The 144179-nt window shown below is 34.2% G+C and overlaps 1 long non-coding RNA gene across 2 annotated transcripts; it reads right to left on the bottom strand.

Annotated features, from left to right (window-relative positions):
* Positions 1-66919: 66919 nt before the first annotated feature.
* Positions 66920-141702, bottom strand: LOC107502489. Of its 2 annotated transcripts, XR_001595008.2 has the most exons (5): positions 141575-141702; positions 114915-114991; positions 105393-105477; positions 86399-86541; positions 66920-67422 (listed from the first exon to the last, which is right to left on the bottom strand). It is a non-coding gene; the product is annotated as an uncharacterized LOC107502489 (long non-coding RNA). The 2 variants fall into 2 exon arrangements; XR_001595009.2 differs by lacking the exons at positions 114915-114991; positions 141575-141702 and adding an exon at positions 106244-106329.
* Between the last annotated feature and the right edge of the window lie 2477 nt (positions 141703-144179).

The raw sequence follows: 144179 nt of genomic DNA, 5'->3' as shown, positions 1-144179 counted from the left end.
ATAAGACCTGAAACAATAAATTGCATAGAAGAAAACATAAGAACTAAACTCATGAACCTTGGACTTAAAAGAAAATTTTATGAATTTGACTTCAAAGTCAAAGGAAGTAAAAGCAAAAATAAATGAATGGACTACATCAAACTAAAAAGCTTTTGCACAGGAAAAGAAACCATCAACAAAGTAAAGAGACAACCATCTGAATGGGAAAATACGTTTTCAAACAGCACCTTCGATGAGGGTCTAATATTCAAAATATACAAAGAACTCATACGACTCAATAAGAACAATAACAACAACAACAAAAAAAACCCAAACAATCCAATTAAAAAATGAGCAGAGGACCTTAACAGACACTTCTCCCAAGAAGACATACAAATGGCCAACAACCATGAAAGGTTGCTCAACATAGCTAGCTATTAGAGAAATGCAAATCAAAACCACAATGCGATACCATTTCACACCTATTAGAATAGCTGTTTTCGACAGGACAAGTAAAAACAAACGCTGGAGAGGATGCGGAGAAAAAGGAACCCTCATAAACTTCTGGTGGGATTGCAAATTGGTACAGCCACAATGGAAAACAATGTGGAGTTTCCTTAGAAATCTGAGATTTGATCTACCATATGATCCAGCAATCCATATCCGAGAAGATATTTGCACACCTATGTTCATAGCAGCATTATTCACAGTGGCCAGGACATGGAAGCAACCGAAGTGTCCTACAATAGGTGATTGGATAAAGGAGATGTGGAGCATATATAGAATGAAATATTACTCAGCTATAAGAAGAGATGAAATACTGCCATTTGCAATAGTATGGATCGACCTTGAGATAATCTTGCTAAGCAAAATAAGGCAGACATAAAAAGTTGAAAACCACATGATATCACTTATATGTGGGATATAAACCTAAAAGCAACAAACAAGACCAACAGACAGACTCATTAACATGGACAGTAGACTAATGGTTATCAGAGAGTAGGGGGAGTAGGGAGGTAGATGCCATTAAGAGGGGTCAAATATGTGGTAACGGAAAGCTAAATATGGGCTCTGAACACACAATGCAAATTATATGACTTAGTGTTGAATTGTACACTTGAAACAATTCAACAGTAATTGAAATATCCCCATAATAAAAAATAAATTAATTTAAAAAAGATTCAAAGAAAAGTGATTTTTCCAATGCTACAGCCACCAGAGAATCTGCCTTTTTTAGAGAATCATAGCACTGAAATCTTTGGAGAATTTAAGCATTGAAAAAATAGGCCACCTATATCTGTGTTTTGGATCTACAACCATGTCACCACCCTCAAAGCTACTGAAGAATAGTTTACTAGTTACTTCAGAGATCTTCCTCTACCTTTCTATCATTAACGTGTATAAAACTACTTTGTTCATTGTGGGAAGACTTAATACAATATAATGTAGTATATGTGTATGTGTGCTGCCAATATTAGAGGCAAATATTAAATAATCACAGAAATAAGTATGATTATAATAAGAGCTATGTAAAAAACTTAAAGTACAAATTCATACATATATGTGTGTGTGTATGTATGTATATATATGTATATATTTATGTGTGTGTGTATCCAGACCATAAATTTATGAGCGAATGAAAAGTATACTTATAAATATGTGGAAGACTATTTTTGTAAGCATTACACACAAAAATATGCACAAAAACATTTTATTTTTCTATATTAAAGGGAGATAATGAAGACCGACCATGTATTGACATTTTAAACTTTAATTTTTACTAAAAAAGAAGTAACTTTTAAAAATAATTTTATTCTAGGAAAGTTTTATATTTCCCTAAGGATTTGGTTTGATTCTTCTCTTCCAAATTGACAGCTCTATAACAAATCAGGTTACCTTTTTTGTCATAATTTTGAAGAAGCTCAGAGCCAAACTTAAAATTATATTGAATACATGGCTGGAATTTGTATCCTCATTTTCCTTGGTTCTGATTTTCTATTTCTATTGCATTATCACTTGTATATATCTTTATTATAAGCCTTTTAAGAAAACTGAAAAGAAAAAGAACTGGAATTTATAAATAATGTCTTTGAACAACCAAAAAAGCTATAATTGCGTGAATAGAAATAAAACAAAATTAAATTTCAATTACTCACATAGTATTTATGATGGATCTATTTTGTAAATGACTCTGAATAAAATAATTATTAATAAGAAACAAATCTATGTTAGGCATCTACCACTTCTCTTTGCCTTTATCATATAATCCAGAATAGAAACATTTAAACTAGTAATTGATATTTTTTCAATCTACTACTATTTATGAAAATCCAACATGATTTTTACAAAAAACTCTTTCACAGATTTCAAATTATAAGTACAGTCATTTGTCCATAAATTTATAGTCCGAAAACTTACACAAATAAGAATTTTCTCTTGAAGTTTTCTACATAGCTGTTACTGCAATCACAGTTATTTCTGTGATTATATATCTACTTCTACTCTAATGAGGGCAGAAACTACATGTATCTTGCTCACCATTAATTTTCATGTTCCTTTAGAGCAGGGGTTAGTAAACTTTTTTTTTGTTTTGGGTCAGATGGTAAATATTTTAGGCTTTGCAGGCCATAAGGTCTCTGTTACAACAGCTCAACCCTGGTGTTCTACTGTGAAAATAGCCATAGACAATAAGAAAATAAATGAGTGTGGCTGTTCCAATAAAATTTAATTTACAAATGCTAGTGAGTAGTAGGCCATAGTTCGCAGACCTCTGTTATGGAATACAACAGGCATTCAATAATTTTGAGACAGAAGGAATGAGAATCTAAATTTAACATGGTAAGATCTTGATAAAAGACAGATTTTATACTTAACAATACTACTGGTAGAACAGTTGTTTGTTTAATCACATATTTTTCTTGAGTAGAAAATGACAATATTTCAAAAGAAATTAAGACCAAAGTTAATATTCTCACCATTGGCTAACTCTGGATAGTAATGTAATCTAAAGAAACATTAGTTCAGCTGTTTGCAATATAATTTTAGTGGTTTGTCATTGCTTTCCTCGAAAAGAGAAAAAAGTCAAATTGTGTATCATGAAATATTTCCAAATTTAGATTTTTTTTTGCTCTCAATTATCCTTTAAAGGTATAAACATTATGTTAAAAAACTGATATAGCAAAATTAAACAAATTGTATCTCTTTTAAAAATACATCTTTTCTCTCCCATTGTATTTATCTAAAACAAAATTTATAGTTGCAAAGGTATAGAAAAACAGAAGAGCTAACATTGTGATCCTGGCAGTTTAACCCAAAACAGTATCTGAACATTTTATAAAAAAGTATTGTTTGGCCTGATTTATCCAAGTAATTAATCAATAATGATTATCTTTTTTTTATTATGCTCAGAGATAATTATAAGTACAGCCCAATAACAAATAGAAAATATGTGCATATTGATATATGTAAAAAGTATCATTAAATCAAGAAATTACTATAGTTGAATGAATTTAAACAATGAAACTTGTTGAAATACTAGCCTAAAGAGCTGTGTTTTCAAAGAGAAAGAAATGGATTGCCCGAAAGCATAGGAAAGAACATTTCAAAAAGGGCATAGTGGATAATGAATGTTTGTAGGACAAGCCTTAATTCTCTACTCAATTTTGCTAACTTAGGCCTAACCTAAATAAAGAAGTATTAAATGAATATCTCAAAGTCATTTAGCTCTTAAAAGGAAGGCTAATTTTTCCTCAGACATAGCTTTCCAATAGTTCACCAAAAAAGTAGTTTCTGATCCTTCTCACACAGACTATAACATACTATTATTGATTTTTGTAAGCTTTGCAATTTCTATTTTTTTCTGTCTACCATCTCTTTCATGCTCTGGTTTGAAACTTATCTCACCTGCTGGGAATACTGCTGGTGGAAACATTTAATCTGAATTTTAGCCATTTTCCATCTGGGCCTCAAAGAAGAAAAGAGTTTTTGATATCTGTTTATTTACTGGGGGGAAGATGTTAACATACTGCAGAAAAATTAACTTAAACTAAATTATGTTGAGAAAGCAAAACATCTTGATGGGATATGTTCCATGTTGCTAGCTTAATATGTTTTATGGTCTGTATGCAGATTGGTTCCTTCACAAATCAAATTTAAAAACTAAAGAAAAAATTAAGATGCTTGAGCCTAAAACAATAGTTAATTTGAAAAAATATATATAGAATTAGGAAATAATTGCATAAAACAGTAAAAAAATTTCAGAAAATAAATATGAATATTAATCTAATATCTGAGGTTGTGGGAAGGTTAGGTGAGAATCACCTAAAACTTTTGCATATAAAAGAAAACAGACTGGGAAATATCGTCCTAGGTAGTACAAGAGTAAATGCATTATCATATTCTATGAAGAATTCTCTGTAGAGATAGAGAACATGGTAAGCACAAAAAAGGAAGTAAATGAACAGAAAATGTACAGAAAACAAATAGAACTTGATAGCAAATATAAGGATGTGTTTAAATACTTATATACCAAGAACAAAGATTTCCACGTGGCATCCTTTTGGTCAAATTCATTTATCCATTTTATGAGCACTTTCCAATGTCAGTAAAGGTACAGTGAAGATAATTGGGACTAAACCATGCTGGTGGCCCAAAACCTTTTTGGAAAGCCACAAGATTCATTAATATCTGTCAAAAGGAGAAATGATGTCAACACTTGTGATAAATCATCACTCTTCAGGAAACTCATGCTGAGGAAATAATCTAAATGGATTAAAGTACATATATAAAGAGTTCCATAGCATTTAAAAAACAATAAAAAGCTATAAACAGCCTAAATATTAGTATTGATGGCACACGTAGAGATTTAAAATAGTAATTCTCAGTATTATATACTGTAAGAAAAATGCAGATAATATTAAATAAATATCTGGACACAAAATTATATGTACATGATTATACACATATGACAATGATATGTAGTAATGGTAGGAGTATGAGTACTTTTTAAAATTTTTCATTTAATAATAGAAAAATGCAATTAAAAATTTAAATTTGAATTAAAATTAATGCTACAAATATAGTAATTTTTAATATAATTAACAGAAGTATTTAATTAAAATAATAAAACTGTCAAAAATTTTTTTCATGAATTCATTTTTAAAATTGAAAAAGAAAAAACTCAGTATTCTTAGGGGTATAGTTGTTTTTACTTATTCATGGTTTCTTTGCAGTCAGCTCATCTGCCAAATTGCAAATAAGGCCAATATCAGCTTTTGGGTGATGACAATAACATGAGAAAAGTATTTTGATGAAATTAAGTTTCTATATGTTTTTATGCCCCAAATGACCTCAATTCCTTCCTAGAGAGGGTTTGGCTTTATGATTATGGAATTTGTAAAATCAATAAATGTGATATCTTGGCTTGTTTATTTAATCTGGAGCCTTAGATTACTAACTCATAAAGTGAGAATACTATTTTCTAGTTTTCAAGATTCTTATAGGGATTAAATATGATGTATCTAGCTCCTTTAATATAAATTTATTTTTCTATTTTAAGTGATAAGGTATCATAAAAGTATGTGATAAAATTCCCTACCCTGAGAAACAAGAGACCTGGCTCTTATCCCATGCCCATTAGAATTTTCTAAACTTGTGCCTCCTGGTTATTTGTCCTGTGTCTCTCTGAATTATCTGAAATGGAGCTGGTCCAAATGATTTATTGAGGTTCCAACTTTATGGTTCCTGAAAAATGAGAGTTATGCAACATATGTGTAATTATACATTTTTCCCATATTTCATCTTAATAAAAGTTTTACTTTGTCACTATAATATTTGTCTATAATCAGAAATATTTTCAAACTCCAAATTTATAACTGGAGGAGTATCTTTTAAAGACTCAGATATCTAGTTAAAAATTGAAAATAGCCACTGCCTAGATATAGTTTAGCTTTCATTTGATTATTGGACGTGAGTCATGCACTATGCGGAATCATCTCAGATTATACTTAGTCAGCTCGGACTGTGATGAGTGCTCATGAACTCAAAGGTAGAGATGCATGTAAAGGATCCTTGGTCATGTCTCTAAATCTTCCAATACTGTCAAAATTGTGTTCTTTACTTAAAACCATTAATATACCATATGATACAAATAATATATTTGCATAATGATTCCAAATATATTAGGAAGTCCACTTCATGATCATGTTAGTAACTTGGAAGTCTCAATAAGTTTAACCATTCTGCCTTTCGCTCTGAAGACAGGCCGTTTTATCCAGCTGTAAACACAGGATAGTCTTGAACTAAAAACAGTGGAGAAAATTGAAAGGAAAGAAAAATCCATTTTTCACAAGAGAGACTAAGAACCTGAGTAGTAAACATTCAAGCTCTACTTGAAAGTCAAGCCTTCTCTCCTCAGTGAGTGAAACAAAGATTTGAAGAGGAAATGAAATGTAAAGAGAATACAGAAAGGAGAGTGAGGGCTCAAATCAGATGCCGACAGTACAAAAAGAGCAGGGCGCACCATCCCAGCTGAGCCAGCAGTGTGAGCGACCATGTGAATGCACCCTTACGTCAGACCCCACAAAGAAGACTGTGTCTTATAAAGCAGGATATAGATTAAAAATCTATAGAAGCTTTAAAAGCTTGTTGGTGAGAATGTCATTAAAAAACAGGACTGAAGAAAATGTGCAGACCAAAATGGGAAAGGAGAAGACTTTGTGCATTTTTTAACACTTACAAGCCTGTTTTTGGGTACATGTACTTGGATTAGCAGTCTCGCAACAGTAGACCTCTCAATGTCAAGGTCTTTCAGAGTGCACAATATTATGTTTTTATGGCTTCCCATTTTACAGCAGATATTACCTAATTAGGAAAATAGATTTTATTGCAGATTTTATTTTACTGTAAAAGTCAACGCACTTTTAGAAAATGAATGTAGCATTTTCTCAGGGTACTTAGCTAAATGAGAGTTTTAAAAAATGACGACTTGCAACATCTTCCCTTTTCATTTGAATAATTGACGAAAAGAAAAATAATGGAATAATCTTCTGGCTAAAAACTTAAGTACCTGTTAATGTAGGTTAAATTTCTAGTATTGGAAATTGTAAGTGTTCAGTGAATTTTATACAAGTATCAATCTTCATGGAAATGGTAGATTTGAACTTATATATTCAATTTTGATTATCTACTATGCACAGAATTGTTCTGAATATGACAGATGCAAGGTTACTAATACTATTTTCTCCATTTCAGTTCCAAACCCATTAAGAAATATAACCAAAAAAAAAAAAAAAAAAAAAAAAAAAGACCTATCCAAGGATACTATTTCCTTAAGAAATCCCATTAAGGCTCTTTGTTCAATTCATAGACCATCTATTCTCATGGAGACTACCAAGTAATAGTTCTAGTACTCACCAATGTAGACCATGCTTTTTTAAATAACAGTACTACTAAACATTAATACAACAAGAAGGATTACAGAGAAGGGGAAGGAAGAAGGACTTGGTAGGGAGAGTCTCAAGCTGTAGGGCAGCTCTTAGAAAGTTCCTGCTAGGCTGATGGTCCACAGTCCTTACTGATCATAGAAGTCAAAGCAGTGGGCTGTACAGCTAAACCCACTATGCTCAGTCACTGGCTGGAATCAATGGGGATAGGAAAGCCTCAAGGAAAACATAACGCCATCCAGAAGGCAACATGGTGGGCTGACTCTCAGCTATGTCCCTGCAGCTGCAGATCAGAATGTTATATTTTCATGACCACCATACCTAGTATGGTGATAATAACTTTTTTTCCTTTGGCACTACGGTCAGTATATTTATATATTGATTTAAAAAAAATTCTCACAGTTTTTTCATCTGTAAGTAGCTTTGTTTCACCTTCACACTTTAAATATATTCACTATTCAACAAAACTGTATTCATAGATATTCTTCGTTCTTTGGAAATATCTCATGTTTTTCTAGCTTTCATTTTGTAGTAAGAAATCAGCTTTCTGTCTAATTCTCTATCTTAAAGTAAATTATCTCTCTAGTTCATTTTAAGATTATTGTCTTTGATATTATGCAGCTTTATTACAATGTACCTAGATATAGATTTGATTTATTTATTATAAGTTTGCTGGCTTTTCTGAATCTGGGCATTTATTTCTCCTACCAGTTTGGGAGATTTTTTTTTTTTTTTAATTCTAACTCTATTATCTCTTTCTGGAACTCAACCATTATATTCAGCCTTCTCTCTCGAATTGCTGGGAGATATTTGGGGATAGATTTTGCTCAACTGAAGAACTGATTAAAAATGAGATTTCTAAAGATATCCTACATTACCTCAAGAAAGTAGTGAGGGTTTTATTTTGGTACTAGAAATGTATGAGCAGAGTCTGGGCATATGTGAAGAATACCTTCTTGGTGATATTTAAACAAGATAAAGGTGTCTTTATAAAATAATCTTTAAGTTCTTCCAAACCTTGAAATTCTATTATGTCAATGAAATAATGTCTAAATAATTTTATTTCTAATGCCTCAAGTGTTGTTAAATATAGTACTTTAACTTAAACCCCATAATGATATATGCAAAAAGGGACTACCTTGCTATTCTTTCAAGAATCCTGAAATTAATTTAAAATATGCTAGACAGTTGACCTTGATGTTCATTCAGCATGAATTAATGTTGACATGTGTAGTACAGTTACCTGTCAAAATATTTTAGATTGCCTCCATGTTCTTGTGAAACTTTAATCAATCTAAAAGCATGTATTAAAGAAACAAATCTTTCCTCTTTGGCTGTAGTTCCCTTTTATTGCTCTGTAATTCTTTTTTTAATTCTTGCCAGTAGGGTCTTTGAAAAGAAAAACATACCAAAAATAAAGCAAAAAGGAAAGAAATGAACATAATCAGAATAATATAAGTGAACTAGTAATTAGAAAGAATAAATACTGTTCTTTTTAGTTCAAATGCTTGCCTTCAGAAAGGATTTCTACCACCACCTCCCAGATTTCTTATACTCCTAAAATCCATAAGGTAATTTACACCATTCTACTTTCCCCCCGGACTACTAAGCTGTCTTATTATCACTTCTCAAACAAAAACCAAAATGAATTAATATATGTAGAGTATTTAAAACAATGCCTACAGCATAATAAGGTTTCAATAAATGTTATTATTCTACTTTAACAGAGCTGGGTGTCATAGGACTCCTGGGGTATTCCCATCAGTCCGTGGAAATGGCACCCCCACGGTTATGTAGTTCACAGCCCAAGGCTGCAGAAAGTGGCCCTGCACTTTAATGTATCTGGCAAAAAGTTATCACATTTTTGCAGAGATGAGAAAAATCTTCTCATTGCATTGTCATAAAGAAAGAGTAACTATTTTGACCACTCTGAACCACTTAACAGTAACGCTAATTTATGTATCCATTCGAATCAGTATCATCTTTATTGATATGTTTGTGTATGGTAATGTATAATTTTCAAAAAGTTAAAACTATGAGTCTCATGCAAATGTGGAATAAATGCAAGCCAGCAATTTTATTCAATTCAGAAATCAGTGAGCAAACTAGTAAGATGTAAAAACTGATTCAAAGGGAATTTAAAGAACATATACTGTGTGTGTATGCTGAAATTAATGTTAGTTAATACTAAACAGATTAATATGTCTTAGGGCAATAAAATGAGTTGTTTGTGGTTATCTTTTCTGCATGGCAGAAATTACTTGTATATTAATTCTCATGGACAACTACTACTGTAGACAAATATTGTTTACATTATCAATAGTTCTATACACATTAATATCTAAACCACAAAATTATAAAATAGCCTACAATTAGTAAATCTATTAAATGTGAGAAAGATAATTGCTAGAGCCATCCTAGACAATGCCCACTGAAATCCTTCGTTTATTTCCAAGTAGTAACTCGAAGAACTACCGAATACTAGGAGTATAAAAAATGCAAATATGTTTGAAGTTATGTGAATTGCCTTGTCCTGGAGCTGTTTTCTCGAACATATAAATTAAGGCCAAGTCCATTTGGTTACTTATTTATATTGTTATATTTATCTTGGAGCTAAGTGTAATATTTATTCCTGAGGAACAATTTTGTTTTTCTTACATAGTCGTTCTGGGTTAATATTTTGTGTGTTGTGCGTGTTTACTTATATCTTTAATATATTGTGGGTAAAAAATTTAAGATGTAAGATCAATGGATAAAAGTAAAAAGTCTTTGCCATAAAGTCCAATCTTATGTTTACTTTTTAAGTAACTCCAAATAAGCTTATTATTTATACCATCTGCTGTGATAGTTTATGTAATGCTTTCAATGACTATTATCTTATAATAGGGCAAAATTTTTTCTTTCAGACATCTGAAGAGTAAATTTATTTGCAAATTTTTTCCATAGAGTTTAGACATGATCTACGCTAGTATATTTTCTTCCTACTGATTAAACTTGAATTTTTTTTAAGCTCTTATTAAAGTGTTGAATTTTTGGAGGGTGAGATGCTCTCTATTCCTTCTCCATTCCTTGATTATATTCCAAGGCACTGATTGGCCCATTTAATGGGCAGTCACTGCAGTCTGAAATGCATATCTTTGGTCATTCTCCTAATTCTAGCTTCCTGTCACCTCCAGGTCGAATTGGTCAGCCACTTATTTCTCCCTTGTGACTCTTTGTACACATATCAAAAGCAGACTGGTTTTCACTTTGGATTGTGCAGCCAGGTAGAGAAGTAAACTCATAGGATTAGTATTTAGGTTTATGGAAAGATGTCCCATTCACTTCAGCAGACTGTGTGCTCCAACAGGGTCTTACCAGGTCTCTGAACTTGAAGTATTAGGCACTAACTAACCTAACTGACAATATAGTGGCTGCTCTTTACCCCAGCAGTGTTGCTGTACTTCATGTACTTAGTTCCCTTGGGAAGCCTGTGTAGAAAAACAATGATTGCTAATTTAGTCATATATATACCTAATAGTTGTCGCTATTCTTTTGCAAACTATGTGTATTGGTTAATATTTGGTAAAGTCAGTACATGTGACTATGTTGATATAAAAATATTTTTGCAATGAAAACATAAATAAGATTATAGAGCAAACTTCAAATTGGGAAAATGCAAATGGAAAAGATTCCATCTATTGTTGCTGACTTCAAAAGTATAGGAAGGAATGAGTCAAGGGATGCAGGAGGCCTCTGGAAGCTGGAAAAGAAAAGGAAAAGCATTCTTTCCTAGAAACTTCAGAAGGAATGTAGCACTGTCAATACTTCGATTTTAGCCCAGTAAAATCCATTTCAAACTTCTGTTGTAAAGAAGTGGAACATAATGTGTGTTGTCTTAAGTCACTAAATTTGTGGCAATTTTTTTTTTATAGCAGCAATAGAAAACTAATATACTAACAATAACTAAATGCATTTACTATTTTGATTTCATCTCTTAAAGTAGAAAGCACATATTCTAAAGAAAAAAAAAAAGAGTAAAGAAAAATAAGAGTCCTGGCATATCTCTGACATAAAGTTTGAGGTTCTCTGAAACTTAGATTCAGCAGAGACCATATAATTTCATCTGAAAGATGTCTATCATTAATGCTTCTTTAATTCAAAGAAATATTTATCCACTGGGCAGATGACTGTGAAGGAAAAGCAAGAAACACATCTATTTTCTAGATACTCGAAGTCATTGAATTTCTATTTCAATATTAAATTAAGCCTCTATTTTTTGTGTAGCTATCTTTTAATTGTGCATTTTGGGATATCTTGGCAGAAGAGGAATAATTATAAGGTGTGATGTGAGTTATTTTTTTCTCCTTTCTATTGAGTGACTAAAAATGGTTGAAAATTATCTTATTTTTCTAGTATAGTTTTCATATATTTAATCTGATTTGGATAAGACTGCAAAAGGGTTTCTGAGCTATTATTTTTCTCATGCATTGAAACCACAGCCCTCATTAAAATATAATCATCAACTTCTATTTTATATGAGACTGGAAACACCCAATGCATTTATTGTCAATTTATAAGAAAAAAGATATTTGTGTAAGAAAGCCTGCATCTTTAAGAACAAATTACCAATGCCTTCTAAATCTATATGTGACAGTGTGCTACCAACTATCCGAGTCTATGAAAAAGTTTAAATTGACAAAACTATGCAAGACTGAGACTTACTTTCAAAGCAATATACCTATTCATCTGCTTAATATACATAGGCATATAAATTCTTGGGAAAGATAGCATTAGTTTTTGAACATTGTCGATGTGGGTAATATGTAATAAATACGTCCCACTTTATTTGCTGAAGTTTACTCATATAGCTCATTACTTGCCTACTTCAGATAATAAGGGTAGACAATTCTACGGAACTTATAGGACTTGTGATGAAAAATATCATGCAAACATCCAAGCATTCTCACATCTTTGCTGCCAAAATAATAGGTTCTCACTAGATTTGCTTAAAACAGTCATAGGTGACTTCATAAGTAACTGCATTTGGTCAAATTTAACATTTTGAACTAAAGACTTCACTTTAGTAAAAACCACTGAATATATATATTTATGTGTGAATACATATGTACATATAAATAAATATAAATGTATATGTATACACACAGACACAAGTGTGTATATACCATTTGAACAGATTTCTCAATGGAGATTAAATGTAATCAGAAATTTTTAAGTCAAAATTCATTCTAGTCACTGAAATTTTATAGTTGGAGAGTGATAAGATCATATAGTTAAAATTCTCATTCTATAAAAGGAATTCTCAGACCCTAAAATGTTAAGAAACACTACAAATAAAGACTAAAACTCAGGTCTTCTCTCTCACACCCTTGGTCTTGCTCCCTGTCCCTTTTTCTCCCTTCTTTTCCTCCATCTTTTTTTCCTCTAGCCACATGTTAACTAAAATTTAATACATTCACACTATTGTGGAATTATACAAATGATTGAGAAAACTAAATGTTTTAACATAATAGTTTATCTGTTTAAGTCTTTTGAATTAATCTCATCTAAGGCAGATAAAAAATATGAATATTTCCTAGTGTGTGCTTTAAAAACCAAGGCATATAACTGCATATATATATCTTGCTAATTTGATTATTTACTAAATATGTGTCTGCTAAATGGTTTGAAATTTCAAATCAAATCTGTGATTTAATGTCACCATATGAAAATTTCTCATTAAGCACTGATTGATTGCACATAAAATACAATGTGTTTTTTTATTTTTGCACTTAAAATCATGTACAAACTATATAAAGAGAGTAACATCAGTTTAATTGTATTAGTGGCCCTTTCGAAGCCAAAGTCTACAGAGACATATTGTAGAGAGAGACAACCTCAAGAAATCTCAACAACGCTTACGTATTTTTTTGACATTTCCTCAACATTATGTACTCCACAGCAGCATCCCTTAATTACTCTTTCTACTTCTATTTCTCTTACTCTCTCACAGCTACTCTGCTTTTCAATTCTCCTTATTCCTTAATTAAAAATTTAAGAATATTTATAAAACACATACTATTTATATGCCAAACATTGGAGAGAGAATCGTGAACCACAAAGAATCTTGGCTCTCATGGTGTTTTTAATCTGGTGAGAGAGTAGGATAATTAATATCTAAATAAGTGACCTAATAAAAATAAAGCATATTAAAAGATTAGAGAGCAACTAGTGAGCCACATTACTTCTGGGCCCCCCAAAAATAAGTGCTAAGAGTGGTCTGGGTATTTTCAGGTTTAAATAATGAGAACTGGTGAGAAACTTTCTATCCTTTGCAGAGAACTAATCTAAAAAAGTGTCAAGAAGAAGCTGAAGAGGTGGTTTGCTAATAAGCTTGTTCTCAAGGCTGGAAGATACAAGGAAATCCCCACTCATAGTGACTTATCTCAAGGACCTTTGCAGGGCATGACAGCCCATCTGTTTCTATACTGTCCATTATAGGATAAAGATGGTATTGACTACCTGTGGGACTGCCTCCATTTGTGACTTGAACCTCAGTAATCCAACAATGAAAATAACCTGTCCAAAAAAGAAAAAAGAAAATGCGAGGAAAGAATGGCCAGAACAAGAAGAATTATTATTTCTAGAGAAGTAAAGCCACTAACAAATATGATAATTTGACTTAGTAAGAATTCATGAAAAGACTCAAATATAGCAAATACCTAGAAAAGGTTATTTGTAGATTAGCAACATGATTTATCAAGCAAGCAATTTGTGATATGAGTTGAAAGAGAGAATGTTTAGTACTCAGATGTATCTTCTGGAAGATGAAGTGTAAGAAATATTTTGAAACATAGAGAAAAACTGACAGAGAAATCAGAACAAAACCATGAGGGTAAAAAAAGAATCTTGGAGAAGATAACAGGGGACTTAATATAATATTAAAAGAACTACCAAGAAGAGAAAAAAAGACAAATGGCGGAGAGTCAATAAAAAGACAAATGATAGGAGATGTTTTTCCCTGAACTAAAACCCTGATGCCATAGATTAAATGGGCTTTTTGAGCTCCAGGCCAGATAGGTGAGAAAAGACACCTAAAGATATCCTGTAAAATTTCTGAACTCTAGAGAGAGAGAAAAAAAAAAAGTGTTGTAAGATTCAGGGGAGGGGGCGGAAAGCAAAGGAAAAAGAGTCAGAATCCTCATCTATAACTGTGGAAGCCAGAAGAGCGGCTACCAACCACTGTGAGAAAAATGGTGCAATTCAAGAATTATAGGCCCTGCTCAGATTTTATTTCATTTCAGGGTTAAAGAAAGATATTTGAGAAACTACAAAGAAACTATTATCCAAGTACTCTAAAGATAATGGAATGGGAAAAAAGAGCCAGTGGAGAGTAATCAATATATCTTTGCATATAAATATAGATACACACACACACACACACACACACACACACAAATGCATGTGTGATAGAGACTCATACTAGGTCAAATGTGTGATAGTTATTTTTATCTTTTTAATACTACCTTTACCTAATTTTGAGTCCCTGGCTAGAAGCTGGTCAGTTCCCCTTTTGAGTAGCTGATTAAGTCAACAAGCCAACCACTTCCTTTATCTAGTTCTCACACTCTAGACCACTATATATCTGCTCTAATTTCCCTAGGGCCAGGTACTAGACAACTAGGGACAGTCCTTATGCCTGGGAGCCCTGAGAAATTATTCTAAGTAGCTAGGCTCTAGAGATACAGCAAAATCTAGTAACCACTTGCCATATATAAGCTTCAGTTTGTTGTTACTCTGCCCTGATGCAACACTCTAAGTGTTCCTGCATAATAGCTTTTCTCCTAATCTGAGCTGAAAGTAACAAACAGTTCTGCCTTTCTTCTGAGTATCACCACCAGAAGAATCTTTAGATCTTATGAAACAAAGTGTGAAAGTACAAGGGTTGCAGAAGTGAGGAGGAATTGAGAGTTTCATTTTAAGTGTATTAAATTTAAGCTACTTACTGGACATCCTACTAGATATGTCAAATAAGCAGTTGAATTTTTTAGTGTGGAGCTTTACATACAGTATAAATTTGGAGAACCGTCAGTGAATAATTACATGTTAAGGAGCTGTAAGACCTGAGATTACCTAAAGGGGCTATGTAGAAGAATGAACCCTGGACATGCCAATATTTAAAAGTTGAGGAATGAAGAGGAGGAAGATCTAATGAGAGAGCCCAATAGGAAGAATCCTGGGAGACAGGAAGAAACCTGGAGAGAATAGTATCCCTGGAACAAGGCGAAGAAAGCATTTAAAGAGAGAGTCACTATCAAATGCTACAGATACTTGAGTATGGTGAACACTAAGAATTAGGCAAAGCATTTAGGAATATATATATAAAGGTTTTTAGTGACATTGGTAGAAGTTCCAGTATGGTGTGGACAAAATCCAATTGGAAAAGTAGAGAGAATGGAATGTGAAAATGGAAAGTGAATGAGACTGTAAACATAGATAATGTTTTCAAAAGATTTTGCTGTAAAAGAGGAATGAAATCAGGCAGCAGGTAGTTTGTAAGTAAGCTCTAGGCTGATGTTTTAAGATGAGAGATAGTTTATCCTATTCTAATTTAAATAATCCTATGTGGGAGGGGGGAAATGGAGGAAGAGAGAGGAAGGGAGGGACAAGGAAAAGAAAGAGAAGGGGGGTGGATTTTTGTAGAAAAGAACCCTAGAGTGGAGAAAAAAATGAATGGTATTTTATACATAAATGGAGAGATGGATGTAGAGAAGCAGAAATAGTTCATTCTTATAACCTGAGGAAAGACATATTATATGGGTCTAGAAGCAAGTAGGTAGTTTGATAGAGGAAGAATGAAAACATTGTTTTCTGATAGTTTCACTTTTTATTTTATTTTTCTAATTTTAAAATCTATTGAAATAAAATGTACATACAATAAAATGCTCTCATTTTTAGTATATAATTCAATGAGTTTTGACAAATGCATACACCAATGTAACTTCTAACACAATCCAGATATAGAACCTTTATTCTTCACTGAAGAGCCCTTCTCCTACTGTCCATACAGTTTTCCATTTTCTAGGACTTTTTTAATAAATGGAGTCTTTCAGTATGTAGTCCCTCATGTCTGTTTTTTTTTCATAACATGATTGCCTATCTCATTTTAAATGACTATTACAAATCTCCAACTGGCTCTTCAATCCTTATTTCCCTGTCAGTAAACTCTTCCACTCTCCTACCTTCTTCTTTTTCAAACCATTAACATCTCCTTCACAGTCTTAGAAGCCTCGCTCTCAGCAGAAAAGTTGCATATGAAACTATTGATTTGGCCATAAAAACACATATACATAGGCAACATCTGATTTGTTGTTTGTGAATGGGAGTTTATTATAAAATATGGGCTGGAAGGCCTACCTAGATAAACTCAGTATGCTCAGTGTTAGCTTTCTAAAACATATATTTGTTGTAAAGTATTCTTTAAGAATCTACTAGATAGTCTTTATTATTATTTTTTTTACATCTAAAATAGGGAAAAGTTTAACATTATCATTATAGGGTACTGATAATATTTTAACTTAATAACTGAAAAGATAATCAATAAAGAAAATTTTAGTAGCAATGTTTTTTTTTTGTTTTTTTGTTTTTAAACCTTGCAGCATAAAGGAGTAATATGCAGATTATTTTTATTTAGGTATAAGATAAGCAAAAAATAAGTAATTAAAGAACTAGCCAGAAATATTTGCAACAGTCAAGCCAGCAATTTAGGAAACGTTGGCTATACATGAAAAACTAGTTCAGCTCTTTTATTTGAATTAGTCTATCTTCTCTTGGAAAGGAAATCTCTTCTAAAAATATTTATTAATACAGGAAACTGGACTATTTGGCTAGACCATGTTTCAATCCATTAGCTGCTTGTGTGATTTGGCCGACCTCACTACCTGGCAAGAAAGTTTGCACCATTTTTCCTCTGCTGCATGCTTTGTGTAGGAAAATGAGCAGCCCAAGAAATATGAGGACAGTTTTTTTTTTTTTAGCAGTGTAATATAACTAATCGTTTCTTCAGTCATAATCTCTAAACACCCAAAGTAACCTACATACAATGCATCATAGCTCAATGCGATTTCAACACTGAAAGAATACTTGTCAGAGACTGAAACTAAATAACAAAATAGGAGATGTAGCAAGAGGGAAAGATATACTGATATTGTAATTTAGGTTAATTTAAATTGTTCTTGAGAAGAGAAAGGAAAATAGAAACCTGTTCAAATTCATTTTTGTGGTCATAAACACAGTACGACAAATTTTCTGTTTCAAAAAAACATCTCGTACTGAACTTTTCACTGAAACAGAAATGAGGCTGCATGTCTGTGTTCATACTTATCTACAGCATTGTTTATTCACAGACAGTAGTATCATGCTGGGTTTGATTGATGCTTCCCTTAAGATGGTTGTTGTTATTATTATGTGTTCCATTCTTACCTAGACAAACAATTGATTTAATACAGAAAATTAAAAAAGAATATAGTATGTAAATGATATAATCTTTAATCTAAAATCCTGCTGGATACTTTTGCAAAGATCTCCCCAGCTTCATATGAATGGGAAGGAAAGAGAAGGGTGCAAACAAAGCCAAAAAGCAGTTGAGAACTGTATAGTGGCACTGTGTTTTACAAACACATTTAACAGTCTAGTTCTTTCTAGCCTTTACCTGTGCTCTCTGTCTGGAAACTTCTCTCCCTAGGAATAAGGCATGGTTTTCCCCCTCCCTTTCTTCCAGCCTTTGCCAAAACCTCATCCTCTCACACAGGTTTTTCCTGATCATATTATCTAAAATAGATACCACTTCACTTTATTCTCCATTCCTTGTGTGATTACTCATAGCCCTATCACCATTTGACATATTGTATATTTATTCACTTTTGTTTATTGTCTGTTCCTCTTCACTCCCCCTTGCCCCACTATAAAACAAATTTTGTGAGAGTAAAGATCTTGTCTGTTTTATCGCATGTTGTATATCCAGTACCTAGAACAGAGCATGGCACATATTTCTTAAATAAATAAATTCTTCATTCTTCTCTAAGTCCCATTAAAGCAAAGTTCCTTGCTTATAGTATTTAGTAAACTTTCTGTTTAGTTGATTAAATGCTTTGTTTCCAAAACTTGAATCTCACAGTCTACTAAGCATTTCCTCTGATGTCACCATATAACATCTACTTAGAAATCAGAGAAAGAAAAGGGGAAAGTAAATTAATAATAACCATGCAGGACAAACCCTGGGAGCTGTAATATTGCACATGGACTCTAGCTTGGAAATGTTTATGTAATAAATATATTTATTCATTCCTTCTTTAATCAACCCATATTTATTTGTGATGCCTATCAAGCATTCAAGTAGAGATGTTGGGAAGGCAATAGGATTTAAAACCCAGTCTAAAGATAGATGTTTGGGGGTCATCGGCATATCCATATTTAAAACCATGATGCTGCATGAGATCACCAAAATAGCAAATGTAGGAGGAAAAAAGGGGTGTGGGGAGACCCAGAACTGAGACTTGAACATTCCAACATTTAGAGTCTGGGAGGTGAGAAAGAGCCAGCAAAGACTGACTGAGCAGGAGTTTCAGAGAAATAGATGAGGAAAGTATTTCGGGACCAAGTGAAGGTAGTGTATCAAGTAGAGGGAGGGGAAGGTATCTGAGTTATGTGCTGCTGTTAAATCAAGAAAATAAGAATGGGGAACTAACTGGTCACTCGATTTAGCAATGGAGGACATTTCTGACCATATGAGCAGCTTAGATATAGTGATGTGGGCAAAAGAATCGGAAGAGAGAAGGATTATAGATAATTCCTTTGAGCAGTTTTTATATAAAGGGAAGGAGAGAAGAGAGTGGAAACTGGAGGAGGAAGGGAAGCTTTTTGTGTGGTCAATCTAACTATTGGTGGTGAACATACAATGCAATATATATATGACTTACTGTTGAATTGTACACTTGAAACTTATTGGATTTTGTTAATCAATGTCACCATACTTTAAAAGAATCATTGGGGTAACATCAACAAAATCCAATAAATTTCAAGTGTACGGTTCCACAATATGTCATATATATATATATATATATATATATATTATATTGTGTGTTCACCATGCATAGTTATATTTCCTTCTGTCACCAAATATTTGACCTCTTTTCCCCATGTACTTCTTTCCCTCTGGTAACCACTAATCTGCTCTCCATGTCCATGAGTCTGTGTTTATTTGTCATGTTCGTTTGATGCTTTTAGACTTATATCCCACATACGAGTGATGATATCAGTGGTTTTCAGCTTTTCCTGTCTGACTTATTTCTCTTAGCATAATTATCTTGAGATAATTATACTGTTTTCCATAGGACAAATTTGCCATCCCACCGGCAGTGTACGAGGGTTCCTTTTTCCCTTCAACCTCTCCAACAATTGTTTACTACTTGTCCTGTTGATGAAAGCCATTCTATGATGTGTGAGATGATATATCTCATTGTGGTTTTGATTTGCATTTTCCTAATAGCTAGCGATGTTGAGCATTCTTTCATATGTTTGTTGACCATTCGTATATCTTCTTGAGAGAGATGTCTATTCAGCTCCTCTGCCCATTTTTTAAATTGAATTGTTTGTTTTGTTGTTGTTATTGAGTTGTATGAGTTCTTTGTATATTTTGGATATTAGGCCCTCATCAGAGGCATTGTTTGCAAATGTATTTTCTTGTTCAGATGGTTCTCTTTTGCCTTGTTGGTTTCTTTTACTATGAAGAAGCTTTTTGGTTTTATATAGTCCCATTCATATATTTTTGATTTTACTTCCCTTGCCTTTGAGGTGAAATTCATTAAATCCTCTCTAAGGCCAAGGTGCATGAGTTTAGATTATACTTGTTCTGGGTCATTGTTTTTAAAGTAGAGAAATAATAGCATGCTATCTTCTCCAATAGTCTGCTTCTCACAGGCCAATTGCAGAAAAGATATGCCTTCTTTGGTTTTATGCAATTATAGTATCTGTATAATGGAAGCATTAATCTGTTCACTTAAAATGCCAAAATTCACATCATAAATATTTCTTAACAAGAAAGCACACTAACACCCCATGAGTCAATGTATTACATTATACAAGGCAACATTGATTTTCCAACATATCAAAAAAAAAAAAAAAGAACCTTAACATTTATGAAAGATCAATTTATTTGGCCCGCTTTATTTTATTAAAGTAGAATGAGAATTAATATATTGAGTCAGATACCTTCAGAGCACTAAGAAATTTCCAGTTGAATTAATCCACTTTAAAGCTATTATGTAATGGGAATGCTATTGTTTCAAAGACCCTGGATTACAGACAATGCCAACTTTTTAATTATTCACATGAGTCTTTAAAGACCAAGGTTAGTAAAATTTTCAATACTAGTCAGTTTTTAAGAATCTATCCTTATCCTTTTTATTTTATAAGATACTAGAAACTATTATCTTTTAAAACACCCCGAGAAACAGAAGGAGCCCTGGTTGCCAGTGTTGGGATCTGTGACTGGGTCCATGTGGCCCAGCCAATGCCAAAAGGGACCCTGGAAATTTTTTTCCCACTGGGCTCAGTTTGATAGAGGAGGCTCCTGTCAAGGATGCAGAGCTCAGTGTTCAGTATACACTGACCGCCAGGCAGACATATCCCTCAGAATTCATCCTTCTTAAAGGAGCTATTTGGTCAAGTACAACTCTCTGTGACACTTAGAAAATTCTTTATTCTCCTTTCCATTATGAGGACATTAATACCATCCTCTCAGAGTCTCCCTTAGTCACCAAACCTCCTCTGACTTTGGACAAGTCCAGCTTAATCACTGACCTCAGTCTAAGGCCTTCCAAAACCAAGAACAAAAAGCCTCTTTCGAGATTTTCTCCTGGGAAATCTATATATGCTGAAATTTCTCTTTTCTGCCAACAAATGCACAAAAAGACTTTTATCTGTACCCTTGGAATTTAGAGACTTTCAGGACAAAATATTCCGGGGAAGGGCAAAGCAATGGAGACATGGCTTTCTCAAATAAATACCCTGTGGCAATAGCATTATAAAATGTTATCATGGGATAAACACGAGTCAGAAGTTAAAAACTAGTGTGTCCTAGTTATCCTTAATTGTGTTTTTACAGCTTTAAAATTCAGAAAGTCTGTGGATTACAGAAGTTGTTTTACTCACTGCTAGCCGAATGTGAGTTCCGCAGTGCAGAGCCGAGGTCTAGACCAGCCGCCAGCTGTGCTTTCTGAGAGCATGAAGTGTGGGCGTTACGGCCGTGTGGTACTGCACATCGTGCAGTGGAATACATCTTCCAGTTCAACTCAGTCCATACTTGTTTGAAGATCAACTTTGTTATTTGTGAAATATGAAAGATAATCATTAGTTGCCACAGCAGAACTTGCAGTGAATCAGATAGATGAGAAAAGTAAATGAATATTGTTTAAGAAAAAGTCATAGTACAGTAAATGCCCTAAGAAAGACAGAATGTGCTTTTACAGAGAGAAGGAGGTATTTGACATCAGTGTTAAGTGAATTTAAAACTCCAGGTCTTGACTTTTTAATAGGAGAGGAATCAATTAATTGAATATGTGCAGTATTTTAAAGAATTTAATAAAATTGAAAAGAAAAGAAAATGTCCAGGAGCATCATAAGTAGTAAGTACTGTTTCCTCAAATTCTAGTTTCAAAATATATATACATATGTGCCTTGGTATTATACAAATTATATTCTCTTCAATTATCCTTGGCTAAAGAAGTATAAGAAATACTTATTAATGTTGCATGGAGTATAATCAGATAAAAATGAGAGAAGGTATTCCAAACAGATAACTTTATAATTTAAGCACAGATAAAAGAAAGATGCAGATTGTGCTCTAGAGGTGAGGACTTGTCTAATTTGTCATGGCAACTATATCAGATGGAGTAAAAAACATTCTCATCACTGCACAGTGTTATTGGACAGTGCTATTCCAAAGCATGAGCCAGCTCGTGGGAACCCCTTGTTCAAAAACCTCCACTGATTTCTCATTACAGCTACGTTAAAACCCCAAATTCATACCATAGCCTCCAAGTCCTACACAGTATTGTTCCTGTGTATCATTCCGAAGTCATCATTTACCACTCTCATTCCCTCAGCCGCTGACTTTGTTTCTCTTCCTTTTCAAATCAAAGCCTACCATCAGACCTTTGCACTTGTTTTTTCATTGCCTAAAATATTCTCTCACCCACTGCTCTTCCTTCACACAGCTGGCCTGCTTAAATCTCCTAGGTATAACATTAGGTTACCTTCTCAGAGAGGCCTCTCATCACCCATCAAAAGCTGACTGCTCTAGTTATTTTGATATAGCATCGATTTGTTTATATCATTGATGACAGGTACCATAATCTGGATTTATGTCACTTGTTAATATGTTTATTGCTTAGTGTGTTTTTAGATGGTCTGTCTTTCTTATTGGAACACAAGCCTATTGCCAGCTTTGCTCATTAATATATCTCAAACACCTAGTAAACACTCAATAAATATTTGATGAATAAATGAACCAAGAAGTAGAACTAAACATATAGCATTTGTGAAGAAAGAGTCTTGAAAACAAGACAAACAATGTGGAGAAATCAAATATTTTTAAGAAGGGACATAATCAGATTTATGCTTTTGGAAAATTAATCTTGTAGCTCGATATACAGTTTGGAAACTAGAAATGGATATAGATTTAAAACTATATTGCGTTCAGGGAAGCTGGATGAAGGGAACATGCGATTGTCTATTGTTTTGTAACTTCCTGCACATCTATAACTATTTCAAAATAAAAAGTCAAAAAGAAATTACACTTAGTGTTTCTAAGTTGAACACTAAGTTATAGTGCTCCTAATTTATGAACAAAATTACAAAAGTAATGAAATAGAGACTTATATGAAAAAATAAAGAAAAAATGCATAATATGCCTTACTTTAGGGCATCTTGCTTTACACATTTGCATTAACGTGAGCTTTCTATTTAGACATTTTATTAGCATATTAAAATTGAGAGCCTTGAACTTTAATAACCAACAATCCATGGAAACACACAATAGACCATTGCTGTATCATAGATGTATTAATCAGTACCAGTCACCTATAGATATGGGTTGTAGTTGATGGCTTGGTGCCCCATGTCACATTCTCTCTGCTCACCTTAAATTTTATCCACAGTCACCACTTTGCACTGACAGCATTTGATCTCAAGAGCACTGTGCATCTTTCCACCTTCTCTCCAGCCGCAGGAGGTCTCTTGGCCCACATGCAGACATAGCCCAGAATTACAGGAGATCCATGATCGTAGGAGTTCTCAAGAATATAAGACTGGTGCTAATGGATTAATAATAGCTTTCTGTCCTCCAGGAAGAAAATTCTGGAAGATATTCTGTGTTTTCCTCAGGGGTCTCAATGCACTCAAACCCCCATTGCACATAGCACCAACCTACATAAATGACTCTTCCTTTTTCACACCTTTTGCTTGCTAGGATTTTCCAACTCCTAAATAAGTCACCCTTACCAAAATCCTTATCTCAATCTCTGCTTTAGAAGGAACTCACACAAAATGGAGCCAAATGTGATCCTGGAAAGTAAAGCCCAGTATTCAAGGATGAAATACTGAAAGTGGAACACTCACCCTTCATACAGCAACAAAGATGACAGTGCTGATAAAAAGTGGGGTGACAATGGCCTTTGGTATGCTTTAGCATCATTGTTCCTATGTCTTGGGTTAGGAAGAAGTGCAGGTGAAAAGGTTATTTACAGGTTATTTAGTAGCTGTAGCACATGAACAAGATGAGGGGAATAGAAATTATAAAGACTGTATGTTAGCAAGTTTTTCTTATCTGCTTTGGAATCCTTAAAGAAAAGGAAAGGAAGGAAGGAGGGAGGAAGGGGCAATGCAAAGGCAAGGCACAGATTAGTATACTAGCAACTCGGAGCTTTCTGTCAATGCTATAAGTAAGTGCTCCATGAAACATCTTTCACAGCATTAGATTATACTGTGTTAAATCTCCAGCCCAGTGTTTAATTGAAAAATTAGCAGAGTCATACAGGACACTGAATAGGAGCTTGACAGGTCTCTATACTAAAGTCAGGACCTTAGCAGGGAAAAAGTAGGATCCTGAGACCTGGGATATTTGTGCGGCTGTGCCTGAATACCTGAAACTTCATATTCCTTATTCCACTGGGCAGCAGAAACAATCTTCTCTCCCTTACTGTTGAGATGACTAGCTTATCTGTGTCTGGATGCCATGCAAGGACCTTATTTATAGCAGATGCCTTATAAGACAATGCTTATTCTTTCCCAGATCTACCCACCTTCTCTCACTACACGTGGGCTAGTAACTAGAGCCAGGTCTCATCAGAGCACAAAAGGGAAAACACTGTGTCTGCTCTGAGACTATTCATTGAAAGAGTTGGAACCTGGCTAATACGTACTAGCAAGAAAATGGGAAACAGTGTGGAAGTGGATCCAGGGGGTGTTGGACTGGACAGGAGATTGAATGTAAAGCTACTAGATAGGAGAGTTTACTGATATGGGACACTTTCGCCTGACTTGGAAGTTTATTTCTGGATTAACAGTACATAGCAACATTGAGAAAAATGCTTGGGTTTGCTTAGTCTGGACCCTCTCACCAATGACTAGGCCTAAGTTACGTGCTCCTGTGCCACGTGGTCAAGTGTTGTTCTTCGTTCTGACCTTGGGCCACAGAAACAGGAAGTGAGTTGGCATTTCTGCTATTAAAATGTCACAGAATGACCAGAGCTTAGGGTGACCCAAATTCAATGTTCATATCTGAACTCACAGTCTGTGAAGACAAAAGAATACTAACAAAAGCAGATAATAAATAATAAGAGAAAAAGTAGCCTTGTTTTGTGCTGTTGGCCATAGCTACTGCATTTGATATATCACCTACATTTGTAATTCTCACTATTGGGCCCATATGATCTTAAGGAAGTTTAGAGATGTTTCTACACAGCCAACTTTTTTATAGGCTTGCACCCATACCAAATACCTATGAATACAGAAGCCTTTTAGATTTGACCAATCATATATGGCTTTCAGTCTATCTTGCTTTATGCTTGCAATGAAGATCTGTAAAACTAGTTTTATCAGTCCAAATGCATCTTAAAAGGATTGCTGGTTGGTTCACTGTCTAGAGTAAAACTGGGAGAGGAACTGGTGAATTAAGAAAATCCTAGTGAAGTAAATGATCCCTTCTTAATTCCTCCTTTGTGCAAATTTAGATCTATGTCCTTTAAGCTTTTTGATATTGTTGGACTGATGTTAGCTGTTCTGTACAGTTTAAAGTGTTTGTCTTCACAATCGTTATACCATATTTAGTAATGTTAAAATAATATCACATGTCAAAACACCTGTTATCAAAAATAGTATTTAAATTCTAAAGATAAAAATATATGAAAGCATTTGAAAATTCAATTAAATATTTTGAAATATAAAAATTATGAAATAAATCTGTGGGTCTACATTTCCACAAAGTAGATTTTTATGAAAAATAAATACACTTTTTTTTACTTTTTCTATTTATAAACCAAAACTATCAAATTTTATACATAAAAAGATTAGCTGAAAGTACAAGTGCATTTGCATATTATTCCTCCTTAATGTTTTTGAGCTGCTTAGTTCAGTCAAATTAGAAGACTTTTCTGTTTAGTGTAAAGAATCACATTCCCACAGATTGCAACAACCATAAAACAACCTATGATGTCAGGAGAATTAGTTTGCAGTTGCTGTAGTCAACCATTTCAAGTCTGAATGTGGGCAGCTTTAAATTAGTAAAAAGATAACAATTATCTCCAAAACTTCTTTTGAGCAATTGACCTCTTCTATCTTCTATTTTTATCATGAATGTAATCACAACCATGACAGAAAAAAAAATATGGTGAAATATAAAGGAAGTCAAGAAACAAAGTCATGAGAAAATTGCTATATCATAATTCTTAGTTGTGTTTCTTTAAAACGAGGGAAGAATTTGAAAATTGAGACTGTTTTCTGCTTTTGTATTTGTAAGGTAGGTTATTTGCATATGCTTACCAGAAACTCCCCAAAAATATCTGTTTGCTCAGGCATAATCTGTCAGTTTTATAGAAGTTTAATGTTGAAAGCACCTTACTGGTCAAATACAAAGTCCATTCTTTTACGGAGGACAGACTTACCAGCTAGCGAGTGACAGAGCTAAGATTCAAACTTCATTTTCCTGAGTATAGCCCAAGACTCTGTTCAGTTGCAAAAGTGATGTTTCCTGCAATGATTCCAAGACCACTATTCTATGAGATATTATAAAATGTTTCACAAGAAAGGGACCCATAGAAAAATAATTCTAAAAGTGGCTGGGTCAAAGTTAACCAGTTTTCTTTGCTATGGCAAGTACAGAGCCTTTAGTTTGTTGCTGTAGATGGTGGGTGTGTATATCGGCCATGTATGCATTAGGTTGAATTGTTTTGCTACCTAATTTACCTCCCAGATTCTTGTTTTGTCTTGTTGTTTTTTATACGTTTGATTAGCGGTTGTTTATTTTGTTTTTATCAAAACACACAGCGCAACTCTATGGAAGAGCATGGAACAACTTGAAAATGAAATACTTTATTTTTATTTTTATTATGGTGACATTGGTGAATGAAATCCAGTAAGTTTCAGGTATACAGTTCAACAGTAAGGCATATATATATTGCATTGTGTGTTCACCACCCATAGTTAGATTTCTTTCTGACTGTGAAATACTTTAGATGAGTACATTATAACCCCAAGTGAAATTTGGATACTGTCAAGAGCTTTCTAGCCTCACCATTGTGTTCAATGGGATAAACTTTTTAAATTGCTATCAGATATGTTATCACTTTGGTCTCATTCTACAATAGCCAAAATCCATAATAATTGCGGTTTATAAAAAGAAAAAGGATAAATTATTTTATCTGTTCCCTTTCCAATGTTACTAAATTGATAGTACAGTATATCAACTTGCGTTTGGGATATCTGAATAAAAATTTGGATTTGAAATTTTAAAATATTGGATTCTGCAACTAAGAAAAGAGAGAAAATATATAAAGTAACAAAGAATCTTTTCTTCATGGTTCTAGGGCAAAGAAGAGGAAGGAAGATGAAGGGGAGGTAGGAAGGAGGAGAAATAGTTGTTGTTTTGAATGCACCTTAAAATACAAATTATTAACGCAACAAGTATCTGGACATAAAAGAGCACTTTTTCACAGCAAAGATGGTAAATGGGTTATCATTCCTGTCAAAGCCTGGAAGCCTGCTTAAACAGATTTCAGATTTTGACTGATGTCTTCCAAATGCTCAAATGCACAATGTATCAAACTCTTCTCCTGACAGGCCTCAACCTTATTTGCTACACTTTGCATACGTTTACCAACAGCGTCCATTATCATAATGAATAAAACAAGTAAGTGACAGTTCAATTATGAGACGAAATGGGGCCAAAGAGGAGTAATTTGTAATTACATTGGAAAGTTTGTTTTTTGACAGGTTATAACATCCTGAACCAAAGTGCTTGCTGATTGTCAACTGCTTTTCTAACTTGAGCCAGATTTCTCTCAATGAGTAGTAGAGAAAATGAAAATATCAAGGGAGAATTAAACTTTGATTATTGTAAAGGTTTTCTGTCAGTTCTCATAAGCATCTAAAAAGGGAAGCAAATTCTAACCAATCTCTAGTGTTCTTGGAGATGATACATATGCTGTCCAGAAGTGCTTTGACTGGATCTGTTTGGAGTAGGTGTTCATATATAATTTAAAAAAAAAAAAATAGTGCATTTTTCTTTGATAAAATTAGAGCAACTGAGTTAATTGGGGGCAGAAATAATAGCAATTATCACTGGAGTATATTTAAAAGAAGGTAATTAATGTCAACAGTACTGTGATTCCATAGTTCATGATCAGACACTGGGATTTCTCTATGGCAGTTATATTAAAATTACTTGTGTGTTTTCTATTTCAAGTTCAAGTCAAGTGATCTGAAGGTGATAGGAAAGAGGGACAAGTAAGGGAATGAAACATTTCCTGAGTAAAGCACTGTGTGTCAGGCACCATATTAAATGTTTCATGTGTATTTTCATATTTATCTTCCATAGTTTATGAGCGTTTATATTGGTCACATTTCATAGATGAGAAAAATAAGGCAGAATAAGGTCTTTCTTAACCAGTGGAGAAGCTGGCCATGTTGCCCAAGCCAATCTGGTTCCAAAGACTTGTATCTTACTGCTCAATCACACTTGGCATGTCTGTTTATGGTCTTTATATCCTCAGGAATTATGCATTTATTTATTTTGAGCAAAAGCTCTTACGAACAGTCAATGTAGGGCTATGGGAGGAAAGAAGAAATACACTTCTAAGCAAGGTTTTAAAAACCACATTTACTTCCTTCAGGAAGGTGAAGTGAAAAATCCAGAATTTCATAGCTTCAGAGCCACCATGATTAAAATGGACTCAATTCAGCTCCTGAGCAGGGCTATATGGATTCCAGGGGCTTTCCAGAGAATGTTTCTAAAATAAGATTTCTTCATCTTGAAGAATAAAGAAGTAGTTGACTGGAGCAGAACAAGAACTTTTGGTAGATATGCTTTTGGGGTGGTAGTGATGATGTAGGGGTTTTAGAATTTGAATAGTGGTAGAAAGCTAAAAGTGTACTGGTAGTAACATAAACAATAGGAAAAAAAAACCCTGATGACTGTGCAGAAAAACAATGGAATGCATTTTGTCAACAGGGTCACCTTGCCAGAAAGCCACCATGAACTAGGCAGAGCCATGGAGCTCAGCTTCTCTGGGCATCACTGAAGTTTTTGGTCTTATGATTAAATGTAGATACTTTAGAAGTAGTCTGAGCACTCTGTCAATATTGATGAACCTGGTGGTACGTGGGACGTGGAAGAGAAAGCAGTTTGTGAATCTCTCCAGAAAGCTCCCCACCCAGTTAAAGTATTTAGATGGATTCTAAATTCCAGCAAAACTGAAACCTCAAGTAAGGGGGCCAAACATCGGAAATTCTGCTTCATTAGTGGACACACACGCCTTTCTTTCTCCCTCCTAAAATAATTTTGCTTTCTAACTTCCGATTTCCTGGGAGGAAAGAACAAAAGAAATGAACCAATCTCTGTTGAAGAAAAAGCATTGCTCATCTCCACTTTGTCCTTGCTGCCTAATTAGGTTGTTTGTTTATGCGAAGGTAGGAATAAGCAGAATATAGGGCCAAAATGGTCAGGTCACTTTCTTGGGAATATACTGCTTATCATGATATCTTTTAAATTACAGTTCTTCAAGAACCTGTTATATTACCGAATACACCAAATTGGTTATTTCGGTATTTTCTTTTCCAAGCAATTTGAAGTGATCTCATTTCTCATTATATCTTCGAGGATTTTACATATTTCCCCTGTCTATACAGTTTTCATTTGTTACTGGAAACTCATAAAGGAATAACTGAAATTTTTATGGAAATATTTAAGGGAAATTGTTTCTATATGACTCTGTGTATTCAAATTGTTTCTCAGCCTATCGCAGGAGATTAGGGCAGCAACACTGCTTTCTGCACTTGCTTCACAATTTCACATAAGTAATAATTCTAAATATAAGGAAGCAGAAAAGAATATAATCAATAGCCACATTTCCTGAGTGCCTTCTTCTTCTATTGTGTGGAACTATAATGCGTAATGCAACCCAGAAAAACTGAACATTAAGGTTGAATATTTTCAATCCATAGGAATAAATATTTTTTATTTTCAGAATAAGCAAAGTAAATTTAATGTTTAAGCAGTTTTCTTCAAGGCAATAATTACTCTTATTGTCAGCAAAAGAAAATTTATTCCCAGGAAATCATAAAGCCCCAAACATGTTCTGGGAAAATAAATGGCACAGTCATACTTTACAATGCCACTAGCTCCCTCTTGGCACTGCAGTTCTTTAGTCACAACCACTTACAGATCCATCGTGCAAAGGACATGAAGCAAGAGGCAACACAAATCCTATTTCTTTTTCCTTGTAACAAAGAACATTTGGGTGTCTGATTTGGAAAATAGAAATCTTTGTTGGTGGACTTCGTAATTGACTAGGGTACTATACATTTGGATTCATCAAACGAGGTTCTTTCAAAGTGTTATGAAGTGGGCACACAGTTCATTTACTGCAGAAATTGTGACATCGAATCACAAATAAATCCTAGTAAACCAAAGAATAGCGTATTCTACAACGCAGAAACAGGTGGAGGATTCTGGGTCTCTCAGACTCTGGAGTCATACATCCAAGTCCTCAGGCTAAAGTCTGTGGGATAAGGATAGGAATTTGCTAAGTATCCACTTGTTTGTCCTTTTTTGCTGCCCTTTGTTCCCAACCCAATTCTTTGAGGTTTAAATTAGTTGAACAGCCTTGAGGAAACCCTGAGAGATATCTTTTGCCTTTATATACTAGAACTGTTCGCTTCTAGATTATTCTTCTCCTGTGGAGGAGTTAGACATCAAAGTTCTGATCCTTATTATAAATGGAGAATACCACCTCCCAGACTTATTTATTATGCTTTCAGAAATTCAAAAAGGAAATATTTGATTACTCACAAATAAATAGTGCAATATGTCAGGATCTGTGCTGACCATTGGCCTTGCCCTCAAGGGTTTTACATGCTTTTGTCTTTGCAAGACTGAACAGGTAATTCCCCAAATGTGGTATAAAGCAACAGAGGGTAAACAGACTCTCAGGAAAACACAGAAGAGGAAACAACTATCTCTGTATAAGAGGTTTAAGAAATGCTACATAGAAGTGGGCACATTCTAATTCCCCAAAGAAATGTAGTGGCTGGGAGTGAGCACAGATTGGAAAGGCAGTGCAGAAAGGGAAATCATAAATGCATTTGCATATAAACTGCAGTATGTTTGGGATGAATAGTTCACTTTGACTATAAGATGGCAGTTAGAGATGGGAAAGTCAGAAAATGAGGTTAGAGATGCATGTTAAAAGCCAAGCTATGAAGATACTCGGGAGCTATTCCATACAGCACAAAGGCTGGTTTTAGTAGGGCAAAATTATGATCTCTTCCCTACTGTCTACACTTTGTTTCTCCCACCAGTTTCTCTACTTCCATTTAGATACTTTATTTCCCTTATTCAATAGAACTATGTTTACAATAGATGAGCAGAGATGTGCAGCGTCTATGGAGATAAAAATCTCCATCCTTCAAGTGTTAAGGCATGAACAAAAACAGAAGTATTAGGGAAGCTATGTGTGCTATGGATCATTGTTTATAAACAGACTAAATTTTATTGAAGTACTATAAACAGTCTAACAGATAAAGACGAATGTTTAACTTTGTATACAATTTTTGCTTCCGTTTAGTGTATAGAAACCTGTAAAGAAAGTAACTTCCAATCAACTGACGAAAGCCAGGTAAAATACGAAGTCATGAGTTTTTATGACCCCATCAGACAGCTGAGGCCACAAGACAACATCATAACCTGAATTTCAAAAGAGAGAAAGGATTTTCCAAGCACTGTACCACCTGTGGTAGATCACTAGGAAAAGAGCTAACCACCATAATGTGGGCAAGGAGAAATCAGCAAAATTTTAACAAATCATTAAAGTATGAGCATATACTAGTGTGGCAGACTCATACGCAAGGAAAGTTAACCCCTAGCAACCACCATTCTGTTCTCTGTTTCTATTAGTTTGGTTTGTTTAGATTCCACATGTAAGTGAGTATTTGTCTTCTCAGCCTGACTTATTTTACTTAGCATACTGTCTTTGAATTTCATTCACATTATCACAAATGGCAAGACTTTTTTTATGGCTGAACAAAATAGAGATTATATATATTAAATATGTATCTCACACATTTTCTTTATCTCTTCATCTATCAGTGGACACAGTTTGTTTCTATCTCTTGGCTATCATGAATAATGTTACAATGAACGTAAGGGTGTAGATAGGTCTTCGAGATAGTGATTTCATTTCCTTTAGATATATACCTCAAAGTGAAATTGCTGGATAGCATGGTAGTTTTATTTTTAATTTTTGAGGAATTTTCATATAGTTTTCTATAGTGGCTATACTCGTTTACATTCTCATCAACAGTGCACAGGGTTCCCTTTGCCCCATGGCACTTGTTATCTTGTCTTGCTGATAACAGCCATTCTCATTGGTGAGAGGTGATATCTCACTAAGTTTTGATTTGTGTTTGCCTGATGATTAATGACATTACATCTTTTCATGTACTTATTGGTCAGTTAAATACTTTCTTTGGAAAAATGTCTATCTGATTTCTTTGTCCATTTCTTAATTAAATTATTTGGTGTTGTTTTGCTGTTGAGTTGTCTAAGTTCCTTACATGTTTGGAATATTATCCCCTTATTCGATATATAGTTTGTAAATATTTTCTCTCATCCATAGGTTGCCCTTTTCATTTTGACAGTCCAGTTGTTTATTTTTGCTTTTGTTGCTTGTGTTCTGGGTGTTTTAGCTATAAAATATTGCAAAGACCAATATCTTCTGCCATGCTTTCTTCTAGGAGTTTTATAATTTCAGGTGTAACATTAAATTTTAATCCATTTCGAGTTAATTTTTATGAGTAGTATAAGATAGTGGTACAATTTCATTCTTTTATATTTAAATGTTCAGTTTTTCTAGTACCATTTATTGAAGAAATTATCTTTTCTCCATTGCATATTCTTCACTCCCTTGTCAATTATTAGTTGTCTCTAAATGTATGAGTTTATTTTGGTGCTCTTGTTTCTGTTCCATTGGTCTATGTGTTGTTTTCTATGCCAGTACCATATTGTTTTGATTATTATAGCTTTGTAATAGAGTTTTAAATCAGGAAATGTGATGCCTACAGCTTTGATCTTTCATGGGACTGTTTTGGCTATTTAGAGTCTTTGTGGTCTCATATAAATTTTAGAATTGATTTTTATATTTCTGTAAAAAAATGCCATTGGAATCTTGATATTTCATTGACCCAAAGAAGGCTTTGGGTAGTATAAACATTTAGCAATATTAATTCTGTTGATCCGTGAACATAAACTATCTTTCCACTCTTTGTATCTTTTTAAATTTCTGTCATAAAATATAGAAATACAGTGTACAGAATTTTCACATCTTTAGTTAAATTTGTTTGTAAGTATTTTATTGTTTTTGATGTTATTGTCAATGAGATTATTTTCTTTCGCTTTTTAGGGGGAGGGATAACTCATTATCAGTATACAGAAACGTAACTGATTTTTGTATATTGATATTGTATTCTGCAACTTTACTGAATTAATTGATTATTTCTAACAATTGTTATAGTCTTTAGGATTCTCTCTATATAAGATCATGTCATCTGTAAAAAAAACAATTCTCTTCTTCCTTTCTGAATGAGATGACTTTTTAATTTTTTTCTTGCCTAACTGCTCTGAATAGGACTTCCAGTGCTATGTTGAATAAGAGTAGTAAGAGTTGGCACCCTTGCCTCATTCTTGATCTTAGAGGAAAAGCATTCAACCTTGTACTGTTGAGTATGATATTAGCTATGAGTTAATCATATAAGGCCGTTATTACATTGAAGCATATTCTTCCAGTACCCAATATGTTCAGAGTTTTTATTATTAATGGATATTGAATTTCGTCTAATGCTTCTTCTGCATTTATTAAAATGATCATGTGATTTTTATCTTTCTATCAATGTGATGTTTCATATTGATGAACATATGTAATTACAGAGATATTTAAGAGGAGTACTTAAATTGATTCCAATGTAAATTTTAGCCATATTTCAGAAAAATATAACAGTCCTAAGGTTATCTGGAGTTATAAATATGTGAGAATAACCAAGAAATATTTGGACTTGAACTACTAGCTATTAAAACATTTTGTAAAGGAACAATTAAAGAATGTGAACTTGTATAAGAATAAAGTATCCCAGTAAACAAAACAGAAAGTCCAGGAGCATATTTTATGAAATAAAATATTGTAAGTTAAGGTAAAAGTGACATTTTAAAGCAATAATTAAATGGTAAATTATTGAACAAATGCTGCTGCGATGTTTGTTTATTACAGAGTACAGTTGTATGTGTGCTCGCAATATAAAATACAAATAAATTAGATTTCATTCCTATAAAATAAAACCATAACTGATTTATAAGAAAATAACATAAATATCTGATTTCAGGATAAAGCGTATTTGCAAGGTAAGTGTCTAATATTAGCAATGTGTTAATTGAAAGTATAGGTAATAGAAAAACTAATGAGAATAAAATGACTATCAATTAGTTTGGAAAGGGACTTCTATAGACACACAATATAAAGAAAAAAACCTAAAGCCAATAAACTTAAGCTATTAAGATAATTAAATTTATTAAGAAAATTAATTTATTAGCTATCAATTAAAATCAAATATCCACAACAATGAGCTAAACATTTCCTAATGTCAAAACAGCATTGTTTTTAATTATAAACCTGCTACTTGTCAAACAAGTGATGGGACGTGCACTCCTATATTTTAATGAGAAGGTGTAAATTGGTTCTGCTTTTCAAGAGAGCAAATTAGAAGAGTATATCAAAAGCAGTAATGCTCACACCTTCTGACCTTGTAATTCTGTGTCTATGGATTTATTCTAATGAAACATAGCCAGGGATGTTTACCAGGCTTTATGTGCAATAAAATTAATCATAATGCTATTTATAACAAATAGGGTAACAATCCAATACAAAGGGATTAGTTAAATAAATACTAATATAGCAGTGGCATGAATTATTGCTATTGTAGTAATTAAAATCTTGCTTTTGTAGAATAATTACTGACACAGGGAATGTTTATGGTATACATTTTAAAAAAATAATGTATATACATGTAAGGAAAATATATAAAATGAAACTTTATTTTTTAAGTAAAGAGTTTAAATAAGTTTTTAGATACTTACTGGTATCTAAAGTTTTTAAGTTTTTAAATAATTGCCTACATTTAGATTCTCTAATTCCATTCCTTCCCTTTTAACTAAAATGTACTCCATCAGGCTTTGCCTGTATGAAACTCCATAAAGCCTCTTTTGATAAGTTCAACAACAGTGACGTCTACTTTGCTGAATCTAGTGGTCAACATTCAGTTTCTATCTTAACTCAAATTACTGCAGCACGGACCTAACTGTTCACTCCCTCTTTCATGATATACTTTTTCACTTGGCTTGCAGAATACCACATATTCTTAGTCTTCTTCCAAACTGCCTTCCTATTCCCAGTCTCCTTTGCTGATCCCTCCTCTTCTTCCTAAGAGCCTACAACTCAGCTCTTCATCTGTACCCCAATTCATTTATTTATATTAACATCCATGGTGATCTTATGTGGTCTTACAACTTTAAATATCACCTACAAGCCCTCAACACTAAAATGTACATCTGTAGCCTACATCTATGTACTATACTTTAGAATCATATATTCAACTTTCAAAATCCACACAAGTACTTTAATATTAAATAGTATATACCTCAAAACGACAAATATAAAACTAGACTCCTGGTATTACCTTCTCGAAGTCTGCTCTTTCCACATTTTATTCTCTTTTATTTCTTCCCACCCCCTACTCTCTTCATGTCTAATTTCAGAAAATAAATGTATCTGCCTACATCCTAAAATATATCCAAAATCAACTATTCCTCATCTAGTGTACAACCTAACACTATTCATTTCCCAAGTATCTGCAAATCCACTAACGAGTCTCCTTGACTCCTCCACTGCTTCTCAAGAATCTGTTAGCAACACAGCCATCAGAAAGATCTTTGAAAACATAGGGGGACCACCTTCCTCTTAAGACCTACAAAAGTTTACTCGTTTGATCTGGTTAAAAAGAAAGACCTCACAATGGCTTTCATGTACCTATATGAGGTGTTCATACCTCATCCTCACCCCCATTATCTCTTGATCTTGTCTCTTATTCCGGTCTGTCTCACTCATACTGTTTCCTTCTGCAGTAGCCTCTTGCTGTTCAAACATACGAAGCCTACTCCTACCCCAGAGCCTTTGTACTTGCTGTTCCCCTCTGCCTCACATATGCTTCTCTAAATAATCAATAGCTAACTCTCTTTTTATTAAGGTTTTGCTCACATTTTATCTTCTCAAAAACCTTGAAAACTCAGTTTAAAAGCAGAACCTGCCTCCCAACACCAATTCTCTGATCCGTTTTAACTTGTACTAGTTCCCCGCCCCCGCATAACCAGGATAAGCATTATTACAGTTAAAGCTAGGCAAGAGAGGCCCCCAAACTAAGCTCTACATTTAGAAGATGCTACTGTGGACCTTCTCCATCTGAGCCCTCCCCATGGGGTGAGGAGGAATTCACGGCCCAAAGGGCATACCCATAAGGAAACTCAGGCCTTCCCCTTCTAGACGAAGATCCAAAGAGGAATCCAAAAATTTCTTACCATCCATCCTGTGAGATCCTCTCCTTTGTGTGTGTGTCCCCAGGAAATCCCATGACACTAGTGTGTGCATCCTTGAGTGAGAAGTGGCTAAGGAGAATCTGTTGAGGGAGGGATTTAGAGTTTGAAACATAAAGACCGGAATGTCACAGGAGTGTGTATAAAGTTCTCTCAATGTGAGATAAAGTGGGGCTGAGCAAGGAACCAATCTCTATTTATCTCCACTCTCTTGTCTTGAAACTCTGAAATGGCTGAGAATCATAAATTAACACTTTTGGAAAATGGATATATTATGCAGCAGGTCTGAAATCCATTTATTCCTTTTAGATAGCTGTTGTTAGAATGTTCTTGGTTAATGAAAAAATAATTAGACTGGCTTATTCCATAACTCACTGTCGTGATTTGGTTTTATTTAGAGTTTCTTTTTTTCTTTCTTCTAAGCCAAGAGCACTAGTCAAATATATACAGATACACTTTGACAAAGAAGGAAATTTCATATGCTGCTGTTGAGAATATAAAACTTTTCAGAAGGATAATCTGCCAATATGTATCAAAAGTCTCAAAAGTGAATAATTTTTTTTATCCTGAAATACCACTTCTAGAAATGTACCCAAAGACACATAGAAGATACTAATATTTTCTAAGAAAACTCATGCTAGTGTGGCCGTTGCATACCACATATGTATACCACATAGGTATCGATGAAGTAAATTGTTAATGTTCATGATACATCTACACAATATAAAACCATACAGCTCCTAAGTATTTCATGATAGCATTATATTTCATGCCATAGGACTATATTTATGCTATATTAAGTAGAAAAGTCTGGGTAAAAATAAATCGAATATAATCTTTTTTCAAAAGAAGATAGAAATATTTGTGCATGTATAGAAACATTTGTTAAATATGTAGCCTACAGTTAATAGTGGCTGCCTCTAAATGGTGACAGTACAATAATTTTGTTGTTTTTTTTAATAGGTGTATTTTGTTTCCATAATAATTTCATATTGAATTTTTATAATAAAGTATATTGGCATTTATCAATTTTTTAAATCAGATGAGTTATATTTTAAGTAATTTATAAGATCAGAAGATTCAAATCTCTCTAGTTGACCTGTGCTTATTCTAGTGCCTTACAACAATTTTAACGGTATCTTATTTGTCTTTGACCTTGGTTTTGCATTACATTTTTAGTTTTATGATAAAATCCATTTTTTCGCATGTATAAAATGCAGATTGTAGTCATTATTCACAAGGTTGTTGTGAGGATTGAATGCCATAATGCAACATAGCCAAGTAATGAAGATTATCATTTTTAATATTTTTATTTTTTACAATTAGAAAATAAAAAATTTGAATGTTTTCTAATAGAGTACATACTTACATCTGTCTAATATAAAAATAAGTTATAATTTGGTTCTAAAAATAAATGAAATATTTAGAAATATCTTAGATATAGCTTTAAATGTTCAATGCCTTGACATTTGATATTCATGCTATTTTAATTATTTCTCCACAAGCATCACTTTTTTAAAACTTTGTTTCTTGCCATCAATCCTGAAATAGTCATAACATTGCTAAACATTTTTGGACTCACTTCATCAAGAAATGGAGTATTATTTAATTGCAAAAAAAAAAAAAAGATATTTCCTTTGAAATAGTTTGCAACAAATCAGAATTTTTAGCAATGTAGGAACAAGATCTTAAGCCAAAAAAATATGTTTAAATGATCAGATTTCAAGACAGCTTCTCAGAATCAATATAAATAATTTATGCTAAAAATTTTTTAAAGCAAATTCTGCTTTGTGGTAATTGTTCAAATAAATGCCAAAATGTGTCTTTTAAGATTTTTTTCTACAATTGGTATTTTCTCTGTCTGGAACTTTCTTTCACCCAGACATCAGGCAGCAGTTTGATGAAAAGCCATTGCTCACATAAGTATGAAAAGAAGACTCAAAGTCAATGGGAAATTCTTGGCCTCAACCACCACTCTTTCAATTATTTTTTCAAAACAGAGAAAAAAATACATATGTATATATATTCTATATTTTAATTTAAAATATTTCAGTTTAGTAATTGACTTTTATAGTTCCATAAGATTATTAAAATCTCAGTCCTCATCTCAAGTCTTTCCTGGGCCTCTTACCTGAAATGGTGATCCACTGCCATCATCACCACCATGTTTTTACACATGATCCTATACTGTCTTCACAGCATTTGAAGGAGTTCTCAAAATGATATCATTTATTTTAATTTTTTAAATTTAAAAAAAGTATTTTGTATAATCATGTCACATCTCTATCACATAGAATAAGAGTAAACAGGTTCTATAATAAAAAAGCTAATTATTTGTCCCTATGTCTGCATATTCCTCTGGTCAAGATTTATAGTATTTTAACTCTAAATATGAGTTCTAAATATTAATAAGATCATTGCGATTTTACAGTGATTTTCTGCTGAATCTATTAAATTGCAAAGAAAGGGCCCAACTCTATTAGAATTCCAATAAAGTGTGAGCATAAGTGTTTGAGTATAGAAAGTGAGACCACTGCTAACTTGATTTACTGCTGGAAATTCTGAAATGGCAGTTAGCTTGAGTTCTACTAAAAAGGTTAAAAAAAAATCTTTTAATTTTTCTCATATGAGTAAAAGAAATTTACAACATTTTTATTCCTGCAATTATTACTCAAACATACTATAAAAAGTGATTTTGTATTTAAAATAAAATTTTCAAATGCTATTTAGAAAAAGAGGTAAGGTAGGAAAGTTATTTTGCATGAAAATTTCTCACTAGAACTTTTGTAAGAAAAAAATAATATTCTTAGTTGTAGGAAGCTCTATTCTTTAGAGTTTCCCATTGTAACAGTAAATTTTACAGAGTGATTTAATAAACTGCCTCAATTTAAACAGCTATGTTTTCTTTTCCTTTGAAGACATCCTTTTTTGTGTGTATGATTAATGCATCAAGAACAGTAAAACAATTTTTGTGTTAATCTATGGAGGGCTAGGAACAAGCAACCAGGAAAGCATGCTGCAAATTTTTAAATTAGTCTTAAGTTCAATTCTCTCAGGAACTTTTAGGCAATCAACAGGAGATTGTTATGAAACAAATCAAGAAAGGCTCATAAAGTGTTGTTTTTAAAGATCTATTAATTCACTGTGGTGTGTGTACGACTTTACAACACAGCATATCACCTTACTGGGTAAAGGGGAGTAATTTCAAAGACACAAAATAATACACTTGAGCCTTTATTACATGATTATTATCTCATTAAAGCCATCAACACCTTATTCTTAAGGAATCGACATGACTGTATTACTGCTCAGTAGTAAAGTGCTGTGTAGCTACCCATTGGCTATAATAAAGTCACTAAGTTATGCATCAAAAAGTAACAAAATGATAAGTGGCATTGGCATCATTAAGAAGGGAGATTTTTGTTTGCAGAAATAATAATACTTTCATCTGAACCTATACCTTAAGGAACCTAGCACATATTCTTTGCCTATAGATTTTTTTTCTGAACTTTGATTGCATGATTATAATAAAGAAATGGCAAATTGAGCATATGTCCTCAGTATCTGTGAATAAACTGGCAAGTTGGTTGACTGGCCTTTTCAGACTTTTTTTTCTTGCTCCTACTCCTCCTTTTTAAAATTTTAAGTGAATATATTATAACGTTCATGAAAGCTTATGGACCCTCAGCACAGAGGTGGTAGCTCCTCATGAATCCATAGGTATTGATTGGTAATTGGCAGTGTGTACTCAATCCAGCTACTCAATGAGCCATGAGTTTGTCAGTGAAGTTGTTAACAAGCATAGCAGTGAGTGTCAGGCAGAAAGAGGTCAATACAAAAAAATCTAAGAAAATAACTTTCTGTTAATTTGTATAAATATAATCTCAGGAATAAAAATCCAAATTGAGAAACAAAGGGGAAATAATTTCATTTGTAAGGTTATATTGCAATAGCAGACACTGTCACATTGACTTTTTTGATTTTTAAAATTCACTTCTGTACTGGTAGAAAAAAAGTAAGTTCAGGAAGAAAATAGAACAATAAATATTTTATTATTCCAGTTAAATCAACAGTTGGACTTCTGCATATTCTTTATCTGTATTTCTAACTAACATAGGCATACATATTTTTCAGATACTCAAAACATTAGAAAAAAAAATAAGCACCAAGCAATCAGAACCTATAAACACCATAACCAATCTGAAAAGATTCTGACTGTAAACAATCAATATGACATCTTGCAAAGTCCTCATACCAATCTGACTTTTTCCCCCGTAGGCTCTCATTTCATTCATTCATTTTTGTCAGCTCCTCTTCTGCCCATACCTATCTAACACTTCTCAAAATATCGCCTTATTAAAATTTTAAGAGGCCAAGAGTGGAAAGGTAGGAAATTGTTAGTATAATGTATTGAAAAGACCACAAACTGAAATCAGTAAGAAAGAATATGCTAAACTGTATCTACTTATCCTGAATAAATAAGCTTAGACAAAGAACAACATCTCCATGAGCATCTCCTTCCCTAGATATAAAATAAAAATAAAATAATATAGAATCATTGAAAAATAAGATAATAGCTGTAGAAAGTGTAGTTATCCAATAGTGGACAGTCTAATCAAACTCTTCTGTAATTAGACTATACTAATACTAATAAGTTAAATCTTTGTATCTGATCAAATAATGATTTTGGACATTAAAACAAGGAGAAGGGGAATAGTGAGGCTCATCAAACAATTAGGGGATATTGGCATCCCCTCAGCCCTTCAGAGTATCACCTGTCACCTGTGTTCAAAGGACTTGCTGTGGTTATGACATCTGGGGAATATTTTTTAGGAAATTTTGGGCCGTCATCAGATACTAGTAATAAGCTAACTCTAGGGGAGTAGATGATAGATGAATATGAAATAAGAAATATTGGTTTTAATAGCTATTATGATTCATTTAATCAGATGACCAACAATCCCTTGCTAGCTTCACCTTACAACCTGAGCTCCAATTTTGTTGTGCTCAAAGGAAAGACTATTCTTTTTTCTCACACCTGACCTTGTTGAGCAAGTGTTTCGGCAGCCAGTGTAAGAGTTTTCATGGTGATTGTGAGATGACCCATTAGACCAAGATAGATGGGTGGCATAGGAAAAGTTCTATAAAAAATACTTTTTTTTATAAAAAAGTGCTATAAAAAATACTTTTCGAGAAATGCTGCATTGGTGAAAATTATGTTGAATTTGTATTGGAGCTTTATCTCTAACAGTAATGATTAATTTTCATGCTTTTACTGAAATTTCAGAAATTGAATGAAATAGAATAATGTGGAAGGTGAGAGAAGTCCTTTGCCGTGATTCTAAAATATGGAATACGAGGTCTGCTCTTCTTTACCATATTATCCTGATTAATTATATCCACTTAGTAACATTGAATTCTCATTACACAGAAATTAACTGCCCTTCCTTTCAGCTATCCGAGCAATATTGAAAGTATTTTGGCAGTACAATCATGAGCCTTAAAAATAATCATGATCATTAACACAATAATTATACTTCTAAACATCTAAACAAATGCAATAATCTATAATATAGAAAAATCTCTATATTTATCTGAGAACTATTTATGTTTCTAAAACTATTGGAGAGAACATATATGGCCAGCAATAGATAAATAGTAATATTAAATCAAGTTTATTCATAACATGGGAAATTATACAGCTAAAAAAGTATTTATAAAATTGTAATACCAGCATGTTATAATATAATATATTGTAAATATTATAATATTATAAATATTATAACATTATAATATGCTGTTATTACAAAATTAAATGAAAAAGTCACAATAAAAATTTTATATCTGTCATGATTTTGACTGCGTGAAAACTAAGACAAAAGTTTGAAAGAAACACATCAAAATAGTAATGTTGATTTCTTGTGTAAAGAGAATTTTTTCTACTTTTTCTTTGACTTCTTATGTACTTATTACTATGTATATATTCCCTTTCTAATCAGAAAACTTATAAAAGCTAAAATAATATGGGCATGACTTAGCTTTAAAAGAATTGGCAGTTCAGGGAAATTTTTAAAATATATAGTTGTTTAAAGATTAGATCTCAGAGGGAATTGAACTTTCTAAATAACATCGAAACTAGAATCTTAGCAAAAAAATGTTTTTGATTTATTGCTGAGTTATTCTTCCTATATACCAGTAAATCTGATAATAAGACTCTGAAAGTCTTTGAAACTTCAATATCAAAAGCATCTTTTCACTTCCTAAATCAACATGAAATTTGAAGATAAAAATGGTGATGATTTTAAAAAATGTACCAGCCTGTGTACCACCTTTAGAATTCTTGCTATGGGTATCTGATATTCTAGTAATACATCGCTGTGGTGTGTCATCCAGGGAAAACATGCTGATGAGAGATCACTTGCAAGACTGAGAAGCTTCCATAATAATATGCTCCTTGAATATCTCCTTGACATAACTGATAACTGGAGAAGGACTTTCTAAAAGAACCTCCAAGAATCTCATGAGAAAAAAAAAATACGTGGTTTAACTTTAAGCTATAGATTATCTTAAGAGGTAGAAACATTGTCATGAATGTGTATATAGGGTACAGGAGCTGCTTGATAATCTAAAGAAAGTCTACAGTGAAAGGACGACTCTGAAAAGAAAACTTAAGGTGTGACTATCAACTGAGGAATGTAGAAAACTATGTAACAGAGACCATTAGTAGACCACGAAGCTTAAAAATATATGTTTTGTTTTGTTTTTTAACAGAAAAAGCTTGCCAACCTCTGTTCTGTGGTGTCACACATCAGCAACAGGGAGAATAAAAGGAAATAAATTTTTACAATCTAAAATATGCAAAAGTCACTCAATGATAACTAAATTTACCAACATGTAAACTTCTCCTCAGCCAAGTTAAGATCACCAAGTTAATGAATCTCCAAGCTACTGAATATATTCCACTAAAGTTCTATTAACAGATGACTTATGTTTTTAATTTACTGTAACTTTATAAGCTGAAAAGCACAATACTCTTTGAATGCTAGGTATTATTATTATTATTATTCCCATTATTAAATCAAGATAGTTTTATGGAGGCAGAATAGAGTATTGCTTAAGAACATAGATTCCTGAGCCAATGGTTTTGAATTTGAATCCAAGTGTTGTCACTAACTGACTGTGTTATTGGTTAAGTTATCTTAGCATCTCTGAGCTTCAGTTACCCATTTATAAAATGAGGATAAAAACAACACTTATAACATGGTGTCCCCATGATGATTAAATGTGTTAATAGATGTAAAGAGTATTACAGTGGTTAAAACAATGCTCTATGTAATATTTCCTAGCAATATTATTTATATGCCATAGTATCAATTGCTAGCAGTCCAAAAATTAACATATTATTGACATCACCAAAATCTAAAGGAGCTGATTCTTTTCGTGGTAGTCTGCATTTATAATATTTAAATTAAAGAGTTTGATGTCATCATTCATTTAGATATGGATCGATAAGCTAGCACAATGCTAAACACTGTGAATGGAGGTTATAATGAAAAAACATAGGGCCTACCCTCATGAGAACTTTACAAAGTGTATCCTAGAAATTAGTATAATGACAAACCTATATATATTAATCAAAAGTATAAACATAAGTAATGCTCTGTAAAATCGAAGTTCTAGCATGTAAGCTACAATATATTTAAGCAAATAGAGCAGCATAGTATATTTTTATTGCCTATAAGCAGAAATTATGAAAATATAAGCAGAAAACTGAAAATAAACTGCTTTATGACTGTGGGAACTTAAAAAGGTTAGTCTTCTCTTTGCAACATGAAACATTACCCCAAGCTTCGTGTTGCAAAGATAAATCATGAACCTTTCTAATTCTGGCACAAAGTTATTGTATATAATTTTTATGTAATAATAGTGAAGTAGACATGCAAAAGAATGCCTTGTTTGTCATCAATTTATCTAAATTGCATTAATATAGAAAAAACAAATTTACGACTATTAGAGACAAAGTTACCCTGAGCCGATAAGTTAGAAGGCAAACCAAATTTTTTCAATGGAAGTTCAGGTCTTAGAGGTCATTTGACTGCAGGTTAAAATGTAGTTAAACACAAGAATAAGCTTTTCTTTCTTTACTCATATTTTTAGTATAGTTGGTTGCGTTTCAAACTCAGATTTTATAACTCCTCTAAGCCTAGGGTCATTATTTTTTAAAAGATGAAATGTTACGTCTGTTTTATGTAAGAGAAAGGCAATCCATCTCAATTTCTGTCCTTAAACTGTGTTATGTCTGTTATCCAGTCATCTGTTACAATCAATGTCATTATACGAAACAGCTAAAAACCTTTCCTGAAAAAAATTTAAAAAATAAGTCTTTTCATTACTGAAAGTTAAGAAATATAAATATTAAAAAATTTAAGTGTATTTCTCTAAAATGTCCTACAATATATTAACCTGTTTGTAAATAAGTGGATGAAAGGACATATCGTATTGTGATTCTATAAAATTCCAAATAAGGTAACACATAAGAAATCCCTAGAAGATTTAAATGAAGTCCCCAAAGTGTTATTTCTTATTAATCATATATTCTTTGTCACTAAAATCTTTAACTTATATCTTTTGTAGTCAGGAGACATGAGGCTCCTGACACTAGCATAGAGTCAGAGATAAACCAGATGAAGAGGGTATTTAGATTTTTGCATATATTAAGCAGTAATGTCCCACTTGAGATACCCTATGTCTCTGCGCTTCATAAATACTACATTTAGTGTATAACTTTTCAGTATAATAGGAAATGCCTTCTAACCTACTAAATCTCTAGACAAAAGTCATTCAATTTGGCTTTGCTTAAGTACAATATATTTAGTCCTATACCACAGACATGCCATGTTCACTTTCAAGACCTCAAGGAGAATAATACATCGAGGAATACTAATAAAAACTTTTATGATTAAATTGTACATAATTTCACTTTGCTTTTTAAATAGCATTTCAAGTTCCTGAACTTATTAAATGGTTTTTGTGGTCCATGTCTCAAATAAATTTAAAAAGTAGTTAAATATCTTCATTAGATATAAAATTATTATTCAATTGAATTCTTATGGTTCGTCAGACAATTAATGATCAAAGTTCATTTGACCTTAAATGAACTAACGATAGGCATATACTAGCTAAATAAATTCTGAAGTTATGTTATTTGTAGAAGCATCCACTTTAACCTTGAATCCCTCAAAAATGTTTTTCTGTTACTAAATTGGAGGTAAAACAACTATGCTGCATTTTGTTCTAACATCTGTATATATTCAGGGCCATAAATGCAGGGAAGCATAACAGAAAGTAATTACAGGCCTATATTTACATCGGCTTGTATTAAGACAAGGCATATTGTGCAAGCAATGGGTAACTATATAGATACATTTAACAAGTTATCTCTCAGGCAGCTGTCATTCTGGTTAAGATAAGGGAGCCACACATCAAATGTAAATTACTTTCCACCTCATCAATCAGAGTCAAATCAGAGTGTTTAAAAGTAAACAAAAGCACCAGAATGCTCAATTCTCCATATGATTTAAGACAACAGTTGGCATGAATGCTGAAGGGGAGTAAAGAAATACACATGCAGCTCACTCTTATCCTAAACAAATAACTTTCAGAAATTTAATTCAATTAGCCAAATATTTAAGTCTCTGCCATGGGAAAGGCAGAGTAAGCCGCTCTCCATTCGACAGTCTAAAATTTGTTTAGTGAGGAAGGAAATAGGAGAAAAGTAGAGAAAGAGAAAGAGCTGCCGTGAGAATACAAATCACTACACAATAAGATAAATATGCACACCACCATGAAAAGTCAAGGGAAGAAGAGACCTCATCCAATACAGAACATGTAGTGGCCAAGTGCACATGGCTAAATCAGACCTAAGTTTGAAGAAAATGAAGGTAGTGTAGTATAGAAGGGTTGACCTTTCATAAGAAGGCCCAATTTGGCCACAGGTAAATCTTGAACTTCAAACATTATTACCTAGGAGTTCATAGTCAGTCTGTTTACTACTGAGTCAACAATTCTGAATTAACAAATCTAGTTAAGTTTTCAGCTGAGCATAATAAAACTTAGTCTTAAAGAAGAAGACCCACCAAATGACATGTTAACCTTTCTTCAAGCTTTATGGTTTTATAAAATTAAAATTATTTGCTTAAATAGAAAAATTAATCAATTCATGTATTTGTTGGCCTGAACAACTGCATTTACAAATATTGACATAACAAGAGCAAGCTTTCACAAGTATATAATTAAATCTCACAACCACATCGCTGTTTGATTATTAATTTCAGAATGATTTAGAACAATCTCCTTTTTACTGAAGTTGGTTTGAGGATTTTTAAATTCTATTTATTGGATGAGTTGGTGTGGTTCTTTCAAATACACTATGCATCTAGCTGAAAATAGCTGAAAATCAGGGCTTCTACAAGAATAAAGGGAATAATGGATATCTGTCTTTTCCACAATGGCTGAAAAAGTTATAAAGTGACGTTCCTTAGTTCATGGCTTTTTTATAATCAACTAAAGTGCACTTTCCTTTGATAACAAAATATTTGGAAATTTTATCTTGCAACTTCACTCCTGGTAATTTATTCTGAACAAAAGCAAAATGTAGAAAATGCTAAATTTACAAAGATGCCTATCACTGTATTATAATAGGGAAAAGCAGGAAAGTTAAATGGCCAATAATAGATAAATAGGTACATAAATATTAACAATTCTACATAATAAAATAACATGCAGCAACAAAATATACACTTATGAATTTTATATAGACTCAAGGATTACATTAAGTAGAGGAGTATATAAAATACCTATATACTATTATTGTAGTAATTCAGTAAGAACTCAATGCAAAGAAAAAATTGGAAAGATATACATCAAAATAACATCAATGTCCATTTTGAAGTGGTAATTGTTTCCTTTCTCTTCCAATTTTTTTTTCATTTTTAATGTAATTTAATATCAAAATATGATCCAATTCCAATAATGGTTAAAGATTTTCCCAGTTTCACATTCTTTCGACCCATAGTATACTACTTTTATTTGTGTTTCATGGTTCTCTCTGATCATATTTTTTATGTGTAACATCCAGATTATATATATGTGAAGCTTTCAATGATATTAAATGTCTACCACCTTGAATGCGCCAGATCTCGTCAATTATATTAAATATTAACAATTTTGTCACTTTATGTTACTTGAGTTTGTAAGTAAGTAGAACTTTGACTTACACATACTGTACTTACTACACTGTTCAACCACTATTTAAAGAATTCTATTATTTGGAAACTGCTTGTTCCCCTTAAATATTTTGCATAATCGATGACCAGTTTTAAGTTTTTAGCGAGAGCTACATTTTCTGTTTTAAATGTGATCAGTATACTTTGTAAATAAGCTAAATAATAAATTTTGTTAAATGATTACATACCAGCTATTTAAAATTTATTCAAACAACTTAAAAGAATATTATTATGTATTAGTTACTATGTATTATTTAGCATTAGTGGCCATCCTTTATTGGGTTTTAATAGAGAAGATGTCTGTAATAAATCCAAGATGTAACAGGAGCTATTTAGGTAATTCAGATGAAATGACCACTTTTTGTGTTGCCTAGAATCTGGACAGTTATGATACTTGACTGTGTCCTCCAAAAATGATAAGAGAAACAAAGCAACTCATCTAAATGACTATCTAACAAAGGGCACTAAAAGTAACATGATATGAGAGAGCAACTGACATTTAAATTTACTAATCATTTTTTGTACTTTTTCATGTAAAAGTAATTGAAGAACCGAAGTGACTCCATTTTGTGACAGGCCTCCATTTTAGCCAGTTCCTGGAAATTACTGTTTACTATCACTATAGGAACACTAACCCCACCCCCACCCCCATACCAGATGTAGTCGAACAGTAGGAATGGCCCTGGAATTCCCCTTCTATTGTTTGCTAGTTAGACCTCCCCTGCGGCTACCTTCCCCCCAATGTCTGTAAAGGTCAAATTTAACTTTCCAATCCTGTAACGCCAGGACCAGCCACCCCAGCCTGTGGTTTTTCCCTTTAAATATGTCTGTAAGATTAAGGAAGGGGCCCTTCTCCTGCACACTGCTTTGGCTGTGTGTAGGGTTGGGTCCGAGCTTGCTCGCTAATAAACTCCCTTGTGTGATTACATCAGCAGTTGTTTCCTTCGCGGCTCATGGGGTTCCGAATCGGGGCATAACAGTAATAGTATATGAACAGTATAAGTTAGAAGAATGATAAAAGAAAAACAAACAAAAATGACTCAGTGCCAGGTTGAACTTGCAATTTGGAAAACAAGTCGGGCAAGCTTTTTGATTCTAAGGAATTCACATATGGGAACCATGTCCTCTATGAAAGAATTCAGGCACCCAAAAGACAACCTACAATATTCCTAACTAGTTGCCAAATCTGACCACATATCCTTAAATTGAGAGAGGCAGGTCTGTTGGAGGAGCAAAAAGTTAGGGGCAAAAGTAAATCTGTCCCCCCCCCCAAAAAAAAAAAAAAGAACTAAAAGTATGTGCTCATGTATGCTTAGGCCACCAAATCAAATACAAATACCCTACTTCTATTAAATAAATGACTTCAAAAATACCACAGACTTAAGAAAAAACATTCTCAATAGCAAGAGTCATTTCATTAACTTGTATTCCTATCTCAACTGTGTAAGTTGTCTCTGCAAGAACATTTGTACATCCTATTGTTAAAATTGGTAGAAATTTCCTTAGCACTGGCACAGACATCATTACAGTTAAGTGCGTAAACAGTATGCCCTCTGCCAGTTCATAGGGGATTTCCTGTCCAATTATTTAGTTAGCCGCCTCACACCAAGAACGGTGTCATATGTGGGACACATCCTGACATTATTAATGTACCTCGTCACTGTTCCAATTTTATGCAGTTCATTTCATAGTCACTCATATTTTCAACTATGCCTTTTATTAGCAGACTGCTTAAGATTCAAGCAGGTTCATAAATGAAAGGTAAGATTATTTTGGACTGACAGTTTTGCCAAAGGAAGAAACTCTGTAACTATCAGGGAAATATGTTCAAAATGATACAGCAGGTAAATTAAAAAGACAGTCTGGTCTAAGTAGATATGTGATTATTAGGATTATAGTTAATGGGTAGGGAGGAAATGGAGGGAACATAAGGATATAGAAAAGTATGAGAACTGGCTTGTTAGTACTTAATGAGGAAAGTGGTTATCTTCCCCCAAAGTCCTATTTTGCCCCTTTCAGTGACTTTAATTGATTGGCTGGGTTAGTTAATGAGGTACTGTGCACAAGTAATTCTAAGCAAAGACCTCTATTCTTATTTTATGATAGTACAGATTGATTGCAGAGTATTCACTGGAGACTGGCAGATGTTTCTGGATATTTCATGTATTTCATTTTACATCTGTGGTGCTGAGATATTGTTCGATGCTTGGATAGTTGACATAGAATACTACTTTTAATAGAAAATGTAGAGATGTCTTTCAAATTCTAACTGCATGATAGCAGCATATCTCTGCATTTAATCTAAAGAGAAAAACTTTTTAGTAAACATATATTTAATAGAAATCAGAAACACTAAGTGAGAATAAGAATATATGGGACGCAATGTCTAAGAAAATTTAGCATAAGCCCTTCCCTCCTCAAAAATTATAAAACCATAAGTAAGTATTAGGCAAAGAAAAAATAAATGAGATTGTAAGCATTATCGAGAATTGGTAGCTTGTTTGAAAATAAAAGCTAGTTGCTTGTTTGTTTACTAGAATACTTCCACAAAATTTTCCTAATGGCAAATATTCTACTCAGTCTTTGTTGAATATCTTTATATTTTAAAATCACTTGGAGTTTCAATAAAACTAATATGCCTTATCTGAGGCTACCATAACAAAATACCATAGACTGGGGAGCTTAGACAACAGAAACTTCTTTCTCACAGTTCTGGAGGCTGGAAAATTCAAGATCAAGGTGCTGGCCTACATGTTTCCTGGCTTGCAGATGGCCACCATCTCACTGTGTCCTCACGTGGCTTTTCCTCAGTGCATGCATTGTGAGTGGGGGGTGGGGCAGGGAGCGGTCTCTTTAAAATATCACTAATCCCATCATGGGGGCACCACTCTGAAGACCTCATCTACTTCTAATCATTTCCCAAAGGCTCTATTCTCCAAATATCATCATATTGGGAGTTAAGGCTTCAGCATATGAATTTGGGGAGATACAAACTTTTAGTATGTAATATCATACAGCATAAGAAAAGTGATTTTGTATCAACTAAAGAGTCAGAATGCTTGACTTTGAATTCTAGTCCTATGGTATGTGTTTGGTACAGTGCCTGACATCTGTAAAATATTTAAAAAATATTTACTTTTTAAATCTATTAATATGAACTATGCATTTTTCAGAAGAGGAAACTATAAAATTATTTGTGCTTGACATAGAGATGATTAAGACTATATCTCATGTAGATTGGGTATAGACTTTAGTATCAGTGAAAACAAAGAAGCTTTAGTAGAGACAAGAACATAAGGATGATTATTTCTATATACAGATATTTTTTAAATAGTCAAATTGAATGGTGAACTTTAACAGTTCATCATGCCTAACTGTAATATAGATATAGATATATTTGTGTACAATGTCATTTAGCACTGCAAGTATGTAGAATAATCTTGTTCCCTTTATAACTACTTCAAAAATTGTTATTAATCCACTTCTTTTTAAATTTATTTTTCAATTATAGTTGGCATACAATATTATATTAGCTTCAGGTGTACAACATAGTGATTAGACATTTATATATCTTACAAAGTGATCACCCTGATAAGTTTAGTACTCATCTGGCATATTCATTTCTCCACCTGCTGTGACTTTATTCTTATTCTTTATTCTTAGATCTATAAAGCTGCTTATAATGAAAAGTGATATTACAGCATTTAAATGCAGCTATCACCAATTAATGCAGTATCTCAAAAATACATGGAGAGATATTTTTATTTCTACAAGTTTCAAAATAAATCTTAAAAGTTTACATTATCTAAACACTTGCTGGAACAGACCCTCACAGATAGGTAAATGAGATTAGAAATAACAAGAGAACCACAGAACTCCTGAGGTCAGGTCTCAGTACTATTATCAACTGGCAAATCCTGCTCTAGGACCTGTGTAAAATCCTGTTAGCTGTGATGGAGTGGGCAGGGCAGTGTACCTGGGACTTCACTCTATTCAATACATTTGGGTGGGAATGTAACTCAGTAGATTCTTAAGAGTCCAAAGCCTCCCTTTCCCTAAAGCACTTATTTAAGGAGAATTTTCCACCAAATCATTGAATTCTATTCCTTCCAAGTCCAGCAGATTGGAGGTTGTCTCATATATTGGGTTCCCTTGGAAACAGACTGAGAGATTTCCATGTAGAACATTTATTGGTGAGTGCTTTTAGAAAAATACCTGCTAATGGTGGAGGCAGCAGGAATTAGCAGAGAGAGAGGTGGAGTGTGGTGCAGTTATAACAGAGGCCATGACCAAATTCTTGGGGAGTTCTTAGCAACAATCTAAATTGAAGCAAGGGATGCCACTAACATGAATACAGGAAATGAAGCAGGGTTGGAGCTGAGGCATAGAGATGACTTTAAGGTAGTTGTAAGATGTCAAAGTGGAAATTTCCGGAAATCATCTGAAAATGTAGGTAGGGAGTTCCAGGAAAAGTCATAACTAAAGTTCTAATTTGAGAGAAGGTGAAAAGATTATTCAGAGAGAGCTTAAGGAAAAATAGAGTCAAAAGGTGGTTTGGAGGGTTAATAACCAAGTGAAAAGAACAAAGTCATCAGAAATAGACAAGGAGACTCAGGAGGGAATGAGGCTGTAGACATCTAGTGGGGTTCTACAACAGGAGTAGTAAATGAGGTAAAATGTTGCAACCTGATAAATGGAACTTGGATGGAAATATGTTCATTTGAGCTGAAAATTAAAAAGAAATTGTGACCTCATTGAAGACATTTTGATATTGCCATGGGGAGTGGAATTAAGATTATTTTCGATATAAAATGAAGCCATAGGGTAGCAAATATTTAATTTCAAGAAATTTAGTACCAGGCAGAAAAAATGTCTGCACAAAGCAGGTAGGCAATGAATATTTGTTGAAGAAAATAACATAGTATAAGGGCATAAAAACCAAATATAAAATAAAAAAAGAAAGAGCTTTCTGAAATTGGAAAAAAGTATATTCCTTTTAGTTTTATGTGATTCATATTTTATTTTTTTTCTCTTAGGAAGCTTGGGTACTATATTGCATTTGATTGTATTTCTTTTTTTTTTTTTTTTTTTTTTTTTTTTTTGCTATGCAGGCTATTTATTTAGAGAAAAAAGTAGAAAATAACCTTAAAAAATTCTTATTGGAACAAACCAGTATCATTTTTTTAATGATATGATGCACTGAAAGGGAAATGTCACCTTCTGTGGTATTCTGCTCAAAAATGCACCATCTGAATCTCATTATGAGGAAACACCAGACAAACCCAAATTGAAGAACATTCTACAAAATAACTGGCCTATACCTTTAAAAAATGTCAAGGTCAAAAAATAATAATAATAATGAAGGTTGAAAAAATGGTTACAAATTAAAGAAAAAGCAATATAACAAATTAGCACAATATATGATGCTGAATTAAATTCTTTATTGGGAACAATATCTATAAAAGGTGTTTATGAGGTAATTGCTGATTATTTGAATAGGGACTGGAATTTGATAACATTGTACCAATGCTCAAATTTCTGATTTGAGAATTATAATGTGGTTATGTGAAAGTCTTTGTTCTTACAGAACACAATTATTTCAGGATAAATAGGCAGGACATCTTCAATTCACTCTTTACTGACTCAGAAAAAAGAATTACAGGTAATAGACTGATAAATAGATGATAGATTGGTAGATAGACATTAGATAAATTATGTCAAAATATAAACAATTGATAAATCTGGGTAAAAAAATATATGAGTTTCTTATACTATTCTTGCAACTTTTCTCTGTTTCAAATTATATCAAAATAAAAAGTTATAAAAAATAACCTTGGAAACTAAAATGCAACAGTTTATTTCCAAAGGTAAATCCCCATGTTGGGAATTTTTATTAAATCCAAGAGGTACCAATGTACTACAATCAGTGTACTACAGAGCAAATACAAAACCAGTTCTGAGGAAAATAAAAAGAGTTATTTTAAGTTATAATGGGCAATGGGAATATAGAAATGAGTTAATTCCAGATGAATAGTGTCTGTGCAGTCTATTGAAACTGTCAAAAAGTTCACAAAATACATTGTCAGAAAATTCATCTACATAAAAACTGTTCAAAATAACAAAAAGATGAAATAAGATCAGCTCACTGAGTTTTATGAACCCTAAAAATTATACTTATTCTCTTCAAAGGAGGCACAGGAAGACCCGTTTTTGTTTTCTTTGACTTTGTAGGGTTTGAAAATTGATGTTATTCAACAACACATTAATGTGTCTTAATGGTTTGAAAAGAACTAACATAAAAAAAGATATTGAGAGAAGTATAAGAAAGTGATCCTGAACAGGATGAGAATCTCTTCCAAAAATGAGAAATTGATAACTTTTCTTAAGATCAGTTTAAAGCTCACAGTGACGGCACAAGGCATTTAACAGGCATTGCTAATGTTTATTGGTGTTCATGGAAGTCTCTTTTTATACCTATAATGTATTTTTATTCTCAAAGACTATTTCACAGAGAGGCTGAGGTCACCTCACTTGTGAACTAGTAGCCTCAAGTAATAAGTTTATTCTTTTTTAAACAATCAGTTCTCCTTCTTAAGCATCCAAAGTCTGCTTTTTGACAGATGGCACTCTTGTGAATAAATGACTCAGCTAAATTCAGCAAACTTAGTCCCTGTTTGACAGATGGCACTCTTGTGAATAAATGACTCAGCTAAATTCAGCAAACTTAGTCCCTGTTGCCAATATCACCACCTTTTGCAAAAAACACACACACGCACACAACTTTCTATCACCATATAATATCCTGTAGACATCGCTCCCGTGGAATCGGGTACTATTTAAGTTACCCCTGTCAAGATCTTAAAATAAAATGCCCTCTGTGTAAAATGTTCAAGAACTAAGGAACAACAGCTATTTCACTATAAGTCTAAATGGAAAGCTATAATATATATCTTTATGTTTTCCTTATAATTTTTTCAAATCTACTACCAAAAGAAAAGACATTTTTCAGAATAGCCTGGCAAAGACAATTACATCTGACTTATTAACATTGACTGTGTCCATATGAAGCTGAAACAATGAGTGAGAGTGACCGTACCTTCCCTGGGAACTAGTGTGAGTGCCGGAGATGCACAGACTCGGTGACAAATAAACTTTAAAAATATATCATCTTTGATTCCAGTTTCTGAGAAGGCTGAGTCAGTACCGATGACAACAGACAGTAGTATGTGGTATATCAAAAAATATTCAATGCTATACATGAAGAAAATTTGGGAGACATTGGTTCTCTTTGCTTGCTTACATACTTTAATAAAATATAAACCAAGATTCAAATTATTTGGTATGCTAATATTAGAATTTTAAACTCATTTTCTAAAATATTTATACTTATTTAGAAGGAAAAAACAGAAGGGTTCCATTTAAACACTTCTAAATCTTTAAAAATTCTTAAAAATTAAAAAATTATGATTATGATTTATTTATTATTTTTACTATCTTTATAAAGTTAAAGAATTTTTTAAAAACTCTCAACTTTGAGATGCATTATTTTTTGAATTATGAAATTGTTATATATTTCATGTGTATTCTTTCTCTGCCTCTTCATTTTTCAGCCACAACCCAACAAAAGATGTTATGACTGTAATTAATAATTATCACTTATGTTGAGAATATTTCAAAATAGTGTTTTTTCCTCATGTATATAAAACAGAGATTCTGAGAGCACTACGTTTATATTTTATTTACTTAAAATAATTGCAGGGATTTTTTTTTTTTTTTTTTTTTTTTTTTTACGTAAAAGTGTTAGCTCCTGTGTAATTCAGGCTTCACTGTGATTTTGCAACATAAGGAAAGGAAATGTATGTTAAGGTGCCTTAGGCTGGTTCCTTACTAGTTCTATTACTTTCTCTAAGGAAGACTGGTAGAATAAAATAGATTTTTTTTTTCTGCTGAATTTATGCTGTTGAATCAACCTTGTTTTTCAAAGGCTCTCTCCACTTTTAGTTTTTGGAGAAAAACTAAGTTGCTGTGAACTATCTTGTCATGAAGAGAATTTCATTTTCATAACATTTAAAAATGAAATCACTCAATCATGATTCATGGTTCAATTTAATGTTCGTCTTTTACATTATTTGTTTATTTTGCATCCAAATTTCAATCTATTATTACTGATTTTATTGTTGATAAAAAATAAAAGAGAGCATCAGTTATGAACAAAAATATAAATGTAATTTATGAGGCAGAGCATGGTTAAAAAAAGCACATTATCTTTAAATAAACGTTTCAGTTGTCCTAATAAAAAATTCAGTATTGGGATAAGAAAGGATATTACTTTATGATCCTACCACAACATGGAACTATTATTTTCAAATATAAAATATACCAATGCTGAAAATTAGTAACAGGCATGCATACCTATTATTATATTAAATTTTCATAAAATTGATGCATTACTTACTGACTTTAGAAATTAGTGCTCTTTTACTCACAGATCATGTAAGCAGTAAAACATATTCCATCTTAGATCAAACGTTCATCATTTTGGAAGATATTGTGAAAGAGCAAGAACATAAATCATGTGCTATGAACGGGGGGCACTTGGCCTAATTTTGCGTGTTTGCTTGCTTGGTTTTGAATTGCCATGAATTCGTGTCCTAGGTATTGGATAATATACTCCACTATTGTTCAAAGGCCATTGAAAAGAATTATTAATGCCCTTTATCATTCCATGTTCTCTGATTTCATGTCAGTTTACTTGCATTGATATTTTATTTCTGACCTGAATTGAGATGCTGTATCACAGTTTTCTGTGGAGAAAAAAGATGATATTTTATGAATGTATTGAATGAGGATTTAAAATTCAGAAATAATGATGAGTGCCTAGGGCAAAATTCTGGGGCAGCTGAAGTTCAATTTTAGAAGTCACCCCCCTCCTCTTTTTAATACCTCATTTACACTTTTTGGTTTCTTCTGCTCCAGATTTGATCACCCTATACTCTCCTCCCACAACTAAGTAAGACTCATACCTAGTACACACATACCTCCAAAGTATTCTATTAACAATTTTTCCCTTCATTAACATGTAAACATCTCTTTTCTATATGTAATTGCTTTGTATCTGGCTTTCGGAGGATAATCTGAAGAAATCATCTTTAAAAATCATCTAAAAATATTAATGACTAATAATGCCTTACCCTTCCAGTGCTATTCAGATTTTACAAATTTATCTTGGAAAAAGTAAGTCTAAATTCAAATAAATTAATCACCATTGATGTTATCTCATCCACATCTAAGGGCTACTATATCTAGACCAGAAAACATTGTGTTGCTGTTGTCTAAAGTTATATCATTCTCAGGCCTACCTACATGCACTTGAGCAAGGACTAAATTATTATTCCTAATCACCTTATTATTTGAACCTACAGTTAGTTATATCTTTGCTTGACTTTGGAAATGTTGAACATATACATATTTTATTGAGTACCATGTGTGTACCAGAAACCGTGCTAAAATTTAAAAATTATATTAAAATAGCAAACACCAAATTAAAAATTACTGTCCTCACGGACTCTACATTCTAAAGAGGAGTCAGGGCAAAAATAAGCAAATACAATGAATCATGCTAAGGTACTTGGAGAGAACTGGTATTTGAAGAATAGAAAGAGAACTCTAAGCAGAGTAACATTTTTATTACTTGGATGATATAGATGGGCTACAAGAAAAAATAAATATGAGAAATCCAAAGGAGTCAATGTCTTATTCAGCTTGGGCTACTATAGCAAACATTAACAGCATACATTTATTTCTCACAGACCTAGAGATTGGAAATCCAAGATCAAGGTGCCAGCATTGAAGGGTTCTGGTGAAGTCCCTCTTTCTAGTTTGTAGACAGTTGTCTCCTTGTCTTCACGTGGTGGAAAGAGGAGAAAGAAAGCAAACTCTGTCCTGTCTCTTCTTATAAAGGCTCTACCCTTATGACCTAATGACCTTCCAAAGCCCTCCCCTTCTAACGCCATCCAATGGGGGTTAGAATTACAACATATGCATTTGCAGGAGACATAAACATTCATCCTACAACAATCAGTACCTGTCTTTAGTGGATTATATAATGTGCTGCCCAGATTCTTCTTCAGGAATAAAGAATTTATTGTCCAGGTGCTGCGGGTACAACTAACAGACAATATTCAGCAGTAAAGATTAACTGTTATGGGCTGAATTGTTGGATCACCCTTCCCCCAGATTTATGTGGAGATAGGGCCTTTAGAGAAGCAATTAAGGTTAAACGAGATTGTATGGGTGAGCCTTGCTTCAATATGACTGTGTCCTCATAAGAAGAGGAAATTTAAACACACATAGAGACACCAGGGATGTGTATGCACAAAGAAAAGGCCATGTGAGGACACCACGGAAAGGGGCTCTCTGTAAGCCAAGGAGAAAGAAAGACCTCAGAAGAAACAAAATATACTGACACCTTAATTTTAGACTTTTAGCCTCCAGACCAATAAAATTGAACAATTTTATGGCAGCCTTAGCAAACTAATACATTGCCAAAGAGTACAACCCCTTGTTGTGGCATCTTCCATCTAATAACTGGCTGACGCGGGGGTCATTTCAGACTCTGAGCTCCCCAGGAGTTTTGCTAAGGCCTTTATCAAGATTGCATTGTAGGCCAACGTCTCCCTCTTCCCATTTCAGCTTTCTCTCCTCCCCTTCCATGAGTATTGACTAAGAGAGCATTCCCTAATAAACTGCGGGGAAACTAATCTCCCAGCCATAATTTCCTTCCCAGTTATACCCACTTTGTGATAGATGATGCCAGGAGTGGGCTAAGAAAAAAGACTTTAAGATAGAATTTGAGAGTTGGATCACCCCTCCCAGATGGCAATACCAGAGAGAACCCCATCACTGTTAACAGAGCGCAAATATCCCCTGACGCGGATATAGAAAAGCTACTAAAACTTTGACAGGAGATGAGCTGAGATGAGATTGCAGTGGAATAAAGTGTACTAGAAGGTAAGATACATCAGGCATTTGAGACTATTCGAGCTAGAGTAACTATAAGTACAGTAGAATAGGGTAGCTATTACTAAGCATAATTGATACTTTTGGAGAAAGATAATTCAAGTTTAAAAAAATTAAAAGTGTGAAAGCCAGAGACCGACACACCAAAATGAATAACATCATGGTGCCCCAGTCTTAGTGAAAGCCTCTGGGAAATTTTAACAAATCGAGTACTGACTCAGATCTGGAACATAGTGGATGTATTGGGCTGTGAACCTGCAGAGTCATTTCCCCAGTTCCCCTAATTTATAACTGAGATATCTCCACGCTGTTTCTTACCTGTGAGTTGAGAGCTATTTTAGTGCAAAAAGCCAGTGGAAGCCTCTGAACCCGTTCCCACATCTTGAAAGAAATGGCATATTTCATACCTGGAAACAGCTATAATCCATATGCCAGGAAATATATATGATTGCCAGCTGTAAATCGGATTTAAAAGGCCCTGAAGCAGTTCTAGGCTGTAGCACAAGCAGGTCTGACACTTGCCCCACAGACCCAGGAGATTCTTTAACATTAGAGATTACCAGCAGTACGAAAATATACTCTGTGGAGTTTATTGCACATCTTAATGGGAGAATCACAGAACAGACTCTTAAAATTAACCAATAAGACCATCTTTAGTGGATAGTTAGATCTTTTGAAAAACAATTCCTGGTATATTATTGAACACTGATAGAGGCAGAGTAACCATGGGTACAGAGCTGCCCAAGTCATAAGATCAAGTGAGCCCATCAGAGTCTATTATAACATAGAAGCATTATAGCCAGGATTGAGGAAGTCCAGAGGTCACAAGCCACACAAGCAAGTAGTCCAGACCCACAGGACATTCACCACTTTGCTCCTCTTTCCAAGCTCATATTTTTGACCACATTGGGGGAGGGGGACATGGCCAAATAATGGAGTAGAAAATAAAAACATGATTGGTTCATAAATGCATTGGTTCAATACGTGAGTGCTAGCCACAAATGGACAGCAGCTGCACTACAGACCCAGTCAGGATGGCATAAGGTTAGAATATGTATAAACTCACAGGCAGTAGAGAATGGCTTGGCTAGTTGTTCAAGGGGTTGAAAACGAAGAGATTTACAAACTGAGTATAAGGAGGTTGGTGGAAAAGGCACGAGAATGGACCTGTGGGAATGCAAAGATCTCCCTGTCACATGTTGACATCCACCCAAAAGCATCCCTCATGGAAGAGGCACTAGGCAACAATTAGACAAGTAGATAAAATTACTTGACCAGTGTAAAGCAGCCATCAACTACCACCATTCTCCAGAATGCAGTGTGCACTTTAAATCAACAATTTTTATATGGCGACATGTCCATATTAAGTGGAATATATATGTTTAGAAACCAAAGGGATGAAGCAGGTTGGCCTGGCTTATCGTCATTCTTGGTGAACCATGTGAAAAATATGTGCTTCCTATCCCCCAAAATATGAGTTCTGTGGTATTAGAGTCCCTGATTTCCAAAGGAAAAATGTTTCTACAGGGGACAAAGCGAGAGGTCCACTAAACTATAATGTCTGGTTGCTTATAATTCATGATACTTTAGGCTCCTCATTCTAAGAGATTAGCTGGCAAAGCAAGAAGTTGCCACTGTTAGGTGTAATTGAATAAATCATCTGAAGAAAATATGGATACTGTTACAAGTTGGGGCAGGAATAAATAAATTTGTCATCTAGTTGATTACCTTCGATGCCTATTGATATGACCTGAGTGTTCTGACAATAAATGGGCAAATGTAGAAGCTAGTGCTTGAAAAATGCAGAAAGCCTTCATAACCAGGGTCTCGGACTCCTCAGGAATGAAGGTGTAGGTCATGCCAACAAGTAGGCCACTGACACAGCAGAGGTGGTAACTGAAAGTAGGGAATCTAGAATAATTGAACAAAGAGGAACGGTATTAGTTGCGTCTCTAAGACCATCTACAGCATTGGGGTGATGTTTTGTCCTACCAGCCTTTCTCTTCTAACTTTCCCACAAAAAAGAAGTTTTCCAGATTCTTAGAGGAGCTCCTCCCAGAACTTATTTGATGAAGTGGATCTGAGTGGTAAAGAAATGGTCTTTCGTAGAGTGGATACTGTGATATGACACGGGTTCCCCTTCAGAACTGAAGAATTTATTTCCTGAGCTACTGAGAGTGTTGCCAGCAGAGAGCCCTTAGCTATTATTCCTCTTTAGGAAATGCCTCAAAGAGAGTCACACCCCTCCTGGGTCAGCCTGTATTCAATAATTGGTTGATTAGGCGACCTCCTGCTTTCCAAGATCCCTCTAGGGTCGAGTGAGACCTTCGCTGAGACTGTATCTCAGCCCTACTTCTCCTCTATCAGGTACTGCTTCTTTTCCTTCCCAAACCACCCAAGCAAATGTATGTTGTCACTATGCCTTTTCTACATCTCTCATATCAACCTTCATTGGAGATTTTCTGTTTAAAGTATGAAAATATTGGGTTGGTGGATGAACATTGATAGAAACCTCCAAGAACAGTTCCCAATAAAATTCCTGCACACTGATTTCTCAGTCTGCTTCTCAGAGATCAGAATGTGTGACTCAGCCCTCTATCACTAACATCTGACTGTCCTAGCTCTGTAAACACTTTGTGAGCCTTCTCTGGACAGAAATGCAGATGTTCAGGCTGACAAAAATTCTGCACACAGGCCACATTCCCATTTATTCAAATCACTGTTACTCCTCTCACAACCACTACCCTCTCAAAAAAATTTTTTAAATGCTGGCAGTCTACTTGGGCTTGTATACTAAATATTCTAGTTTGTTTCCGTCTTTGTTCCATTAGCTGAGCTTTAATTACCTTTAGTATTAGAGGACCAAAGAGAGTTATAAAAACACATTTAATTATTTCATACATGATGGTTATGAGAGTCAAATAGTTCCCTTAATTCTCCAAGGCTGTTCTTTGGCAAACCTTGAGGATAGAAACACCTAGGCAAATGTGTTGTATCTTTTCCATATTTCTCTGATGTTCTTCAGTGGAGATTTCTACTTAAAGAATGAAAAACATTGGAGTCGTGTGTGAATATTGACATCTGCAGATTCGTATAAGTCTACTTATGCTGAGTTATGCAAATGGTTGCCAATTCTACCAAGTTTGTTGCAGTCTATGCTGGCAGAGCGATGACACAGCTGCATTCCATTCTTTTTAAATTTCTGTTTCCTTTGTTCTTGTGTATCAAACAAAAGTTACCTACTAGTGTAATAGGAAATTGAAACTTTTTAAAAAAACAATACTAAAGGTAAAAAGATATATTCGGTAATGGCATAAGAAAAAAGAGGAAATAATAAAGGAATAATTAAAAGGTTAGCCAAAGAGTCACTGGATAAAAATTTCACTTTTGAAAGACAGTGTTTTCAGGTGACAGTGTTCCAAGAAACAAACGGCATAAATGTGGGATGCCTCAGGTATGAATAAAACAGGAAAATTAAAGATGGTGTTTAAGTGTAGCACACATACTGTTTACTTGTGTAAATAAGGTAACTTCAGTAAAGATAAACAGCAGAGAACTAACAGCACAGTTTTTATAAATGTCTTTTTCAAACCCTTCCTGCTAGTGATGACAAAGGCCAGGGAAAAATGTGTGCTTAGAGATAAAGGAATTGTGAAGTACCTGACCCATCTCATTGCCTGTGCTACATCAAAATGACCCGATAGATTTGTAGAACTCTGCAATTTTGAGCAATAGTATTTCAGGACTACTTCATAAAATTGCTAAAGTGCAATCTAAAATACTGGAGCAGAGATGTCACAATAGATGAGAGACCCACATCTTAATGCCTTTTTGTTGTTGTTGTTGTTGTTGTTGTTGTTGTTTTGAATCAACAGCTCATTCTCAAAAGGGAAATGACTGCCAATGCTTTAGATGCTAATCCCCAACCAATAACTAAGGAAATTATGGACACTTAAAAAGAAGAGACTATGTTAATATGTTGATGCTATTTGTAACTCCACTATGGCGCTGCAATGGGCTACACCTGCGGCACAGATTGCAACGATTATCACAGACGAGATGCATTATCCTCTCCTGACTTTCCTCTTTTCTGGTAACTTATTTCCAACTTCTTTCACAGCTCTTCACCAACTCACCCTTTAAATATTTGAGATCATTTCACGATGTATGTGCTGGCCTTGGGTGGTCTCATCCCATTCATAGGTTCAATTAGCATATGCCCAAACCAGTATCTCTTATCTGACCTCTCTTTTGAGCACAAGAGTCAGATATTTGACTGCCTGCTGAATACATCTAATGGAAAGTCCCAGGGGCAGTTCAAATTCAAGATGTCTAAAGTCAAACTTAAGTCTTTTCATCTCTTTTCTAACTTGTCTTTAAGCTTGCTGTTATTCACATACGGCTTATTTCTGGTAGCAACATCATGCCTCCAAATGATGTCTACACCATTTTTCTCCAACCTTTCTCTTCTTACTAATCCAGCTACATCAGTTCTTTATTGATTCCTATCAAGCTCTCATTTAGACCATTACAGAATCTTTCTAACAGGTCACCCTTTCTGTAAATTCCTTCCCTCTATAGTCCACCCTAAATCTTCTGATATACACATTCCCTACAAAAACATCCTTGATACTTTTACATCACTATATAATAAAATCCAAAGCATAATTATAACTCTCAAGGCCCTTTATAATTGGGTCCAGCTGTGCATCTGATAGTCCTTTGCCATCCTTTATCAGCCCCCTGAATGTACCTATGGGCTTCCTTGCTTGTACTCAGGGTTTTCCTTCTGCTTGTAGTATTTTTTGTCCTCATTTACACTTCTAAACTCCTTAAATTACTTTTCAAACCTTAAGTTGCCACCTCTGTGAAGCCACGATTCTATGCGTGCTTAGTTAACCACACATTCCATTCTCTAATGCCATACCATTTGTACTCATGTTTTCTATGGCACTTGTAGTGTTTTGATATAATCATGTTTATGAATGTCTTTCTTACTCACTTATTAGGACAGAGATCATGTCTTATCCATAATTGTATCTGCTCAACCACACTAAAAGATTTTTTTCCCAATTTTTAAAGTTAAAAATCTGAGTACTTTTTCTATCAGACCCTTGCTCTGAACACTTACTGGTGACCCAGACTTTTCCAAGGTTGTGTTATCAGCCAGTGTCATTTATCTTCTTTTCCATGCTGTTGACCAACATCCATCTCCTGAAACTGCTTTCCTGTAACGTACGCTGTTCCCATGTTCGAATTCCTTCCAACTTCTTTCACAGCTCTTCACCAACTCACCCTTTAAATACCTGTGGTGCTTACACGTCAGATGAAAAAAATTCATTTCTTCATAATTATATTCATTACATAAACACATTCTTCAGTAAATATGTATTGGTGGTAAATGTGTTTATTGAAACTTTACCAACCTGAAAAAAGTCACAGTAAGGTTGATTTATGTGCTTGTATTAGGAAATGATAATAGAACTCAACATTTGTATTTTCTTATCTCTGTAAAGTGAAAGTTGTTTTGACATAGTAGTGTTTCTTTCTTGATTGTAAGCTTATTCTAAAAACTTATGTTCGTGGGTATAAACCACATCCTTTTCAAGGTTGATCTATACTTTTATGTTCAATGTCTTTGTTTATACATCCTCAAAGAAACAACTTTTCTTTGTTTTCTATCTATCACATTTTTCTTATAAGAAAATTGGTTTATTTCATAGTTCTATTTAATATTTAGATTGAATCACTTTTATGTGATTTATATGTCATAATTAAGAAAATTAAATTTCAATTCTACCAAAAATAATGTATATTTGAAATAGCAATTCAAAAGAGAAGTCAGTACTATTTTAATTTCTTAAATTATAAATAAAATATCTTCACAATGTTCACTTTTCTGTTTAGTAGTGAGTTTAAAAGTACATTGTCATTTGTTAAATTATTTTACATACACATCTTAACCATGAAAATTTCTAAATATATTTGTCTAGAAACAACACCAATGTTTAATATAAACTTTATAACAGTTTACAAAAAATATTTCAAATAATGCATAAAATACCAGATTATAAGAATATTAAAAGAGTACATATGTAACTCAGAATCATAACCATACTTGTACAAGTAAGATTGTGATAAATTAATAACATTAAGATTCCCAAGAAAAAAAGTCTCATCTTACAGTGTAATGATTCAAATGTAAATAAATATAAAACATTAATTCTCATAAAATATGCAAGCATTTCTAACTAGGACCGATGAATGTCTCAAAGTAATTGCTTCATTTTAAATCATTATACAATCATGTATGAATACATGCATAATTTGAGTTTCATAATTACCTTTTAATGGAAACAGTATCTCCATATTTAATTTCTTTTTCAATCTGCATATGCCTAAGGATAGCAAAATGCATTTGAAGAAATTCCACTTAAGGGAGTAGAGCTTCAACTTTATAACAACATAAGAAAAGGTTAATGTAGTACTCTGTGGTTAATTAAAGCAGAGTCCCCAATAGTCTACTTCTTAATAAAAAAAAAAATGTTCTAAATTCATTTTATCTTCTTTTTAGTTATCGCAGTAGTCCTGGTTTGCCAGCCTACAGCATTAGGGAATAATTTCTCATCATCCTGCATTCCACATGCCTTCATGGTCAAGGAGAACTTATTCTTTGTCTATAATCAATACTCTTTTTCTGCAATTAAATGCTCATTCATCCCCATTAACTCATATGGAGTCGGTGTGGACATTCATAAGCACATCTATAGAAAATTATCTGAAAGCTTCTTGAAGTTGTAGTTGTGTTTCTACTCATTATTTTAGCACCCCATGCATCATACTCTGGCCCACAGAAACCAAACATTTATTTTAACTCAGTCAGAGAATATCCTGACAGCAGAGCACATTTCACTTACTCCAGTATACAAATAGTGCCCCCCAGCCTGTGCATACACTCACACATACAAACACACACCTTATTTCAGACTCTTCTCTTAATGCTTAGTACTGTAAATTTGGTGGCCTGTGTCCTGGCTTATTCCTTTTATCATGGCATAATTATTAATAGTGCTCTCTTTCATTCTCAAAGGCAAGCTTGTTTGCCTGATATTGCTGGACATTGTAATAGGTAGAATAATGTCTCTAAAGGTGGCCATGCTCTAATTCCCAGAACCTGTGAACATGTTATCTTACATGGCAAAAAGATTTTGCAGATATGGTTATGGGTATGGACCTTGAAGGTAAGAGATTTTCCTAGATTAGTTGGGTGGGCCCAACTAATGAACCCTTAAAAGCAGATATTCTTTCTTCAGTAGGTGAGAGAGATGTAGCAAAAAAAGGAAGGAGGAAAAATGATAAGCATGAGAGGGACCCAACCTGTCTTTGGTGGTTTTGAAGACGGAGGATGAGAATAAGAATGTGGCTGGCCTTGACAAGCTGGGAACAGTCCTATGCTCTCAGCCAACAAAGAAAGGGGGCCATCAGTCTGAAAATCATAAGGAACTGAATTCTGCCAGTCACCCAAATGAGCAGGGAAGTGGATCCTTTCCTAGAACCTCCAAACAGGAACACGGCCTGACGACACATTTGCTTTTAGCCTGATGAGACTTATACTTCTGATCTACAGAACTGTAAGGTAACAAATTTGTTTAAACTGCTAAGACTATAGTAATTATTTAGGGTGATATATTAGTCATGTTGGGCTGGTGTAAAAAAATACAATAAACTGGGTGTTTTAAACAATAGACATTTATTTCTCACGGTTTTGGAGGCTCTGAAGTTCAAGATAAAGGTGCCATCAGATTCAGTTACTGGCTTCTCTTTTGGCTTGCAGATGGCTACTGTATCCTCACATGGAGGAGGGAAAGAGAGCTCTCATGTCTCTTTCTGTTATTATAAGGACAGTAACCCCATCATGGGGGCCCACCCTCATGACCTCATCTAAACCTAATTACCTCCCCAAACCCCCATCTCCAAATATCATCACATTGCGTGGAAGTCTTCAACATATGGATTTGGGGGAAGGGGAACAAACATTCCATTCTCAATGGGCAGTAATAGGAAACTAATACAGACATTAATTACGTGGTCACCCTCGTCAGGATGCTGTGTCAGAGCACTGAACAGAGAGTTTGCACAGGAGGAGCTCAGATTATAAACTCACTTCAATTCAAGCGTCAGGCAAAGTATAGAGTGCAGGAAAAGGCTGCTCCTGCATTCTCTTCACAGTGTCTTCCTCTGCACCCTCCAAGTCCTGAGGAAGAGAATGGGAGTATATATTTTATATGCAAGAAGATATCAAGTGCTGGTTTTATGTTATTAAAGGTTGAAAATTTAATTCCATCTCTTTAGAGAACAGGTTTACAGAATGACCGTGTTGGCATTTTGAAAGTATCATAATGCAGTTGAGTGAATATAAGCTATAGGAAAGAAGAAAGCACTTAAGTGTTTGAAAAAAAAATGCTGCTTCATCTACTTTGGATTTCCATTGATTGAATGCTGACTTCTGCAACTGCTTTTGCAGCTGTTTCAAACTCTAGTGCTATTCTGTCTGTTAATTTGACATTCTAGAAATGAGTTACTTTAGTTTTAACCAGCTCACTTATTGTTAAGCAATAAAATCCATCTCTTCAGGAAATCATTTTTCTCCTTAGGAAGAGAAAATGCATAAGTGAGATAAATGTATGAAGTTAGAAATTGGGTGCCAAAATCTCCTATGGTGGGAAACCCTACATGGTCCTGAAGAAAGATTCTTAGTTTCTCTGAGAGGTGGATGATATGGAGTGGATGGGAGCGGGAAGGGAAGATGGGCAGTGCCCTGGGTAGAGGTGAGAAGTATTTTGAAGACAGGGTAAAATGTATCAGCAAATGAGGAAGTCTGGGTACTTCTCATCTCCTAGCACCTTGTTGTCACAGTGCAGCCCCTAGACCAACAGCTTTAGCATCTTAAGTCCTTACTAGAAATGCAAATTCTTCAGCCCTGAGGTAGACCTGTGGAATGAAAAAATCAGGGTGGAGTCCAACAATATACCCTTTAACAAGCCCTCCCAGTGATTCTGCTGTGTGCTGTTTGAGAAAGTATCCTAACAAAACATAGCAAACCCTAACCAGCCACTTTCCAGATTCTTCTCTTTGCTTTCTCTAAAATTATCTTGTGAGCTGCCATCAAGGATATAAACAGGAGGTCCACTTAGGAGGTTCATGCAGCTGGAAGATTGTTCTTTCTGGAAACTGTGTTTTTACTATATGTCAAATAAGATTCTTAACACAGCTGGTGCTTCATAAATGCAAAATAATAATTAAAACTAATGATAGGATGACATTTTTAATGGGTAGGAATCCAAAAGAAGAGGCATATTAATTACATTATTTGGTCTCAAGAGTGTTCTATTTGCTTTCTACATTTTCTTTTCAGACTTTAATTCATTTACTTGCATAGTAACAATATTGTAGTAAAAAATAGTTTGCAAATATACGGATTGACAGAATATATCCATATGTCTGTTTCCTTTTCCATAGCTTAACATATTTAAACACAACATAGATTGATCTACCTATCTATCTCTCTGTGTATTTATTTTCCTCATAAAATTTTGACCTTTACCACTTTTACCTAGAACTCCAACAGTCTCCTGAGCAGTTTGAGGAGTAGCTTGAAAATAAATACCCAAATAATGGAAGGCTAATGATGTCACACCTACGAAATGTAGCACTTGAAAATAACAAACCATAGTTGCAGCATTCTAGCTTTTAGGATACAAAGTTTATCAGAAAAATGTTAATGAAGAAAAGAGGAAATCAGATAGCATCAGATTTTTAAAGCTTGTATAATTAAAAGAAGACTTTTAGAAAGAATGGCAGCAAGTAAGGCCTATAAAATTTTAGATTTTAAATATGGGTTAAGTCCCTTGAAATATTTGTTGGTTTGAATGTATGTTAGGCTGAGATAGTAATATAACATAATGCCCTTTGAAGCATTTGCTTCACTGTGTACATTAAGTGATTACTGCCAATTCTCTTTGCTGTGCATACTTTAATAGAATTTTAATTTTTATGACTGATGTTCCTAGTAAATCTTAGAAATATCATATGTAACTAAAAACAATGGTGATGGTAAGTGAAAAATTATAGGGAAAAAATCCGGATTCTTAAATCTACTACCAAGCTCATATAAGTTGAAAAAGATAGGGAAATGTGGTTCTTAGTGTATTGATGAGAAGCTGGTTAATTTGGAGTTTCAACATAGACCACAGCATTATAATACTCAGATTAGTACGGAATATTCACCATCTTTAAAATCATTAAAGACTTGTGTCAACTCTCAGAAAATCTTCCATGAAACAAATTTAGATGACACTCCATTTACTCTCATAGTATTTTCTTACAGTATATAACAGTATATAATAATACTTATAATAATAATATACTTATAATAATATTTATAGATGCTAAATGTTAGATGCCTTCTCTGCTTTTATTATTAGATAACAGTGTTCCATGATCATTTTATCTTGTTTCCAGTGTCTATTAAGGTAGCTAATATGTTGAATATTTTAAACGTGGGATGGGTAAGTGAGCAAATGCTAATAACTAACTTATACAAATATGATTAATAGTTAAAAGGAAATATGGATGATAATACAATGGTTTTTCCAACCTTATATTAGCTGTTTTTGAAATCTGTACTGAGGCTTTGTAAACATTTTGTGGTTTGAAGGACTTATAAAACCTTATCTAATAATCTTGCTATAATAAATTATAAAATAGTAGGTTTATTTCTAATTATATTTAATTATATTATCTCTTTAATAAAACAAGAATTATAAAAGAGTGTATTCAACAATGGGTAAGAGTAAAAGCGTATCTCTCCTGTTACCCATTTTTGGTCTCTTCTCAATGTTTTCCTCAATCTCATTTTACCAGAAGTTAATGATTCTGTGCTCTTTAAATACCTAACTTACTCTGTTTTTAATGTAATTTGAATGACAAATTCTGAAGAACTGAGGTATTGTGTTTCTAATATTGAACATCTGCTTAGGGCAGTGATAGAAAAACGTATTGTTGACTTTTGTCTGGTTGTATCTGAAACTCTCGTATATTTCCTATCATTTTATAATAGCATTAGTCACTGGAGAATTTTCTTTATTAGTCATTTTTTTTCCTTTGTTCATAGTTTTATCTGTCTAAAAGAAAATATACATATAGATATGAAAATGATTACATTCAGTGTAAGAATTTATTCATCTATAAAGATTCTCTGCTGCTTCTGAATCACTGAAGGGAAACCAGCTCCGCTCAAGTTTCTAAGATGTTGGACAGTCACTAAGAAAAAGACCTGAAGTAGCGCAGGGCCACTAACTCATTGTACGACCTAGGGTCAAATAAACAATCCTTCTGAGCTTCTTAAAAATAAGAGATTTGCACTTTGACTATGTCAGAAGGCCCTTCTAGGCGTCTGTATCTCTGACCACAGGTAGGATGTGCCCGCATGATGTTCCTTGACATCTGAAGTTTTCTGAGTCTTTCTACCCCAGGTCACACAGTTCATCCCAGAGAGTGTAATGGTGTCTACCAGTTTGTTCTTGTGCCTTTTAAGAGGCTCTCGAATGACATAAAGTCATAAATTGATACACTGCTGACTCTCAGCTATAACGTCAAAACTTTTTCATTTTCATCTTTAAAAGCTTCTATTGAGAGTATTTTCAGAAAATTTTCAACACTGCTTCCTCGGGAGCCACAATTACAGATGTATGTATGATACATGAGTAAATTTTCACAATATAAAAATTGTAGGAGACACCTTGTACAGAAGCCGAATGGGGGAAAAATTTTGTAGGAACAGTTTCAAAGCATCTCAGCCATAGGTCTATATACATTTTATATGAGTCTTTGCATTTGCTGCTTATAAAACCAAATAAATTTCTCTAAAACATAAAAAAATCAAAATCAAGATACATTTCCCTTTGAAATATACATGTTGGCAAAACCTGAAAATATTTGCTTCTCTCTATTCACGTTCTCAAAGTTATAAGCAAAAAAAGCTTGAAGTAAATCTGTGTCATACCTTCATTAAAGATGAAGTCTCTTAGAATGTCATGAATATTTTTGATTAGATATATGCGAACAGTTCTGTTAGGCCCTTTAGGTATTACCAGATCTGGTCTTTGCCAAGGAAGTTAGAGGGCTACATTTCTGTTCTGCTCTGACTCTGTTTTTCACCAGAAAATACCAAATAAGTATCTCTCCCAGAGGAAATACAATCTCAGACACCTCCTAAGGATCCTCCGATATGCTTATTTTGGTTGCCATCCATAAACAGTTAGAAAAAAACGAGGTCAGGGATATATGTGTTGTCTTAATTTTCCATAAAAGCTCCCAAACTTAACAAAAAAGAAAAAAATTATCTTCATGTAGGGAACTAGATACAAAACAAGAACACAGGATTGTAGTCTAAGGTGGATTTGAAGCTCATTTCTACCAACAAAGTTATGTAATCTTTGGCGAAACATGTAACCTCTAAACCTTCATGTGCTCAGTTGCAAAAGTGATATAATGTTTCCTTTTCTACATTGTTGTGGAGTTTAAATGAAATCATGTATACTCTCCCTCTGGGGAAATATCTATCTATACAGTTGAAGATATTTACCATTGCTTCCAACACTGCGGAATACCTGGCTTTCATGGGATTAAAAAGGAGATGAGGTTATCCAGAAATAACCCAAGAATAATAGAATATTAAAAAATAATGAAAACAAAAACAAACAAAAAACAAACATAGGTTATTCCCCAAAGTCAGTTGTATTTGTGGAGAAGACAATGAGCACAGTCTTGAGAAAGTTGTAGCCCTTGGACAAGGCACCAAATGGTAGGATCTGACTGCATAAAAACTGAATATAAGATATATGTAATAATAATACCCTGGAGTATAAAATGAAACAGTGGAGGTGTGTATTGTTGTTGTTGTTGTTGTTGTTATTATTATTATTATTATTATTATTATTTTGACCCTAGCCACTCATATTCTCTCAATTTCCTAAACTCAGGCCCCTTTGCAGATAATCGCTCCTTGCCACAGACGCTTTCCCCGTGCTGCTAATAATTTTCTGTCACTGGATGTAGTAAAGGTTAACCCTCATTTAAAAAAAAAAAAAAAAAAAAAAAAAGCACTTTTAAGAACTAACTCATCTATTTATCTTTCTATATTGATTTTTTGCCAAAAATAGCTTTGTCATACCACAGAAAAGCTTCTTATAAGCAGAAGTCAAAATGATTTCTACTTAAATCTTGACTGTCACCTTGGGTTTATTAAACGCTGACACTTCTAGCATATTTTTCAAATCTTTAAAAACTGTTTTATTTCATTTATGTCCCAGTACTAAGACTTCACTTTGACTAGATAAGCATATCCATCTCTTCTTCATTTATCTCAAAGCAGGTTTCCAGGCGCTATTTTCTTTGAGCACCGAAAAATCAGGAGGAAAGGCTTTAGGTTGCTTCTTGTGCCCTTAGGAGACTCTCCTTACTGCTGTGTTATCAAGCATTAACAGTTCTAGCTATGGAAATCATTAGAATTTATTTTTAGTGACAAGTAATTGACCCATACCTCTCAAGGATAGAGTGACTGGAAGAGCAAAACAAGATCCCAGGCAAAAGTAAAAGTTCAATAATTAACCAGCAGAGCAAGTTCTACCATCTGTTTGTTGTCTCACTGTCCGCTGCTGACCAAGACAACCCAGAGTTCTGATGCATCTTCAAGTGTGGAGATTTTCATGTGATCTACACCTCACCCCACCTCCCACCACAGAAGGAGTCAGGCTAAGGTAGATCTAATTATCACCTTGGCATTTCACTATTTCCCAAATCATGTGTTCCTCAGAGGCTTAATTCAATAGGATATTAATGGGTACTAGGCAAAAAGTTTTAATAGTCAAATTCTTTTGGGAAATAGCTAGTTAAAATTAAAAAGACACATTTATTATAAGACTTCTCAGGGAGTTTAATGTATACTGTAAATCTTCAAAAGAGAAATATTGCAATAGTTTACAGCTTATTTTTTTTCAGGGAATACTTAACTATTTTTCATGGAATACACTATAGACTATATCAGTAGGAAATCTATATCAAAATGAAACATGAATGATTTGGAGGTAAATTTAACAAAATAGGGCAAGACCTCTACCCAGAAAACTATAAAGCATTGCTAAGAGAATATTAAAGATAAGTAAATGAACATATACCAATTTTATGGGATGAAAGCCTCAATATTAAGTTGTCAGTTCTCAACAAATATATCTATAGAGTCAGTGCAATTCCAGTTAAAATCCCAGTAAGCTGTAATGTGTAAATTAATAAGTGGATTCTAAAATGCAAATAATTTAGGAAAAAGTATTTCAAGTCTTAACACTAAAATAAAACCAAGAGGTATACTATTTATGTAATAATAAAATATAGATTACTAGAACAGTTCAGAAATAACCCATGCATATGTAATTAATTGATTTTCAAGAAAAATACAAAATAATTTAAAGGGCAAATAATAACCTTTCAATAAATGGTGCTGAAACAACTAGTATCCATATAGAAAAACTATGAACCTTGACACTAACTTTTAGAACATACCCCAAAATTAACTCAAAATAAGGCATAGATAGAATATATTGTAAAAAATAGAAATTCTAGAAGAAAATCTTTACAACGTTGGAGTAGATCATCATTTCTTAGATAGGACACGGACCATAAAAAAAAATAATAAATTTGACCTCATCAAAATTTAAACCTTTTGCTCTCTAAAAGAAACAATTATTACAATAAAAAGGCAAGGTATAGATGGGAAAAAATATTTGAAATACATGTATCTGAGTGGATTCCAGATTTATATCCATAATATATAAATAACTTTTACAACTCAATTAGAAGACCAAAATCTATTTACAAAATTGGCAAAAGATTTGAACAACGAACAAAGGAAAATATACAGATAGCTAATAAGCATATGCAGATATGTGAATTATTGTTTTTGATTAGAAAAATTAATACTAAAATGATAAACTGTTACAGATTCATTAGAATGGCTAAAATGAAAGAGCCTTATAATTTCAACTGTGGACCAAGAATGTGGAAAAACTGAAATTCTCAGACATTTTTGGTGGGAATGTAAAATAATACAACCACTTTGAAAAACAATTTCCGTTTTCCTATAAAATTGATGAAACTCTTATCATTTACCCCAGCAAATCTACATCTCAGGAATTAATCTAGAAACACCAAAACTAATGTCCAAACAACACTTGTAAATGAATGCTTTAATAATAATACCCCTGAACTGAAACAGCGCATTTGTCCCTTATCAGGTGAATAGATAAGCAAACTATAATATATTCATATAATAGAATACTACTAGTCATAAAAAGGAATGAAATACTGTTACCCTAACCAACATTTGAAAATTTTAAAAATTCTTACGAGAGTGAAAAAAGTCAAAGATGAAAAAGTACATACAGCATGATTTTGTTTATAAGATGTTCTAGAAGAGACAAAACTATTCTATAGTAACAAAAACAGACTTGAGGTTGCCTGGTTCTGGGATTAGAGAAGTTGCTGATTACAAAGAGTATGAGGGAGGGTGATGGAAATGTTCTATATCTTAATTGTTGTGATGATTATATGGGTATGGATATTTGTCAAAACTCATCGAACTGATTACTTACAGTGCATTTTATGGTATACAAATTATATCACAATAAAGTTGACTAAAAAGAAAATATGAAGGAGAACAGAAGCGGAAGAGAAAAAGTTCATGCCAGGCCAACCTCTGGAACAGAGGGTAGCTATTTTCCTAGTGCACTCGGGAGAGTGAGCTGTGCCCTGCTTCCTTAATAGAGCTCTCTGGAGGCAAGATTCTCTAGGTAAGGTTTGTGGAGTACTTTTATTTAGATGGACATGAGACAGTCACAAGAAGTACATGTGGCCTGATGTGGCTTGGAAGCAGCAGAATTGAATTGTCCCCTTCATCCAGAGTGATGAGGGATTAGAAGAAGCTACTAAAACTGTGACTCGGACAATAAAGTAACTCAGCATGTGCAGAAGTAATAGCAAGTCAATCCCTTGCTGAGTAGAGGACAACAAGTCTTTAACAGGACTGAGAGATGACACAGTGACAATCTGTGTGTGCTAACAATTGGGGATCAATTATGTCTGTGATACACGTAGCTGCCCATGTGTCCGGAGAATAACTGTGCTCACGTCCTCTCAGTTCCCAAAAGTCGAAAAATAAAGACCTTAGACAAAACTCTAAAGAAAGGGAGCAGGGACCCCAAACTGTACCTCGCAAGATAAACAGAGGTACGTAATAGAAATCGATATGTTAGAGAAATATAAAGAAATTACATCTCACCTCTGAAGTTTAAACTGAGATTTGTACTTTGAAGAGATCTATAATTGTCAAAGGAATTTTTATTTGTAAGTTGTTTTTTCTTTTTTCTTTTAACAAAGAGAATAGTAGAAGTCATTAATATTTAAAAAGTAATCCTCTTAGAGTATTAATCTCATTTTTTAAATAAATAAATAAACTGTGCTAGGACTTTTAAAACATACCTGTCTGGGCCTCACTCATCCCTCAACCCCAATGCAGGGCAGACCTCTCACAAATTACTTAGCACAGTTGACCTTCTGTCAGCAAAGTGGGAGTCCTCAGGCTGCCCTAGGAGCCTCCATGCCAGTCGTGCACAGCTAAGATGGAATGCCACCATCCTGTTGGCACCGAAGCCCCTTGACCAACAAAAGAGACAGCCTGTTGGAGAGAGGTAAGAGGAGCATGAGGGAGAAAGGAGAGACTAGACTCAAAGTAGGTTTTATAAGAATTTTGAGAAGAATCAATTCTTTCATATCTTGACTATCGACCTCCAAATGGAAAGCCCAAAATCTATGCTAATACATTTTCTCCTTCATACAAAAAGTCAGATCCTATAAAAAATGCACAGAGGAAGTGACATAACTCCCTCAGGATATTTCAAATATCACAAGGTTTCGCATGTGCAAGAACTGTGTGTAAGCAGCTGTCCACGTGCTATGGAACCATCAGATAGGAGGCAGAATTAAGCCTGAGGAAATCTGATTAATTGTCCATGAGCAGTCATTTGTTTCTGTCTACCTCATCTCAAAGGTACTTTGGTATATAAAATTGTAGTAGCTCCATAATGGCTACATGTAAAGACTATTTTTTGGCTTATAACAATTTCTAGTTTCTTATTTCTTATTCTGTAACCTATTTTCTAGTTAATAATGGATGAACAGTCTTTTCTTCCCTTCTGCTATATTTCTATGTGAGTTATTTCACACCTGAGCTGTAACTACGATGTTTTATAGAGAAGTATTCCTAAAATTAGCTGGAAGTATTTTATTTTAATTTATATTTCTAGCAGTCATAACAATGTTAAACATAAAGATAATTCTTTTGAAAAAGCAGTAAGATTGTCTTAACATTCGTGGCATAAAGTAGGAACCTTGTTAAACAGAGACCAATAGAATATAACTCTTGTGATTTTAAGATTTATTTTTAAATTTGATATGCTTAAGAAATTTACAGGATGACAGATTTCCTAAGGTCGATGATGGATTAGACCAGAATAGCAACTTCTTTGCAAATTCTCTCATGTAAGATCGAGATTCATGTTAGAGCAATAGTTCTCGACAAGGGGGTGGGGGAGGAGGGAGCCAGGGAGCCATGAGCAGGGACATCACCAGAAAGATGACGTGTTAGAATCTCTGGGGAGTTTTTTTTTAGATTTCACGGCCCTCCTCACCTCTCAAATTCTGATTCATCTACAGGAAGAGGGTGTGTATGTATATGTATGTATGTGTGTACACACACACACACACACACACACACACACACATTCTCCCAGGTAAGTTTAATATGTCACTTCTACTCCCACCCCATTCCTGGACTGAGAAGCACTGTGTTAGAAGATCCTGCTTATCCATCAGTGGGTTTTCATTAAGCACGGGTGAGAGAAGGGGAGAGGAACCAGCCCTCATTGAGCACTTTGTACATAAGTGCCAATCCCTGAACTGTGGTCACTTTTCACACAATGGGGCTCAGGAGTGTCTGGAGCAATGACATCTCCAGAATCTCTTAAGTTTAATTTCCTCAAGTAGGACTTAGGGAATTAGACAGAATTCAGTGATTTTAACAAATTAATGATAAGTTGTCCCCGGGGACATTGAAAGAGGGTATGATTGGTCCCAAATGCTATCATTTTGCAATGTGTTACATAATGGCATTAAGCTCTCTGAATATGCCTCATTTGCTGACTGGCAGACCTGAGGAGAATGGTTTGCTCAGAAATACACTTCGCAGCAAAAATGAACCATAAGCTGTTTACTAACTTAAATTTGTTATTACTCAGAAGCATTATATTAACCGTTATAAGACTAAATATCTGAGAAAACATTTAAACTGTCCAGCAATTAGAGTTTAACATTAAAGCAGTAGGTGAGAGGATGGCAATATCATTATTCTTTAAGGTTTGATTTATGGATCTCATTATTCTCCAAGTGAAAATTGTGGCCCATATGTCTTTATATCTCTTAAGCATAATTAATATAGTCTAGTCTAGTTTTTTATGATGATGAGAAATAAAAATTGTAAATTAGTTGCCTAAATTCTTGCAGATCAGGAGTTGCACTCTGTCAGCACACAAGCTGTATGTGGCTCATAATCACATGACATTTTCCTGGTATTTTGTTTTTTCAATTGTGAATGCATTTCTGAAATTACACTCATAAATATTTTTATATGTATCATTAAAGTTGCTTTTCTAATATAACCACATTAACTTTTTGGTATTTTTAAAAATCAACAATAATTTCTTGATATCAAGTGTCCAGTCCTATCTCCAAAATTTTATAATTTTTAAAAATCAGGATCCTATATATGTTCACACATGTAATTGGTTAACGTATCTTAAATCTTTTTTCATCGGTACATTCCCCCTCCATGTGTTTTTGTTTTTCCTTGCAGTTATTTGTTTGAAGAAACTGTGTTGTTGGTCCTGTAGTTCCCTACAGGCCAGATTGTGCTGATTGCATCCCCGTGGTGTAGTTTAACGAGTTGCTGTGTTCTCTGTATCCTTGTAAATTGGGAGTTGGAGTTAGAAGTTACACTGTGTTCACATTCAATGTATTTATTTATTTTTTTTATTTACAAAACTGCTTCATAGGCAGTGATATATTCTTCCATCATTCTCTCTTTGCTATATTAACAATCATTGATGTTCAATGGTAGGGCAGTATATATATTTTTTAAATGGAGATAACACAGAAATATCTGGATGCATACATAGCCTGTTTGGGGGAAAATAAAAAGATCCATTAAAAATTAGCAAGTGCTAAGTAGCAGCTATCCACTTTTGATGGGATACATGTTCTTTGACCCAGCAATCTCCACAGACCCTTTCCCCAGTGGTCTGCCTACACTTAGCTCACTCTTTCATTTATATCATCTGAAAATCTCCTGCAGGAATTTGTTGGTAACATCTCATGTGGAACTTTCTGCTTTAATGCAAACAAAATAGAAACTCGAAGTTTTTTTTTTTTTTATTTAAAATAAGTAAACAAAGAAGAACAATTAGAGTAGAACAAGAAAGGTATGAGATATTGGGGAAAACATTTGTATAGAAGAAGAGAAATTTATTTTGGTGGTATAAAATGAAAAGTAATAAATATGAACAACTAGCAAATCAAACATCATACATAGCTAAAAAATTATAGTTTGAGTGTATATTGAAACTAAAGGAATGACAACTCAAGGAAAATTTATCAATCTCTCAAACATTTCTCTTAGCAAGGACTAAAATATTTTATGTATATTCTAAAATCATGATAGGTTTAATTTACTCCAGTTTGGTAGTATGAAAATATCATTTTCCAAATACAGTTTTACTTTGCCAAGGTTTAAATTATTTTAGTCTAACTAAATTTCTTCTCCATCTGTCTTACCTTCATCCTTTAGTTATGAATCCCTTATAGCAAGATATCTTTGGGTTTTCACAGTAAGTTCTCTTATTATCAGAGTCTGATTCACACATCTATAAACACAAAAAAGTTTTTTAATCTATAAAAGAATATCCAGAAAAGAAAGTAGAATCAACAAATATTAAAGTAAATCACAGTTAGAAAGCTCATTGAAACCTATAAAAAGAATAAAAAGAAAAATATTCTTCAGCCTATTTAACCTTGATGGTAAAATAGTAAAATCACTCTGAAATGGTAAAATTTGCTCCTAGACAATATCGTTTAACATTATTTTGGTTTTTATTCTCTAAGTCTGCTCTAATTAAGAAGAATCATTCTTCTAGGCTAACAAATGTTAAAATAGTATTTCTTCTCTTGTAGGAAACTTTGTATTAACACTATTAGCATTTTGAGGAAGGAATAGAACTAAACTGAAGTGTTATTAACAGTAACATTCTATGTAGTATTACAGGAACAGAAAGTTCATTAAGAACATAACAACTCCACCAATCATCCCCGGGAAGATTTCTAGAAGAATTATTTGTACTACAAAGTACCTGCAGGAGCTCTGTGTTCATTTGTCAGTAAACGCCACTAAACAAAATATACTCAGAGAATGAAAGCCAGGGGGAGAAATTCTTAATAATACTTTTTGTGTTTGGACATTGCACCCAGGCCCATAAGGTGTAGATTAATTTACTAAAAAGCAGTTATAAAGCACTTACTTGGGTTAAAATATAGATTAGTCATCCCTTATCCATGCGGGCTATCTTCCAAGATAACCCACAGTGGATGCCAGAAATCGCAGATGAAACCGAACCCTAGATGTACTATGTTTCTTTTTCCTATAAGTACATGCCTATAATAAAGTTCAACTTAAAATTAGGCACAGTATGAGATCAACACCAATAACTAATAATAAAATAGAACCATTATAATAATATATTGTAATACAAGGTTTGTGAATGTGGTATCTCAAAATATTTTATTGCACTGAACCTTTCGACTCTTCTTTTAATCTTCCCTTCTCTGTTTTGACACCAGATGGGCTTGTCAAGAAGAAAGAGACAAAGGGATAGACAGGAGGCTCACAAAGAATGGGTAAGTACCACGCTACTGCTCCAGCAGAGGGCATCCCACCTCAGAGGGGAGGAGAGGAATCTTCTCTTCAAAGGATGACTAATATGTAAATTAACGTATTGAACTGGACATTCTAGTTTCTAAATCAAGACTATGTTTTGTGTGGTTCTCAAACTCTGGGTAGATTAGAAATATCTGAGGAATTTGGTAATATGTATTCCAAGCCTTTTCTCATTTTTTAGAATTTGTTTTCTTTTAGTTTAAAGTTGTATATAGGATATTGTATTGCCTAAGAATGATCAAGTGAGCCATACAATTGCCTGCATTATCGTTTAGGGGCAGAAATGAAATTTCCTCATTGAATCAAATTTTAGTGACTAGTAGGAGACAAATATGGTTACTTTCTGATTATAATTTATGAGTCCTGCTTATTCAATGCCTATGTACGTGTGTGTGTGTGTGTGTGTGTGTGTGTGTGTGTGTGTGTGTGTGTGTGTGTTAAAAGGTTAAGGGCAAGTGCTAGAAAAATTAGAAGTAGAATATATAACTTTCAAATCAGTAGAGGAGAAAAAATTGAAACAATTAAAATTAATCATTTAAAAAAAGGAGGAAATCTACATAAGCACACTATTGGGTCAGGAATATACCAAGTAAATAATAAAACAACTAAGAGAAAGCAGAATGCATTATTAAAGTAAGTAATCCTAGCTGCTCTTTCATCTACCCTAAAATGTCAGTGACTTAAGCAATTAAATCTTCAGTCACATGAAAGTCCAAAGCATGTGTTTCTGGTCAGGTAGCTTTTTTCTAAAGTAATTTCCTGTCTTTCGGTGGCCATCCATCTTTGAAATCTAGAAGCTCAGAAATGTGAGATTTTAGGTATCTATTGCTGTATAATAAATTGCTCCTTGATTTGGAAGCTTAAAGCGGCAGCTTTGACTGCCTCATTGATTATCTGTAGGTCAGGAATTCATGCATAGCTTAACCAGATACTCTAATTCAGGGCCTCTCAGAAGACTGCAGTCAAGGTTTCTCCCAGGGTTGCTTGTGTCGCAAGGCTCAATCAAGCAGGGAAATACCTGCTTCGAGCTCCCTAATATGTAGTTGACAATCCCATGCAGGTTCTTGGACTATGAGACCTAGTTTTTTGTTGACTGTTGACTGTTGGTCACCCTCAGTTCCTTGCAATGTGGGCCTCTCTGTAGGGCAGCTCACATAATTACAGCTTAATTATATTGAACAGTAAGCATGCCTGCTCTTTGCTCCAGAGGGGCAAGCCATCACTTTCTCCCAAGGCTGTTCACTATGCTGACATATTTCAAAAGATAGTAAAGGATAAAGGCAACAAGATGAGCAGAGACACGAGATTCTGGAGAATTTGTCTCTCAGCAAGTTCTTAATTTCAGATAAATTAAATTACTCTAACCAGTTTAACAGAATTAAGAATAGAAATACATCCCAGAATTCTTATAAGGTCTGAAAAAATGGACTATACATTGAGCTTCCAACAATGACTTGCCATGGAATTGGACCACCAAGATAGATGCTACCTCTTTAACTGATCAGGAAGCTGCAGATCAGAGAACTTCTGCCACAAGTACCAGCTTCAGAACAATACCACCTGTGCCATGATTAGGAAACAGCCAAAGCAGTCATGGTCAGCCAAATCTAGTTGCTACGACTATTGGCTCTAGCTTACTAGATGCCTCACATCTTATCTTTTATTTCACATAATTTATGACATTGACAGGGATTAAGTTACTTCCAGAAACTTAGCAATGAGTTTATCTCAAAAATAGATTTTTTCTTTAGCTTTCTAATCCCTAAAATATGAGGCAGCATGTCAGAAGTCACTGAAAATGGGTGTTTGGGGGAACCATCTTTATACCTACCACACTTCTATCTACTCAGTCACCTCTTTCCAAGTTTCTAGTCTGCTGTTTCCTACTCCTATTTTAGAAAACTCTTCTATTTACATGGAGAAAAATTTTCTTTCACTCAATTCCTTTTTATGTCTTGAAAAATCAAACACTTCAGAAGAAGTGAGAAACATAGATTCAAAAAAGAGGGTCAAAGTGCTGGAGGTGACATTTTAGATGCGATGTACATTCTTCTGGTGCATATGTCTCTAACTTTACCCTCTGTGAAAAAACAGTGCTGGTATTGTGGGCCTCAGGAACTCATGACTCTCAGGAGTGCATGGCTCCTTGTGACGCTCTGTTTACATTGTAAGAGGCACCATGGAGGTAGGAATTGGCCCTCCTCTTCCCATTTATTTGCGGTGACATCAGTTTAGCCTTCCTTGGTTCTAAATCATTCCTCTTTACCTTGAGAGAGGACAGGAGTATCAGACCATTAATCCTGTTGCTTTTTAAAATTTATTTTATCATTTCAGGTAATGGAGGAAACAGTAGCATTTATCAGCACTTGTTAAATAGTAAATTTTTTCCCTGGTATTTCTAAACATTTCTATAATTAAAGTATAAAAGCAATTTATCCCAGAAAAAAAATTAAGGCTCGTTTCTGATATAACAACCTTAGGAGAAATTAGCCATGAGAAGCCAACTAATTCCCTGCATGGAGAACAGGACCCCCAGATTGACAAGAAAGGCTGCTGGTGCTGGTAATTCTTGTGTACTGCACTGCCAGTAAAACGCCATTTTCCCTATAAGTTTGTTGCTGTCATTAATTTAGTCAGCTTACATGGTTGTGTTAGAATGGGTCAGAAAAAAATGCAAATTTTTGGTATTGGGCTCAAAAAAGTGGCAAGCAAAACCTTGTCCATGGTTTCTCTCAAGACTTCTACTGCCACATCTGATTTTAAATTTCATGTCTTCCTCACCAAAGACAATCTCCTCCCACCCTTCACATTCTCTTTTAGCTAATTCTGCCTGTTTCTCTGTCTGTTAGCATTTGAGTGGATGATTTATATCTCCTTTCCAACTGAAGCTAGCCTCTTCAGTTGTGTTTATGAAATTCTGAACTTAATTATACCTCCGATTTCTGAAATTTTGGTTGTTCAACTCTTATTGTCTTTTGCTTTGAGAATTTTTTCTAGATTGTATCTTTATTCTATGCATAAATTTTAGGTAGATATTGCTATATAGTTTCAATTTTGTTCTGTCATAGATGGAAGTCCTTTTTAAGTTTCTTCACAATGTCACAATGTAAAGGTTAGGAATAGGTTTCATTAGGAAAAGAAAAAAATTAGAAGGCCAGTCACAACAGAAATAGGTATAATCCCCCCCATCTCTTAGAGAGGCTTGTCAGAGTTACAACTTCTGAGAGAGAAAATAGAAGTTTTGAGGTCGCAGAGGAAACTTTCCCATCATGAGTCTCCCTCCTTAAGAAAGGAGTCACGTCAGTGAGGAAATAAATAAGCTGCTTGGCAGCAGTCACGTTATTTACAAGGGTTCCTTGGGATCACCAGTTGCCCTGTTCTTGGAGAGCCTCTATTCCATGGCATATCAGTCCTCTCTACTGGGGGCAAGGGTACTAATGGAGGAAGTGCCTGCTCCTGCACAAATTCAAGTTGCTTGGATTTGGCCCCCTGATTCTGGGAGAAGAAACAGCCCAGGTCCTAGCCAGCTCATTGTCCAGATAACCCTGCATGAACTCACAAAGTCACTTGCAGATTACTCTGCTCATGTGCCACATTCTCCTTTCTCTCTCCCCTACCACAGCCAGAGGATCAAAAGTCCGAATTAAGAAAGACCTTCTGTGATAGTCTAAGAAGATACAACTTGACCTAAAACTAAGTAGAAGACATTGAATGTTTGTTGTTGTTTGTTCTGAGAGAGAACAAAAACATAGCTTTTTAAACAAATCATCATTTATGCATTCAGTGAATATTTATTGAGCCTTGTACCCACAGAGCGACACTCCTTTATGGCTGTGATTTTCCACAGCACAGTGATAAAATGGAACAGAGAGGGCCCCAAATGTCCAGCGGGCAAATTACAATCACCAGTGAGGCTTTTTCAAACTGTATAGGCTCCCCTCCTCCTTCTGAGACCCCAGCAATAAAGGCTCAGCTCTGTGTTTGAAATTCCTGTGCTAATGAATAACTTTTATAGGTAGGACTCCACAGAATGCGTGCACAGAGATGAAGCGGAACCATACTTCTAAAAGAGTATTCCTGAACGTGAACTAAAAAGGAATTATCCCTTTTTAAAGCACTGGAAAAAAACAAAGTTTATATTTTGATGTAGTAGAGAGGGATGAGATAAAACCAAAAGCTTTATTATATCATTTTCTCCACATCAATATCATTTTCTCCTATGTTTACCTCTTTCCTATAGCCTTAAGTACAGATAAGGACTTAAACCTTCTATCCAACTTCATGTGAAAAATAGGTTTCTAATATGTGAATTGGGAAGTCAATTTAATACTGAGGCACAGATATCATTAAGATGGCACTTGGAATTGATCCTTTCCCTCAGTATCATAAATGGAAAATGAAAATAATGGGGCATTTGGAATTAAGTAATTCCAAAATCTTGTTTAAATCACATAAGATAAAATATTTGTGTGCTGTGTTTTACAAAGCTATTTACTCTCAAAATTAAAAAAAAAGTCTGCATGAAATTGTGGATTGTTAGTCTGCAAACTTGACAAGTTGTCTTTAGGAATCATTCCAAGTTTTATAGATTTAAGAAAAGACAGAAAAACATGCGTTTATTCAGATTACTCTAGTGTGAAACTTACATCCTGTGAGTGAAGTAAGAATGTTGAACAGAACACTAAGTCCTCAGGTCATGAGGGTGTCACTGGGGAAATGTTCCAGCACAACATACAGCACTTTTGGGGCAAAAAGGAGAATATTTCCCCAACTTATAAAACTAACTCCCTAATACTTATTTGTACAGACAGTGTTGCTAATTTGCATTTTTAAATCTTCTGTTAGATAATATGTGCTTGCTACATTTTTTAAAATTTAAATGAAAGGTTAAGTTTTTAAGATCTAGTCCAAACTCGCTTAAACTGGATGTAGAAAAACATTAATTCCTCCTGGTTTTAATATACGTTATTTAAAAAGTGAAAGACATCTCTTGACTCAATAAGTTTCATAAGACTATGTTACAAGAGTTAAGCAGGACTTTTTAATGAACAAATTTGTACTCTATTTAATAGAGTGCGATGAATTAACATCTTCCAGAGATGAAATCTATTATATAACATTTCTCAATCATAAATGACCAAGTTATTTTATTTTAAAAAATACTCATTAGCGTCATGCAGAATGACAGGTCTTAGAAAACAGCTAGTCATGTCTATTACAAAGTTTTGGTATTTTTACTTTTCATTTATAAAGCACAGTCATAGAGCATTACAGCAGCTGTAGAACAAAATCAGCGCTCAAGTGCTCATCTCCATTCACAGATGGAGAAACTAACAAGCTAAAAGAGTGGAAAAAATCTACACAAGCAAGTGTGGAAAGTAGAATGATAGACTCATGGTTCCTAATAGTCTTAAGATATATGAGTAACATGTTTTTAAAATGCTTGCCTTATATAATTGTCATTGTTATTTTTAATTATGAAGCTGAAATATTAAAAAAGTTTATTTTCATATCTTGGGATTAAGTTTTAATTTTTATTTAAGAAATTCTAATATATCCAAGATATGTTTTAATACTAAAAGAATAAAAAGCTGTAAAACTGAAAGATGGATATGTTGGAATTATTTAATACAAGAGTTAAAAAGAATCCCAAGATATACAAATGAGCTTTTAAAATATTTTGTTATATATGTAATTACAAAATAATAAAATTGCATAAAGCTTTACTTAAACCATAAATAGAGGGTAGTTGAGAAATGCCTATGTATTTAAGGGAATATAAGTATTTAAACTGGAAAGAATACAAATTTAAAAATACAACTTTAAAAAAATTTAAAAATATAAGTAATTTTTATCAGCAAATGTCCATTGAATGATAATTATTTTCTAAGTAAATGTTTTTGTAGTATTTTCGGTACCCGCTACATTGGGTATATTGTAAAGAAAAGTAGATTGATTCTGGGCTCTCCCACTTTGTGGACATTTTGGTTTTATGGAAAGATGACTCATTAGTATGAATGATTAAAAAATATGAAAAACTAAGATATTACAAGATATCACAAGGAAAATATTGTACCGCGTGATTCTGGAAATAATGGAGCATCGGTTCAGTCATTGCAATGGAGAGAAAGCTGAATTTAGGCAAGGCATCGCCATTGGCCAATGTGGAAAATGAAGAAATAGAGGTGGTGGCTTGATTTTCAAGGTGCTTTCTACTATCTGAAAGAGATATATAAGTTATGTGAAACCAAGATATCAACTGAGGTTGGGTTAAAAATCTTTGGATTAAAGTGACACATATAATGCATTTATAGTTGAAAGAAACGCGAGATTGCTTCCAGGTGGAGTGGACAGAGAAAGCTTTACAGGTCAATGCAGTATTTGAACCGAGCTTCAAGGAACTCAGATTGTGGTAATTTAAGAGCAGATAGGGAGTCATTATGGATTGGTGGAACAGCATTTATTCATTCAATAAATTTTTTTGAGTACCTACTATTTCCCTGAATTGTTTAGTCATAAAAATACCAAAATGTATAAGACACAGTTCCCGCCTTCAAAAAATTTATAGAATATTAGAAGGAACAGAACCACGAATAGAAGTTAGGAAATGCACATGTATTTAAGGGAATATAAATAAACTGGAAAGCATTCAAATAAAAAAGTACAGCAATAAAAGACTGGATTAGTTGTATCAGACTTCATATTTCATGCTAGAAATTTTAGAATATAGAAGCCACTAAAAATTTCTGAGTTGAAAACACTGGTAAACCTACCAAAAACCTCCCTTTTTCCTTCATTAATGTACTGGGTTCAATAATATAGTTCAAGCAATTATTATGTCTTAACCACTTTAGAGATAAGTAAAACATAGTCTTTGTTATCACAGTTTATCGTTCAGTAGGCAGTTCACTACATGTATGTAAGAAGTGCTTCAAAGAAGTTGTAAAGGGCTTGGACACAGGTGACATTATACCTGATCTGAGATCATGAAAGGTTGTTATATGGAGAAAGTAGAACAAGAGATAACCATCAGATTTCAAGTCAGAAATGAATGGAGTAAAGAAGGTATCCCAAGAATTGTTTATTACTAAAGTAAGGGAATAAAGGTAGGAAAACCCAGAATAAGTTCATGGAAGGGCATAGTAGGAGATAAACGCATCAAAGGAAACGGAATCATTATAAAATGCTTTGCATTTCAGAGTAATTTGCATTTCATTGTAGAGCAATAGAGAGCAACACAGACATTGAAGTTCTGTGATGAGAAAATAGTAACTTGCTAAAAGAGTTTCTGTGAAGAATAAATGACCTAAAATATATAAAGAACTGCTTAGCATGTCAGATGTGCCATATAGTATTTTAAATTTTTATTATTAGAAATCTTTTTCCAAATTTGTTTTTCTATTTTTTTCAAAAACTTTAATTTTCCCTGTAAGTAGAAAAATTCCATTTGTTCATAGAGGTATTTTGTCTATCTATATACACATTTTGTATTCACATCTCTAAGTGTAATAGAGAACCAGATTTATTTTCTTCTGTATAAAAATAGAGTTGTGCCAGTATCATCATTACATATCCTGTCTTATTCTCTCTAAATTGATGTAACATTTTCAGGCACATATAGGGAGATAGGTATAATTGTCTGTTCTATTCTCTTGATCCAGTATCTATTCCTAGTTTAATAATATATTGATTTCATTACAGCAGATTCATATTTCTTTCAAATTTTTAGTAATGAAAGTCCTTTTATTGTTTTTTTATTTTCATAATTCTCTTCATTATAGTTGAGCATTTATCCTTTTATATGAAATTTAAAACAGTTTCGTCCAATTCCACAAAGAATCATTTGGGGGGAATTCTACTTGAAATTACATTAAACTTATAGATTAATTTTGGAAGAAATTACAAACTATAAGATTAATATTTTGCTCTGAGAACATGTATATTTTTCTAGTTCTTTCAGAATTTGTTTACTTCAGTATATGATTTCTTTCTCATTCTGAGCTTGTCTATTTTTTTCGCACTCCAGAGTTTTTTTTTCTTAGTCAGGGAGATGGGTTTATTAGAAAGAGGAGTTATTAGAAAGAGGGAGAGCACTTCAAAAGAAAGAATGGACTTATAGTGCCTCATCTAGTCACAGCCATTGAAGGAGGCTTACCATAGCTTCAGGAAGGGGTTACAAAGTGCATGGTTTCCTGGGTCACTTGGCTCTAGAGCCCCAATTTATCTACATACAATGACAATTCTCTTAGTTTAAAACAATAACCATGTATTTTTTTTTTAATGTTTCTATGTGTTGGCGATTTAGTCTGAGCTTAGTTGATTGGTTTTTCTGTTGGGCTCAGCTGGGCTCATACATGTGACAGTACTCACCTCGGCCTCTCTGCTTCTGTGATGTGCTTCGTTGTGATCTAGGGTAACAGGAGAGACCGAATACACATCTCTCATCATTTAGCAGACTAACTTGAACTCATCCACATAGTGGGCTCAGGACACCAAGGGAAAGCCTCAGTGCACCAGGGTTTTCAAGCCTCTCTTCATATCATATTTGCTAATACTCCATTTACCAGTGCAAATTATTAAAGATAGTTTGGATAGTAAGAGTGATCCTGATAAATGGGTACCAATAGAAGGAAGGAAAAAGTTTGTGGCCATTTTTACAATCAACCCCACAGTAAGCCCTTTAAAGTACAGACGGTGAGTCGGAGGGCCTGCAAATTTTTATCTTGTACCAGAAATGCTTAGAACAAAGTGCCAGGATCTTATAGGGTCTGGGTGGAGAGTATGCCTTCCTGTGAACCATACTTTGAAATGTGGGGAAAAAGAGATCGATTGTTTCCTACTATAAAAGAGAAGCAGCGATAGATTTAAAAAAAAAAAATCCATCATTATTTGCATATAACATTACTACTTTTGTGGAGTTCTTGAACGTCTTAAGAAAACTAGAAGAATGAGAACTACCTGCTCTTTTTAATTAACTTAGGTCTGGCCTGAGTTGTTTGAAAGGGCAGGAAAATTGGAAGAGAAGAAAGCATCCTCCTTTTTTAATGAACTCATCGTTAGTTTACATTTGTTGAAAGGACAGCTTTTTTGGTGGTCTCAGCCTGTTTGGGAAGGGCTGCAAACTGTGGCTAGATTGAAAATTGGACATGTAAGGTTAGAAGTAAGGCCGCTGAAAGGTTGGTATGGCCCACAGGATGGCATGCAAATCAAGGACTGGATCTTTTAGGAATACAAAAAAATGCCCTGGAAGTATCACTGGACTCAGGGCTCACATGTTAGGATCTTCTCAAGACTGTTTCTCTAAATGTATGTCTCACATCTTTTATAACTTGAAACACAACCTTAAGAACCTGCTTGATGTGTATAGCCTGAAAATTAGACATTGTGGTTTTCTTGAAAAACAGAGATCACAAGGATTTTTAAATCGTTACTTTCTTTAGGGAACACTGCTTTAAACAAACGTTCTATTGTGAAAAGCACAAACTGTATACGCTTTAAGGAATTTTGATATTTCTCTTTGAATATTGTGGTATGTATTGAATTTTAAATTCTCTTGGGTAATTCTCCACCTCTACCCTGACCACATGCTTCTGCTAAAGTTTACCAATCGGAGTAAATTGTTCCGGTGCCACAGGGATGGGACCCAAGCGGCACCCATCATATTACCTTATCACGTTGACTGTGGTAAATGGTTCAAGGAAAGATGCATTCCAGGAAAAGAGTACCTATCGTGTCTTCTTAAACTATGAGAATGAACCCATAAATGTCAAGATCATGTCCTTCTGAGCTCTTATATAGAAGCCAGTCTATGACAAAAAAGCCAGATGGACGGAAGCAGCAGGTATGAGTGACACTGAGCAAGCCTTTAAGTTGTTTGAGTCCTTGGATCAGAGGTTCCTATATCCAGATCTGTCCCCACCTTTTCTGTGGTCTGCTTTCTGGTTAGAAAAGACATTAAATTTTCCCATTTTGCTTAACTACTGCAAATTGCATTATTTCTTAGACAAAAGAATTAGTCTGAGTAGCATCATGTATGTGTCAGCATGCTTTAAATGTGAAAAAAATATATACATTTTTTTTACTTTCTGAGAGACTAATTGTTCTTAAATCTATTTTCATTTAATTGATGTTTTACTTTCTAAATTGGGAAAGCATTCCTGTACTTGACATTGCAGGGTCTGTAGGAGAGCCACATTGACACAGGGACCTGGTGGGCCTGCTAAAAATCTGCAGATGATAAGAACTTTCTGTGCAATAGCTATTTTCAAAGATATTTATTTATGGTTAATTTATTTTCCCTTGCATAAGGCTGAGACAAATGCAATAGTGTCTCAGTGGGAGCTTACCCCTTTATGGGGACTGGTTTTATTTTGCAGGAATTTGCAGGAGACTGTCTTCCCTACAGATATATTAAAAGATGAGGCAGTTAGTAAAGTCTGCCAAAAGCCCAGATTACAACTAAAAGGCCAGCAGAGCAGTTCCTCAAATACTCTGAACTAGCACTTTCATTTTGGTTTCTTGTTTGTTAAACAAATTTAATTTAAAAAAAAAATAATAAATGACATATTCAGACCAGGGAATTTAATTATTCACAATTTTGAAATTTTTTCACATAATATTACTAATTAGATTATTAATGTATTTAGTTATTTTATGCACTTAAATATATGTGGCTACATATTTCATTTCTTTTATGGTTGTGCAAATACAACAACTGGTTCCAGATAGCATATATGTATAACATATGTATTTTATTCCATTAAAAGCGAGTTAATTTTCACTAAAGCTGAAATGCCTATAAATTTGTGTTTTCTGTTGAACAACCCTGGATCTGTAACAAAAATACCTGGGAAATCATTTTAATAATGTTGAGCACATAATATGACACTGTAATTAGGATGTTATCATCAGGAATATCAGTGATCCATCTGTCTTTGGGCTACTGTGATTGATTCTCAGAGAACCAGGTTTTATGTGACAATTTCATAGACCTCTCGTCATTGTTTCATAGAGGTTTCTAGATATGAACAATCCATTTGTAAATTCGGCGGCTTTTTGATATTAATTTTACTCTGTTTCATTACGTTTTTGACTGGCTTTGGGGAAGTAGAAAAAATATTAAATTGGGGTAATAGGTATCCCTACATACCCAAAGTCCTCTGAGGTATTATAATTAGGTTAAAATATTAATCAGGAAGTATTCAGATACTAAATCAATCCATTTGTCACTAGTTTGATATGTTATTTTCAGAAATGTCTTTTTTTTTTTTTTTTTTTTTTACTTTAATAGTTCTTTTGCATCTCCAAGGAACAATCACTTTATTTTTGATCTCTTTCCCCAGGAGGGAAAAGACCTTTAAACCATTCCTTACAAAGATTCCCAGAAGGATAGGCTGGCACAGATTTGGAAGCAGGTAAAAGGGTATTGCCTGTATCACTCTGACAGTACAGTGTGCAGTTTGCCAACAGAATAGTTGGTTAGGGTGAATAGAGATTATTGTATATTATTAAGTAGAGGAGAAAGAATTCTCATTGGCACTGCCTATAGCAACGAACTGAGCGATGGCGCAATGAGAAAAGGAAATAGATTTAAAAAGTAGGGCTCAGACAGAGGCACCTAAAGGCCCAGAAGGCATACAAGGAAAAGAAGTTATGAGAAAATTTTGTAGACAAAACCTCTAAGGCCAGTATTTGTCTTGAATTTCTCTTTCAGTATTAGTCTCTAAGTGAACAAATTTACTTATGATGCTAGGAGATTTATGCCTTTGAATTCTTAGATGTTTTAGTAAGGGAGTGGAGGAACATTATTTTCCTCAGGAAACTTGTGAGGTCTCAGATGATATAGACCTGTACTTATGGAAGCCAATTTAGCACTGTTTTTTTTTTGTTCGTTTGTTTGTCTGTTTTGTTTTTGTTTTTGTTTTTTGAAAGTCCTGCTTGCTCAGCAGTTCAAGCATGCCAGAGCCAGTATCTCTGTTGCTTCATGGTCATAGTGTGGCTGCCACAGCCTCAGCCATCACTTCTGCATTCAGAGATAAAAGAAAGGGCATAGGCTTTCTAAAGGAGTACATTTAGAAAACTGAGGTAATTTGAGAACTTTTAAAGGAAAGCAAAAGCTTTCCTAGAACTTACGTTCTCCAGTAGTCTTACTTATGTTCGCTGGCCAAAATTAGGCCATATTTCCAGCCCTACCCACAAAGAAGACTGGAAAAGTAGGGAACCTGAATGTCAATGACTCACAGAGCCTAGACAGGAAAAAGTAATGCCTAAAGTAGAAATCTGCTAAGGAGCAGGGAATATAATATGTCTATCATATAATATCATACACTCACACACATTATATACATGTATTTATCTTAAGGTGGGATGCCTTTAAGTAATTGGGATCTGCATAATGAATAACTTTGGTCCATTTTTCTCCCAGTATTCAAGTTAGAATGTCTGCGGAACAAATGCGACCCTAGACCTGGGGTGGGCAAACTTTTTCTTTCAGGGCTATATAGTAAATATTTTAGGTTTTGCAGCCACACTGTTACCAGACTTGAAAAACTAGGTCCTTGAGTCTCAATGTCATAGAAATGAACACTGAACTAAGAATAACTTTGAGCAGACAGAGCTTGAAAGAGAGAAAGAGAGAGCGAGAGAGCAAGAGCGAGAGAGTGAGAGCGACTTATACACGAGGGACCATGAAATAAACAAACATGCTCTCTGAAGGCTTTTTGTGACAAGGTTACATATGCCAGCAAAAAGTGGGAAGGGGTTCAACATTGAGCATGTGGTTGCTGATCCTATGACGTCCTCTAAGTAGTCACTGGTTTCAAGGTAGTTACAAGATGGTTTTTCCATGGTTAATGGTCCCTGCTGAGGTCCCGCAAAACAAAAGCTTATGCAAACATTTCAGTTAGCCTTCGTATTTTAAATGACTTGTCCTAAATTGTAGACTTAAGATATTGATTTTTTCCTCAGAGGCTATGGGCACTGTGTTAAATCTTAACTGGACTATCAGCAAGGAGGGAAGTGGTCAGACCACAGTTAAAATGATGTCTCAGTTTTAGAGGAGATGAAGTCTCTCTTCTTTTACCTATTTTATACTTGTTCAATACTGTCTTTGTCACAACTATGCAATTCTGTTGTTGCAGTTTAAAAGTAGCCATAAACTATTCATAAATGAGTGTGCTATGAGCAAATAAAAAAACCACTTTATTTATAGAATACAATATAAACTTTATATGTTTTTACCTGTCATAAAATGTTATCTGGATTTTTTTTCAACCATTTAAAAATGTAAAAACTATTCTAAACAGACATTCATGTCTTAAAACTATCATAGCTCCCATTTATTTCCCCAAGGACCCATATATCTTTTCTAAAAGTCACTTATTTCTCCTTAAGTGTCATTTCATACACTCCCTTCCCCTGTAAGACTGTAGGTATTTAAGTCATAAGTCCTAAAATCTAGCTGCTTCTTTGAGCTACATTTTCTGTGAGCTCCTGCATAAAGAGATGAATGAACTTTGTGTTTTTCTTGCTAATCTCCTTGTTTTCAGTTTAACTCATCTGCCCACAATTCTTTACCTCAGATGATAGAGGAAAAGTTTTTCTTCCCCGACAGCCCATGGCAATGGCAATCCCCTCCCCTGATCAGAGATGGCCATCTCAGGAAGTAGTGGCCGAAAAAATGACTCTTATTGGAAATTACTGTTTGACTATCGCTGTGGGAACATAAGCCTTTGATTATAGTAACATAACATTCTAAACAAGCTTTCTGCTTCTGTAACCCTGCTTACACACCTGACCTGTGAGTTGACAGGTAGTGAATAGAAGAAAAATAGAACTTTGTGTTTGGACTGAATGAAGAATGGGATTTTGGGCTTAAAAACCCTGTACCTCTACATTTCAGGGCTGCTTAATTTGGGGTCTGCGTACCCCTGGCAGACCCAGCTGGCTGAATAAAGAGTGGTCCGTATGTCTTTCGGGGGCTAGTGGCTACAACAAGGGAAGGAATAACTGGGAGGACATGTAGATGGAGTCTCTCTCTGCCATTCTGCCATTCTGCCATAAAACACTGGATAATTCCTATGTCCATTATATAATGTGATCAATAAAATTTCCAAGATAATGGCAGCTTAAGCCCCTGTGTTTTCTGGTTGTGAGAGATTTTATATTACCAATTGTCCTAAATGACAATAATAACCTTCTAACTGGGTCTTTGCAATCTTGCTCCTCCAACTATTTTCTATAGTACAGTCATGATGACCTTTTATAAAGCAAACTGTTTTCAGGTTAATGCCTCAAATGGCTTCCTATTGCACAAGGGAAAATAATCTGCAATTGCTATTGTGCCTAAGAGCCTCCTTGATCATGTCCAGTCTTAAAAATCCTATTACAAATCATAATGCAATAAGTAGCATCGTAGAGGTTTTATATTTCTGAAGGCATATCTCTAGCGTAGATATCTAGAAATGGGATTGCTGCATTAAAGGATAAACTTTATCTGCAAATTTGTGAAATATCATTAAATTCCCTCCACAGGGTCCTCTTCCATCAGCAGTGTGTGAGTGTCTGTTTCTCCATGACTTCACCATCAGAATATTTTATTCATTTAAAAAAATTTTTGACAATTATATGAATGAGAAATATTATTTTTTGTAGATTTAATTTGTATTTCTATTATGAGTAAATTTGAGAATGTTTTATCTTTTTTATTGAAGTCTGCTTATATCTTTTGCCATTTTTCTGTAAGGTTCTTAATCTTATTGATCAAAAAAATATTTATGTATTTCAGAAATTGGCCATTTGTCTTACAAATTTTAAATATTTTGCCCTACTTTATTCTTTATTTTTTTCACTTTATGTTGTTGTTTCCATGCAAAAATTTTTATTCAGTGTGTTAAATTTGTCTTTTTCTTTCTTGCTCCTGGATTTTATTCATAATTAGAAATCCTCCTCCCACTCTCAGATTATAAAGCATTTCACTTCTATTTTCTTACAGAACATGTATGGTTTAGTTTTTGCCATATATGTCTCTGATTCATTTGGATCATATTCTGTTTACTTTTTGATATAATAACCAGTTTTGTATTTTTCCAAATGTTTATCGAATTCTAAACCAAAAATATTTTAAAAGCACAGCATTCTTCCAAGTGCTTTGAAGATGCCACCTTTATGATAAAATAATTTTTTATATGTACTTGAGTCAATTCAGAACTTTCTTTTCTCTTTTCATCGGTCTGTTTATTTTAATGCCAATGCCAGATTATTGTGATTATCAAGGCTTTATATTATGATTTACTATCTAGTGGGATTGATACCATTTGCTCTTCTTTTCCAGGATTTCCCTGAGTATCTTTGCATATTTATTTTTTTCATGTGAACTCTAACTTGTCTAATTCCAGAAAGAAATTAACAGTTTTCCTTTGGGTCATGCTGAAATTATACATTAACCAAGAAAACCATCTTATTGAACACTTAAGATGGATTTCCATTTCTTCCAGTATAATTTTGTGTTTTCAATACCATTTTTAAGTTTTCCTCATATAGGTTTTACATATTTCTCCTCAAGTTTATTCCTAGATTTTTATTTTTTTCTCCTTTATAGATGTAATTTTCGTTTTCATTATATTTTCTGACTAGAATTTATATATCAAAAGACTAGTGATTTGTGTACATTGACTTAAGATCCTGCTACCTTCCTGAATTATCTTAATGTTCATAGTAGTTTCATCTTAATGATTTTCTTTGGATTTCTAAGTATACCATTATGTTATCTGCATGCAGATAGTGTTTTCTTTTTTCATTCCAATTGTTCTCTACTTATTTTTCTTTATTTTACTACTATGTTGTTTGATACCTTCAAAATGAGTTAAATAGTGGGGCAGAGGTACTGAAAATGCCTCTGGGTTTCCCCATTAAAGAAGATAATGGCTTTAGACTAACATGGGTAGGTAAATAGATAGGCAGATAGATGATAGATAGATAGATAGATAGATAGATAGATAGATAGATAGATGATAGATAAATAGGCAGATAGAGCTATAGATTTATTTTGAGATATTTTTCATTTGTTACTGTTTTATTAAGTTTTCTCTTTTTATGAAGGGTAGTCAAATTATATGAAATTCCTTTTAGTATCAATGGAGAAGATCGATTTATTTATTCTCCTTAGATCCATTAATATAATAAATTATATAATAGATTTGTTACATTTCAAATCCTTAAATTTATAAAATATATTCTACATATTCATGTTATATATTTATGTGCTATTAAATTCCATTAACTAACAATTTATTTATGATTTTTGCATCAATATTCACAATGGGTATGTGTTTCATGTGCAGTCTTTATCAGTTTTAGGAGTGAGTTTTACATGATAGAAACAGATTAATTCTGAGATGTGATTGTAAAATCTTAAAAAGCATAAAATTATTTTCTCCTTCTTCCTTGATGATATGATATCTTCTCTGAGCTTATCAGGAGAGATAGATACATGCCCCCTCTCCCATGGTTACCTATAAGGCATTATGCTAACAATAAAATCACCTACAATTTTGCAAAACCAGAACAACGTGTCTCTCTTAATTTCCCTTGGGTCCAGCCAGAGTTGTGCTAGCAACTAGAGAGGTGTGTCTCACAAAAAGAATATAATATGACATCAAAGGCAAGAATGAGTTTATACACATGTCTTTTTGAAGGTAAAAATATATCTAACATCTTGTGCTCAGTTTACAGTACTGACGGTTTGGTGTTGGCTTTGATCTTTAGATATGCTACAATCATTAGATCATGTTCCATTCTTGGGACCTGGGAACGGGAGAGGAATACTTCTAGCATGACAGAAAGTAAAATCAAGATATTGGGATTTGAGGAATTAGAGCGTTTTGCAAGTGCACCTAAAATAGCTCCTTTTCCTTAAATTATCATGTAAACTAAATTGCGACTGCCTTCTCAGGGACTTATTATTTTGCATCTAGGGATGCCTTTAGGATAATCACTGATGAGATATATAGCGTGTTAAAACCTCAGCATATTCTAATCATGGATGTTTTCATCTAATTTAAATAACTTAAAAATACGATTTCCATATATTTTACAAATGGTATTTCTTTTTCCATGCTGACTTCTTTTCACGAAAATTCCTAATGTAAAAGCTAGGTTTGAAGTAATTGGTTCATTTTTCTTTTTTGCCAGAGAAAAAATGCAACTTTATTGTTTATGCAGTACTTGCAGTTAATGCCATAATCACTGTCTATAGGATCATTTTATGATAATTAACAATATTCAGTAAGTGTTCAATTTCAAATTGTTTATGAGATAATAAAATCAATAAGGTGATTTAGAGAAACAAAGAGTTGCTAGGACGAGTGTTTCTGAAGTTAGATGATGTTAATCACAAATTCTCACCTTTATTTCATCTTCTTAATCTTGGCTATATGGTCAGTGAAAAATAATGATTAAACACATACATAGATATAGATAAAGATAGATTTAGACAGATGCCTCATGCCCTCCAGGACTGACTTGTGTTACTGGTCAACATGTATGTAGCCAAGACATCCCAGGGCCATTAAGTGATCATCACATGAACTTTCTCATAAAGAAAAGAGAGCTGAGACAAAGTAATACATCAAAGGATGCAAAATCTTAGGCTCCTCACAGAAGCTCAACCTAGGGAAAAAAAGATGGAACCAGGGCATATATTATCAATAAAGACTATTGGTTAGTGTTAATTGTCATGTTCTAGAAGAAAAAAAAGGATCCAGTTAATTTTATGAAAAATAAAATCCAGCTGTTTTGCAACAAATTTTAGATAGGCTTTCTAGGGAGTGCTTACCTTTAATAATAATGTAAGTTTTAAACATAGCGATATTTGTATAAATGCACATATATGTGTATATATCAGTTAATATTAATTTCCATATTAATATATGTAGTAATATTGTATTATTCTCTAATTAAGATACGGGATTTTTTTTAAAAAGTGATGAAAATCGTGTTTCCTAGCTTAATAGTTCTTTGCCTCCCTTAATTCTAAAGGTGCTTGACTCCATCCCAGAAACCCAGATTGATGGGCACATCCTAAGCCTGTTGGCACCCAGTAAGGACTCGCAGACATGAGTATCTCAGCCTCTGTCCTTCCGGCTCTGTCACTCCCATGCTCCCACTGCAGCTCTTCTTTCATTTTAATTCAACTGTTAATTTCCTGACTCTTCCATTCTCCTTCTATTACTTCCCTTTTATCTTCACTTTCTTCCTAACCCATTTGATCCATCATTTGAACCACACCCTTCCCAATGTCCAGATTTCTCTCGTTTTCTGCTCTCTTTCTAAAACCTGGCCCAGGAAAACACTCCAACCACAGATCAATGCAACCTACCTGCTGTTCACTTCTACCTGGTCACCAAGCACTGCTGAAAACTTGTTCAACCATAAGATTTAGTGGCACTGAAGCCAACAACTCAAATTTTAATCAGGCTTTTCATGTAGCCTATCCCTCCTTTTTATTTTCCCACACAACTCTCTCTCCAAGGTGGCTGTTTCAAAACTTGTCTTCTATTCTTAGGCACTCTGCCTTTATAAACACCTCCTATTTCTTGCTCACTTCATATCGCCTGCTCCTTACCATTACATTACGTCCACAACAATCTTTTTCTCCACTGTGGTCATAATGGAAGAAACAGTCTAATCTCTGCTCCTGTGTTCTGGATCTCATACTTTTTCTAACACCTCAGAGAATTCATTCATTCAATTATACTCCCTCTCATTTTCTTTAAAGCTCCCTATTTTCCCTACCCAAAATACCCTCAGGCCTCTCTTGTCCTAAACAATACTTGAATGACCTGAAGCATACCTCAGGTATGTCTCTAGTTCCTTCCCTTCCCTTTTCAGTAAAACAGCAACATTCTCTACTTCTCCTCACTTCCCAGGTACTCAGTCTTTTGCATTTACCTTTCTAATAAAGTTTTCCTTAACAAGAAAACCATTGATTGCTTTCTTGCAAAATCTACAAAATCCAATAAAAAGCTTTCAGTAGTTTTCTTTTTGATTTCTTTATAATAGTTCACATTATTGCTCAACTCCTTAAAATACTTTATTTTGCTTCTGTAAATACATTTTTATGGTTTTCTTCTTATGTCCTGGGTCATTTCTCTTCAATCTAACTTGCTGATGACTCTTCCTCTACATGTGCTTTAAGTGTGTATGTGTGTGTGTGTGTGTGTGTGTGTGTGTGTGTGTGTGTAGGTAGGTAGGTAGGTAGGTAGGTGTAGGTCTTAGAGTCCTGCCTCCTACCCTCTAGGATTCTCACTTTGTCATGTGAGTCACATGCTGCATTCTACTGCTATGTATATAGTTAGTGCTGATATAATATTGACTTCCCCATGTCTGTATCTTCATCTCAAATATATCTCCTGAATTTCAGAATGATATATCCAAATATCTCCTGAATATCTGTCATTATATAAATAGCTCAGTTGCTAAAATTGAAGGCATAATTTTTTACCCACCCCCAAACTTGCTGTTACTTCTGTGTCTTCCTTGTATAGAAAGATGCCAGTATCCAACCCAATCGCCCAAGCCAGAAACAAAGTTATCTTTGATGTCTCCCTTTTCCTACAGCCATATGCAACTTATTACCATAGCCTGTTGATAACTTCTAGAAATTTCTTGATTTTTGACCATTTTTCATTATACCTACTATGCTTGTTTGGCATTGGCCCTAATTCTTTTTCAGCTGTAGTAGCGGAACTTTCTAACTGATTCTTTTGCCTCCTGTCATGCCTCCTTTCAGCCTTATGACTTCTAACATTGAAATGAGATCAGCTTTAAAATTGTTTAGTTATTTTCCATTGCCATTGGGATAAAATCCAAAATGTTTTTTTGTTTGTTTGCTTGTTTGTTTGTAGAATATAAGGCATTCTCTAGGCTACCTATAATTACCAGAGGTGCCATCTTGGGTTCCTTTTATAATCTTCAGGCCATGGACATGCTACTACCTTCTTTGGCTGTCAGAAACTAAAACACATTGGTCTAATCACCTGTCCTTCATTTAAGATTTTATTCACATGCTGCCTTTTTTAGGGAGTCTTTTCTGATCTACATAAAGTGGGCTGGATGTCCATTCTATCATACCACATGCTACTGCACTATTTTTTTTTTAAAAAAATATTTCCTTTAATGTATAATATGCATTTCCTCCAAGTTTCCATATGTTAAAATACCCTTTCCAATTTTATCACTTTTTAAAAATTTAAATCTATTTATTTATTTATTTATTTTTTATGGTGACATTGGTTAATGAAATCCAATACATTTCAGCTGTACACTTGAACAGTAAGGCATACACACACACACACACACGCGCGCGCGCGCACACACATTTACACTGTGTGTCCACCTCCCATAGTTAGGTTTCTTTCTGTCACCACATATTTGGCCCCCTTTACCCCATCTACCTCCTTCGTCCCCCCTCCCCCCTCCTCTCTGGCAACCACTAGTCTATTGTCCATGTCCATGAGTCTCTGTTTGTTTGTTGCTTTTAGGTTTATATCCCACATACAAGTGATATCATGTTATTTTCAACTTTTTCTCTCTGGGTTATTTCACTTAGTATGATTATCTCGAAGTCCATCCATATTCTCTTCCTAATTTTAGATTCCTCTCTCCAAGTAACTTTCAAGAACCTCTGTGGAAGGCTTATCTGTTTTGTAAGCAGTCGCTTGTCACTTCTACCAGAAATCCTTCCTCCAAATCAAAGAAACTCATTCTTTCTTCCAAGTAGCTTCGTCAAGATGCTCTAAGTGTAAACAGAGTCCACTCACTTAATTTCTTTAAAATAGAGTTGAGAATAACTTATGTTTAGCAAACTTTACTAAATGTTATGGAGATTAAAGAAATTTTCTGTCAGGAAGTTACGTACATTATTTGTAGTCAAGACTCACAGGCCCAGATCTAAACTCAGAGACACTTTCTAACAGGCTGCAGCTTCTATGGGAAAGCACCAGCTCAAATCCATCGCCTAGGAGCTCTCTGACTTTCCTGCCTCAGAGATCAGGCCTCCACTTCCTCACAGGTCTCGAGATAGAAAGCCCTCCCTCACTAAGCCGGGTCAACTCATTTCTACCGAATGTGGTTAAAACTTTCTTCTTGTATGGTATAGTCTCCATGGTCCAGGTAAGGCAATCAGAGAGCTTGATAGTACATTTCCAAGAGTTTTTTGGGTTATCTGGCCAGAATTAAGTTACTGTTTAAGAAATAAAATGCATTAAAGCAAAGTCAGGAGAGTTGATGTTCCACATTCTTCCTCCAGTCGTGGGAAAGGAGGTCACATCTGCATACCTTTTATGATATGGAGGCCATCACCCCTTTTATAAATATTCGAACAAGAGTTATACTCACTTTCCCCTAAACAAGTAATAATTTTCAGAAATAGTCACATCTAAATCCATGTTGAGGGAATGAAAATGACTCTCACTCTACAAGGCTATAACCCCTTTTTGGGGACTCTCACTTAACAATTCTATAAGATTTACATTTAACTTCTCAGTCAGTCTGAAGCATCTGTGTTGTTTCATTTCTGATTTCATAGTTTTTGTAAAACAATGGGTAAATTTTGTATGTGTTTATGTAACTAAAGAACACTTTTATGGATTTCCCAAAACAATTTTTTCCAATGATTTTTCTACTTTTAGAGAAAAAAAAAAGCTACCAAGGAATTTTAATAATTCTCTAACTTAAAAATTTTTGAAGTCCCATTAGGTACTTTATTAATTAGATATAGCACAGCAATATAACTTATTTGTTACTTTTCCATCTACTCCCATTTTCCTGAGAACATGGACTGTTACCTCATTTCTTGTTGCATCCTTTAGACTAATCAAGGGACTTGGCACATAGTAAGTGTTGAATAAATGAAAAGACAAATGACTCGTTCAACGGCCTGGTGATCTGATGATTTCTCTTCCACCTACAAATCAGAGGGGTTGATGGTACAAATATCTCTGTTTCAATGTTTTCCCTCCTCTAGTTAAAGAATGGGAGATATCTTTCCTTCTTCTGGTTTAAAGCTAATTCTTTACCTTGTTCTCTGGATTCCATCCTTTCTTGCATCTCAGCCACTTAAACCCATTAATGTTCCTTTATAATATGACAACTTCATCTCTGCTGGCTCCTTTTCTTAAGCATGAACTTTGCTAAAGCCTTTTCCTTCTTTAACCCCTCCCCTCTTACTTTGCTCCCGAGTTCTATCTATTCTTTCCTTTCCATCTTGTAAGAGTAGATGATATTCTTTGCATCTATTTCCTCACCTGATTTTTACTCCTCAAGCTATTATTAAAACTTGTTTGTTTTTCAGTATCGCCAGAGACTACCTAGTGGCCAAATCCAATGCACATTTTCAGTTCTTTTTTTTGGCTTAAACTATTTGCCTTATTTGGCACTCTTGATTATTCTTACTTTGTATTGTTTCCTCCTTCAGAAGCCATAACACTACAATATCTCGATATTCTTCCTACATATCTGCGCTCTCCTTTACAGTCTCATTTTCAGGCTTTTCTTCTTCTGATCAACCTTTAAATTTCAGCATCCCCAAGTGTCTTTCTTATTCTTGGCCCTCTTTTCATTCCATTCTCCTCCCTAGTATAATCTCATCCTGTCACTCCTTGATTATAACTTCTATAGCCAACACCTCTTTTATGAATTCCAGAGGCTTTTACATCTCTTTTGTGATCTAACTTTCCTCTTGACTCTAATCTGCTTTTCCAACTTTCTAAATATTCCTAAAATCTACTTCTGCTTTCTCACTGCTACCACTTTAACAATGTCCCGTTCATTTTTGAGAAATATTGCAATATCTTATTAACTTCCCTCCTTTCTTCCAGTGTCGCTACTTCTAATCAATTCTTCACTCTTCTGTCACTGCAGCTTTTCTAGACCATAAATCTGACAAGGTCATATTCTTTCAAGTGTACTGCAGAGTGTTAAGGATAAAAACAGACCTGCAAGGCCCATGATCTAGTCTGACTTACATGCATCTCAGACATCACGTTCCTCCACACTCCTCCATTCCTCACTCTTCAACAGTACCTCCTGACTCTCCAAAAACTCCACTGTCAAAACGCACCAAAGTCCTTGTCATCCCCTAAGAGATTACGTTGTCCTTTGTTCATGTATTTTACTTATGCAGTTTGCTCTGGCCGATCTGTCATTTTACCAATTTTATCTGTCAGAGTAGAAATTCATCTCAATGTTCACCCTTTCCAAGTAACCTCACTAACTCTTGCAGCTGTATTAGGTGATGCCTCACGTTCTTTATAGTATTCTGTGCACATTTCTAACATAATATTTAGAATAAATTTTATTATAATATTCTATCAATAGGTTAGAGGTTTCTTGAAATCAGAGGCTTTGCTTTTCAACTTATTATTCATGATGTCAACTACAATAATGGACACGTAATAGGCTCTCTATAAATGCTTAGTATGAAAGCAGCAAATCTCAGTCAGCAAATCTATTTAACTATCCATACTGTGTCCGTCAAATATGGGGAAAAAGTAAAGAGGCTAATGTTTTATTTGAGTTTTTGTTTCCTTTTCCATGAAGAAATCTAAGACTAATGTAAGAAAAATACCCCTAGTATATTTGTGATCGTTTATATTTTCAGTAATCTTTCACAGTCCATTAACAGTTACAAATGTAACCTACATATACTCGATAGGGGATGTAGAGAACAGACCTGGGGGCCAGGAGAGGGGAAACAGTGAACATAAAAAATGTAGAATCCTCTCCATCTAAATTCTTTTTTCATTTCTTAGGCACATATCAATCCATTTATTATTTATTCATTATTGAGCACCCACTGCATTTCGGGTATTATGGTAAACTCCAGGGTCACTAAGATGAGTGAGACTTGACCACTGCCATAAAGAAAGTCACAGTAGGGAAGAATGCACTTAAAACTAAGATTTTTTAGAAACCATGAATTAATAGAGACATATTCTCATTATTCACCATCTTGTGGAAGTACAGAGAAGGGAACACACAATGAGATGATCAAATCAAGTAACAACTAATTGTTTAGGAAGTTGCTCTGAGGACAATGATGTTTGAGCATGGAATGAGGTTTTCTGAAACATCACTCACTTTTCCCCAAACCACACCCTTCCACATCTTTTACTTACTGTTACAGACCCATGTAGTAAGCATCTTTTATGTATATCTTATCTTCAATTCACTTTTAAATCATATTTACATACTTGCATGTTTGTTAATTTTGTGTTTCCTTAATTAGATTTCAAAACACTTTAAAGATCCTATTTTCATAATGCTTATACTGGTTTATATCCCCATGGATGCTTAATATTTATTAATGCACTGACATAATGTTTCTAACAGCATTAAGTTGTTAAGAATCATGTTCCATGTTAGGTAATTGTCAGTTTTTTATTAATTTATGAAATGATGAATTATATTGTTTCAAAATGTTCTCTAATTATTTTCTTCTTTTGGAAACGTAATTATTCATTATAAATTATTTATCTCTTCCTTCATAATTTCAATCATTTAAGGATTTAGTATATAAATAGTACCACCAAACATAGCTTCTTAATTTGTTTCAGATGTCAAGGTAGTAAATTGCAAAAGGAATTCTTGGACACTAAAAAAATGTCTACGTAGAATAGACCGTTACATTGCAAAGCTTTACTTTGGTATCCTTCACAGCTTAGTAGGAATGATGAATAAGCCAAAGGAGGCTATAGAATAATAATATCTAGAAACTAGATATTGCCAAGAACCATCCCAGGCCCTACCCCTTGCTTCTACATGAGCTTGAGAAAGTCATATACATTCTCTGAGACTCAGTTTTCTTATCTGTGAATAGGATGAATGTGAGGATCAGTGAACTAATGAGCATAACACACTTAGCAAAGTCCTTACGCATATAAATGACTTATAAATTAATACACATATTAATAGTATCTAATAATATTAGTGATGATATTTATAAGCTGATATTTCAAAGTGGCATAGCAGTTGTTATGAAAGAAAAATATGGAATTAAAGGGGTTGCATACCTAATAGCAATGACTTGCTTCATCATAAAATACTATCTTCACAATTATAGCAAGATTATTTTCTTTCTGCAAAAGAAAGATTATTCTGCAAAAGAAAAAGAAAACTTCTGTTGTAAGATTGATAATACATGTTTACAGAAGAAACCACTGTAACCTGAGGCAAGTGAAACTGAAATGTTTTGTTCCCTTTACCAATTTCTCTTCTAATGATATTCAGATTGCCACATCATTACTTCTGAAGGAACAAACTCAGTCACAAAATAACAATTAGAAATATATAGCAGATTACAAAACAAAACAAATTTAAAGAACACACTTTGCAAAGATACTTTTTTAATATAAGATTAAATTATCAAATCATTCAACAACCTGTGAATTAATGGTCTACACTGTTTTGATACAAATCGGACTGAGAATATATACACCATCTCACCAGATCAGCTCTATAATTTTAATATGTTTATAGTAATGATACCTTTATGGAGTATATCATCTTATTAGTCAGAGAAAAATACAAGAAATCCATTTTAATTTCTTTTTAAAATCATATTCCGTATTGGACTAAATCTCAGCTTCGTAGCTATTTAGAGAGCTCATTAGAAATGAGATGTGAATTTGCCATCTTGGATGGCGATTCTGGTTCCTATTACTCTTTCTAGGGTTAAAAATAAAAATGTCTAAACTTTCTCTTGTATGTTTTCTCTAGGGAAATTACCTTTTAAATTCTTAAAGACCATAGTTTCTTTTTATACTTTTAGACTTTAAAAAATATTTTTATAACCTTACTTAAAGGTTTAACCTACTCATTCATGAGATCTTTAGAGATCTCTTGTATCTAGATTATATCATACCTGGATTGAAGTGTACTTTCTTCTTAGAGGTCATTTAAACTTCTGTATAACAAAGTTTTATCAATCTGTTAGTATCCAAGTGTTTCTCAGGAGCTGAGAAATTTTTATATACCTCTAGAGAAAACAATTCAAATATATAACTATATCAATATTTTCTGTTTTGTAAGATTGTTTAGCTATTTATTACCTAATCTTTAGGTAATGTAGGAAAGTAAGCATTTGACTTTAGTAAAGATAATTTTAATTCAATTAAATCTTTATTTTTCAGAGTGAATACATTTTACTCTGTATTCGAATTATTGTTAAGGGGATAATGACATTCCCCATTGTTAAGTCTTTACTAAAGAATTCCCAAATACTTCATCCTCAAATTCCAAAATTATAGTTATTAACAGCGATTAGTTATAATCAGGTATACTGCCTTCATTTAGTGAAAAAAAAAAGTACTATTCTTCTCTAGAATCAGTTCCTCTTCAAACCAATATTCATTAAGCATTTTTCCCCCCAACATTTCTGTTAAAGAGGTGCTGAGGCCTCGTGGAGGACTGGAGGGGATAGAAGGGGGAGGGAGATGACAACCATGCTCATCCTCTCCAGAATGCTAGCCACTCTGATTTTGTCCCCAAACTTGAACACACAGCTTAGCCCAAGGAGAATTAACCAGATCCACTCCTTATAAAGTTTAGCAAGTATCTGCTTTTATCTGAGTGTTGCAAGGCTCTAGATCTGCTTTCCTACTCAAGCAGCTTATCAAGGTGTTCTTTACACTCAGTATAGTGCTCTAAACAAAGTCCTGGAAAACACACTCTCTTTTCTGTCTCAAGTTTCCTGTGATGTTGTATTCCATCAACAGTGCTTTAGTGACACAAAATGCTACACTGAAAAACTACTCAGCTAGCCCACCTGTTAATCCACTCTAGCTACACTGCTTATTAATTCCCACGAAACTTTACTTCAGCCACCACACACCATAATCTCCTCGTCTGACGATTCATTTTGGACTCCCCACTGATTTCTATTCCCAGTTCCTACATGTATTATTATATTTACTTATATCTGCTTCTAAACAAAGTTTTATGCAGAATGCCTAGGCAGACAATTCCCGAAGATCTGGGTTCTACTCTCTTTGCTTTCTGTCCCCTTTAGTAAACCTCAGCTACTTTTATTCCCTTGGCTGTTATTAACCCTTCCCTTGGGTTCTTAAGCTACAAACCTAATATCCATTTCTGTTTTAGATTTTTACACTTGCATTCTCAGGAATGCCTCAAGTTGAATACGTGAAAAATAAATAAACTTATAAATTTTCTCCAAAAACCTGCTTTTTGTCTTATTCTGTTTCTCTAAGTGAAATCAATATCCCCAACAGACTCAAACCAGAGTCATCTGACTCACACTACTCTCACTCTCTAACCTCCTTCATCTTATCAGTGTCTAAGTATTTCCTCCTTTTCATTTCCTCTACCTAGCCTCCAGCTCAGGACTTCATAATTTCTTACTTAAAGCCATTATTGTCTGAATGGCTTTCTTCTTTTAATCTCTTCCCTCCTTTAATTCCTTAAAAACTGCTGCCCAGCTCTGTCAGTGATTCCTCGTTGTCTACAAATTGAAGTCTAAATCCCATATTATTTTTATCTAACACATTCTTAGTGTGGTTTTACCCATAATTACCGCTGCTGCTCATTACATAACCTAGACTTGAGCTTTGCGAGATATTCGTGGGATACACCTTGTAGTTTTCCACACACAGACAAGTTTATGCCAAACCCTTTAGCAGAAATGCCTTCCCCATCTTTGATGCCACACTGAGACATTTTTGATTAACCTTCTTAACTGGCCTCATCACAACCACTCAGTTACTCTGTAGAACCTGACTGCATTGTTTGTTTCGTACATAGTTCTTTACATTTTGAAATTCTTTAGAGTGTTCAGGGGAAGGAACTAAGAGGATTTTTTGTTCATTGGTTTGTTTGTTTGCTTTTTGTTTTTAATGATCATTAAACTACCAGTATGAAGAAAACTTGGGAAAGATGAAAACATGTATTGTAATTCTACTCTATGCTAGGCATTGTGTTAATTGCAGTGAAATATCTGGCTCCACTGTTTGGACTCCCAAACCATTTTTAACATAAGATTTTAATGATAATTATATCAATGTTGATAAATTTCATTCAGAAGTCATTTTTTGGAAATAAATTTTATTTCACCAATTTTTTTATTTGATGAAAAATTTTAGATTATTTTTTATTTTTATTATTTTACTAAAATCATATCAGTTTCAATTTTTCTTCACTTAATATTTGATTCTTTTTCAGTACTTTTGTCCATATCAAAAAAATTTAATATTAGAATTTCTGCTGTTATATATTTTCTTTTGTTATCATTTTCTCCTACCAAGTCTTAAATCCTCTAGGTCATATTTGGCAAGAAATGTTGCCTAGATTATTTGTTTCTTCTATTTCTTAGCAATAACAAAATTTAAAACTTGTGACCATTTTCAGTTTTTTTTTTCTTTTAAAACGTTGTTACTAATAATATCTATTATGGATGAGAAATAACTGATAATTTTACTTATTCATTAGGGAGTACATAAGAAAATTATGATCAGTTTGGTAGAGAGTAAAATGAGAGAGAAGGAGAGAGGAATCTGGGGACTGACAAACCTGTTTATAGGGATGGACCCATTATCTCTACAGAGAGAGAGAGAGACAGGCTGTGACATTTCTGGTTACCTTGAACACTAATCTCTATCTTCTCAGTTTAGCAAGACCACTGTGTTAATTTGAGCTCTTTGCTTTGCTGTATATGTGCGCGCGCGCGCGCGCGTGTGTGTGTGTGTGTGTGTGTGTGAGTGAGTGCATGTGTGTGTATGTGTTTACGTGTTTATGCTATAGCCCAGAAAAAATCTCAGGGCAATTGTGGGGCTTGCCTCATTTATATACTTTTTTAGGGATCACGGTTCTACACTGCTTATTATGCAGTGTTTGAAACATTTCTTTTACATGTTTTATCCTTTATTTACAATAAAGGACTAGTTTGAAACTGGTTTCTGTGACATGATTAAAAGCAAAAGCCATTTCCTATTTGTTTTCGGCCTTTTAAATTGGATTTGAACTCTGTACTAAGTCTCAAAGGACTTCACTGGGAGCTCTGTGTATATAGCAAGTTTGGGGAAATAAATAGTGGATTTCAGTGTCTTTCAAATGAATGAGGCCCAGATAAGTGGAACAGTTAGATCTATTTAGATAATTATTAAAATTATTGACTCTTTTGTAGAATATAAAGGTTGACTACCTAGCTCTCACTTTTTGGTGAAATAATTGAAAGGAAGGTGCTAAGGGTCTCTATTCAATATGTCATCTTTCACTTAATTACCTGTTTTCAGTCCACTCTGCCTGCTTCTTTTTATGGCTGGTGTCAATGAGTTAGGAGCCTCTTTGCTTCAATTTTTCCAGGAAATATTTTCCACAGCTTTTACTGCTGAGAGGAAGTGGCTGAGAGGTACAGGAGATATCCTGTTGGCTCCACCTTCAAAATGTACCTAGAAACTGATGATGTTCCAACATTTCCATTGCTACCCACCTAGACCTAGCCATTTGTGATAATTAATGTTATATGTCAGCTTGGTTAGGCTATGGTGACCAGTCGTTTAGACAAACACCAGTGGGGATATTGCTGTGAAGGTATTTGTTAGATGTAGTTAACATTTAAATCAGTTGACTTTGGGTAAAGCAGAATACCCTTCATAATGTGAATAGGGCTCATCCAATCAGGTGAAAACCTTTAGGGAAAAGACTGAAGATTCTGAAAGAAGCAGCAATTCTGCCTCAAGACTATAAGATAGAACCCTGTCTGATTTTCCACCAGATTAGGCTTGCCCCAAAGAATTTGGACTCCAGCCCACCAGTCTTCTCAAAGATGCCACCCCTAATTTACACATCCACAAATCACCCCCCTTTTCTTCCACCACTAATCATTGCTCTTTATTCCACTTTTTTCATGCTGATTGATAAATTCTGAAATTAAACCATTGAATTATTTATATGTTGTGTTTCCTTTCTTCTTAACTAACGTGGACGTTTCACAAGGACAAGTAAGATGGCTGTTTTGTTCCTCATTTATCCTCAATGCCTAGAAAATACTTGGTGTATAGTGATGGCTCAATAAATATTCATTTAGATGAGTGAAATTTTGTAGCATGGTGTTTTTATAATATAATTATAGAATTACTTCATCTTCATTAGGCTGAATTTAACAAAAACAGTCTTCATTTGAAGCACATGTACATTATACGGAATGTGAATAGTTTCACATAAAATTACATAAGAAAATTATAAAATGAAACACACCAATTATTCGGTCTTATCTCATCTAGAAATCTGTAAGCTTCAATAATTTGACAAGTTCTTTCACATAATGTAGTCACAAGCATTTTATAAACCCACCAGAGTATTCCCCTATTACATTTTCATCTCTCAGAAAGGGATAGATTCCCATGTTTAAGTGACATTGAACTCGTCTCCTTAAGGCTTGAATCATGCTTCTTATGAAAAAAACAATTAGGCCAATCTTATCTAGACTAGCTGTCTATATTATTCAATTTGTCATTCAGTCAACTGATTCCTAAGGCAGAACTTTTAGTGGTGAGAGAACGGGATTAGGAATCAAAGTACTGACTCTGGTCCATACATTACCTCAGTAAGCCATGCAAACTAGGCTTCACAGTGCAAAGCATTATAACTGAAATAATTTTACCCACTACAGATTTGTGGGTGAATGTGGGTGTTATCATGGGAGGGAGGGGTATAAAAGAGGGCAAAGATAAAAATCAAATAAGATACCACACCCAGAAGTATTTTGACACCTGATAAATTATTTTTTGACAAAGTAAATTATTATTACTGAATAACATTCATTGAGTACTTCTCATATTCTAGGCTCTTCTCTAGGTGTTTACACTCACTTATCACAGTTAACCCCATAGAACCCACATGTGATAGGTATGATTATCATCCTCATTTTAGGTGTGAGCAAACTGAGGAAGACAGGGCATAAGCAACTCAAGTAAGGAATGGCTGGAAAGCGGATGTCAGACGTCAGATTGAGGCATTCTGTTTCCAGAGACTCGCGTTCTGGCCACCATATTATTTTGCTGCATAGACATAGCCTTAGAAAATATTTTAGGGATTTTTTCTTTTTCCAATCCCTGTTAAGTGCAAAAAGAATGTGAGATGCAGCACAGTGGCTGACTCATAGTAAGGGCCCTTAAATATTAATATCTTTCCTTCTTTCCAGTACACAATCCACAATCCTGCCTCTTGAACTTGTTTCTCAATAAACATGCATTCCGCCCCCCTCCCCCCCCCCCCCACCTTACAGGCATTATTATTCCTAGTAAGTCATTCTACTAAGTTTAGTTTTGTAATAAGATAGAATATATTTCATCCAGAATAGTGGGTAATACTGGAAATAAATGCTACTATTTTTGTTATCTTTTGCAATATTCAGAAACTATGCTGAGTAATTGCTGCATACTAACAGTACAAAAAGGCTTAAAATTATTTTGTTAAACATTTTTTCTTAAGCTTTTAGAATTATTTTGATAAATATTCTAACACTTTTGTCCAACTCACGGGCTTGTTGATTGTCATGGGATAAGGACTTGGCAAACAGAAATCTTTGCCATTGTTTTGCCAGTACTCTCTCCTCACCAAACGGCCTTCATCTTCATAATAAGCAAAAGGTAGGTTTACCCTCGATTCTTATTTAAAATACAAATTTTTCCATCTTCCTCATGGACAAAAATAAGTATTATTTATTCCTCTCTACATACAACTAAGGAAAAGACTCACCAGACTTAGATCATATTTAGCCAAAAAATTCCTTTGATCCCTTAGGACGTAAATATTCCCAGGGGCAGAAAAATAAAGATCAATTGCTCCATCGGGGGAGGGTGTTGGGGGAGCAGATCTTCTGGAATATAGGTAACCTTCTTCAGATAAGATTTTTTTCCGAAAAAAAAAAAAAAGATTTTATGCTTCCCGTATTATCTTTTTGTGTGTGCAAAATTAATTATTTTTATGTTAGAAGATTTTTTTTAAGGGAAACACTTTTTTCTTTTTTTTAACCACATGATGATCTTGGATAGCTGCCCAGAGTAGGACAACATCGTAAGTCACTAACATGTCATATGAGTTCTCAATAAATAAAAGCTACAAAGCCCAAGTTTAATGCAAATACTTAAGCAATAATGTTTACAACCTGTATATAATAAAACAAATGTAAACAGTAAATGCAGCATGAGAGTAATCGAAAGATGCACAGAGAAGCTACGTATTGTCAGTCTGCCCCTTAAGAGACTACACCAGTCAGCCCCTGGAATTAGGCCATTTTTATTGCTCAAGAAAGAAAAAAACACTAAGGTAGAATAAAACATCTTGCAGAAAGCACATGACAGTCTACTATATGTGCAGTGATTTGTTCCTATATACATCTGAGAGGGACTTGAGTTCTGATTATAGAATTAGGTATTTTATAATCTCTTTGAGCTAAGAATCTGGTTTCTACCTAAGATGCAGGGCCAGCAGTGCCCAGACCAGTGAATCTTCATCCAGGGGTGCTTCATTTGCAGTCACTGAGTGACAACTAGCCACAGAAGCATGTGTCTCATTTTCTTTAAATGATGGATTACAAAAGCATATCCAGAATTTTTGTAGTTCATTCACCAGTTGTGAGAAGTTTAGAAAAAACAAGATTTTTGAACCAAATATCTATCTACAGAAGCCCTTAGGGGTACCCAGGAGTGTATGAGCTCTTAGAAACACTGAAGTCTCCATTTTGTCACAAACACAGTATTAGTCTTTATCTTGGACATAGTGACCAAATAAAAGTCATCTAAAGTAATTTTATAACCTGAAATGACACTGCTGGTCATGTTGATGCTCCTATGTCATATCTGGTAATATAAACATAAGAAATATGAGGTTCTTATTGTTTTTCTCTAGGCTGAATTATTTTCTTCTTTTATAAGAATAATCGACTACATTTCTCCTTTGAATTAGCTAGCATTTTAATTGGAGAAGTGAGGAAATTTCTCTCTTGCTATATCTGCCCATCCCTGTTGAAACATAATGACTAGTTCCAAGCTGTCAATGCAAAAATGATATTCGCAGCTGTCCCTGTCACGTGGGTGGTTCTTTCTTTCCACCTCAGAGCCAGATCCTTTTTCATTTTTGCTCTTAAGTGAGCAAATTAAGAGGAAGTTAAAATGGATAAATCTTCATTACTTTCCAGAAAAGAAAACTATAAACTGCTTCCTTAAGCTCTACCAGGCAAATTAAATGGAAAGGAAGTTCTTATTACACTAGAAGGCAGGATGACTTTTTAACACTTGGGAAGAGTTGAGAGCATAAATACTCTAATTTCACCCCGGCCCAAATATGTCAGGCATGATGTAACTTTTATATTTGAAGCATCATTCTAACTGTTAGAATGGAGTAGGTTACATTTGAAATCAAGTTCTTAAATGAAACTTTTTAGACAGCTTAAAATTCTGCTTTCTCATAATACATGTGAACTTGCTCTTTCTACAAACTTTTCTCTTCACCCACACTCCTCTGCTCAATATACATTAAGTAAAATAAGCTCTTTTTTCTAAGAGTATTTTTATTTCAGGTTTTAAACTTATATAAATATTAGGTCTGAAAATGTTTAGCCATACCTTGTTGTCTAACAGTTATTATATGATACAGAAAGCAGTTATGCTAAGGTAGCATGGTACATTGCATCACCTTTTTCCCAAATGAGTTCGACATACTTTCAATTATTATGGTTATTGAATATTAAGATCAAAGGATTCATGTCTACAAGCTGTCATGGCATAAGTTATTTTCCAAACTTTCCGTACATTGGTACTAGTATAGTCAGCAAAATTTAGGTGGCCAACTTTTCTTCAGAAAACCTGCATTATATATAGCAAGTGTGTACCAATGGCATTCACTTATATTCTCCTTATTGAATTTAATATACTCAAACAAGAAGCGAATTCTGTCGAATTCAAATATAATATAGTGGTTTTTGATCTATGGGATTTTTTCATACCAGAATTTATACTTAAAAAGTATATTAATTATGTGGTCCTTTAAAATACAAATTTACCTGTGTTTTATATGTATTTTTATTATTTATTTTAATGTTTCCCTTCATGGATATCATCACCACTTTAATTCATGTATTATACTTATGACAATATATATTCAGAGGAAATACAAGCTCAACTTTTAGCAGTATATTACATTTTAGAAATTGTAAAGAAAATTTAGTGATAACTCCATTATTATAAGTAATAGTAAGTGTTATTACTTTGTGCGTAAATTACTAAAGACAGAATCCAGCTCTTCAAAATGTTAAATTGTGGCATAGTATGATAAAAGAAATAAAATCATTTTGTACCATTATATTTAAAAGTAGTATTTCTTAAGATCCACAAATATTTATATATCTCAATTTTATTCACCCTAAGATATATGAAATATATTCTTTCTCAAAAAGCTAACTCAACAAGTCTGAGATGTTTTATCAATATCTGAGAATGCCTAATATTATGATATATAGAAAAACCTACAAACTTAAAGATCTTTCATATTCAGTTTCTATATAGGCAATAAGAACTTACCTTAAATTTCATGGTTCCAGGGCACCTCCTTCTCTCTCGTTGCTCACTCGCTCCTTCCCTCCCTCCTTTCCCTAAGACTGCAGGAAGAGAAGCAATTATTCCAGTGTAGAACACAGAGTCCAGGCTCCCTGTTGTTGGCAAGAGTGTTCAGGCCTCACTTCCTTTTCCAGACCCTTCCTTGACCCCTACTTCACAACTCTTCACCTTCTTGCAAACATGTACCCTGAAAGTCTGTGTGCTCAGGCTCCAGTTCCAAGTAGCACTTCTAGTGTAGATATTGGTCGAAACCAAGAGTTTTGGGGGGAGTAGGGGTAGGTGGTGAGGGTGTGTGTTTTTATTATTATTATTATTATTATTATTATTATTATTATTATTTTGGTAGTATGAACTTTAGCCATCTTCTGTCTTACTCAACTTATAGACACAATATTTGTTTCATCCAGACATTTTGGCTAGGGAGATAAATAATAATATAATAAGTAAATTATAGCATTGTAGAAGGTAAAAAAAAAAATGCTATAGAAAAAAGAAAAAAGAAGAGCCAATGAAGAGGAATTTGGACTTCGGGGTGGGGTGGTTATCATTTTTAATAGGGTAGCGAGGGAAGGCTTCACCAAAAAAGGACATTTGAACAAACTTCTTTTCGATTACGATTCATCAAAAAAAGGCTAAGTATGGTAAATATCTTCAAGAAAACAGAATTACCTAGTTAGTTAGCTGAGTAAAACTAAATTTATTGAATGTTTAGTAGTCTGTGAGCCTAGAACTGATTTTTCAATACATTATTAATATACTATTACAGGATGCCATGAAATCATGTCCAATATATGCACATTTTTACCTCTCAACAAATAGTATAAATTGACCAGAGCTAGTCACAATATTTATTTTCAGAGAAGACTACTTATCAAGAAAAAAGTTAATGTGTTGGTTCTAACTTATAAATTTGAAAACTAACTCTGTCCTTTGCTAAACACACATTTTTAAAGAATGCAAGCAGAATTTGTTTTTCTCTTTTGGTCTATCTACTTATCACTGAAAACTCCTTTTCTATATATTTAGAAATATAAAATTAGCACCTTTATCTCAAACCAACCAGATTCAATAATGGAAACTATTACCTTGGAGAAGCTTTCACTTAAAATCCTTTGGTTCCTCAAGTTTTCTCACAATTAAAAATTCATATATCTGCTTACAAATTTCATTATTTTTAGCAAGACTATACATTGACAAGAGAATAAAATATATTACTGGAAATGGACGGGTCAAGTGAACCTATTAGCAAGTACATTTCTAGAAACACATGCTGTTTTGAATGAGTTATTGATTTCAGCTGTAAACAGTCTACAGGTAGCTCGCTTGTTTCATTTCTTAATGCTAACAGACTCATTTTTCAGAACCAGCATGCTACGTTTTAAAAATACATTTGGAAGTGACATTTGAACACATATCTAGCAGGTCTGTAAGTGTTTAGAACATTAACTACAGAACTCACAAACTACTATGGATTTTCTCCCTTATAAAAGGAAGAGTCAATGGTCACAGGACAAAACAATTATGTCTATTGTTACACTAGAATCTCTGAAAATATAGAGGAGATGAAAAGAAGCTTTCTGCTAACCAAACAAGCCAGAGTTGTGCTACTTTATCTTTGGTTGCTTCACTCCTTTGTAATTCGTTTTACTCATTGACATGCCCTGGTGCAAAATCTAATAAAGTAAATTTGGATTCCATTTATTTGTTATTGTGATTTAAGAAATACTGAAAGTCAGTAATAAGATCAAGATTAGAGAAAGATTTGTCCGCCTTTGAAGTTTTCACTACCTGAAGTTTGTGGAAGGATGTTCCTGCTATATTGCTCTAGTGACTTACCACATCTAATCTCTGACTTAGCTGTGTTGCTTCTGGCTATGGAATATAATTTACACTGCTGTGAGTTCACAGCTCGTGTAAAAGGCAAAGACTATTTCTTGAGAAATCTATTCCCATTACACCATGTAGTGAAGGTTTTAGGCTTTCATCATTATAATTTTTAATAGGGTAGTAAGAGAGGACCTCAATGAAAAATAACAGTTGATCTTATATACCTTTAATGGTGGTCTGGTTTTTGTTGGATTGGATTGGTTACTTCTAAAATAGTCTATTTGTTTGTGTTTTAAAACTATAGATATTCTTGACAACAAACGTTTGCTTTCTCTGTAGTGTCTAAAGAAATTCACAGGAGTTTCTTGGTAACATTTCAGAAATATAAATTGATGCTATATCAGCAAGTCAGTAAATTTAAGTAGGGTTTATAGTGTGTGTTAAAATAAGTAAACTCTTTACATTAAGCATATTTGATACCTAGAACATAGGGGCCAAGAAAAGTACCTTGATGCCCAGGCAATATTTTTCTCTTTTTATAAACATTTTTGCTTCTTTTGCTCTTTTTTAGAATGGAGTCTACAATTTAGCTGAAGAAAGTTATTTAAATTCACAATCTCAGTGAGAAGTATTGTTCTAAGATTGAAAGGAATAGTCTCTGAGGATGCAAACTAAATATTGTGTGAAGAATTTATCTCTAGGGCAAATATTTCCCATTTTCAGTTTCTCACAACTTAGTCCTCTCCAAGGAAGTTTTCTAATACTTTCATTTGTAATCCAATTGATATTTCTGACGGCATATCTGCTTCCTCTGACCTGCCACTTATTCCTGCCTCCTCATACATGGGGTCATAAATACCAGCAGAAGCAGACAAAAAGCTTTCTCTGAATGTTGGACACATAATTATTAACTTTATTGCAATGTATGTAGAGCAAGTAGAAAATATTATTTCCCACTTCGATGTTTACTTTTCTTATATCTCATTAACTTTTGAGCCTTCCCCTGTGTGCACGGTATTATTACATCATGAGTTTTAATGCTACGGCTTTTGTGTATGATCATATTCCCAGGACAATGTATATTTTGAGAAATTATTCCTAATAAGAACTTACTGTTTTATAGTCACATATGTTTTTGACATGCATTACAGCCCTGGGAAGCAGGGAAGAAAGCTATTACTACCTCATTTTATAGCTAACAGAGATGAGTATAAGAGAAACCTCCACCCTAGGGGCAAAATTAGAATTGAAAGCTAATCATTTTCACTCCAAATCTAGAATGCTTTCTACCAATCAATACTCTCTGTTATGATAGCATAAGGCTTACTTGATACAAACCAAAAAGTATTAAGTCATAGACTGCAAAATAATTAATTTTCAGGGACAAAAGTTCTCAGTCTGTGAGCTCAATTCTTGTTGAGATTACTTTCTCGAAATTCTTACTCCGGGAAAAAATCCATGAATATGCCTAACATAATGCCTGTTTGGTTATTGCTAGTGTCTCCTCGATGGTGTCTTGCTCTTCACTGTCTAGTTACAATCCCTAAAAGCCAAACTTGATGAAATTCACACAAGACTAACTGATAAAGAATCTCTTCTTGCCTATATATTAAAAATCTGTAGTTAGAAACCTATAAACATTAAATCTGTATTCAGAAATCAGAATACTTACTCATTCATTAAGTCTGTCACTAATGTATTCAGTAAAGCTTATTTAGTACCCTCCATATTCCTGTGTGAAAGTTTCTGGGATACATGAAATATAAGTATATACTCTAAGGTAACACAGGATAAAACTCATAGCAGAGACACAGCATTTCCAATGTTTCTAAGTAACCAGGAACTCTGATGTGGCCAGAAGAGAAATAATAAATTTGCATTCAATGATGATTACTTTCAAAGGTTAGGTATGATGTTTGAAGGTTACATATAGTTTTAAGCTTACATATATGTTTAAGTTTGTTATTTTAAAATTTGCCCCAGCATTTATTTTCTGAACTTAGGAAGGACCATTTGCCTTTCTTGTGAAATGTCGAAACCAAACGGAGTTAAACTTACTTCTAAGACTCCCAAAAAGCCACATTATGATGTGTTTTGTACTACAACAGTGATTGATTTGGTAGATAAAAGAAGAAATATATAAAAGCATTTTTTTTTCTAGTTTAGGTTGCCAGAACTGAAGCAAAACAGAGAATGTATAGTATTATTGGTCATCTGGACAAAAAAAAAAAAGATCCTTTTCATCATACTCTGCATCGAAAACAGAAGAAAGCAGCATTTATTTCTCAAACCAGGAGGAATATGTCAACTAAGAATTCTCAGGCAAGAAATAATAAAGTACGGATGGGGCCACTCGCCCATTTTGAAGGAAATAAAGATGGTAAAAATTATAAAGAAGTTACACTCTCATAAAAGATTATGAAACTTTGAGAGTTTTTACAAATAATTATATAAACTTATCCTGTAATAACTTGCAATATTAAAATATAAAGCAATGATATAACAAATATGAAAATAAATATTAAAGAAAATTAATAATAGCAATATAGAAAAATAACCATTGTTTCTTGAGAGTTTTTATGAATGAACAACAAAAGAACTTCTAAGTTTAAGAAATTTAACACTGAAGAACACCAGTCTATCAGACAGCTATTTCCACAAAAAAAAAATCTTTTAACCTCATCAGGATGGATAGTAATAGAGACAGAATTTTTAATAAACCTTGAAGGTCCTGATAGGAGCCTTGATGAAAATAAATCAGATAGGAATGTGTCTGGTCCCTGGTACGTGAATGTGGCTGATAGACCCTAACAGTGGCCACCATGAGCCAAGGGCTGTTCACACCTTGTATAATCCCTCCCCTTGAGTGTGGGGGGAACCTATGACTTGCTTCTAACCAACAGAAGACTTTAAGGTGATATCATGTCATTCTCGGGATTATGTTGCACCCTATTGCCAGCAGGCTGTTCCTCCACTCTCTCTGCTTTCGTTGACTTTGAAGACACAAGCTGCCATGAATCCTACAGCTACAAGGAACTGAATGTTGCCAACAATCAGTGTGTGGGAAGCAGATGCGCTCCTAGATGTGCCTCAGATGCGAGAATCTAGTGCTGAATGAAAACCTGACTGCAACCTTGTAAGATGCAAAGGAGAAGATGTAGCTAAATGATGCTTGGACTCTCAATCTACATAAACTGTGAGATAATACAAGTGTACTGTATTAAGCCACTAAATTCCTGGTAATTTGTTACATAGCAATAGTTAACTAATACATTGTAATCTAATGCCTGTTAACGAGCATTACAACATCTGTGAGAAAGATCCTTCTTAAAATAAGACATTCCAAATTATATCTAAATGACCCTAGGTTATATAGTCAGTAGGAAAGAGAGAAGTGATATAAGTGTTAGTTGCATGTTATTTTGTTGTTGTTATTGTTGTTAGGAATTTAGTGAGAATAGAGCTATAAGAAATTCTATCCCATTGCTCAGGAGACAGAGGATGGCATAGAGTTGGGCTGGTAAATAGACACATCTTGTCCTTCACATTTCTCTCCCTCTGCTCTCTACCATCTTACCATGTTTCCTCTGGATGATGGGTCATAAAGCTGTGACTGTCCCTTTTTCTAGACACTGGGCTCTGAATCCCATGTTAGACTCAGGTCCCTCAAATTTTGTTGCCCAACAGCAGACTTTTAGGATAAAACATGTAAGTGTATGGGGAAGTGTTTCAGAAGAGCAACCAAAATATCCCAACAGTACTGCTAACTTGCTGCCTTTCAGAGAACTTTATATATTTTTTTATCTGCAAACCTCCCTATCCTGAATCACATTACACAATCATAGCAGTAGCTGGAACAGCTATGGAATCGAGATAAGGATGCAGGAAAGATTGATGGTAACATCTTTTCCCTTTTATGCTTCATTGAGTTTAAATCAGATTGCATGCTGACCTAGACCGTGATGTGTATGTCTGAGTTTAGAGGAAGAAGGATGAGTGGACCAAGAATGTAATGGTAGGGGGAATGTGGCATCCAAGTAAAATGATGGACAAGTAGTGTTGGTCAATGTACCAATGAACTAATCTGAGTTTATTTCACACCCATTCGTTCTACCATTTATACCCACTCTTGCCTGTGTGACTCTCTCAGAATCCCTGTAATCTTCAGTTGGGCTCATGAACCAAAGTTTGAAAACATGTTTCATAATAATAGCCAATTATGAGTGATTACCAGACGCCAATTGGTATACCACAATCTTTAAATATATTACACATTTAATCTTCACCACAGATTTTAGCCTACCTAATTAGGTATTAAAAAGATGACTAAGAATAGCCCAAGTTCAACAGCTCCTAAAATGAGCAGAGAAACAAACATGGGCAGTTGGGTTCTCAGGGCTTAAGCTCCTGACTTCCTCACTGCTATACTTCTTCCACATTCTATGAAAATTTTTTTTTTTTTTTAAATTAAGGTGTCATTTCCTTCAAAGCTGTCCTTTTCATTGGCTGTTCTGTTTTATAATATTTTCCTAAGACTATTAGGTTTGTCATTTTCTTGAGGCATTTTCTTAAAGCTTTGAAGATATTTCTACCAGTGAAATTATTTTATGTATTTTGCAATAAAAACAATGTATATTTCCATCTTCTTTCATTATCAGACATAACTTAAAATAAACTAAATGCAAGCATTTCTATACTAAAATGAAACTAAATAAAAATAACTCCACAATAGTTGTTTTGATTTAACTTTCAAGAAGCAAAACTCCTCATTATTCTAAATGGCATGGTTCTGGGGTTGGGCACAAAGTGTGAAGGAGACCTAAGGCATATATCACCTTTAAATAGATGGAGTTGCAGGTAAATGCCTTTTACTCGTAGCATCACTATTCACTGAAAATTCTGTGACCAAGAAAAGTTTTGTGAATGCTGGTGACATTTTGTTCATTTACTTATGAACTGTCTACTAATGCCAGCAAGAAGATTAGACTCACACTACAAAGAAAAGGGGGTTGGTAAGATGGGCAGGCAGTACCATTGGAAGAGATGTTAGAATGATCTGGATATATTTTTTAACAGCTTCAGCCTCTAAAACTCTGACTTCTCTCATCACTTCTGGACGCAGGTTTGCCAAAGAAAGCAGAACCAGAATTGGTCAAAATAATGAGTTTTGAGAAAATTTTCTAACTTATAAGTCTGCTTTTAAATCTAATTGACATTATTATTATGAAAATTACAATTTTACCATGTATTTCCTTAGCTTGTCATAATGACAGCATATATTTCCCCTTAAAAATCTATTTTTTTCCTCATTTCAAAGACAAATATATTTTAATACAAAACTAGACTTTAAATAATAATAGTTTTATGCTAGAGTGCTATCATATAAATATACTGGAAAGAATATTGATCGAATACTAATGAAAACAATTTCCATAGCAATAAAATGTCAAGAGACTGGTACTATTATAAATGCTTCCAAAAGGGGAGCGCTCATTTTTTTTCTGAAGCCAATAAAAAGGTGCAATTTTCTCAGAGAGGAATATAGTTTTCACCAAGGACTCAAAGATTGTATTATTTGTTTCTTATTTGTCAAGCAAGAACCAACGACTTCAGAGTAGACACAAAAGAAGCACAAGTTTAAAAACTGAGAGAAATAACAAGAAAAGGAATTGATACAATAAGAATTAATCAAGTAAACAGGGACCTTATAGTAACTCTGTGCCTAACTATAACCAAAAGGAAGAAATTGGCTTTTGAAGAATTTCCATAGGAATCATGAGGAAAAGCAATCATGTAGTCAGTCTTTCAGTTTGTGAAAGTGAAGAATGGCATCTCTTCTGCTGTGAGACCTACAATTTGGGAAGACTGATCTCATAATTTGAAGAGAAATTTTCAAAAACCCTTAAATGAAAACCTACTAAGGCTGGAAAACTCTCAAAAAAGTTAATTTTAACTGAAATCGAAAATAATCCTGATGAAAGATGAAAGACAAAAATATCTAAAGATGTGATTGCATGAAAGCTCTCTGATAACCCTGGATTTTTAAATGAATTTGGGAAAAGTTTAAAGGCAAAAGGAGCAATAAGAAAGTGACTAGAAAAATGTGAAATATATTGGTGCTTATTTCTGTATGATGAGATTATTGCTGTGTATTTTTGAAAAATTCTTTAGGCTTTTCAATCTAAAAAATAATTTCTGTAGGGACCTATATTGCTTTTAAAATTTGGAATATAAATATAATTTTAAAATAGAAATATGAAATCGTAGCAAAGCCAAACACAGAAGTGATACAAACATATAAGAATTATACAAGGATGGCTGAGTCCAATATGCATTAGTCTGAAAACAGGAAGGAAGGAAGGAAGGAAGGAAGGAAGGAAGGAAGGAAGGAAGGAAGGAAAGAAGGAAGGCAGGAAGGAAGGAAAGAAGAAAGGTATAGATGTGGGGAGGGAGGGAAGGAGGGAGGAGAAGTAAAAAGTTAATAATAGGCCAAGAGAGAGAAAGAGAGGGAGAGAAAATTAAGGCCAAGGATCCACAAGATTGAGAGATGGATACTTATTGATGTGCAAACACAACTACTCAAGTCTTATTTTGCCTCTCTCCTTTTTTCTCCTTTATTTTTAATATGGTTATATTAAAAATAATATGTTTATATTGTTTTTTCTTTTTTTACTAAAGTATAGTTGATATAAAATATTGCATTAGTTTCAGATGTACAACATAGTGATTTGATATTTATATACCTTATGAAATAATTACCATGATAAGTCTAGTAACCATCTGTCACTATGTTATTACCACTTTAATCCAAAAAATATCATTACATTAATTATATGAACAAGATATAATTTAGCATTAGAATGTGTGAAGAATAACAGAACAATTTTAGTTAAAATAAGAATCATATAAATTAACAGGGCTATTTTTAACCAAATATAACTAGAAACTTTAGAGAGCTGTAATGTTTCAAGCATACTTCTCTTCATACTACCCAGAGAAATATATTTGAAAACAGGCAGACAGATGAGAAAGTTTCCAGGGGAGAACTATCAAATGAGAAAGAGATTAAAAAATCTTGGAAGATAAAAATATACTTGAATTTGGGTTGTTTATCCTGGAAGAAACTTGGGAAGTCATCTCCAAATATTCAAAGAGCTGTCTATGGAACAAGAATTAGACTTGTTTTTGCCACAAATAATAACTAAGATCAGTAGGTAGAAGCAACACAGAAGACTTCATTCAGCATAAAGAAAATTGTCACAACAGAAAGATTGAAAAAGGAAAGTTATTGCTTAAAGAACATTTTCTATTACCAAAAGTATTTAATTACAGGTGAAATAGTAATTTCATGAAGATGTTATAGAGAGGGTTCTGTTCTACAGTAGATAAATGCCAAATGCAACTCATTATTGAAATCATCAAAAGAAAGGACACTTGAAAAATGACAGATTCTTGCTATTTACCCTTACCTACAGTATCAGAATTACTGGGAGTGGGGAAATTTGTACTTTTTAAAAGTATTCTAGGTGATTTAGATGATCATTCAGGTTTGACAAACACTGGATAGTTCTAAGGTCTATTTCCCCATCTGAGATTTTATGATAAAGGCAATCAAGCAAGTTGGCTGCCATTAAAGACTGTGTTAAAAACAAACGAAAACAATGGAACATTAATGAGAATAAATTTAAGAAGCATAAACATTAACTTACATCCTGGTTTTCTTACATAAGGTTTATATAGCACACAATAATGTTTCAAGAAATGTTTTTTAAAAATCTGTTTTACTGATAGTTTGTCATGTTTATGTTTCTTGCTAGATATACATGCATATAAATATTCAAGTATGCATATGTGCTTTGACAATAAGATTTCAACTATAAAGACTTGAATAAAATTTCCAAAGCCTCTAATAATATCTTAAAACAAACCAGTTTTAAAATGGGGGTTATGGTCTATATATATTAATGCATTTAAACAAATGTTTACAAAATTTAATGCTCTTCCAATGGACTAAAATTAACTTGTAGCTGAACTTTTCAATAATCATTAGAAACAAATTATTATCCAGCATTTTGGAATGATAAATTTATGTGAGGCTCGTATTTATATAAGTAGTTTCACAGAATCACATCATTAAAGCAAGAATAAAAGTACAAATGAAAGTTAGGTTGAAAAGATGTTAAACTCATTTTAGGATATGATAGTTCTTTGAAATATTTTAAAACACATGATAATATTCATTCAGTTTCCTTTACTTAAAAAATGTTGCAGACATCCAAAGTGGTCAAAGTACTTCCTTTTGATTTGGATCCCCACAGGCAAAGCAAATGGGTCAAGAGATGGCACATCTTTATGGGAGGGAATTGTGATAATTACAAGAATAATTCAAGTAAACAAAGAAAAACTTCAAGACTCCAATAGCAGAAAGCCATGTTTTGGGCCGTGCAGCACTGTGGGTAAGGAAAGGCACACTGATTCACTGAGGAAGAAACGCTTCTGATTCACCGTCAAAGGAATAGAATCAGGTGTTTCTTTGTGAAAATTAAATGTACTTAGAATATACTGAGTGCAAAGTAAAGATTTTACGATGTGTAGTCAAAGATATGAACTTCGGTTAAAGTGACACAATTGTTATAAAAAATACAACGTTCTTGATGTTGATGCTACTTCATTCTCCCAAACTCGCTACCTTGTGTGCATGCATCCCTGTATCCTCTCATTTTCCCCAGCTGACGTTTTTATTCTAAGTAAGCAAAAGTGACAACCAAAAAGCTCTGATGGATCTGAGGTCAGAAATGATTTTAAAAGGTTATCGGCCCACAGAACAGGAGGATTTGTACCTAAGCTGAATCAGAGCTGCTAATCTGAAGGTGCTGCAAAGCCCGGGTGGACTGGATGGTCTGCAAGTGTCAATTTATTCAAGATTTGAGACCATTGGGTCAAATAAATTATTCTGAGGCTTTATCAGTAACAGAGCTCACTGTATATAGGTAGCTATTTTGTCTCTCTTCTTTCTCCTCCTCTAATCTTAGAAGGATAGAAGTTTGTGATCTCATCTAAATGCCAGTCTGCTATGACATATACTACTGTGTATACAGTTTCTAGTGTTCAAATGTACATAAAGAGTAAGCAAAGCATCTTCATTTACCAAAATTTAGAATCACAAATTTACCTGAAGTATGTGGTGTTTTGTGTTTTTCTACGCAATGAAATGGGAAAGCAAATACATCAAAACTTTTCGCAGCTGAAATAATTTTCTGGTTCTTTCCTCTGAGACTAAAGAGGAATGTGCTTTACTGGTGCCACTGCCATCTTAAAGTGTGTCTGTGAGAGATCTCAGAGGCAAGGAGCCGGCTTGTAGACAGTGAGGAGGCCTCCACCCTCAGGCCGGCAGCAGAAGCAATAACTGCACAGATGGAAGCAGTAGCCACAGACTGTCAGGTCCTCAAGTGCTCCAGCCCCATCCTCAGCAGAATTTCACCCTTCCTGAACTTCATCAGATGTCTTTTTAGTAAACACTTTATGAGTCCAAGGGGACCATTTGCTCAGCAGGCGGTGTAGCCTGTGAGGGTGACTGATCGTTTCTCTATAAAAATACAATGGAAAACTTAAAAGGGAGTGGAGCTGTAACCTAAAAACAAAATAAAAAAAGGAACCAGAACAGTAAAAAAGCCACAAGTTTATTTAATAAAATTGGTCAAGCTCATGAATTCAATAATAATTTAAAAAATCCCCCCAAATCCAAAAATTATCTGACATAAAAATTTAAAAACAAATTTAACCCACAAACTGAAACCAATTGACATATACACTACCTATAAAATCGTATCTTCAAAGAATTTATATTAGATCTGATCAAGTATCCAGATCTGTCAGTTTACAGGAAATTCAGAGGATAGAGGGACATGTTAAATGATAGCATAGAGATGAATTAGCAAAATCCAGATTGTGGGACACATTGAACCCAGTTTTATCATCTCATAATTTGCCAGGGGGAAAGGGAAAAACTATTAAAGATCCTTAAAAGCTAAATCAAGCAATTTCAATATATAAAATTTATTTCAACAACTTGTAAAAAAATCTGATAAGACATTTGAGATATGTAAATGTTGACTGGACATTGGATGCTACTAAGAAATTATTAATGTTTTAGCATGATAATCGTTTTCTTGGCTATGTTTCATTTTCTCTCTCTGATATTGTATTTTTCATTTGAAGTATTTCCATTTGGCTTTTAAAACATACATGCTTTTGATCTTTGCTGAAACTGGCTGTCTGTTCACACATATTATCCATTACTTTTAACATATTTATCATTTTTAAAGCCCCTCTCTGACAGATCCAACATGGGACCATTTTAGCCTTGGTTCTACAGATCCTCTTTTGATGAGGATACATTTTTATTGCTTTTTCATGGTACCTCACAATGTTTTCTTGTATACCAGATATTATGTATAAAATATCAGTAAGAACTGAAGTACAGGCATTTGCCTTCTCCTTTTAAGCTCCACTGTGGGTGGAGATGGTTGTAGTGGTAGCTGAGTTAATCTCATTTGTTTTTGAACTGGGTCTAGCTTTGTCGTTGCTTTAATTAGATTCATTTCATGATTGGCCTCAGATGTTTGGTGGGCAGGATCAGTACCTTCCTGTTAGCAGGACTTGAAATCTGATTGTCTAGGGAGTTTTTCTCAGTTCTTTTGCTCTGCCCTTAGCCTTCAGCAGAGTCAGGGTGGGTGGGTGTGTGTGTGTGTGTGTGTGTGTGTGTGTGTGTGTAAGCGCGCGCGCACACGCGCGCGCAGAGAGGCGGGGAGGGGGTGTCCCTCAGTCCTTCTTTCCCTATGCCAGTCACTGAATATAGCAGACATAACTCCTGATGGGATTTTCTTAGCTCCTTCTCTGCTCTTAGTCTTCAGCAGGCCCAGGATGGTTTAGAGGGGACCCTCTCAGCACTGCTGCTTCTCCCACTGCTGTTGTGACCTTTTGCCCATGCTCCAGATGCTTCTCTCAGTTCTCCTGTCCCACCTCAATCTTCTGCACAAGCATTTGATGAAGAACCATGGGACAGAGTTGACTCTTTTTGGGTGAAGCTTCCAGAAATTCTCAACTATAAAGCCAGATCGTATTCAGTCTTTAAAAATTTAGTCATCGTAAGCTGATTTCTTTTCATCCCATTTGTGGTGGGTTTTTTCTTCTTCCTCCAACTGCTTTGCCAAAAACGAAAACAACCTTGGATCTCTACACCCCTAAAAGGGTCAGTTTAGATTTTAATGCTATTTTCTAGATTGTATTTTATTTAGGTTACTTCACATGACTCGATATAATTTTTAATGGTTTTATAGATAATGTAGTTTGTTCTTCCTTTTAGAATTGAGCCACATTGTCTTACAACTTTATTGATCTCCAGTGCAAGTGGTTGTATTTTTATTCTTTAGAGATATATACTAAAATAAATGTAGGTGAAATGGGAATTGCTTCAAAGTAGTCCAGTGACATAGGAGGTGAGTAAGTTATAGGTGAAACAAGTGTGGTTATTGCTGTTGTCACTGTTGATATAGGTGTTAGGTAAATTGATGCTCATGATATTATTCTCTCTATTTTTTTATATGTTTGAATCTAGTTTCTATAATAAAAAAACTTTTCAAAATGGGCACTGTAAAATTTTAATGCCTTGGCATAGATGGGTCACAAAATTAGTTCTAAGTTTTCCAGTGGCAAATACAAAAAGAAAATTTAGTCAATTACAGAATTAAAAATGTCAACATGGAAATGGGGAGGGGGGAAAATGTTTCAGAAGTTGTTCTTTAAGTCCATACAGAGATCTTTTCCAAGGGTTCTCATAAATGGAACTATGAGAAATTTAACAACAACAACAACAATAAATCAATAACAACCTCCTCTCAACAGAAACAATAATGAATGTCTCAAAACTTTATTATAATATCTTTTAATAAGGGTAGATGACATTCCACAAAAGTATAAGTTGGCAAAGATTAACAGGTGCATTGTAAATTTGCTTCACTTATCCAGATTATCTGGGAAAACACATCAAGTTTCTTTCTTTCAAATTGTTCTCCTTTAATATTGCTTTTTTTCTAGATTGAGCTTCTACGTATTCTTCCAAACCTCTTCTCCACCTTACCTCATGACACCATTTGGGCTCAAAGTAGAAGTCTATGTAACATTATGAGGAGGGAAACAGGGCATATGGTCCTCCTGCTATCCTGGGGCTGCCATGGTGATGTCTCCTTTCTTCTTGTCTTCCTCTCTTAATGTAGCTCATTATCTTTTTTCAGGTAGTTAAGGTGATTGCCTTTAAGCAGCATCAACCCTCTTAGCTTTTGCTGGTTCCATTAGCCTGTAACTCAGCAATCTCTTATGCCCAGCTCTGGCATTCACCGGTCTGTTCCTTTGACTCTGTTTTAGGTCTTCTAACTCCATGTTGCTATCATCATCTTGGAAAAATGTTGACTCAGTTCTCAGCCACTATCCTCAGGACATTCAAAGAGCCTAACTCCTTCATTGGATCTCTTTCCACCCTGAACTTAGGAAGCCCCAGTTGGAGAAAAGGATTTGTTTGATGACATCTCTCTGTGGGAGCTCTCCTGCTCACTTGAAGTGATGCCATGGATTCAAAGTACTGTGGAAATTCCCAAAGAAGCAAAGTAGAATTCCTTTTATCCTGAGATCTGCACACAGCACTTCTATCACCTTTGCCATCTCTGCCCTCTAATTCAACTCTGGTAGGAGGCAGAAACAAAATTCTTTCTGTGTCACTCTTTTACATGTCAATTCTCCCTCTTAAAACTTCTCGCATCACCCAGACAAGGTTTTCATTGCTATCATGTCCTTAATTCATATTCTGAATCTTCTCTACTCTGTTTTTAATTTTTAAAATCCTATGCTCTAGTTCTCTAGGCCAGAAAGTCATTCAGCACCAAGTTTAAATTTTCTTTAATTTGATAAAGTCGAGAAGCATTATATTTCATGGAAATTTTAAAGTTTCCTTTTTGTTTGGGAATAAAACCCAAGGGTTACCATTATAATCAATTTTTTTTTCCAATATACTGGTGTTTCAAATTAGTTAGGCAAGGAAAGAAAAAGGTAATAAGCATCAAGATTAGAAAATAAGAATGAAACTGCATTATAGATGAAATTGTGTATGTGAAGAATCTATTTTGTAAAATAGCTATTAGAAGAGTTCAATAAAATTACTGGATATGAGGTTGATATATAAAAATTAATTGCATTTTTAAGTACTAGAAGCTAATAGAAAAGTAAATTTTTTAAAAGTGCATTCGAAATAGTATCAAATATATCAAATAACCATCAATAAATATCAAAAAATATGTTAGACGGCTTTTCAAAAAAACTATAAAATTGAAACAAATTAAAGCAAACTAAAATAAATGAACAGATAATCTGTACTTATGCATTAGAAGTCATAATATTAAAGCTATAAGATATCTTCCAAATATATTTATTGCAATCCCAAATCTCCAATGGAATTTTTTTAAAATTGAAAAGCTAGTTCTGAAAATTATATTGAAAAAGCATGTGGCAAGAAGAGCTAGGATACTCTTCAAAAAGAGTAAAAAATTGTGAATATTTGTTCTACTAGATATCAAAATACAGTAAAGTTACAGAAATCAGTGCTGTATTATATTGACAGAAGGATAGATTAGTAGACAAACTGCTGGGGATCAGAAACAAACCCTCACATGTATTAACAGTTTATCCATGATCAAGGTAGCACTACAGAGGAGTAGATTGAGGAAGGGCTTTTAAATATATAATCTTGAGCTTTTGGATATTCATAAGGGAAAATTTTTGAAAATCAATGCCTGTCACAGAGCTATTCACTGAAATCAATTCCACATATATTTCCAATCTAAATAAGAAGGACAAAGCATAAAGAGAATATTTTCATGAAACCAGCAGGTTCCTTCTTAAAGTAAACATAAAAAAGTCAATAAACAGAACTTTGACATATTAAAATTAAGACACTTTAGTCAGAGTAAGAGATTTAAAAGGCAATCCTCATATAACTGACAACTGACAAGTGACCTGTGTCTAGAAGACAGACAACCAAATGGAAGAGGCAAAAGACTCAGTCATTTAACAGTGAATATCCAGCCAATAAACATATGAATAGATGCTCAATGTTATTAGTCACCAGAGAAATGCATACTAAAAGTTCAGTGAGATAGCATCAGGCACATATCCCTATACTCAGAAATAGTAAAAATGAGGGAAAAAAAATGACAACAAATATAGAGAAGGACCTGGAACAAGTACAGCTTTCTACGCTGTTGGTGGGACCACATAAATCAGTACAAACATTTTGTAAAACTGGCACTATCTGCCAAAGCTGAACATAATGTGTGGTTTACAATCCAGCAATTCTATTCCTAAGCATATATCTAGCGAATTGCATGCCTGAAAGAGAATGATAAAAATTTTCATAACAGTATTATTTGTAAGCTAAAAACAGAAAACGGCTAAGATGTCCTAAAATGTTCAGGTCGTACAATGAATTAATATATCATGCTATGTTTATCAAGAGAATAATATAAAAGATTATGGTGTTTGAAGGAGCAACGATTACACTCAAGAAAATGAATGGTTCTCTCGATCATAATGTTGAGAGCAAAAGAAGCTTGCTACAAAAGATCAAGATCACATATTATATGATTCCATTTAAACTATTGCATGTAGTGATATATGTTTGGGAGATAAAAGTATGAAGGAAAACAAGAAAATGAAATATTGTAGTTACCTTTGTTGGGGAAGAAAATGAGTAGTGATTGGAAAGGAGAACAAAGAGAGTTTCTTTGATGCTTATAATATTCTCTTTTTTGACCTACAGTTCTAACACAAGTGTTCATTTTGTGGTAACCTGTTGAACTATGCATTTTTGCTTTGTGAACTTTTCTGTATGTGAACTATATTAAACACACACACATACACACAAAATGATTAACAGAAAAACTACATAGTCGAATGAGTCTTTAAATTTTGGTGGAGAATTTAGCAGTGGGAAATTGAGTGGATATAATTAAGTAAAAATAACACAACCATTTGTAGGAAAGAATATAATCAATTAGATGAAACTTCAATGAAAACAAGCAAATCTTTACCATATAGACTGTAATGCAAATGTTGTAATTTAAACTGATGTTACATATATTGGTTTTATATATTAAAGGAATTAAGGTTACAATAAAAACAGGCTTTAAATGAAAGGAACAGTTGGCATTTTAACTTGGAGAATAGATTCCGTGCAGCTTTTTTTCAATGAAGGCAAATCCTTTAAGTAAGTGCCAATAGAGCCAGAAAGAATGGCTCCTGAATGTGAATGAAAATGTGAAGCATAAGCTGCTGTCATTTGAGGGAAAAGAAAGAGAAGGGAATAAAACATTCATTGAAGACATTCTAAGGAAATAGAAATGTAAAATGTGATGGAGCCTAAAGATTTCCATCATATCCAATTTGAGATTAAAACCTGTAGGCAGCAGGTTTTAGAAAGATGAGAGAACAGAGCAATATTATTTTAAAAAGGAGTTTACAAGGCAGATCCAGAAAAACTGATCAAGAAAAACATGTCAATCAAGAAATTAAATAGTTATTAATTACCTGTTCTCTACAAAGCACTGTACTAAATACTAATAGATGGAGGGAGATTGTGTGTGTGTGTGTGTGTGTGTGTGAGAGAGAGAGAGAGAGAGAGAGAGAGAGAGAGAGAGAGAGAGAGAGAGAAACAGAGAGACAGAGAGAGACAGAGACAGAGAGACAGAGAAACAGAGAGAGACAGAGACAGAGAGAGACAGAGACAGAGAGAGACAGAGACAGACGGACAGCATATAACCATCATAGAAATCAGTAAGTAATTATTCTATTGTAAAATTAAAAGAAATATGCTTTACTAGAATTTATCTGAGGCAAACAGAATTAGTGGAAAAAGTAAAATTTTTACAGGGCCTTTCAGAGAAACAGTAGAAAGGGGTGAAGCATGAAGGCAGAGAAAAACAAAATGTACTTGAGATTCAATAAAGGATTGCTTTTACTAGAGCCTATATTTAATCTAAGAGATTGGAGAGTGATAAGATTGTAATGGTAAATTACGAAAATGCTAGAAAGGAATTTAATGTCAGCCAAGCAGTTATAAATTCTTCCTATTAACATAGGGAAGAGGCATGAGAACTACACAAATTGACTAAATATTAAACCAGGTAGTATTCAGAACCTGCCATGTGCTGCCAGACACAGGAACCTGACTGATCAGCCATAAGGCCAGACTGTGATGAGCCTAAGAACAAAGGAGAAGTCCAACAGAGATTGCGAACAACTCTGAACCCATACCATTAACATTTACTCACACCTTAAAAGGAAAACAGGAAAACAATGTCTTTAAACTGTACCCTACAAAAATAAACCCAACCACTCATTTCATTCCTTACTCCTTATAGCCAGACCTCGGGAAACCTAGAAAACAAAGGAAGATCACAGCTGAGGTTACACTATTTACCTATGCCTTAAACACTGCATACCCATACCGTGACAGGAAAACAGGATAACAAAGACTCTAAGCTATAAATTTCATAAAACTAAGAATCAGATATCAACCTCAATTCTTCAAATGCCGAGGTTCTCAATCTCCGGCTTTGAGAGGAGACCACATCTCTATCTGTGGAGCATTATTCCTTCTCTAATAAGCTTTCCTTTTGTTGCTAATTCTGCTTGCGCTTGAATTCTTTCCTGTGCAGAGTCAAGGACCCTCTCTCTGGGCAAGCTTAGGGCTTGAGTTCTCAGTCAGGGAGATGCACCTGCATCACTATGAAAAGCCCTGGAAGTTTTTGAATGGAACAACATTACAATTTTTTTTAAGTACCATGACACACATTTTTCTTTTTCTCTTAGGATTCTTAAAAATCAAACCTTTAATTATAGTTATTTGGGCATAAATAGCTATCTTCTCTATCTCGATTATAAACTCTGTAAATGGAAATTGTCTTATTAATCTTACATGACACAGAACCTAGCACAGAGTCTGTCTGGTTTATTGCAGAATAACAATACTGGTAATTTTATCATAGTTGCAAAGAATCTGAATACAAGGGAATCAGTAGAGGAAGTTACTAACTTTTTTCTGAACTTGAACTAGAGTCATAGCCATGGGAATAAAAATTAAGTGATGGATGAAGAAGGTGTTATGAGCATATAGTCATCTCTCGGATGTATGCATAAAGAGATAACTCCAAAATAGCTTGGAGAAAATCGTGGCATCACTACACTATAAAATTATTATATGAAAGATAATTTGCATTAACAATCACATACCTCAGGAATATCAATAAATGGAAAAATGATGATAGGTCCCCAGTGCCTAAAACAGTTTTTCGTACCAGATAGTATTCAGTAAATAGTTTTGAATGAATGCATGAGTAAATGCCAATTTCATTTTTTCAATGGTCTCTTTTATAGCTGATAAAGTTCTTAAACTAGACATCTGTCATAATTTATTTATATTATTATAAACCAAAGTTCAAATAACATATAAACATTTCTTTCTTTTTATATAAAGCATAAATATGTCTTTTTCTTTACGAAATTAAACTCCTATGGGGCAGGTGGAGGATGCTGGTATTTTTTTTTTTTTTTTTTTTCCTAAAGAGGTGGATTCAAGCTGGGCTGACCAGGAAATATTCTTTACTCATTCTGGCTTTAGGCTTTTTGCCTCAAACAAACAAAAACTCACTTGTTTTGTAAGGTATGTTTACTTCACCAGTAAACTAATACATCTGAGTTGCTACTCAAACAAAAGAAACCTTGGGTATAAAATCTGCTCTTGAAAGATCTGAGATTTACCCATGGGAAAAGGTAAAGTGATTGAAAAAGAAACTTGAAGAGGATGTTAGTTTCTGGAAAGTCTTCATGTTGAATGTGAGAGGGGAGAGAAAAGCCGCAGAAATCAGAGAAGGCCAGGAGATAGACTGAAACTAATTCCCGACTTCTCAGCTAACAGACCTACCCACTGAACAAAGAAGTGGGATCCAGCAGTCCCTTGACCATCCGTCCATTTATTTTGTTTTAAAAAGTTTTGATATGCTAGACCTTGGGAATTCATATGTGAATGAGACCCTGACATCATGTGGCTATCAATACACAGGCAGGTAGCAGGCATGAAATAAAATCAGTATAATCAGTATACTGAGCCAGACATTTCTTCTATAAACATATGTGGATCATGCAGGATGGAGGAATTGATTCTTTCTGAGTTAGGAATGAGAAACACTGGAGAAAATTTTGTCTTCACAAAATCATGTTTTATTCTTTTGTCTTTGGCATGAATTCCAGCCCTTTTCTAATTTGCGCTGAATTACTAGGAACCTGAATTTTCTGAAAGCCAAATTACTAGAAAGATATTCTAAATACAATAAACTATAAAACACATTCTGTGGACAATGTTTACATCTTGGGCGGGTGAGTTTAAGATGATCGAGGCACTTCTCCTGCCCCCAATTCTTATACCTAAACATAGGTATAAGACTGGCCAACTTCTTAGGACCCTGTGGATTTTATTAGGCATTCTAGTCATATGTGAGCAGAGTATTTTTGCATGAAACCACCCAGTTCTAGGGCTCAGAATGTCTGATGAGTACACTGCTCAGAAGCACACCGCTCAGAAGCACACCCAAATGTGCTGGTTGTAGCCAGAGTGAGATTATTGTGCACTGACTTTCATCCCGTACACAGTTTTGTCCTGGCCATCACAAATCAGGAGAGGAGAGGGAGAAGCAACACAGAAACAGGCACTGCACATACATTATCACGTTTAAACTCCACAATATCCACATAAATTTGGTATTATTATCACGATACTAAAGAGAGGAAGCCTCATTTAAGCAATAAAAGAATGTGAAAGTGACACAGACTAAATCAGTGGCAAGGAAATTGAAAGCAGGGAGTGTGAAAGCTGCTTCCTAGGACCTTGGTACCACACGGCCTTCAAAGTGGCAGTAAATCCACACGAGGAGACTAATTCTGCAACGAGTCCGTGAAATCTGATAATAAATAAACTGCGCTTTGTCGATGTAATTGCCTGCCTTCTACATACCCGTGTATTTGTCTAGAAAAAAACTGCTGAATTGACTTTATTCCAGGGACATACATTTTTCAGAGTAAAGCCAACAGCTATTCATGAATATCTAAAAAGCAGTGCCATCTTGAGTGTCTCATGCCAGTGAACCTTTGCAGTCTAATGAAGAGTAATGTGTTACTACACTCTTTTTAGTGATCTAGATAAGGATTGAAATGATTAAGCACCTTGTTCCATATTACATAGCCACTAAGGGAAAGACCTCACAAAAGGTTAGATTCCAAAGTCTATATTCTTTACACTATATTACACTCCCTCATACGCTGCAGCAAAAACTCTACAGTGTAAGTCAATTAACATAAATAACAAAAGTGTTGATGGTAAATAAACTTTTCTGTAGATTTGAACAATTCTTTAATTTTCCTTCTTTAATAATAATTTGTAGTTTAAACATGAAGGAAACATTTATTTTGTTCTGTTTTAATCACCAACATAAGTAGGGGCCACAGATCCAAAGCCCAGAGTACCTTCAAAAGTTTAAAATCTGGAACTCAGAGAGATAGATGAAAGGAAAATTTTGATCCGCATAGCAGGTTATCCATGTTCAACCATTTCTTACATTTACTGATGACATAGTCTGTCAAGTAAAAGGACATGAGCCTCCCTAGCACCTGGCTGACCTCTGGAGTTCAGCCTGCTTGGATGTCCTCTTCAAATCGAAATAGAGCAGTGAATCTTGCACATAAATCAGTCTGTGAACGCTGCCGAATGATTTTTGCTTTTGGGTTCCCGTATAGCATTAGGAAAACTGAAGTTGTTCAATAACTTCACTTTTTTCCAAATAATTTATATTTTAAGCTGATTCCAAAGGATTTCCTTGAGCTGTTTAATTCATTGAGATCTAAGAAGCAAAGATGAGAGTGCCAGGTTCTTTTCCCATAGACTGAAGCAAGTGGGACAGGTAGGGACTTCTAACTCACGAACTCCTCCTGCCCCATTAAGGCAGACTATATAGAGAGTCAATACAAAGTTGAGGTAAACCCCGGATTTAAATTTCTCCTGATCTCTGAACGCACCACACAAATTCGTGTTAGACTGTGAAACAAAGAATTTGGATGTGCACAAGCTCTTCCTATATTAAAGTTTAAAGCTGTCTAATTTGTTGTAAAATGATTTTTACTGTAATTCTTTCACTATAATAATGGTGTGATTACTTTAAATAAAGATCATAGACGGCAACAAATGAAAAAAATGACAAGGTGTATGATTTGGGGGGAGTAGTTCATTGGGAAAATTTGTACTGTCCATTTATCATGTCCCTTTCTCTTTACAAAATTAACATTAATAGAATCTATTACTCTATTAAAGAAGGGCATTTTGTTCAGGAGTAGAACTGTATTATATATCATTATTTTTCTTATGAAAATTCCAAAAAGAGGTAATTTGATGTTTTTAAATTGTCACAGTTATATATAAAAAGTAATAATTTTATTCAGCTCTAAATATCTGAATAAAATTATTATTTTTTTCTCTCTGAGAAATAGGGGTGGCTACATTATTTTTTACTCTAAGGTCCTTTGTCACATCTTTTTATTTTCTTACTACAACAACTTGTTAGATAACAAGTCAATTGCTTGTTAACTACTTGAGAAAAAAACCCGTGAAAATATTTTAATTTATACTTTTATATACTAAAATGAAGAGGTCAACAATTATAATTGTGCTGAGGGAGGACTGTGTTTTTCTTGTTCCTTTTTTCCTCCTCCCACCAGCTCAGGCAGTCTTGGACATGGTAGGAGTAAAGGAAAGGCTAGAATGGGCTGACTTGAGTGAAATCTTAGCAATAAAGGGTGTTTTCTGTGCAGCAGCTTGAGAGAGAATTCAGAATCTCACATATACATATTTATTGTTTACCTTTCTTCAATAAAGGTGAGAACAGACTCTTACTTGACCCCCTAGTAACCAATGACGACAGTCTGAAATGTTTGTCAAGTTAGAGGGGCAGAGGGCAGTCAGCTATATTGAGAAAGAGACATCTCTCAATCAAATCCAGTATGGACCCGGCAAGGCTTACGTTACTGAAGGTCAGCTGTGTTTAGAGTTGTGTAATGGGATGGAATAAACAAAAGCATTGCTAGCTTGATTTTTCAAAAGCTTATTGAAAATGCAAAGGGCATTTTTTTTTGTAGATTTCCTGTAATATAACAAAAAAGCTTCTTTGGTCTGTAAGTTGCCTGAAATAAAGTGTCTAAATAAAGAGTACCAGAAACTCAACCCATGACAGAAAATACCAGGAACATTTTTTTTTAACAGAAGTGGAACTGTGTGTTTTCCCAGACCGAAAGGTGACTCCCATGGCCTGAGGTGAGGACTCCAGTAGACTGTGAGGATAAGGGATGGGTCCCTTAGAGGATCGAATGATGAGAGGTTGTATAAATACCTGGGAATTCTGCTTATCCTGGCCAACTACCTAGACACATCATTCTTTTTCTCATAGTGTTCCAGGGATGGACTTCTTCCTGGCTTCTTCTCTTTCTATTGCCAGTTGTAGCATAGAGAGCCACAGTACAGAGGATCAGAGAACTGGCTTTGGTGGTGGAATGTCTGAGTTTTTATCCTGTTGCTTAATATCTGTATAATGTGGGGTAAATTTCTTAATCCCTGTGTACCTTAGTTTCTGCATCTAAAAACTAGAAATAATAACATCTACTTCTTTGGGTTATTGTAATGATTGAGTCAATACTTTTAAAATGCTTAGAACGTTGTTTGATGTATGTTTAATACTTAGTAAATGTTATCACTTCCCTATCTTTCCACATCAATGAATACCAAAAACAAATATTTCTCTCTTTCTCTCTCTAATACATGGTAGATATAAATAAGGTCATATATAAATTTTAAAGATAAAAACTTGAGTAGAGTACTGGCAAGTATGACATAGTAAGTTAAATTCGAGTTGAGCCTGGTGTCAGGAGAAAGAGGGAGAATAAATAAACATGATGGAGCTGGAGATTACTACTAGAAAAAGGGAACAAATGGCAGAGATTCGGGATAAGGAATAAGTCAGTGAGGGCTTTTCTATTCTCTTTCCTTATTTCTCATCGTCGCCTGAACTGCCAGAGCACATCCTCCTTGGGGTGAGATGAGAAATAGGGACATCGGGTGCTGGGGTCCAAGGCAAAGAAAGGTAGGGGCGAAGTGGAGACATAAATGGACACATATTTAAATTAAGAAGTAGGTATGGGGGTAAGCAGAAGAAAGCAGCTGTTCAGAGGCCAAGAAGTTTGAAGAGTAGTTATGATTATGAGCAAAAAAGTGATCCTATTTGTTATTCAGGTTGGCCTTTCATTCATGAGAGTCATACTTAAGTCTGGCTTATAAAATTTTGGAATTTATTATATCTAAAATGATATCTTGTCAAACAAGTTATAATATAAAATGAGTTATATGATAAACTTTGAGAAAAAAAAGATTGCAAAAGTCAGTATGAACCAGGATGATTAAAGAATTTCCCATGGACTGATGGTATTTAAACTAGGGTTTAAATAAAAGATTTCTACATGTGAGAACCAGACTCAAAAGTTATGATTTTCATATTATATTTGGGAAGACTGAGAATGGTAAATATTGAGTGAAAATTCTGACTAGGGTAATTGTTCAAGATAAGATAGGAAAAGTAGATGGGCATGACATTGAAGAGACCTTTGAATGCCAAGATGAAGTTTTAAAAGATAATTTGCACATAATGGAAAACAGCTGAAATTTGGAAAAAAAAAATCATAAATGCATTACCTTAAAGAAATTACCTTCATTGTAGTGGAGAGGCTAAAAATATGTGTGATTAGAGACAATAATGGAGATGCTAAAAAATATGTGCAATTAGAGACAACCAGGAAGCTAATATTGGGATGCTAACTGTAAAAATGAAGTAGAGTCAACCCAAGGTGTCAGAACAACTTAGAAATGAGGGAATCAGTTAACTTTGAACCAAGAAGCAATGGAAGATTATAGTTGCAGTTTCGCAGTTTGGAATTGGAGTGTTCAAGGTTCAGTCCTTGGTCAGGATGCTCATTTGTTTTTTGTCCTTGGAAAATTATTTAAATCTCTTTAAGCACAGTTTCTTTATCTGTAAAATGAGAATGACAGCATGTACCTAACGGTACGTGTGTGTGTGTGTGTGTGTGTGTGTGTGTGTGTGTATTAAACAAAGTCATATATATAAACAATTTACTATGTTATCCGTTCATAGTAAATTTCCCAGTAAATGATTATCATTACATTACTATAATCTCCATAAAATAATGACTTGTTATACACTGTCTCTTTTCTCTAGAATGTAAGAGCCTCAAGTGCAGGGATTTTTGTCTGCTTCATTCATTGGCGAATAAAGTACTCAACACCTAGAATAATATCCTCAGGGACATAGCAGATGCTCAATAAATAATGAGTTAAACAAATTTTTCTGATTTTGACATTGGGAACTGGAAAAATAATGGGGCTTTGTTCAAAATAGGAAAATCAAAAAAAGGGAACTACTTTCCAGATATTTCCAGATGATAAAACATCCTTTAAATAATTAATTTAGAGCTGTCATTAAAGTATTACCTTACAGCAAACACCAACCATTGCCTTACACATGTTATACCTGTTTACCAGAAACAATGAACCTATCATCATCACTAAGATAAAGACCTAAAATGTAAGGAAGAATATGCTTATCAGCTCTCAGGGCTAAACAAAGAAAAGGCTTCCTCAGTATATGGGAGCAGTATTTTATAACACTAGGAACATAGAAAACAGGTATTCCAAGAGAATTTTAATTCTTAGAACCCAGAAATGAGACTAACCTGTTTCTGAAGATTACCTGACCCTTTCTGTTGTTCACAATATATAGAGAATTCTTTCTCCCCACCCCGTACTTTTTGTCTCAAAATTATCTCAAGACTTTTATTTTTACAGCATCCTTTTAAAATTAGTTGGCAATCATTCACTCTCTCATCTCTTTCTAAATTGTTTCATTTCATTCTTTTAATTAATGTTGGTTGACAATTTAGGGTAAACAAACAGAATTTTACAGAGTCAATGATAATTTATTGCTATTGAATTAAAACAATGGAAAAGAGTGGATAGGCAAGAAACTTTTCATATAGTAATAAGGCTGAAAATAATGTATGAAAAATGAGCAAATCAAAATAATATTTGAGCAATTAGTATGATAGTAGAAAATATCATTAGTGAGTTAAATAAGTAGTAAATAGTTATGCGTTAGCAAGTAAACTTCATTATATAACAAATAATATAACTAAATTGGAAGAGCTATTGAATATAATCAGCTATGAGAAAAAAATAAATCCCAAATGGAAAGATTTACTGAGGACAAATATCCACTTTGAGGTTAGAGAGGTTGTCTCAACATTTCTGAGTAAAATAATGTTTTTCGTGAATTCTAACATTACATAATAATTACTGAGTTAATATTTTATGGTTTCAGAATACCATAAACCTTATTGAGAGAGGCAGATTAAATTGAACATTTCAGAGATGTAATGCTTGAAAAACAAGCTATGGCAAAAAAAGATAAACAAGATCTAATATCTTGATAAATCACTGTCACTGCTACACCAGGACAAAGATTGCAGATGTAGAAATAGAGGCCCCAAGGAGACAGAGAAAGGTAAAGATGAATGGTATCAAAAGTTACCTTTAATGAAAAACATCTTGGACAGAATGCTTTAAGCACTCAGTCCTGTAGTGCAGCGTCCTTGAAACCCTGGTCTTGCTTTCTTTCTCCATTTTGAAACAGACGCACTGGTCTGCGCCACCTCTCTGGAGTTCGGCACTGAGGCGAGACACACAAAGTCTGTTTTCCAAGCTGTTTTCCTTTTTTTTTTGTAGACTTTAACCCAAGAGAAGGCCACGAAACCATAACAATTTATCGCAACAGGGCAGAGAGCAAGTCATTCTGATGGGCGCTGTGCTGGGCTCTGCAAAGCCTACTTCCATCACAGCCATGTTAGTCCTTAATCTGTAGCCTCCCCCACAGGATAAAAAATACTTCAAAATTCCTATTTTTCTCATGACAACTCACAGCCTGCCATGTGAGAGGGCATCAGAGAAGCTAGGTAACATTAATTTTGGTTAGAAAATGCAGTTGAGAAGAAATTAGGGAGGATAGGAACACAGAGCATAGAGGAACAGGATGCCCTGTGTGTGTCCTGTGTTCAGGGCGAGGGCACAGGGACAACTGTTCAAATGGATTTGGACCCAAGCACCTTGAGCAAGAGATCTGCACCCAGGGAAAGAAGACTGAAAAATCAGAAGCAGCTGGGAGAGGAATGGATAGTCTTCCCAGTGGATGAAAAAGACTTACCAAGAAACAAATCCAGTGTATTCAAGATAATTTTTCCTTTACTACGGAAGCCATATAAAAGCACATTCTCTTCTGCTCTGTCTTGTGCATACCCCCACATACGTGCTGGAACCCAGGGGATTTCAATTCTTCCTCTGCTCTCCCTGCTACCTCCAATCCCCTGCGAACTCATCCAGAGAATTCTTTGAAGTCCATGGGACAGAATGGAAGTCTAAGGATGGATCTAATTTCAAAGGTCATGGGCCTTATTCTGTGCTTGGAATAGACTCAGCTTATACTGAGGTGTCCTGGAGATTCCTCTTATGGGTCAGGGCCTTCTCTTGTGGTTCTGAAAAATATTATGAAATTTTTTCCCTGAAGTTTAAATTTGTGAATTTATAGGCTGTCTGCTGGTGTTTATTATGCTTAAGTAAAGCACTCTTAAAAAACTGAAGCATGTGAAATTGTGTTGTATATGTAAACAAGAATCTCCATCTTTATATCTCATATAACTACCATGAAAAAGTAGAACTGAGCTGAGAGCAGGCCTCTCTTACAAATACTATAACACTGGCCTATAATGTTTGAATATATGAACTCCTGTAGTGAAATAAGTAAAATGGAAAAGAGTAAAGGGTTTGTGGCCATGTGTTCACTTTTCCAGACTCCTGGAGCAGAATACAATACTACTCGCCCCTAAAAATATGACAACTCCAGACTTCAAATAGATCAGTTTTTTTAAGAGATTCAATTCACTCCAAACACATGAGAAAATGTGACTAAAATGTAAACTGTAAAAATCACAGAACCTTACAGTGTTTTCTACTGAAAGGAAATGTTAGAGGTCATGTGGTTTGGTGGTTATTAACCTTTTAGGGAGAGAAGAGAATCTGATATAATCTGCAGACTTGGTCTCTGAAAAAAAAGAAAACAACATATATGTATATTAATACAGTTTGCATACAATTTTAGTGAGTTCAAGAATTTCTTTAGCCCTTATCAAAGTAAGAACTCCTGAGCTAGTGAAACCCTCAATTAAATCAAAATCCATTCTTCAGGGCTCAGGACCTCACCTAGAGTCGCATAGCTAACTGGTATTGGAACAGGACAAAAACCAGGTAGCCCAATACTTAGCCCACATTTGAATAGAATTACCACTTAAATTACAGGAAGCCATGATGTAAAAGACTTAAAATTACCTAATAGAGTTATCCATTAGGTTTTTTCTTGCTGTTATAATTCAAGACTGTGCCCTACTGGCATCATGAACATCTTTCTAGAAAAGGTCAAATTAAAAGAGATTTTTAATTAGGGTCGCACTATTTTTATTTCATAAATTGCATTTTCTAATCTGTTTCCCTTGTAATTCTGGATTTTTTTCTTGTTATTTTGAAATATTAGGATAATATATCTCTTTAAGGGGTGGCAGAAATGTATTTAAGACTACTTATGATCATTCCAGGGATGGTTCTCAGAGCATCAGGTATTCATACATTGTTGCTTTAAAGTAAAATTAGATTCTAGAATAAATAGGCTTTAACAGATCTGAGCCAGTATTACTTCTATTGAAATTCATAGGATGATAATCTAAAGTAGGTGTTGTCAAGTGTTCTGATGAGTTGGCATGCTTATCTTAATATACAGATTTAAAGAAAGACTTCCCTAGGACTAGTAGACATCTGGAGGTCATATATCATTGTAACAATGGATATTATAAATATAATAATATGTGGCCATTATCTCTTTGTCATTTTAGCAACATTTATGGGCAGGAAAAAAGTTACATAGTCCTGAGTTCTGGGTATGTGGTCTTTGCCTGACTTCTCTCTTCTCAGATAGCGGTTGGGTTCATCACATCTTTCCCTGTTTGTCCTCTGTCATGATAGATTCTGCTCCAATCGGAAAAAGAAAAAAATAGGGGAAAGGAGTTATTGCTTGTTTACAGATAGAATAAATC

Source organism: Rousettus aegyptiacus, unplaced genomic scaffold (genome assembly GCF_014176215.1).
Source record: "Rousettus aegyptiacus isolate mRouAeg1 unplaced genomic scaffold, mRouAeg1.p scaffold_m13_p_11, whole genome shotgun sequence".
NCBI lineage: Eukaryota > Metazoa > Chordata > Mammalia > Chiroptera > Pteropodidae > Rousettus > Rousettus aegyptiacus.
Note: the sequence above shows the minus strand (reverse complement) of the source record. Positions and strands in the feature narration are given on the sequence as shown.